Below are 144,179 nucleotides of genomic sequence, written 5' to 3'. Positions count from 1 at the left end.
GAGAGAGAGAGAGAGAGAGAGAGAGAGAGAGAGAGAGAGAGAGAGAGAGAGAGAGAGAGAGAGAGAGAGAGAGAGAGAGAGAGAGAGAGAGAGAGAGAGAGAGACACTGACGAAAACAGAGGAGAATGAGGACACAGCAAAGAAAGAAAACGCGAGAAAAGGTTGAAGGAGGCGAGGCGCGGGTAATGAGTATGGAAATAGGGGATGAAATAGTAATGAGGAGACGCAGGTGAAAGGATGGGAGAGGAGGCACAGGTGGGGATGAACGAGGCGAAGAGTATTGGTAAAAAGGTGGAGGGATTGGGGCGAGGAGATGAATGAGGAAGGACGAGACAAGAAGGTGGGGGAGAGGAGGCACAGGTGGGGATGAACGAGGCGAAGAGTATTGGTAAAAAGGTGGAGGGATTGGGGCGAGGAGATGAATGAGGAAGGACGAGACAAGTAGGTGGGGGTGAGTTGGAGTGAGGAGATGAGAAAGGAAGGATGATTTGAAGAAGAAGAAGAAGAAGAAGAAGAAGAAGAAGAAGAAGAAGAAGAAGAAAGAACGAACGAACAGACGAACAAAAAAGCTACAAAATCACGAACAAGCAAGATGAACAAAATACAAGACAAATAAAAACGACGAAGAGGGAAAAACAAGGAAATACGAATTAGTCGTAAGAATTAGAATAATGAGAGAGAGAGAGAGAGAGAGAGAGAGAGAGAGAGAGAGAGAGAGAGAGAGAGAGAGAGAGAGAGAGAGAGAGAGAGAGAGAGAGAGAGAGAGAGAGAGAGAGAGAGAGAGAGAGAGAGAGAGAGAGAGAGAGAGAGAGAGAGAGAGAGAGAGAGAGAGAGAGAGAGAGAGAGAGAGAGAGAGAGAGAGAGAGAGAGAGAGAGAGAGAGAGAGAGAGAGAGAGAGAGAGAGAGAGAGAGAGAGAGAGAGAGAGAGAGAGAGACCAGGGACACACCTGCACAAAAGAGCAGTTGGCAGTGGCAGGTCCAGAGCTCCTTTGTGTGACTCTCCACCACCACCACCACCACGACCACCACCACCACCACCACCCTAATCCTCACTAGAAAACGATGGTCAAAACACCGCCGGTACCTCCATAACCACCACCACCACCACAACATAACACTCAACACTATTTTCCTCCGCCATTGCTACGCGTCACACCCCCACCTTAGCTACCTGTACATATTCCATCCCCTGCCATTATCGTATCGTGTTTATAAATATACCATTACCCCAGACTCAAACATTTCCTCCATCACCGCCCACGTCTCTCTCACTCGACCCGCATTACCACGACTGAAATATTACAAAGCCTTCAAGCACGCCATGCCTCTCCTCTTTCATATCAAACCACCTACATACTTTAATTTTACTACTACTACATCACCTTCAACCTGCCATCATCACCATGTTCTCTATTACTACTGAGCCACCACCACCACCACCACGATAACACAAGTATCGCCATAAACGTCATTTCTGGCATTTAAGAGCAACTCAACACGTCGATACATACTCCAGAAATGTTATGAACTACTCCAATATCGAAAAAAAGTAATATAAAGAATGAATGAGCCTTGACAGTGGACCAGAAACTTCTTGTTAACTCTTCACCACCAACACTACCGTCAACACCACTACCGCTACCACCACCGTGATATCACCACCTTCAGCAAAACGAACGCCACATAATTTGCCAGTGTGTTCGTGGGCTCAAATTAAGTCACAACACGCAAAGAGATACGGAAGAACAAAATTCGTGAAGTAAAGAAATAACAAAGGATGGAAAGAATAAGTAACGAAAAAAAGAAAAAGGGGGAAAAGCAAGCAAGTAACAGTGACAGGAAAACCATTGATCGAAAAGATATGAAGACAGGAAACGGAACGATGGGGAAAAGAAAGTTGGAGAATAAAGAATAAAAGTGGAGACGGAAGGAAGCAAAAGAATAACAAAACAAGTCTCAAAATAAGTGAATGAGGAAAGAAACTTGATGGAGGAAGAAAGAAGGTAATTGAGTTAAAATTGCGGACACAAGAGCATGAAATATCAACTAAACATCACGCCGAACAAACAAGTAAGGAAGGAGGACACGACAACACAGCTATTACCCCACATTCCTGCTGAATACTCGTGGAGGAGGAAGAGGAGGAAGAGGAAAAAGAGAAGGAGAAGGAGGAGGAGGGGAAGGAGGGGGGTGATAATACAGGAAGCAAGAGAAAATAAGGAGGAGGAAGTAGAAGGAAAAGAGAGCTAGTAGGAAAAGAAAAGAAAGAGGAGAAATGATAAACGCAGAAGAGGAGGAGAAATCGAAAAAAAGAAAGGAAGAGGACGAGGGAGAAAGGCGGAAAGAAGAAGGGAAAAAAGGGAAAGGAAAGGAAGGGAGGGATAAAGAAGGTAGGAGAAGAGAAGGAACAGGAAGGGAAAGGGAATGGAGGAGAAGGGGGGAGGGGAGGGGAAGGGAAGGGAAGGGAAGGGAAGAGAAGGGAAAGGACAAAATGAAGGGGCGGAACGGGAGGGAATAAAAAACAAAAGAAAATTATGAAAAGGATCGTAAGGAAAAAATAAAAAATGAGGATAAAATGGACCACAACAACGACGAAAATAATTAAGACCTGCAAAAACACGCGAAGGAAACAGATAAGCAACAGCAACTAAACGAAAAGGGGTGAAGGAGAAGGTGTGAGGAGGTGGCATCAATCCGACGTGATCCACCGAAGGCATGAGCGCCTCAGAAGCCATCATCAGGGGAGACGGGTAGCGTAGGCGGCCTCTTACAGGTGCTCACTGCTCAGGAGAGAGTGGCCCATGTGTCATTCCTGTCGACCCGTGGATACACCGGGGACTGGGGACAAAGGAATGGGGAGTGAGGGGAAGGGAGAGGAAGGGAAGGGAGTCGATGGGATGGGATGGGGAAAGAAGCGGTGGGGAGGGGAGAGAAGGGAAGGGAAAGAAAGGGGAGAGGAGGGAAGGAAAGGGAAGGGAAGGGAAGGGAAGGGATGGGAAGTGAATGGAAGGGAAGAAAGGACGGGAGGAGAAAAAATGAAGGGAAGGGAGGAGGAGGAAAGGGACTGGCAAGCAAGAAAGGAGATAGAAAGAAGAGGGAATGGAATGGAAAGGAAGCGAAAGGAAGGGAAGGAATGGGACGGAAAGAGAAGGGAAAAGATAGGGCAGGAATGGGAAGGCAAGGGAAGGGACGGTAAAGAAACGAAAAATTAATAAAAGGGATTATAAGGTAAAACTAAGTGAATAAATGGTAAAGGAAAGGATGAGAAGGAAATAAAGAGTAAAGATAATCAATGTCAGCGGCAAAAAGACGACAGAAAGTGCAGGAGAATCAGTCTAACAAAGGGTGCAATGAGAAATGAAAGGATGATGAAGAATACCTGTGACGAGGAAGAGGTAAGAAAGAATAGCTAAATACATAAACTGGAAGCGAACACCACGTATAGGAAAGAGGGAAAAGGGAAAGACAAGGAATGAAAATAAATGAACAGCGTGGAGCGGGTGGGAAAGAAAAGGGACGGAGCAGCCTCTGTCGAGCGTCACCAGGCAAAGAAAAGAAATAGTGAAGAGTCGTAACAAGATGGAAACTAAAGGAGAAAAATCAGCGAGAAAAGAAGAAGGGAATGAAACTGAAAAATAAGAGAACTGAAAAGAGGAGGGGATGAGAAGTGAACGAAAAGGCTGATGAGAAAGTAAAATAACGTGAGGGGAAATGACAGTGGCGAGGAAAAGATGGAAAATAAAAATAGAAAGGAAGAAAAGGGATGAAATAGGAAGAAAGATGACAAGTGAAAAGTGGAAATGGAGTGCAATGAAAATAATTGGGGAGGTGAAAGGAAAGGAGGGAAATGAAGGAAGAACAAGATAAGAAAGATGATAAAGAGATAAAGAGATAAATAGGTATAAAGGAAAAAATGATAACTTATAACTTGATGCTCCGTTGGCAACTTAAGACCCACAAAGGAGAGGGAGAAAGGATCAAAGAAAAACAAACTTTATTTTTCTTCCTCCCTTAAACTTAGGTACACACACACACACACACACACACACACACACACACACACACACACACACACACATTGCCTCTCTCTGAAAAAAAACTAGTCAATCATGATCAGCTGCAGACAAGCCAATCACTCGTAAGTGGACAGCTAAAAAAATGAGAGAAAAAGATCCGTGAAATCAGAGAAGGAATCGAAAGAGGGCTAAGAGAAAAAAGGAGGTGGAGGAGGGGAAAAAAAGAGGAAGAGGAAGAAGAAGAGGAGGACGAGAAAAGAGAGGAGGAAGGAGAGGAGTAGGACGAGGAGGAGGGTGAGGACGATGAGGAGACGTGAAAAATTAAAGAACAGGTAACAGAAAACATACGGACTTTTAATGAGACTGCTTGTTTTAGTGATTTAACCTATTCACCAGGCACTCTAGCGACCTGCAGAACAGATTAAAGCACTTCCTGTAGTTACGTATATGCGAGACCGCTTAATTAACTCATCTCGTGATTAAACCCTCAATTATAGACTCCCCGTGTGACAGCTTTCATACCCCATGAGGGAAACTTCAAACATTGTAATGCATCAATGTTCAAAGTAGGCCCAAATTTCGTTGATGGCTTTGATGTCCATATTTACGGATGCAATAATAAGCTCTTAATTAAATCGTCACATTTGATATCAATCTACGCACGTACTTGAATACATGACGAAGGTGTGATGCAAGTTCCCGAGGACGAGGAGAGAGGACGAGGAGGGGGAGGAGGAAGGAAAAAAGGAACAGGAGGAAGAGAACGAGGAGGACGAGGAGCGAGCGAGTGAGGACACGAAGGCAATGAATGAACACTTCAAAGACGAAAGAAAATCTAAAGAAAGACGAAGTGGGCGGATGAAAGGAAGAGAGAGAGAGAGAGAGAGAGAGAGAGAGAGAGAGAGAGAGAGAGAGAGAGAGAGAGAGAGAAATGAGAGCAAGAAATGAAAAAGAATGGAGAGGAGGAGGGCGGGAGAGAGGAAATAAAAGAAAAAAACAGTAAAACGAGGAAAAGCGAACTTGGAAAACTTATAAAAAGAGAAGTGAAAAACTCAGTCAAGGAAAGAAAGAGAAAGGTAGACGAAAAATGGGAAATAGCAAAGGATAGAATGTCAAAAAGGAAAGAGAGAGAGGAATAAAACCGTATAAAGTAATTTCTCATTCCCACAAACGTACTAATTTTAACAACGATTTTATTTTATTTCACCCTAAAAATAAAGAGATGTTCCATAACGGTAAAAAGCCTCCTTAAGACTCATAAAAAATAAAAACGGATGATAAGGTTTAACGCCGTTTCGTAACCAATCTGAAACCCCGTGGATCAGGGCCGCACCAAGACTCTCCTCTCCACATTATTTTATCATCATTGGTTTCCACTTAAGTTTCCATTCCCATTCTCCTTTTAAGTCTTCCCACTTTTCTCCTTCCTTCCTGATTCCCTTTGTTTCCCTTTCTTCTGTTCCTATTCGGCATTCCTATTATTCTTATGTGTTCTCTTCTTCCTCCTTTTCCTCCTCCTCCTCCTCCTAAGCTGTTTTCTTTTTTATATTTCTTACCTGGTGTTTATTTTTCTCTTTCCGCCCTTCCTTTCAATATTCCTTTCCTCCTGTGTACGTCAGCCTTAGAAACAATAATAAAAGAGATAAGAACTGCCAAAGCGATCCATTAACCTGGCACACTAGACCACACTTAGACTTGGCATGCAAACAAAGTGGTATTCAAGGGCCGAAGTTCTCACCGGTCTCTAAAATCACTGTTCTTTTTTTCCCAGTTACCTCACACTTATCTTTGACCTTGAGGCCGGGGAGATTAACGGTCACTCTGCCGCTATCTGTCCAAGTCTCCCCAAACTTGACCTCACCACTCTCCCAACCTAACTACCCTTCCCTTTTTCATGGCCAACTTTCCAGGGAGATAATGTTTTACTATATTGTATAAGTTAAAGAGAAACCGATCCACTACATCAATCATACACCTGCCACTCAAAACTTCTGAAGAATTAGTCATTGAATTTGAAACTCCAGTCTGCTTAACCATCAATTCTTCATTATCGCTAGTCACACGCCCCACCAACTGTATAATACTGTAGGTCAAGCCCACTTACCAAAACATCTAACACACAAGATTTCAAGCATGTCACCATCTCATTTATCCTTAGTCTCCTATACGGGGACCTAATCTTTGTCAGGACTTATTCAGACAAAAAAAAAGGTACACAAACTCTCACTCTTGCCAATATAAAATCAACCACTTCTCGTTGCCTGGTCAGCTGCCATGACTTGATACTCAGCCACCTAGACAAACCCGACATCTTGTTTTTGCTCTTGCTTTGGTCAATTATAAGAAAGAATTGGAAGTTTTAGACTACACAAAGCTGGTACTTCATCCTAATATGGTCACACGACTCCGCCTACCGTTGGTCTTCTTTGTTTCTTGGTGTGTATAGGGATGAGAGAAAGGGGGCACAGTCAGCAGGCATGGATGTGTATGGGTGGAGGTGTGGGCGGGAGTCAGGAAGGAAGAAAAGGGCGGCGGGAAGGGAGGTGAAGGGGTGAAAGTCAGGATGTGTGATGGAAGGGTCGAAGAAAGAGAAAGTCGGTAGGATACAGAGCTTAAGGGGCGCAAATCAGGGCGTGCGAAAGAAGTGTGACCACGGCCGATATCTGGGGCAAGCCGGGCCAACGGAAACAAATGGATCTCTCTCTTGACACCAGCTTCATGCAAAGGAATGCCAAAAAGAATCTCTCTCTCTCTTCTATAATCATCGTTTTCTCCCTACGTCTCCATTAAAATTCTCACTTCCCTCACTTCCCTTCTTCCTTTTGTTTCCTTTTCTCCTTTTTCTAACACTATTTCTATTTTCCTTAAGTGCTCTCTTACCTCTCCTCCTCTTTCTCCTCTATCTCCTAATCTTTTCTACCCGGTGCTTGATTACCTCTTTTCTTACTTTCTTTCAATATTCCTACCTTTTTTTCCTACTATGTCCACTTTCCTTCAACCAATACTTCTTTCTACCTCCTCCTCCTTTCCAAGACTTTTTTTTTCCTTTCTTTCTTTTCTTGCACCACACCTCTCTTCTTGCCGTCCTTCTCCTCCTCCTCCTTCCTAATGCAAGTTTAACATTGGTTCTTTCTTTCTTTTCTCCATTCCAAATTCTTTCTTCCGTTAATTAAATTCAGGTATCAACTTCCTCCTCAGGTAGGGTCCTCCAGAATGTAATACTCTCTCTCTCTCTCTCTCTCTCTCTCTCTCTCTCTCTCATAAGCTCTTTTTAGCACATGACAAAGAGACCGACAGATCAAAAGGGTGAAAATACTGCAACGCTGCGTATCCTGACTAAAAGGAAGAGATAAAAAACTCATATATACGTAGCTACTTCCGTGACACACACATACGCACGCACACACACGCACACATACACACACACAGAATATACACGGCACCGAAATAGAAAAAGGGGTAGTCAGAGTTAAGGTCTATGATATATGTTTTATCGCTCTCTCTCTCTCATCTTTTTTTTTTATCTGCGAACTGCCCGACCCATTCAGTCACTCACTCACCTACCTATACCCACCCACCCTTTCTCCTCCCTTCTCCTGGCCCCTTTATCTACCCATTCACCGCTCTGAAACCCTCCCAGTTATCACACCCAAAATCTTACAAACCAGCGATTCCTTTTCTTCCCTCCTGCCGTCTCTCAATTCTTCCCCTCCACTCTTTCTGTCTGCATCAAACCACTCCTCCAACCAGTACTCACACCAGCACCGAGGTCTTCATTCATTCACGACCCATTTCTTTCCTCCAATACTCCCTTCTCTCCCTCCGTCTCTATATTCCTCTCCTCTCTCCGCTTCCTTCCATCCTTCTTTACACCAAGCATCACCCTCCCCCCCACCCCTCCCCACGAGCACCATCACCCGTTTCATCGAGAGTAAGTCACCCGAATAGGCGCCACTCTTTCCTCTCTCACAGCCATAGCTCTCACCTGTCTACGCCTCGGGAACAAATCAATTCAGGAGTGTAAAGCCTAAAATAACCTGTAAAGATATATCAGGTCCCCCGGTCCTATGCGACATCTATAAAACCTCTATTGTGTATGGAAATAGGCGCGTGACTTTACGTAGAGAGGCAGCGAGGAGGGGAAAGGAGAGAGACGGGGAGAGTAAGCAAGGTAGGTAAGGCAATGGGGGGAGGGAAAAAGTAAGAGGGAGAGGAGAAGTGAGGAAACGCTTGAATCACTGAATAGACAGAATGTTCGAAAGCGGAGTAAAGTAAAAGAAGGGACATAGATAAGATAGATAATTGAAAAAGATGAATATGGGAAAGAGAAAAAAAGAAAGAGGATGTAGACTGCGAAGAAGAAAAATAATATTAGAACACAGAAGACAAAGGAAAGTAATTTAAATAGAGAAAAAAAGTGAAAGAAAAGCAATTCCAACAAAGATCGTGAGATGCAGTAAGGGGAGGATAAGATAGATAAGATATATGGATTGAAACAGATAAAGATATAGAGAAAGCGAAAGAAAGAGGATGTAAATTACGACAACAAAAAAAAGATAATGGAATAGAGAAGAAAAAGGAAAGAAACGAAACAAGAATAGAAGTGAAAGAAAGGCAATTCCGACCAAGGACATGAATAAGACTGTGGATGCGAGAGGAGTGAACGATAACGAGGGAGGGAGGGAGAGAGGAAAGAATGGAGGGAGGGAGGGAGAGAGGAAAGAATGGAGGGAGGGAAAAAGGGCAGGGGGGGAAATGGTGAGTGAGGAGTATTAGGAGAGGGAGGGAAAGGTGACGGCAGAAATACGAGAAAATAAAAGCAGCAAAAAAAAGATTAGATCGGATGTAGAGAAAACAACGAGTCCAGAAAAAAAAAACTGTCGTACTCCTTCAATGCCACGTCAATAAAGGCGTAAATAATAGATAAAAGATTACAAAAAAATAGAGTTAATGTTGCTCAAAAAATAAGTTTCCACGCACTGAGCGATGTATTCTGAAAATGGTAACGAAGACATAACATGAAAAAAACAAAACAAGGTTAATTTTAGTATCTCTTTTGTGTTTAAAACGTCAGATTGGGTTATAGTCTCCTTTTGCTCCTTCTCTCTTTAGTGTGTGTGTGTGTGTGTGTGTGTGTGTGTGTGTGTTAGGACGACTCGTCCATAATTCTCACGTGACCGCCCTTCCTTCCGCTCATCGCATTATTAATTATTAACGACTGTTTTCTCTCTCTCTCTCTCTCTCTCTCTCTATATATATATATATATATATATATATATATATATATATATATATATATATATATATATATATATAATATATTTATATATATATATATAATATATATATATATATATATATATATATATATATATATAAACGTGCCCGCCAGTAAAACAGGACAAGCCGTGATGAACGTCCCGCCGCTGTTCCTCCGCGGCGTGTGGATGGCAGGCCGCCATGACGGAAGGTTTACTTTGTTTACAGTAAATAGTAAATGTTCGCACGGTTGACCTTCCCGTCATATCAGCAGGTGAAGAACATGAGTCAATACTTCTATGACTGATTTTTTTCAACAGCGAGCTTCGCGCCGCCCGGGTTTGGATAATATTAAATAAATCATGATTCGCCCGCTTTCTTTCCATATCGGATTCCGATTGCAGTTTTCAACAATAGTGACACATTCACATAATACTTATACATTACGCTCAATGCGATCAATAACATATATATATATATATATATATATATATATATATATATATATATATATATATATATATATATATATATATATATATATATATATGGCTAATGCTCTCCTCCTTTCCGTTCACCTCCCTTCCATTCACTTCCTTTCCCCTCACCTCTTTCTACTCTTCCTCCTTGCAGCTCCTCCTGCCCTGCTCCCTGACATTCCTTCCTCGCCCTCACCCTAGCCTCACCCCGCCTGACGGAGGACTCCCTGTCGCGTCCAAACCCTCGGCCCAGATTCTCTGTTGCTATTGGCGTCGTTCCGCGAGGCCGTAACCGGGACAGAAGCTGACACTGGCACGGCTGAGAGGGCCATTTCGCTGGATTCCCTCCCGGCCAGTCACTTATCTATATCAAAATGTGGGAATCTTCAAGCGGATGTTCCGGTGCCTGAGCTAAGGGCTTACGGTGCCGCCATTACAACCCCTCCCCCCCCCCCCCCTCCTTCTCTTACTCCTTCTCCCCCACCGTTCTCTACCTCCTAGTCTTTTCTCGGCACCGTCACCCTCTCCCCTTTCCTTTAAGTACATACTCCTCCTCCTCCTCCTCCTCCTCCTCCTCCTTCTCCTCCCCTCTCTCTTTCTCCTCCTCTTCAGTCTTTTCCTTCACACCAATTATCTCTTTGGCATCATCACCCTATCCTTCTTCCTCTTCCTTTTTCTTTTTCACACGATAGGACTCTCTTCCTCTCTTTTCGTTCTCGCCCCCTCCTCTCCTCACTCGGCTCCCTCATTCCTCTCCGCTTCTCTATGATCGCACTCTTTGTCTCTGCTTCTGTTCTTTCTACTCTTCTTTTCCTTCTCCCCTCTTCTCCCTAACTTCTCTTATCTCCCCTCGTTGCTTTAACATTACATTCTCCAGCCTCCCCTTCCATTGCACATTCTCCTTCTCTTCTCTCTCTCCCTTTTTCCCAGCTCCCTTCCTAGCCTCTCAGCACCATCATAAATTAATCCTTCCCCTCCCAGTCCATTCTTTTTCTTTTTCTTTTTCTCCACGACCTCATTTCACCTCCCAACCTTTCCTTTCCTTCTCTCTCTGCAGTACACTTTTCTTTCCTCTCCCATCACTCCTTCCCACCCCTTCCATCCTCCCCTCCGTTTCCTACCGTTTTCTCGTTAATAATTTGTCTTTCTGGCTGGAGTTAGGTCGGACAAGACACGGGTTGGGAAAAGAGGCGCCCTGGAGTTATCTATTATTTCATGGACTAAAGTGAACTGCATAAGAGTGCTGACCGGCTGCTGGTGGATTATTGAACTAATCATCACGAAGAAAAGTGTTGAATCCTCCTCAACACACACACACACATAAATACATATTCACTGAATACACATACAAATAAATAAATGTATATGAATGAATAACGGCCGTAGGTCTAACTCATACAAAGGGAATAATACGCCTCTCCTTGGCCGCCTCCGTTCCTAGGATAACATAAATACTCGCTTATTGGAAACCGTGTCGACTATACAAAGCGATTGAATATTTGTGGAAATGCTAAAAGGGAAAAAAAACAAGGCTCTCCGCACACACACACACACACACACACACACACACACACACACACACACACACACACACACACACACACACACACACACACACACACAGGAGAGAGAGAGAGAGAGAGAGAGAGAGAGAGAGAGAGAGAGAGAGAGAGAGAGAGAGAGAGAGAGAGAGAGAGAGAGAGAGAGAGAGAGAGAGAGAGAGAATCAATTATCAAACTCCCCATTAAGAATCGCTAACGAACAAGCTATTACCAGATCAATGTGTTTGGATGTGGGACTTTAATCTCCCGGTCCAGGCGCCCATCACACCCCTTTCGACCCTATCCTTCTCCCCCACCCACTCCCCTCCCGCCCCCCCCGTGCCTTCATAAACACACTACTAACACACCATCATGACTTACTGGAAGGATCAGCTGCCTCCTCCTCGCTCCTTAAATATCCTTCCCGCCTAGCCGTCTGTTCTATAAATCAACCGCTGTTATTTATTTATCGGAGCATAACAGCGCCTTATGGGTGGTGTAGAGGTCCCTAACGGCCTTGCTACACATAAATCACGGCTAAGATGCGTTGGTAACTCACATTAGGCAAAGTTTTTTAAGGCTTCAAGAAGACCTACGAAGCTTACGAGTCAGTGAGGTAAATGCTGATTATTCCAACCAAAGAAATAACTGTTTTGAGACTATAAAGAAAGTCCGGTGTGTGAATCAAATATTTCTACCTGGAGCATAACTGATAAATGTACAGGACTATTTAATGCTAACATTTAAAAAACAGATGGCCTTTACTCCTGCCATATTTACCTATATTCTAAAGTCAGTCAACACAAGGTAAATTTACATAGGAGATTGACTAAACAATGGTATGGTTATGGTTTTCGTCAGTCTTGTGTGTAGGGAGAATATAAAAAGCGGCCTTTCGGGTCAACTGATGAGTGTTTGTGGTCACATTAACGGCTCATTATACTCTGGATATCAACAGCTAACTCAAGGGGCCAAGGCAATGATTTCAAATAAGTACGAAACAGATGGATTAAAAGGACCATAAAAGGGAAAAGCGAGAGCAGGGGGCTTCAGAAGGAGAAGAGGTATTTGGCTTTACGCAACATGCAAATTGGGTTATTTTAAAGTAAATCACCTACAAAACTTTCACGTTGAGGTACGAAGTAGTCGGCTCCGCGTGGACTCAAGGCAATTACTTAAGATGACAGCAAGAGCTTTCATGTGAAGCAGCAATTTTAAGAGGTAAAAGCAAATAAAGAGCAGTAATGAAACAATAATTGTATTTCGAGAAGAGATGGTTATTAGTGCGTAGAATGACTGATTACTTTCCTACGCTTCATAAAATCGCTAACTGGTTGAAAGTGTCAAAACAGTTGGTGGTATATTTTTGCGGAGGAAGAGTACCATGTTAATTGTCTATTGATAGCATGCGATGGGTATTTTCATGGTTAAACAAAGTAGCTTTTTTTTTGCTAATTTAAGTAGGTAAGAAAAAAAGAGGGGAGGCAAAGCATTGGATAAGATCGGATACGGTGACAGCAATAAGTGGCTTCACACATGTTACAGCGGCGGCTTCAAGGGCGGAAAAGGAAGAAGCAAAGGAAGCAGCAGCAGAAGCAAAAACAGCAGCAGCAGGTGTGTTTAGGGAGGGGAAGGGGGGGAGGGGAGGGGGAGAAGGGCGGGGTTGAGCGGCAGTCTTGAGCGGTCTTCCATCATTGTACGCTCTACATGTTACCGCAGCCAGCGCATGATGGCCCATCAGCCCCACCTGACCGTAAGAGATGTCTCAGAATTTGTCCTCGAGCATCCAATTTTAACTTGCTGCTTTTCACGCCGGAATATCCCCGTAGGTCTCCGGGCGGGGCGGCGGTGGCGGTGGCGGACGTGCGCGCGGGTCTTGCTGAAAGTTTACTATTGGAAATGTTTTTATTTTGGTGAGCATCGAGGTGAGGCACGTGACTCCCTCGGCGGGAATATTGCGCCTCGGGATTTCTTTTCCATCCGGCGAGTAGAAAAAGTGTGTTCTTCCCCGCCATGAAGACAAGTTACGAGTCTCGTCGGTGAAGTAAAAACAACATATAGCCGCGGCCAACGGGATGACATGCGCCGTACATGTCCGCAACGAGGCTCTTCCCTTCCCTGACGTCCACACACACCTTTCTGCTGATGTCTGGGCTCAGCCACGACCAAGCAAAGAAAAGCTGTATGTGTAAGCCGTGTACATATTGAAACATTCACGAAATCAAGAAAAGGTGTTCACTTAACGTAGACTCGTGCATAACATAATAATGGCGTGCATCAGCCGCCTGCATATTATCATCCTCAGAACAGATACTACGTGTGCCCGACTATATATAAGCATAACACAAATTTAACAGCTATATATTGGTTTTAACGTTAACATCAAGAAGACACGGACGCTATATTATTATTACACACGAAAAAAAGATAAAATAAAATGAAAAAATAAACACAGGAAGAAGATAACAAAAGTAACTATAATAATAATAATGGGAAGAAGATGAAGAAGAAGAAGAAAAAGATGATGATGATGATAATGAAGAGAAACCGCAACAATAACAACAAGGACAACAACAACACTTACGAGGCACACTTTCAATGCACCACCACAGCCTGACCCGAACACACAATACAGAGCACCAATCGGCCAGCGTCTACAATGGATCACCGACCACCACCATCACCACCACCACGACAACAGCGGCTACCACTACCAAGACTAAGACAAATTTAGCCTCAGAAACGTAATTACAGACGAATCATCCCTGGTGCGAAGCTGACCTCTTAAGTGCATGGGTACGATCACGGCAAGCGGAAGCGGTGAATGTGACGAGAGGTGGAGGTGGTGGCTGTAATGAGGGAAGGCAAGGTGGGATGAGGGGACGAAAATGAGGTGAGGTGTCTGGTTATAAAATTGTAGGGTGAGTTAACTTGAGGGGAAGGGAGGTGAGGTGAAGTAAACAGGAGTAAGGTGAGGTGACACTAGTTGGGGAAAAATCAGTGAGTTATTTTGTTCTTGCAGTGAGTTTTTGTTTATTATAGTTCAAAGTAAGACGCCCTCTAACATCTTTCACTGTGCCTTTTTGTTCAAACGTTATGGTTTTACGTCATCATCATCATCATCATTACTCTCTCTCTCTCTCTCTCTCTCTCTCTCTCTCTCTCTCTCTCTCTCTCTCTCTCTCTCTCTCTCCCTAACCTCCGGCTCCCTGACGCCAAGGTTATATGTATATGTAATTATTCTGCCCACTCGTAAGACAGGACTGGGCTCGTCATTTATTCCATCTCTACTAAGTCGGGACGCCTCACGCCCCCGTTCCCTAGTGACTACGGTGGCAGAATTCGGTACAAATTACGTTACTGCGACACTTTATCCTTGAATCTACTGACCCAGGATCAACTTCTCTTAACTTAATCCAATTCTTATGGTCTCCATACGCTAACAAATTAAATAAAAGGCAAAGGTAAAGTTGGGAGCATACGCTACAGCTGCGCGTGGCGACGGTGTTCATTTCCGTCCCGCTGGCCCTTTGAGGCTGAGGTGGGAGAAAGCCCAACACAGGGCCAATCCACAGTTACCACAGTTTACCTTCCCCAGGTTTCCCCTGTTACCCATTTATCGATCATCAAGTAAAGATTAACAGCTGGGTGGGCTGCACTATGACTGCCCAGACCGGGATTCGAACACAGACCCGCTGATCCATAGTCGGGGAAAATAACCACTGCACCGCGGAGGCGTGAAGGAGGAACGAAAGTGAGTAAATACGAAGAATAGTGGGAACAGACAACGGATAGAAAATCAAAACGGTTATATTAGCGACTGAACAGCATTTCCAACACTTTTGACAAGTATGGAAAAGATATACAAGAGAGAAAAGCAGTTTTAAGACTCCTAAATATTTAAGATTACCTGCCAACCCCCTCCCTCAGACTCCATTTCTTAAGTGTTTCCCAAGCCATTAAAAACATCCATCTATCTTACCCACGCAAGTCTAGAACACGTCACTCGCAGATGATACTCGTAAGCGCGCGCACACACACACACACACACACACACATACACACACACACACACACACACACACACAGAGGGAGAGAGAAAAAGAGAAATTTGAAAAAGAATTATTGCCTTGAAAATCCTGTTCAGTTGCTTTAGCTTCACCCGAGATGCCAAAACCTTCCACAACACGCGGCGCCTCGATAACCTCAGTAATTAATGTCAAGTTTGTTGGTTAAGCTAGACAGTGAGTGAGTCACGATAGCGACCCTTAATCGGCCTGTTTATGCCCCCTGAAGCGACAGCTACAAACACAGGCATGAAAAATGAGACTCATTAACCTACAACCAAAATGAAATTCCGAAGGGATCTATATGCAGAGCCGAGTGATTAGCATTCATAAGTTTAATCATTAGGCTGCGCACTTTTACCCGTAGTCAGTCAGGAAAAAAATCAAACGGGTGCAAAGGAAAACGTTCGATGCTAATAAAAAAGCGTTTAAATTGTTGTGAACCTAAAGAGTCTGATCATAAAGGAAATATAATTGCAACATTACTTAATTATCATGTTCTTGATTACGTGTAATGCATTACAACTCTCTCTCTCTCTCTCTCTCTCTCTCTCTCTCTCTCTCTCTCTCTCTCTCTCTCTCTCTCTCTCTCTCTCTCTCTCTCTCTCTCTCTCTCTCTCTCTCTCTCTCTCTCTCTCTCTCAGTTGCAGCCTCCTTTCCTTCCTCTCACCATTCAGCCATCCATCCCTTTTTCCCTAACTCCATCTCTCTCGCCTTAATTTCCTCGACACATTCCTCAATCCATCGCTCTTTAGTATCCTCTCCTCCTCAAAACTCCCTCCCCTTCCCCCTTCCCTCCAGTCACGCATTGTGGTGGCAGCAGCAGAGTCATAAATTTAGCAAAGATTATAAAGACCGCGGATCGAATGCTTGCCTTCCCACATTGTTTGCTGTTTCAGTATTCATAACCAACATTGAGTTTTGGCCGCTGTTACTAATGCAGGGGCCGGTTATCATAAAAAACATACACAGTGCTGGTAAATATTTGATAGGCGGTGTACCAAGCTGTGTCGCAGGTTAAGGAAATAATGCCTTTTGCTTTCATGGGACTTATGATGCAAAGACAAAAAGTATTTATTGTAATTGTTGAAGAAATTATTATAGAGAATGCGACGCGGAATATGACTCTGATTGGAGCTATTTGGAGAGAGAGAGAGAGAGAGAGAGAGAGAGAGAGAGAGGTGCATGTACATAAATAGATAGGTAGAGAGATCGATAGGTCTAGATAGATAGATACATATAGAAAGACTAACAAGACAAAACACACACACAAAAAGACAGACAGACAAAACAACAAGACAGACAACCGACAGAAAGACAGATAAACACAAACACAGAATCAGAACGGCAAATAAACAGTAATAAACACACTAAACCAATGAAGGCCACAAGGATTAGTTCTCCGCCATGATTCAATCAACTCGCATAGAACTCTATTAATATGACGAAGAAAAAACGAGAACACTGCCACAGTCTCCCGCCATTGTTCCCACCCGAATCATTGGTTTATTTTATGACAGTATTAATTAAAGCAATAATTGTACCTGGAACTGTATTTTCGGTAGCCAACAAGCGCAAGTTGCCAGCTGAGGGACGGGAGACACAAGGCGGTAGAGGAGGGGCGAGAAATGGGGAAAATGAATAAGACGAGGAGAGCAGATAGAAGCAAGGAAGGGCGGATAAAGACAAGGACAGAAGAGTGTGTGAGATAAATAGGCAAGGCGGAGAGGTGAAACGACAGTAGGGACAGAAGGAAGAGGCAGGGAAAACAAAGGAAGGACAGGGTGGGAGGTTGAAGGCGAGACAGTGAGGAGGGTGACCGGGGAAGGACAGGGAGCGAAAAGACAAAAAGGAAAGAGGAGGGATAATAATAATAGTAATGAGAGGATGATGATGATGATGATGATGATGATGATGGTGATGATGATGATGATAATGATTATGATGACGATGAAAAGACGAAAAAGAAGAAATGATAATGGTTATGATACGAATAATGGTAGAAATAAATATGTTAAGATTATTATTACTGTTATCATTATTATAACAACTATTATTATTATCATTATTATTATCATTATCATTATTATTAGAGTTATTAGTACATATTTACGACTCTTATTGACACACTAACGTTTTACATTATTTTCGCTGTTATTATCGTCGCCGTTTCAAAATTACTTTCCGCATCATTAGGAGTCTCAGGTCAGGGAGAAGATTACCGTCACAGCCCCGGCCTTCAACGCAAGGCTTGATTAAGGTGTCACCCGCGTGGGGGCAGGCGGCAGGTATTACGGCAGGTAAAGGGAAGGGAAGAAAATAAGCTACACATAATTGCAAAGGAAAATAAAATGAAAATTATACCGGGACTCTAAATTTTATTTATTTCTATTTTTCAAGTAAGAATCATAAATTATATTAAAGGAAAGGACATTTCTTTACCATTTTCCCGATAAGTATTGTCTGTTGGGGAGGCGGTGGCCGAGTGGTTAGCGTGCGAGCGTGGTGAGCCAGAGGACATAGCGTGGACTGGGTTGAGTCTCCACCGAAGCAAGCTGATTTTTCAAGTCATCGCAGAGTGGAGGAAGATTACCCACATGCAGTTCGGATCTTCAGCCAACCTTAACTTCAGCGACTTCGGTCAAGAGCAATGGCCAAGGAAGAGTCATTCATCCCGGCAGCCATTATAAATAAAACTAGCCTGCGCCACTAACAAGCTGGGGCCGTCCATAAGCACCTCAAGAAAGCCTACCGGCGCTACTGGCAACACAAAAACAAAAAAATCATGTAGTAAAATACTTTCTGGGGATATTCTTTCATATTTGGTGGCCTTTTCACCTGTTCGTTCACTTTTACCAACATCAACCTCATTTCCATGCACTCCAGACTCACACACTACTCACTCATCGCTTCCTTCACTCTACATACTCACACCGTTTCATGGGGTTCTCCACTCCTCCACTTCCCCTACTCTCATTCCACATCTGCTAAATTTCCTCTCCCTCATCCCCATAACAACCGCACGTATTTAACTTTTCTCTCTTCCCTCCCTCCCTCCCTTCTTTCCTTCCTTCCTTCCTTCCTTCCTTCCTTGTCTCCAGTTTCCTTTAATTTTCCTCCCTCTCCCGTTTTTCCTTCCAGGCCACAGACTTACAAATCATTCAAGGGTGGAAGTTTAATTGTTCTTTCTGAAGTAACTGTTCGTTCAAGTAAAAAACTCTCTCTCTCTCTCTCTCTCTCTCTCTCTCTCTCTCTCTCTCTCTCTCTCTCGAACGTAGGATAATTATAGTTTACATAAATGGCACTTTCCCAAGCCGCGTGTTACTGGCGGCTATCGTGTATTGTTTAGCGGTAACGGTGTGTGCTTGACTCTATCCCGCCGCCCATTCACCGTTGTAGGAGCTAGGCCGCTGCTCAGACAGTCAGCCCCCACCAGACAGACTAAAAGGCTTAATGTTAATGGTCCTGGGGTGAATATGCGTTTTAAGGCAGCAAGTGAATTTGACTGTGTGTGTGTGTGTGTGTGTGTGTGTGTGTGTGTGTGTGTGTGTGTGTGTGTGTGTGTGTGTGTGTGTGTTTGTATGAATGTATCGAGGAAGGGATATGTATATGTTTGCGCTCTAACTTCCCGACAAACGACATAATCAGCACCAGCAGGAGAGAGAAGAGGAGGAGGAAGAGGAGGAGAAGGAGGAGGAGGAAGAGGAGGAGGAGCAGCAGTGGAAGTAGTTCAGCAAGACCAGGCCGGAGAGAGCCAGACAGTAACCCAGTGTATGCGCCAGGAAGGAGCCGCGCGGAGGGACGACAGTAAGAGCATTGCCATCACACTAAAACTATAAATGATTCGAGACGCGAAGGTTGAAACGGACCATTACACGCGCAACACCCCCTCCTTTACCGTCTAGATCTACTTGGCGGATGTACTGACTGCATTGTTTAAATTCCTGTCTCTTATCTACCTACCTCCTTTGGCAATGTTCCTTTATAGTATTTACTTTTTAACATTCTCGCTAACTTCGAATACAGACGCAATTTCCTGCATGGCTGTCAGTGGCATGGAAGAGGGTAGCTAGCTAAATGGAGATCTCAGATGGCCAGAGGGTTCATGAGGTGTGGCCTCCCAGCGGTGAAGCATGAAAACTGGGTTATTCGTGTTAAACTAGCTGTACTACTTCGTCTCAGTGTAACAGCAGGCACACGAGACATAACAGGATGTGGCTACACTATCTCTTCTTTGATACTATACTTCTAAGATACTATGAGAGTGAAAGAGACGTTCGTAAGTACTTCCTCATTTTCCTAATAATCGCGTCCGTGATACACAAGAAAATGTTTCAAACAACAAGCGCCAATATGAAATTTTGCCGGTAAACTCATACTTGTCTCGCTCAGAGTCTGCCCTCACGGGTGGCTGGAGCGGCGACGGTGCTGACAAGGTTAACAGCGTTTTCCAAGCAACATCGGATAATCAGTACTTTCGTTGCCCTTTCAAAAAATAGCGTATCTCCGGCACAGCAGCCCCGCCCGCCCCGCCTGCCCCCGATTGCTGCGCCAGGAAGTGCAGGAGTGGACGCCTCCGCCACGTACAAATGTATTCTTGCAGCGTCAAATCTTTATAACTTGGACTGCCGTTCCTAAGTTATTCTTTTAGACTTGTTTGTTTACTTTTTGCTTTTCACATTTTTTACTAACTTATTTTCTTGTTATTGGTAAATCGATTTTTTTCTCGAGACAGAAAGTAATTGGAAAATGAGAAAGAAATTGGAAAAATGAAACGTGAGTGTATGACGAGAAGCTCCGGCCGCCTCCTCAAGACAGGCACACGGCAGAAGACAACTGCATTAGGCAAGAGGAGGCGAGCAGCAGGAAGCCCGATGAAGTGCCATTATAATAATCCTTGACTAACATCGGAGGCCGAGCCGAGAGGAGCATTAAAGGTGATCTCCGGCCGACGTGTTCCCTCGAGAAGCCTTGCTGTTAATTACGCTGAGACGTCACGTTAATAGTTGTGGCTCAGCCTCGGGACACACTATACCTGTTGGCGTGCAATTATGTGCTCGCTGGAAGGCGGAACCATCCTATTACGGGATATAATGATGAAAAGTGAGATGACTACCAGGTAGACGCGTGAGGGGCAGCCTCATGTTCGACGTCGACTGTTGTTTTTATATTTACATCCTTTTTTTTTTTTTTTTTTCTTTACTGGCATACTGAATCGACAAAAAAAATGAGGGAGGGAGTGAATTTGCCGAGCTGGCCCTGGGACACACTGTAATGTTAGTTTGTGAAATATAGTGATGTTATTATCAGTGCTCTTTCAAAGTCTATGATCACTGAAACATAATTAAAAGCAAATCGCACGTTCATGAAGTTATGAAAATTAAATTCATAAATTGCATGACCCTCATTCAGCATTGTATGAACTAGATATAACTGGAAATCTGCCGGCGCAGCATCTGTCCTGCCCCACTTCACCAGTCATTGAAAGCAAAATACCTTTAGTCTCGTGATATTGAAATAATCATCAAGTTGTCACTGTAATATACGCACAAGTCCTCTAGTAAAATTGAATTCATTATGCAAACAGATAAAAGTCTATCTGCAGACGTGTGTTGTCTATGTACCATTCCACATTAATATATTAAATATCTGCGACTAAAAACTGATGATTTAATAATTATTATTAAATCTACTCTCGCATGAACTTTAGTCTAGTAACAGCAAAGTTATCATTATATTTTAACTAATAAATTGTTACCTACTACCATTTTTTCATGTATAATTGCAACACATGATACATTTTCTTTCTGACGGTGAAATGTTCGTTCGTCCAGATAGTCAGTCGAACGTCAACTGGCGAAATGTCTACCGGCCAAGTCCCAGAGAATAATCTTAGTTTCTTCTAATATCCTAATCGACAGTGTTAGATTATACACAAGCAAAATCCAAAACTGCCTCTCCACTGTCCCGCATGAACTCAATGTAAACCCAAAACAATAGAACTGTATCTAAAACTCGTGAAACTCTGCTGATTATTTATCTTTCACTTAAGCACGTTAAGAATACGCAAGTTTTCATCCCTTCCAAGACAACAGCGCACTGCACCGCCGACGCGACCTCGTGGGCGTGGGTGCCGGGAGAGGTGAACGCCCTGCTCGCGTACCGTGCCTTTAGGACTCCCACATCATTACTGACTAAGGGATTTCACACCTGGGTGCTCCTGCAGTTGCAATGACACAACGACATGATCAAAGTCTAAATACTACAATATTAATAATAAAACACTCCGCACCAATAATACATCTGCAATGGAGGATATATCACTGATACAAATGAAAAATAATCGTTTCGTAAGATTCAGAAGACAGACAGACGGATAGAGAGAGATAGACAGACAGACAGACAGACAGACAGACAGTGGGAGACAGAGAGACACACATGCGGATAGCAACGGACACACAGACAAAGGTAGAAAATGTTAGGAAACAAAAGCATACCTTATAAGCTACACGCACGCACACACTTGCCTACTTTACCCATGCAAATCACGTACTCAATGTTTTAAACGCAAAACTCACGGACATAACCAACCTCATCACAAAATACAATGGAAAAAAGGAGTGAAATGCATTTATCTGTCAGCAGCAGCTCCGGTTATCGAACAACATAAAAATAGGTTATTATTGCAATTTTAATTTTAGGCATTCTCCAAATGAATAAATGGAATGACAATTACATTTCGTCTTGAATATATGAATTTATTTTTTTAATCTTTCTAGAGTTAGTATTGCGAATGTCAAAGAAGCTACGAATCCTTAAACGAGCTACAGCGTAAGATAAAAGGTCATTGAGAACAGAGAAACGAAAAGACAGCTTCTAGTTACTCATAATGCAGCTGTACAATAATTACAGAACATTTTGTGTGTGTGTGTGTGTGTGTGTGTGTGTGTGTGTGTGTGTGTGTGTGTGTGTGTGAGAGAGAGAGAGAACTTGAAACAGAACTGTCAGAGTGCACATGGGGATTGATAACAATGCAATATGTTGAAAACTCGCAGCTTTTCGCCCGCTACGTTTTGTGCTGTGTGCTCTGCCCGTCCAGGAAAGTGTGGCCAAATTATGATGTTAAGTTAAAAAAAAAAAAGAGAGAACAAGGGAAGGAAAATCGTTTCAGCCAAGGTAAGGTAAATTAATTAAGCATGATTACCACCTGCCAGTGTGCCCTGCCTTGCCCAGCCCGGCCAAGGGCGCACGAAAGACAGGTGAAAGTAATTTGAGGTCTCACCTTTTCGCCGGTAGTGTACAATAGATAAAGTCCGTGACGTATTTAATCGTTGCGTCTGATTAAAGAGCGAGCGAAAAGCGTCATGATAATAAGTCTCGTGAAATTACAGGCCACTGATTCGCTGGGAAATATATGCCAATTTCTCATCCTCCGCTGCAGAGGGCCCGAGGGGAGGAAGGGCGGCGTGAGGGAGGAAGGGAAATAATGGGGAAGGTTGAGGGAGCCAGACGAGGGAAAATGGTGTGGAGGAGGAAGGATCATCGTGAGGGAAGTGAAGAAGTGGTCGTTATTTGGAGCATGAGGGTGAAGAGAGGATGACTATGTGAAGGGGGCGTTATGAGATAAGTGTATATGTGGTTGTAAATGGGAGGGGGGTGGGGTAGAGGATGTATGTAATGGGGGAAATGGAGGGTGGAGCATCAGAGAAGTGGTCGTGCCTGAGAGAATGAGGCAGAAACGTGGTTGTGAAGAGGAGGGTGAAGAAATGGTGAAGATATGCAGGGGGAGGCATGAGGAAAGTCGAGAAGGGATTGTAATGAAGGGAGGAGCAGGAGGGTGTAGAATCCGTAGTGAACACGAGCATGAGGAAAGAGAACTGGTCGCGATGTTTTGATAAAAGGCATGAAGGTGCAGAAGGCATGGCGAAGTGAAAGGAGGGGGGCATGGAAGATAGATATGCGGTATGGAAGATGAAGCTTCAGGGAGTAAAAGTGGTGGGTGCGGGAAAGGAGGGCAAAGGGATGATAAAGCTGTGGTTGGGAGGATGAAGGGAGGGTCACGAAAGGAAAGATGGAATAAAGGTAGTAAAGACCAAAGGAGGAGGAAGAGAGGGAAGGATGGGGCGAGTAAGGAGAAAAGGAGATGGGACGTAGGGACGGGAAAGGCAGGGCAGAAGAAAGTAAAAGATGGAAGAATGGGAAATGGTAAGGGAGGGAGGTAAGAATGAATGAATGAATGAAAACGGGAAGGACGGAAGGAAGGAAGGAAACAACGAAGGAAGGAAGGAGGGAAGGACGGAAGCTGTTAACATGTTTGTGTAGGTTAAGGAGGCTAATGGTTCTCTCTTCCTGTTATTTTTAGTCACGCTTCCTCCCTTCCACTTGTTGTAATTACCTCCCCTTCACTTCACTCAGAGCTTCGATGTTTGATGTCTTGTTATCTCTTTACTTACTCTTTTGGTGACCTTATAGATGGTCGATCTGAGCATAAAGACTGATCTGTCATTTTTTTTCGTATTTAGATAACTAGTGTAAATGTGTGTGTATATATGTTTGTGTGTGTCGGGTTCAGGCATGTGGCACCTTCATCCGCATCTCACAAAGAAAATCTACGATAGTTTTTCGTCCTCATTCATTGTTACATATTCTGATGGTGCTACAAGTTTAATGCAAGTGTCAAGGTATGCATACATCATCGCAGTCACCGCCTCATCAATGTTTCAAAACGTACGAGGTCAGAATTGTGAGGACTGAAAAACAGGGCGCAGAGAAGGGTGGAAGACAAGGAAATAGAAGTCAAAAATGGAGGAAATGGAAGAGAAATAGAAAAAATAAAATAACAGAACTACAGCAGCCATATAAGGGAAATCTATATGAAAAAGGAGGGGTTTTTTTCTTATTCAGTAAACAGAGAAAAAAAATGCTGTATAAAAGCTGGAAGAAAAAGAAAAAAAGTACAGTAGCAGAACCCACAGTGAAAATACTAGTGACAGAAATGCCGTTGCAAAGGCTATACTTCGCCACATCAACTGAACTGAACTAGAAAACTTAAGAAAGCATTGCGAGGAGGAGATAGAGACAGCTGTTAAGAAAGGAGGAAATGGAAGCGTAACAGAGAGATAAGGAAGGAAGAGGATGTCAAATATGGAAGAAGAGGATCGGAAAGTGAGATATGTAGGCGGGTTATTAAGGATATGAAGGACTATTATGTGAAAAGGAAGAGAAGAAGAGAACTTGGTGGGTCTCAGACAAACGGAATGTGTGGGTGGGTGGAGGAAGGGAGTCAATGAGGATAAGATAAAAAGTGGATAGGAGATGAATGAATGAATGGGACATGTGTGAAAAGTAAAGGATCCGATGAAAGGATGATGACTCTCTAAGAATGAGGGATAGCGCGTGAAGGGAGAGTTCGACAAGGGTCCATGGAGAGAGGTACAGAGGTGAATGCAGAGAGAATACGGGAGAACGAAGCAAGAAGACATATATTTAGATTAGTGAAGGGGCTGAATGAAGACTGTGCCTGGTAGATGAAATATATAGTAAGGGGAGAGGAAGTACTGAGAGGAATATGTATAAAAGGATGATAAAATATAAGTTTTTGTGCGTGGTGTTAATCAACTCGGACAAAAAAAATGACACGTAGAATGCACGTGTGAGGAAAATGGAGAAAAGGACGAATGTAAAGTGAATAAAGAAGGTGTAATGAACGAATGAATGTGAAAACGTGGAAATAAAACTGAACAAAATTACAATAAGACCAAAACAAACAGTAAACACGGGTTAAAAAAAATAGACATGCAACAACTATTTAGTAAAAAGAAAACAAATAAGCAATAGTATATTTATATATATGAAAAATAATTAACAATCTGCAATGCCGTTGAAAATAGAGCAGTCTGAGGCACTCGGGGTCCCTCCTTACAGGCCGTGGCACTGAAACACGAACACGAAGAAAAAGGGCGAAAAGCGAGTATCGAGCGTCTGTCAATACGTCAAGGAGTGTGGTGAGCCGCGGCGGTGGCGGCGGTAGGGACGGGGCTGGAGGTGGCGAGGAGGGTCACAAAAACATGTTGAGAGGAACGCTCGGCCACGGCTTCTTGGCTCAAACACTGATTCCGTAACAAATAAAATATTCCAGAACCGTACAAATGCCTCATGATGCTTCATCTTTCCTGTGGGACTTACTGAATAATGATTCAAAAATATGCTCCTGTGTGAGATTATTCAACACACGACGAATTGCATAATGAAAGCGCTATTGTTCATTCCTCAATTTTTTTTCTTTTTTATCTGGGTCCGTGTAACGGTGAATCGCCGCGTCCATCATGTGCGGGAGTCCGCCTTAACGCAGCGCGTCACTGCCAGGCCGGCGGCGAGGCGTCACTCAGGCATAGAATATTCTAAGGAGATATGATCCGACCGACAGGGAGGGGGAGTGGGGAAGGTGGTCTGGGGGTCTGAGCCGAGACGTGGTGAATTCTTGGTAAGGTATAGCAGGAAGAGACAATTCTGAATCAATGATAATTTTCTACCTGTACTTTACTCCTCCTTCGATCAGCCGAAGAGATAAACACAAAGTAACATAAAATAAAAAAACGTGAAATAATGAAAGATCTCGTTACTAAAAAAAAACTAGCTGTTCTATGTTGGTGGAAATACCTCCCGCGTTTTTATCAAGTTGCATAAAACGCGGCGCGCCTCTCCACTTTAATTACATTTTATTTGCTGCTATTATTTGCCGGTATATAACTAGAGGAAGCTGGAGGGTCATGCCTGAGTGAATTATACTAAATAAAAAATATAATGATGATAATAACAATAATAATGTTGATGAGAATAACAGTAACAATAGCCATCATCATCATCATCATCATCATCATCATCATCATAATAATAATAATAATAATAATAATAATAATAATAATAATAATAATAATAATAATAATAATAGGACGAAGGAGAATAAAAAGAAAAAGAAAAGGAAGAAACGAAGAAGGAAAGAAGATTATTAACAACAACAACGACAAGAAAAACAACAACGACAAGGAAAAAACAAAACCTGAACAACACAACACTTACCAAGCCGACCACCATCACCACCACCATCACCACCACCATCACCACCACCTGGCGCCTCATCTCATCACAGCGTAGGCGGCACACGCACACACACATGCACACACTCACCAGCTGTAGGAACAAAAGAAAGAAGGGTTACATCGTCTCCTTATTTGGTTTGAGAGAGAGAGAGAGAGAGAGAGAGAGAGAGAGAGAGAGAGAGAGAGAGAGAGAGAGAGAGAGAGAGAGAGAGAGAGAGAGAGAGAGAGAGAGAGAGAGAGAGAGAGAGAGAGAGAGAGAGAGAGAGAGAGAGAGAGAGAGAGAGAGAGTGGGACTTATAAGGCTCTGAAAGTAAGAATTAGAGGAAAATAAGTCGACATAATAATCACAAAGGGAAACAATCAAGGAACAGCAAAATAACAAAATAAATAAAAGAGGCAATCGAACCGTTCAGCCGGGAATTACAGCGGCAAGAAATAACCTTATAATAAACTTTCCAAGGCTGCTGCTGCTTGCCCGGGCGTGTTTAATCAGTATATTTATGATGCCGTGATACTAGCTTGCTTCTAACACTTTTCCCTGTCACAAATATAAATATCTTCATTATGGTGTGAATAAATAATAAACAGAAATAACGTGAAGAAATCGTTATGGTAAACTATATGGACAACCGGGTTACGTTGGCATTTTCCGTCTCAAGAATCGTGCTCTGCTCCCTCACATCCAATTTCTTATTTCTCACAAGATCTAGACCCTTATTCCCTACTTCCCTCCCTCCCCCTCCCTATTCCTTATTCCTCCTTTCGATCCATCCAACCTTCATCTTCCCTTCGTCCCTCCATCATTATTCCTTTCCATCCTCTTCAATTCCCTCCCACGATTCGCACCGCCCACACTCGGCTTGCCACCATACACACCACGGCACTTAAGGGCACTCCTCCTCCTCCTCCTCCTCCTCCGCCGCCCACAAATCATCTTCCTCTTCCCACACCTACACACTCACGCAGCCGACAGGATATTTTTTTATTTTTTATATGTGGCCTACAGCGCCGGTAGGCTGTGACACTGGGGCCTGATGGTCGGCCCGAGCCCGTCATGGCGCAGGTAGCTGTTTATAGTGGCGCCATTATTATTGGCTCATGCTGACCCCCGGAGTTCACTCTCCATTTCACTTGCGCTGCACAGCTTCTTCTAGAGTCTGGGTTGATAGGTGGTCTTCAGGACAGCATGTGGGTAGTCTTAGGCCACTCGGCGGTGGCTGAAAAATCTCAGGTGTTTAGCGGCGGATTCGACCTCGCATCAAGGACAGTGCGGCGGAATGCGGGGCCGGCACGCTAACCACTTAGCCACCGCCTCCCCGCTGGCAGGAACTGCCTTGTGTGGGCCGACTCACCTCATGCAAACACCATATACTGTCATGTTTTTATCTTCTACTTAGTCTTCTCCTACTCCTACCACATGTTTTCCTCCAACTGTTCAACAATATACATACTTCCTATTTTTTTCCTTCTTTAATAACTTCCACACCTCCTCCTCCTCCTCCTCCTCCTCCTCCTCCTTCTCCTCCTCCTCCTCCTCCACCACTACCATCACACTTCTTCGTCTCCACGACCTTAGCATCTTCACCTGACCCTTACGTGACTTATGTGCCACTGCTTTACTTGCACACTACATTAATCATCAAATGCATACCATATTCTCTCTCTCTCTCTCTCTCTCTCTCTCTCTCTCTCTCTCTCTCGGGTTATATACATCATGCATAGTTACGTTATAAAATCACGACGTATAACAATCTCAAAACGTAATTTTATAGTAAGTAATGTTATGACTAATCTGGATGAACGTAAAACCGAATGCACTCAGAATAAAAGCCTGGATCACAAAGATAACTAAATCGGAGAAAGAATTATGCTACGCTATATAAAGAGAGAAAGGCCACTAATGCACTAAAGATTAGTCAATGTAATGATTAGTGCGTACCTTGCGGCGAAGCGACTGTTTAAAAAATAATTAGCAAGCCGGCGTCAGTGCAGTTCACCTGGAGGTAAAAAGAATGACTAACTCGCAAAACCTTTCGTCAGATACACTTTTAATGACAAGCATATACCTAACGAAGTCTGGTCATGAATATTTAACACCGGGGACTTAATAATAGCTGATCTCGGCACGGCAAAAATATATATTTATTTCTGGGTAGTCAAGTCAGAGAGCTGCATACAAATAGTCAAGATATGAAAAATATTGATACGTTTGGCTGCGTTAGTAATGACGTCCAAGTTTAGCTGCGCATTTTGCCTTTAACAAAAACAAGTACGGCAATAGTGTTGACCATGAGAATATTTCCATCGACTAAGATCAAATTAGTAGTAGTATTCACGTTCGCATAAATATAACATTGATCAAATTCAGATTTTCAGTAATATATATGATCGCATCGAGCTTGATAGATACGAAAAATATCTGAAGACCAGAAATAGTAAGATTATAATTATCAATCATAAAAGAAGGAAAAAGAAGAACCTTTACACTGGGGTAAAAAAAAAATCCTTTCATGACGACAATGAAATAAAAAAAATCATGAGTTACAGACGAGTTGCCTATTTTTAGATGTGTGCAAGGTACAAAAAAGCGTCGTGTGACAAGGAGAGAGAGAGAGAGAGAGCAAAGGTGTGGGGCAAGACAAGCCACGTTAGATAGGTCAGGATATGGCTATTGTGAAAAATAAGGAATGTGTGGGTGCTGACACTGTGGAGGAGGAGGAGGAGGAGGAGGAGGAGGAGGAGGAAAAGATTGAGAACAACAGAACATGACACATAAGCAGCTTGCATGAGCTCACGCGGCCAACACCAAATAACTCCTGCAAATTTATTACCATCTATTCTTCTGGCGGTGTGGTGGGCGGAGGAGCGGTACAAAAAGGAGGAGAAGAAGGAGGAGGAGGTGAGTAGTATAGGCGGAAAATATGTAACAAGACAGGAGAGGAGGAGGCGTTAAGGTAAGGAGGTGGAGGAAGTGTTAGAAAGATAAGGAGGAAGAGAACCAGGAGGAGGCGGAGGAGAGGGAGGAAAAGGGGGAGAGTGATTGCCCATGAGTGCTGTGGTGTGCAGGGTGGTAAGTAGAGCGTTGGCCTCGGGGCTTGTGGAAGGAAACTGAAGAGGGCATTAAAACGTTTACCGCGTAGTGAGGAGGAAAGAAATAAAAACAGAGTGGGACGAAGGATGGATGGATGGGAAGGGATAGAATGAGGAGGGGAGAAGAAGAGGAGAGGGAGGGTTGGAGTTTAGGGGGTAAGGGAGGGAGCAGAAAAGGGATACTGTGTGTGATATGAAATGCAGTGTGAAGGAGTTATGTTGGATTGAGCAAGTTCTGAGTATGTCTGTCTTTTAACATTCTCTTTCAGCATATTTAACTTCTGAGGATTTTTCTTCGTTGAACCTCGTTTCTTCCTAAAACTTACATGGCAGTTTATCACATTCCTAAGGTTATAATATCATTTCGTGAAGACTCATGACTACAATTTGTCAGCATGAAGCAGGCGCCATAAACCCCAATTTTCCGCTATTCCGCAACCTTCCCTCTAACGCCTGAAGTAAAGCTGCCCCAGTACCGCAGAGAAATAGAATTAACCATGTTTTCTCATTCATATTCCGATTCCTATTCCTACTCATATACTTTCCCCACATAAAACATTTTGTATGAGTTTCGTATTAAAAACATTCATCTTTATATCAAACTGAATCTGTTATTATTTTAAGTAAGTAATGATTCAAGGGACCACTACGAGTAAAATACCTAATATATGTTGTATGTAGTACGTGCTTTTTTGTCGACTCACCGGTGATAAAGTTTGAGGAGGAAAAGATGGAAAAAGAGGGCTAAAAAAGTGAGTAAACGATAAACAGGTCTATTGTAAGATAAATAAGAAAAAAGATTAAATAGATCAATAAATATATAGACAAAGAAAGATTTACCGAGAAAAAAATAGGTTGACTAAGAAAAACGCAAGGAAAAAATAGGCTGTGGGTAGAGTTAATTACAAAAAAGAGGCGTACAGAAGGTGTTCGTGTCTACTTCATGCCTGATACAACATTGCGTCATGCACCTTCAGATTCAGGTTCTATATTACGTTAACTAATAAAGGACATGAAGGGCAGATGCGTCAACGATATATATTTGTTAGGAGCTCCGTAGCCATATTAATCTCTCTCTCTCTCTCTCTCTCTCTCTCTCTCTTGTACGCACTAGTAAAGAAGAAACATGGAGGAAGGAGCGGAACATCGGGATGGAATGTGTAGTGTCCAGCCCTTAATGCTACAATATCTTAAGTCTCTCTCTCTCTCTCTCTCTCTCTCTCTCTCTCTCTCTCTCATGTAAGGAAAAAACGCAGCGGTCATCCTTCCGTCTTCCTTTCCTGACCTTCTTCCTTTTACGGTTTATCTTGTGAAAAAATAAGATAAATTAGAACCTGTCTTGTTTCTGGGTGAATCTGTGTGTGTGTGTGTGTGTGTGTGTGTGTGTGTGTGTGTGTGTGTGTGTGTGTGAGAGAGAGAGAGAGAGAGAGAGAGAGAGAGAATTCAGTTATCAGCAAAATGTATTTCAAACTAATTTTAACCTCAAATTGAAGAAGACGAGCGTGGGAAGCCGCAGGAGGTAAACATTTTCACGAATTTTCCTGCGAAATACGTCACGGGGAGCCACACATTCATGAGTGACGTATATTGGAGAGGAACTCCCCACAGCCCTCTCGGAGTGAATGTGAGGAGGAGGAGGAGGAAGAGGAGGAATGAGAACGACGACGACGACGAGGATGTGATAATGGTGATGGGGTACAAAAAAAAGAAAAAAGAAGAGAAACAAGATGAATTAAAAAAGAAAAAAAGTATTGCACGTGTAGATGAAGATAATGACTGAAGGAGATAGAGAAAATGATGGTGGTGAAGGATCAGGACGACGACAAAGAAGAAAAATATAAAAGACGAAAAAGAGCAAGTTACAGCGGAAAAGGAGGAAGGGAGGAAGGAGAGGATGACTGAACGACGCCTTTCACAGACGACAAAAGAAAATACTGCGCACTAGGCAGCAAAAGTACAACCCAAAAATGGTAAAATATCATCATGAACGTTTGGTGCTCCAGCCCTTTACTCTCACGGTTGTCATGTAGGTAATTGCGTATGATTCATGCCAACCATGCCTCACTGGAAAATGTCATGCCTTTAACACAGCGATCTCCATTTAAAGTCGTGTCATATATTTTACCAAGGCTACTACACAGAGGACAAGCTAATGCACCATGGTACCTTAGGCAACACGTAACTGATAAGAGGCTTGACGTGTGTGTGTGTGTGTGTGTGTGTGTGTGAGGGCATATAAAACAATGTTAACCTTTAAACAATATTCCATCATAATAATTGCTTACGAAAACTACGAAAATATTGAACTAGGCTACTGCTAATTAACAGTTGAGCAGTATAATATAACCTAACCAGCTAGAACAAAAAAAAACTTCTATTACGATACCTTTGTGAAATAATAAAAAATAACGACAGTAATAATGTTTGTGAATCCTTCAGATATAATGATTTTGATATTAACAAACCCTGTGACGGACTCTCATCATTCCACTGTCAGTAGTTATGTACAAAATGTAATGAGTTAATGCTGTATAACGTATTATCACGAAATACATTGTGGTTGGTACTAGGCTAAACTATCGGACGAGTTTTAACAAAGCAATCGCCATCATGCGGAAGTGTGGGCTAGGCCGTCAATATATCTATATGTGTATACTTTTAACTGAAGTTAAGTAAGTTTATCAGAAGCCTAGTTTCAATCTTAGGGAACAGTATGCCCTCTATGTGGCAGCTAATTACCTAAGTCACAGAACTATACCTTGACCTAGTGGAGGAGTTGCCAAGTTTTCCTACTGGGGCTTCGTTTAACTGGAGATACGTGGGCGATACTCTCCTGATGTATTGATTTATTTGACTAATGTTCTAGCACTATGCCCTAAAGCTTTGTAAATGAGTACAGGAGGGCTGTCGAGCCCTTTCGCGATTACCAGGCAGTGAGACAGTTAAATCATGGCGGACGGAGTTGTCTTCCCAGTACACTCGGCTTTGAAGGATCCTTATATAGTAAAATTAATGTTGCATAGATAGTAAAGGAAAAGTTACAAGCTGTGTGTTATATCCTAATACCTCGACATCAGCACTTCAGAGCATTAGTTTTATTATATGTCACACGCCAGCCCGCGCCACGCTCCGCCTCACCCGGCTACACTCCACATGGTTGTCTGCTTCACACACAGTCTCCTTTCCCTCCCTTTAAAATGTTCCTTTAACGAAATACAGGCACCATCACCTCACCTTATCAATCCAGATTTCCATGGACAAGAATCTTCGGCCGCGCACAAACACCACGGAAAAAAGCACTGGTTAATGTCACTTGCGCAATGCCGCACCACCGCAAATGCCCCGAGGAGGGGAGCCGGCTGTCTTGCTCCCGCGTCGTGGAGCCCGCTGGGCGAGATTCTGACAACTATCGCCAATAAACAAATCAATGTTTTTTTACAGCAAATCCAGCATGACAGTGTCTCGAATCTGCAACGAAAAGTTTATTGAAGATAATTTTTTGCATATTATTCTGTTTTTTCTTTTGTTTATTCAATCAAACTTAAGAAAAGTTGACGTTTCAAAGGTACTGCCATCGTGCATTTGGCAACGCATTGGTACGTGCAGCTTTCACAGGTGTTTCGTCATATTAGTTGGTCTTTAACTTGTTATACGTTTACCATGAATGTATTACGTGTCATTCATTGATATTAAAAACTGGGACAGTAATTCAAGAATAAAAACGTAGCATAGGTTCTCCGTTTCCATAACCCGTTCTCCCTCTCCACTGAAACCTTCATTCCTCTACTCTCGCCCACTCCCCCCCCCCCCCCCAGCCTTCCTCGGATCGACGCACATCAGATAAGTACGTAGTTACATAGTTATAAGATGGCGGTTAAACATTTCTGGCAATGGGCGATGTTAGTGAGCTATATTTCTCTTAGCTACGATACTGGAAGACAAACATCATCCACGGTTAATGGTAAATATGCACACGGGATTGAAAAAAAAAGTGCGTTTGATAGGGATCTGTGAGCTGCCAGGTTATCAATAATTGGTCGTATAAGTCCTCGCTCCTGCGGACGATTTGACGTGCACTTCTTTTTAACGGGGTTTCATTTTTCCCTGAGATTTAAGACTCGTGTATTCGGCTTCTTTTTCATATTGGGCAACATGCCTATAAACCCACCGACCGGACAGCAATGGGCTGTTGGGCTCTACAGGAGTGCTATCAGCTGATACTAAATGGCAACATTGCCCTCTGGACAAGAGAGGGAATCCTTTCAATCCCGAGCACCACCTTAGTGAGTTCATCGTTCACTCATTCACCCTTCATTGCTGCACATGACTCTAGCTCATTCTTATGGTGATTAACTTTCTTCTGCTCGAGTTAAAGAGCATCTTCATTTTAACATTTTAAGCAACAGTAGGGATGAAGGGTCGAAGAGCACAAATGTTTGTAGGAGCAGGGAAAGGGACGGAAGTATCAGCCGGTATAGGAGGCGATTATGGTACTGATGTACTTATACTCTCCTATGCAAGTTAACACGCACACCCTCATAAAACACTGTTATTCACGGTGGAGAGGAAGTTAACTGCAGCGCAAACACCGTCACTCACCGTCGTAGCAACAATACTTAATGAAGGACATGGTCGATGCTCCAATAGTGACGCTAATAACAAGGCTAATAAAACAGGAGGAGGAAGAGGAGGAAGAGGAGGAAGAGAAAGAAAAACAAGAGGAGGAGAGTAATAAAAAAAACGAAAAAAGAGAAGAAAAAGGAACAAGAACAAAACTAGCAGAAAAAAAGAAAGGAAAAGGAGCAGCGGGAAAAATAAGAAACACGGTCATTAAAAAAAAACAAAAAACAATAGAAAGAAAGAATACAGAGGAAGTAGAAGTAGAAGTATAAAACACACCCATTAAAAACAGATTAGAAAGAAATACACAAGAGAAGAAGCAGTAGAAAGAACACAAAGAGATAAAGCAGAACGGGAAAAGTGCAGCGAGAGAGGAGAGAAAAAAAAATAACTCCCAAAAATGACCAAATAATGAGACACGGAAATCTGAACCCAACACGGAGGCGAGTTTCGTATGGCCTGGGCGAGAATTTTGGGAACACAACTTTTCCACGCCTGTAATCAAGATCAATAACCCAGGCACGCTTAAAGGAGAGAACGGTGATTCAGGGGGCAGGTGTGGGCGACGCAGGTGTGGTGGTGGGGATGGGGGGGGGGGGAGGTGAAGGAGGAGGAAGTAAAAAAAGTGGTGGGTAGTGGTGGCGAGATGGTGGAGGCGGTTGTAGTGTTGAGGATGGTGGTGGTACTGGTAGTGTGTGTGTGTGTGTGTGTGTGTGTGTGTGTGTGTGTGTGGGAAGGTCAAGATAAATGAAAGGTGAGAAAGATGAATTATTCGTAATGAGAAAGAGAAGCAGGCGGATTGAGGCAAAAGAAAACGAAGGAGGACAACGAAGACGGCGAAGGAGGAGGAAGCAGTGAAATCTGGATAAAACGAGTGGTGTGGGTGTATGACAACGTAAAAAAAAGGGCGGAGGAGAAAGAGTGGAAGAAATATGCATTAGAGGTAAATATTAAATCAGGAAGCAGAGGATGAGGTAGATGACAGAAGACGTTTGAGCAAAGACAGAGGCACGACACAATGGGCCAGGGTTTAAGATGTAAAAGTAAAAATAAATACTGGAGGTAAAGGAAGAAGCTGGAACGAGGAAGAAGAAAAACGGGGAGGGAGAAGGAAGAATAACGAGGAAGCAGCTGGTGGACTGGGAGTAGAGATAATTATGATGAAAGAATGGAGAGGAAAGGACGGGAACGAACATGTCAAAAAGAGGAGAAGTAAAACCTAAGATATATGTCGCGAATTCAGAATGACATATTTGATTGAAGAAGTAGGAGGAAGAGGAAGTCAAGGACGCAGATGATGATGACGATGATGATAATGATGATAGTGATGATGATAATGATGATGACAATGAAGCGAGAAGGAAGCAAATGGAGAGGGAGGTTAACATGTTATAGAAAGAAAAAGAGATGCGTAAAGAAAATAATGATAAATGTAGGAAATGTCAGTAAAGGAGGAACCATGAGTGAAAGAGGAACAGATGGAGGCAGGAAGTGGAGGAGCAGAGCAAGGCAAGTCATATGCATTAAACAAAATCGACGAGTATTGATGTAACGAGAAATTGACGAGGTGGCGGTCAGTCGATGCTAATTAAGAATACTAAAGAAGTGTGACGACATGCTCTCTCTCTCTCTCTCTCTCTCTCTCTCTCTCTCTCTCTCTCTCTCTCTCTCTCTCTCTCTTGTCAATGAGTACCAATGATCGCACAGACAAAGACGAAACAGTAACCTTTTCTATTTTTTTATGATACTATGTCAATGAGTACACACACACACACACACACACACACACACTTCAAAATCATTTATTATAATTATATTGGGGCGGATAATTTTTCAGTAGATGGAACACATAATTAATGAATGGACGAGTTGAATATTGTTTCGCTCGTTCGTCGGCTCGTCATTACGCTCGTGACGTCATGCAGGAGAGGGAGAGTGGAGGGAACATGATGGAGGAGTCAATGGAGGGAGGGAGGAGGAGGAGGAATGGAAGGGGATTAAGGGGCCAAGCGATAGAGGGATAGGGAGAGGGAGGAAAGGGAGGAGGAAAGAAGGGAGGAAAAGGGAATGGGGAAGAGTGGAATGGGACCAAGGGATAGGATATGAGGAGGGAGGGAAGGGAAGGGGAAGGGAGGAATGGAGAGGGGTGATTGAAAGGGGGTTGGTGGCCATGGAGGGAGTGGGGAGGAAGAGGAACAGAGTGCAGGAGGGTCAAGGGGGTGGGAGGCGAGGGGGCGGGAGGGTTGAGGAGCGAGGAGGAGAGAGGGAGGAGGAAAAGGAGGAGGAAGGAGGGTATAGAAGGGAGAGGGATACTGCTGTCCAACATGTCGACGTTTCGTAATCTAATTTTTGTAACTGCGTCTCTCTCTCTCTCTCTCTCTCTCTCTCTCTCTCCCTTCAAACCCTGCTCCTCGCTTATGAAGTCCGGTCCGCTCTCCTCGAAGCAGCTCCGAAGCCCGACTGACACCCTCGTCCCCTGGCCACGTGCCCTGCTCTCAAGAGACGGAGGAATTAAGACACAAGTGATCTCAAGCAGCCGTGCGTTATGCTGAGGCAGCGGACTGGATTCCACGAAGCTGCACAGATTAAGTTCTTTCTTTCAACTGTGTTTGGAAACCTACACACTCGACTCTGCTAACGAAACGCTTCCTGCCTAATCTTTGCTCTCGTCGTTCCTCCTCCTCCTCCTCGTCTTCCTTCTTCACCCCCTTCATGTTTTTTTTTTCCGCCTCTTCCTCCACCTCATTCCCTTTTTCTCCTTCTCTTTGCAGCATTCCAGTTATTATTAGTAGTACGAGGCAGGTGACTGTCAGTGAGTCATTTGCGAGAGTAAACGAATATGTATAACTAGGACAAGTAGTCAGGAAAAAACGAAGTCAACGGGAAAAAAATGAAAGGAAGGGGAGGGAGGTCTTTCGATAAGCATAATAGTAATAACTGGAAGGTGTACAGTCACCGTATCATGCCAATCCTACGATGACGTTCAAGTTTCTGACGCTTCTTTAGATAAAGCTAAGAAGTGCGCACCGAGGAACGGAGGTGAAGGCTGGAAGCACGTCCCTATAGTGCTAACGCTGTAACTTGGCATCCTCGTTAGGGTTATGAAATGTATTTATGAGCATGTTTTCCTGTATTTTTTTCTTTATTATTCGGAAAGGGATGGGGATGCTATGAGGAGAATACGTTTGTAGTCGTAATGAACACCACTGAGTGCCGGGATCGAGCCCGAACCTTCCGAGTGGCTTCTAGCGCGGTGATGTTTTAGCTCATCAGTGGCGTAGTTGGTAGGCTGCCCTGACTTCCACTCGGAAGGCTCGGATTCGATCCCCGGCACTCAGTGGTGTTCATCACGGATATTTTCACTGTGTTATTGCAGTTTCTCTAACGTTTATAGTCGTATAAGAGAGTCGCCAGCGATCTCTTTGAATGGTCCTGATGAAGACAGCAGCCCGCATTGAACCCAACCTTCAGTTCAGTGATTTCATCTCAGCTGGACGTATTGCTCTCAGCGCGATGCTTAGACGCGATTTGTTCCGAACTGATGAAAAAAAGAACACACACACACACACACACACACACACACACACACACACGTGAAAATTGATTGCCTATCTTTTCCTCAGTATTTTACAAAGAAATTGATGCCGTTGAAGATTTATAGACAATAATTTTTTTCTACGAAAAGGTGAACTGTGAGTGGAAAGATAAAACTCCATCAAAAAGTGCAATTCATTCGGCGAAAGACAATCAGGGAAGCCCTGACCGAAAAAAATAGATAAAAAACAAATAAAATTGTGATAGACTGATCTAAAATATAAGAGAGAGACTGATGCCTAAACATACGAAGAGCGCCCACACAAGAAACGATACAAGGAACAATAAAAGGTTGAGGATGAAGTTATATATCTCTATTTTGACCGAAAGGGATAAACAAGGAGAGAGAAAACAGCAACCCTTCAAGCATCCAATAAATCTTCAATTTTTCACGAGAAGCGAGACACACCGGTCTAATTGACGGAGGAAATCAGGTCAGAGTAATTAGGGAAGAAGAGGGGGAGCGAGGGAGAAGGAAGGGATCATCAGTAATAAGCCTCGGGACGAAAATGATAAAAAAAGTGTCACGCATCCGGGATCATTAAAAAAAATACCTGCTATTATTTTAATCAAGAGGATCTGATTCCCAGGTAAGTAAGGCGATTCGGTATCATGCAAGGTAGAAGGGAAGTCAAGGGAAGGAGGGAGAGAGAAAGGAAAAAGGAAAGGGAGGGAAAGAGGTAGAGAGGGATGTAGAAAGGAAGGAAGGCGAGAGAAAATATGAAGAAAGAGAGCACAGAGTAAAAACCAAAGAAAATAAATGTCGGTAAAGAAAATGAAGGAAGAAAAGAGCAAATAAAAAAGAAAACGGAGGTGAAGGAATGATGGGAGAAAAGAATGACGGAAATAAAGAAAGAAGAAAGGAAGAAATGGAAAGGAGAAGAGATTAGAAAGAAATTAAAAGAAAAAAAGAAAAAAAATGAAGGTAAGCAGAAAGGAAAGAAGGAAGAAAATAATGAAAGAAGAAACGAAGAAAACAAATAAGGGAACACTGAAGGAAGGAAGGCAGGATGAAAAAAAAGGATATAAGTAGGGAGAGGACGGAGGAAGAAATAGATTAAGGCAGGGAAAAAAGAGGAAAAGGATGGAGGACACAAAAGAAGAAAGAAAAATATTTGAGAGAGAGAGAGAGAGAGAGAGAGAGAGAGAGAGAGAGAGAGAGAGAGAGAGAGAAAGGAAGGAGATAATGAAACTGGGCTGTTGGAAATGAGGAAAGTAAAATGGTGTATACACATAGAGAGACAGAGACTCGGGAACGGAGAGGAGGAGATGGGTACGAGTTAATAAGGGAAGGAGAGAGAAAATGGAGGAGGAACTGAGTGCAGGAGAAGGAAAAGATTATTAAAGATAAGAGGCAAACAGAAAGATGGAGGGAGATGGAAGAGAGAAACGGAGGGAGGGAAGGGAAGAGGAAGACCGAGGTAGAATGGAGGAAGAAGGGTAAGCAGGCAAGGATGGAAGAAAAGAAGAAATGAATAATGTAAAAGATGCAAAGAGTATTTGAACAAGGGAGAAGGAAAGAGAAGGAGGGAGAGAAGGTAGGAGAAATAGAGGAGGGAGAAGACGCAGGTAAGGAAGAAATAGAAGACATGAAGAAAGTAAAAGATGGAGGAAAGGGAAGGGTTAGGAAGAGAGGAAGGAGATGTGGAGAGCAGGAAAGAGGAATAAACGTTGACAAATAGAAAATAAAGAAAGGTAGGGAAGAAATGGAAGCAAAAAGAGGAGGAGGAGGAGGAGGAGGAGGAGGAGGAGGAGGAGGAGGAGGAGGAGGAAGAGGAGGAGGAGAAAGAGGAGGGGATGCGCAATACAAATAATGGAGAGGGAAGGAAAAGTTTAGCAGCAAAACACTCACGACAAAACTTATATCAGCGAAATATGCGCAAACAGCCATTAAGAAATAGCACTTCGATGACCACAATATTCTGCAGACACTGACCAGGAATAGAAAAAGAACACGGGAAGAAAACAAAATATACCACCCCGCTCTCTCTCTCTCTCTCTCTCTCTCTCTCTCTCTCTCACGGGAAGCGGCGCCGGGGGACTCGTAAGAATGCCCACCAAATCGGAGGAGACAATTCAAGACGGAACGAATGAAGGAGGAGGAAAAAAAGACACCTGGTAAAGAGAAAAGTTCAGAATGAGGAAACTGAAAATGGAACGAGGAAACTTTTCGGCTTGTGATAACAAATGAAATGAATAAGTTGACGGAGGAAAAGTCAAGGAAAAAAGATGGTAAATTAGGAAAGAAAAGAAATGGCAGGGATGGTAATGTTACATGCGTGTGTCTGAGTGGAAACTTTTCGGCCTGTGATAACGAATGGAATGAATTAGTTGACGGAGGAAAAGTGTAGGGAAAAAGGGATAATTAGATCAGAAATAAATGATACGGGTGGAAATGTTACATACGCGTGTCTGGGTATGTAAAAGACTAGCATATAGAGAGACTACGATAACGACAAGCGAATGGAAATAAATAAAATCACAGAGAAAAAAAAACGGAGCTACATATTTAAACAGAATGACAAACGTATCTCTCAGGGACACTATATATTTCATCTTTCATAATGAGTTAATGTGATGGAAAATTGGTGGCATATTCATAATCATTTGTTTCGGTTTCAAGTGTATCACGAAATTCATTGGCGGAAGTGTGACTGGGGAGTGACGATGCGACTGTGAGCGGAGGGCGCGTGGGAATATAGAGTGGCATGCAAAAGTTATTACTCTCCCATATGCTCTCTCTCTCTCTCTCTCTCTCTCTCTCTCTCTCTCTCTCTCTCTCTCTCTCTCTCTCACACACCAACCTCCTCTTCTTCCTCCTCTTAATTAATCCTAATCCTCTTCCTCCTCCTCCGCCTCCGTCTGCGCTTCCACCTCCTCCTCCTCCTTTTTGGGTGCCGCTTCATACCACATGCTCAAGTCCTCTGCATTTTTCCATACTATTTTTGCCACACGAACATACACAAAGAGATGGAAGGTGGTGGTGGTGGTGGTGGTGGTGAAAGTGGTGGTGGTGATAGTGGTAATAGTGGTAGTGGTGGTGGTGGCGGTGACGGTGGCGGTGGTAGTAGTGGTGGTGGTAGTGGTGCCGGCACAGCCAGGCCCTGCGCGTCCTGGAAGCATCAATATCACTTTCAATATTCTGGACACTCCCCGGGGACGCTGAAGGGCGAAAGGAATTTCAAGATTGAAATTGTCAGCGCCCGATGTTTTTTTCTTCCCATCCTCGCCTGACCCGCCGTGTGTCTCCCAGCGTCCGGCGCGTGTTAACGTGTGATACATTCAATTCACACGAGCTTTGAGTGGATCTGTACACTCGATGGTTGGCCGCCGAGAGTACATGTGGTGCGGCACGCAAGGCGGTGCGTGCGCGGGTGAATTACTTTCGCACAAACTGACGATGCAATGTTGGTGTCTGTGTGGTTTGTTTGTTATTTAACCATGGAGTTATTCGATGATAGCGAAGACTGTGTTGATGGTTGTAACAGTGACGATGACGCTGATAGTATACATGATAATGAAAATGAAGTTGATATCATTATTATCATATCAATGTTTCATAATATTTTTTTATCATCATTATTGTTGTTGCTGTTATTATATTTACTACGAAAATCATTATAATTACTTTTATCTTTATCAACCTTGTTATTTTCTTGAAGCTTAAACAAAGGACAAAAATATCCACTTTGGGCCTTCCTCTCAGCAACGCGCGAAAGAGTGATGAAAATTTGCTAGAACATGAACATCATAACGCAGCCGTGGTTCGTCTGCGGCGACACACAATATTCATATCAAAGCCAAAATGTATTGAATTTGATCCACACAGGACTACACATTAATGGAGAAGCCTAATAAGACACACACGTAAAATACAGTTACCTTGTAGCCTCTAAACCGCGTTCCTGTCATAAAATAAATAATGAAAAGCATGCAAACATTAAATTTTCAAAGTAAAAGAAAATTGAAAACACTCATGCCCACTCAGGGATTCTTGATTCTTGACTTGGTCACCCTCCGAGCAGTCCAGCACAGCCTTAGCCCTTAGCTGGAATTTTACCCTCGACTCAACAAAATTTGCTTGATCCAAACGTTGTTTGATATACCTCATGATACCTTGCACAGAGAGATAGATAGATAGATAGATAGATAGATAGATAGATAGATAGATAGATAGATACAGTGAGAGAAAGAGAAAAAAGAAAAATAGTAAGAGAACCACGAAAAATATAATGTGAAAGTCGTTCAGATTCAATATATATTTATAAAATCTTTAAAAACAGAAAATAAAAGATGAAACTTAAGACAAGAAGAGGAAGGGGGAGAAAACAAGTGTTCCCCCTGAGGAAGATACGGAGGAGGAGGAGGAGGAGGAAACCGTAGGAGGAAGCAATGAAGGAGGAGGAGGCGATGAAGGAGGAGAAAGATGAGGGGGAGGAGGAAGAAGGGAAGGAAGAGTAAAAGGAGAAGGAAGAGGAAAGGAGCGAAAAAAAGATGATTCAATGGACTTCCGAGCCACTCTCTCTTCGCAATGGCTCGTAAGGAGAGGCTTCGGAAACGGCAAGTGTTCGAACTTCTGCCCCATCTATCTTCATCTCCCGCAGGCGAAAAAGACTGTGAATCTGCGTTTTGCCTCCAGGAGCAAAGGGGAGACGAGGGAGCAGAGGGAAGGAGAGGGAGCGGAAGGAGAGAGGGCTTAAGAGGGGATGGGGGAAGGAGGGGAAGAGTAGGATGCGGGGTGAGGGGTAGAGAGAGAGACATGAGGAGGGGTATAGAGCAGGAAAGAGGAACAAGAGAGGGCGTGGAAAACGAGTCGGCCGAGGAAGGGGAATGAATCGAGGCAGGAAAGGAGAGAGAGGCACAAACCTGTTTCCTCCTGCCTGCAATGTTGGTAGTGAAGGAGGAGGACGAGGAGGAGAAAGAGGAAGAGGAGGAGGAGGAGGAGAGGAGGATGGAAGTCGTGATTTACTCATGTGTATTCATTTTGTTCCTCTTTTACTTCGTCTTCGTCCTCTTTCGGCTCTACGCTTCTTTCTACCTCCAATTCCTCTTCCTCTTCCTTATTCTTTCCTCACACATTATAAATTTTGCTGGCTAACACACACGCGCACACATTCTCTCTCTCTCTCTCTCTCTCTCTCTCTCTCTCTCTCTCTCTCTCTATCTCTCTCTCTATCTATCTATCTATCTATATATATATATATATATATATATATATATATATTTATCTATCTATCTATCGATCTGTCTAGCTATATATCTCACTGTTTCAATATATAAGTAAATAAGGTCTTTTCTTCATCACACACCGCTCATAGTTCCTTTCCGCCAAAACTGTTGTGAATTCCCGTCTTTCCAACAAGTCAAAACTCATTTCTGAACGCCTCATTCTCGGCCCCTCCCAAGCCATCCCTCAGGTCAGCCACACACTAAAGTCGTGCTTGTAATTCCCTTCCCACCATTCCTGCTCGGCGGAATTACAATCACCTCGCACCGGAGAATTGGCACGTTTCCTAAAGTTTTATGGCTTTCTTCTACGAGCAAGGTCTAATCAGCTTAGAGAAAGAAATATTACTGGGAAATATGGATATTGCTAAGGAAATTAGTTCATGCATTCACCTCGGTTCATGCTGATGTGTTTAGGCTTTATTACAAGCAGAAAATGCATACGTATCATACAAAACTGAAATCAAGGAAGAGAGAAATCAACAGTTTATAATTCTAGTGTCGAGGTCAAGTTGAAATACATATATATATATAAGAGATATCGCCTGATCAGTATTACATATGAGAGTTGGGCGATAATGACTAAGACATCAAACGAACCTTTAAAGAGTGAAGGAAAATTTTCCGGAACTAAGAAAAAATAAAATAAAGATTATAAAACTGATAATATGAGAGAGAGAGAGAGAGAGAGAGAGAGAGAGAGAGAGAGAGAGAGAGAGAGAGAGAGAGAGAGAGAGAGAGAGAGAGAGAGAGAGAGAGAGAGAGAGAGAGAGAGAGAGAGAGAGAGAGAGAGAGAGAGAGAAATACAAAATGATACGGATATACATTCGAAGAAGCAGACAGACATACAGGAAGAAACACACGAATATAAGGAGACTACAAAGGATAAGGCGGCTTTCTCATGGAATTTCCTGAGTGAGTAATTTATCAACTTCCCTCCACATCCATAAATTTTCCTAACTTACATGTAAAGCTTTCACGTGTGTTTGCCTCAACTAAATATTTCATCAGTTGTTCCATTATTCCACCAAGCTGTTTTGCTACCAATTCTTGCCTTTCTCCTTCTTGAATCTGAATTTATCTAAGTTTTAACTGTTGCAGCGTTTTCTTTCCTTTGTTTTCATTGTATGATTCATTTCATTTGTGGTTGTACCCTAAACCATTTCAAAAGCTGTAATGAAATGAAAAATCACCTCGCAATCTTCATCTTTCCCAAGAATATACGTTAAGTCTTCCCGTAATACCAGCCCCAAAACAGAACAGCATAATCTAGATGAGGCTTAACTAGTGCCAGATGCAATTTTAGGGATAACGTGTGCGCTCCGGTTGCTAACGCTTACAGAATTTAACCAGAGACTTACTCGGGGTTTTTGTGGCAGTATAAGACAGTGATTTCTGGGTCGAAGATAAGAGCTCGTACACAGACACATATCGATCTACAAGTCACATGAATGTATTGTAAAGTCCGATGTAGAACTTGTACTGGCAACATCTTCCTCCCGAAATTGACCTCTCTTTCGGCCCCCTTTTTTTATTATTCTTTTTTTTAGGAGCAGCGAGTAGCGGGCTTTTTTATTATTGTTTCCTTTTTTTGTGTGCCCTTGAGCAGTCTCCTTTGTTGTAAAAAAAAAAAAAAAAAAAGCGGGCAAGTATGATCGTTAGATGAAAGAGGATGCCGAGGGGCGTGTGTTTCACTCCTGCATCCTGCGTGCTCAGAAACGTTCCCAGTGCTTTTTTGTATACTTCTTGTTAGGTAGGTAAACAATTAGAGAGTAAATTGGCCCTCGAAAGGTGAACATTGATGCTCAGGCTCTCCCGATTAAATTTGGAATGTACCCAGTCTGTTTAACTTGTTTTCCTGTTTGGACCTGCTGCGATGACATCAGTGGGAAATATAAATAATTGGACATTGTTTACGATTCCACATATCTTGAAGAATATACGTATGAGGAGAAGCAAGAGGAGTAGAAAAACAAGGAAAAATAGGATGGGGAGTTAGTGTAGGAGGAGGAGGAGGGACAAAGAAAGAATTCAAGAGGACGAAGATGAGTAGAAAAAAGAAGAGGAGGAGGAGGAGGAGGAACACAAAGAAAGATCAAAGAAAGAACAAACAACAGCAGACCTGCTGGTCCTTACGAGGCTGTTTGTGACAAGCTACACTAACTATCTAATCAAAGGTGGAAGATGAAGGACAGCAAAGGCGAAGGCTCCTCCCCACCCCCCATCCCTCCAGCCAAAGCTGGCAGGAAAGGAAAAAGAACCATGCAGCATGGAAAAACTGCATGGAAATTATGTAGGAAAGAGGAAAGAACTACCATTAATGCTACCAATAACCGGGCGATAAAAGCGGACAAGGACACCAGTATTCGAAAGAACTTAACGTTATTACGACAATGAGTAATATCTTAGTTGCTGGATGGATTCAAAATACTTGTCTAATCTATTCTTGAAGTCCGTAACTGTTGTACTATCAACGACATCACAGGGTAGAGAGTTCCAAACATTAACAACTCGACTGAAGAAGTGTTTAGCTTCGTGCGACGAGAATCTTTTACCACTTATCTTCAAATTGTGATTTCTTCTTGTTCTATTTGATCGATCAATTATAAAGTAATCTTCCGCATTAATATCCCTGAATCCTTTAAACATTTTAAACACTTCTATTAGATCGCCTCGCATTCTTCGTTTTGATAGGCTGAATAAATTTACTTCTTTAACCCTTTTTTCATATGATAAATTTCTCAACCTAGGAATCATCTTTGTTAATCTTCGCTGAACCCGTTCCAACTTTTCTGTCTTTTCTGTAATAGGGAGACCAAAACTGTACACAGTACTCTAGACGAGGTCGAACCAACGAATTATACAGTTTTAATATTGCTTTTTCCGATTTATTATCAAAGACTCGTCCGATGAGGCCAACCAATTTGTTTGCAGTTTTAACTACCTCTGAACAATGCTGACCGGGCTTTAAATCGCTTGATATAGCGATTCCAAGATCCTTTTCTTTACTTACTGCAGAAAATTGTTGTCCATTCATTACGTACCGAACGCGATTGTTATTTTTTCCGATGTTCAACACTTTACATTTGTCAACGTTAAATTTCATTTGCCATTGATTGGCCCAACGTGCAAGTCGACCTAGATCTGATTGTAAAGCTTCTTCGTCGAGTGTCGCAGCTACTTTACAAGCAATTTTTGTGTCATCAGCAAATTTTGATACTTTGCAAGTGAGCCCATCATCGATATCATTAACATAAATTAAGAAGAGCATGAGGCCAAGCACTGATCCTTGAGGTACGCAGCTTCTGACATCGAGCCAGCTAGATGTAACACCGTTTAGAACTACTCTCTGTTTCCGCTCAGAGAGCCAGTCCACAAGCCAATTATGAATGTTACCCGAGATACCGTGCGCCAATAGTTTGCTGAGCAATCGTTGGTGGGGGACCTTATCAAATGCCTTTTGAAAATCCAGATATATGATATCTACTGATCTGCTTTCATCGAACACCTCAAAAATATAATGAAAAAAATCAAGTAAGTTAGTTAAACACGAACGTTTACTACGGAAGCCATGTTGCGAATTATTTATTATATTATTTTCTTCGAAGAATTTCACCATATTGTCGCGAATGATAGTCTCCATTAACTTACAAACAATCGATGTCAGGCTAATTGGTCGATAGTTTCCTGGATGAGACTTGACCCCCTTTTTGAAAATTGGTGTGACATTTGCTAGTTTCCAATCCGACGGAACTTTTCCAGCTGTTAAAGATTTATTGAATATGATGGAGAGCGGTTTATAAATTTGATGTTTGATTTCTTTTAAGACCCTAGGGGTAATTTTGTCTGGACCAGGAGCTTTGCTTACTTTAATCTTTTCAATTGTGCGTAAAATGTCACTTTCTACGATGAGCACGCCACTTAACATCTTTTCGGTCCTTCTAACCTCCGGCGGTTGAGTTGATAAACAAGCTTCGTCGGTAAATACGGATGCGAAAAAGTTATTTAGGATTGTAGCCATTTCATTTGCAGCGTTCGTGTGGTTACCATTTTCATTAGCAGGCGGTCCGATACCACAAGTGAGTGACTTTTTATTATTTACATAGCTAAAAAATTCTTTAGGATTAGATTTACTCGTTTCCGCTATATATTCTTCAAGATTTTTCTTGCTCCGTTTTATTATTTTTTTCGTTTCGCGGCGAATTCTGTCCAAATCTAGTTTGTCAGCCTCACTCTGAGTTGATATGTATCTACTGTATACGCGTTTTTTAAGAGATAGGCTATTTTGAATTTCGTTATTCCACCATTTGGGTTTCTTCTTAAAAGCTGAACGTCTGTTACGATAGGGTACGCATATGCTTATGGCATTGCTCAATATTGTGGTGAAGGCCCCCCAGGATTTATCAATATCTGTTTCCGCCGAGATTTCAGTCCAGTCAGAATTATTTAGAATTGATCGGAGTCTTACGAAATTCGCTCTCTGATAATCAGGCACTTTTTCTTTACTAGGAGTAACTTTACTTTCTTTCATATTGATGCTGAATGTGATTGTTCGGTGATCGCTAGAACTAAAAATTGGACCAACATTTACTTCGTTAACTAGATCAACTGTCGTTGAAAAGATAAGGTCAAGCATATTATTTTCCCGAGTCGGTTCTTGAACGTGTTGATGTAAATCACGTTCCAGTAAATTTGTGTACAGGTCGAGCCCTGTATGACAGTTCAACGGTTCACCCCATCTTTTCACTGGCAAGTTAAAGTCCCCAACAATTACTGCCTCGCAACTGCTACTTGTTTCTAATAATAATTCACTTAATGCGTGGTCGATATCAAGAGTCTGCCTTGGCGGTCTGTAGATAAGTCCAATTACTATTTTACGAGATTTATTTTTAATTTCAATGAAGACCGTGTCTACATTGGTTATAATATCTGTTTTTACGGATACTGGATGGAGAGAGTTGTGGATATAAATGATAACGCCTCCACCCTGTCTGTTTTCTCTTTCATGACTAAAGATGGTATAACCCGGTAATCTATATTCCGCAATGAAATCTCTATTTGAAGTGTCTATCCAAGATTCTGTGACTCCGATGATGTGATAATGATTTGTAGCTGCGAGGACTTCTAAGTCTTCAAATTTGTTACGTAGGCTACTGCCTGTGAGGCAGGCTGGGGGTCAGCCTGTGAGGCAGGCTGGCGGTTGTCCTGTGAGGCAGGCTGGGGTTTAGCCTGTGAGGCAGGCTGGGGGTTAGCCTGTGAGGTAGGCTGGGGATTAGCCTGTGAGGCAGGCTGGGGATTAGCCTGTGAGGCAGGCTGGGGGTTAGGCTGTGAGGCAGGCTGGGGATTAGCCTGTGAGGCAGGCTGGGGGTTAGCCTGTGAGGCAGGCTGGGAGTCAACCTGTGAGGCAGGTAACACGTCCTCCCGTGAAGCAGGAGATTCGTCTGGAGAGGGCACAGTCTCGGTGGAGGGCCTCTCCATCATCGATGGTGGAGTCACTGCCACATTGCTTGCAACACATTCCTGAAGGGCTTCGAATTTCTTTTCAAGATCATTATGTTTGATTTTCCATTCAGTCACAGCCTTCTGAAGTTGTAATCTTTGAACGCAGAGGCGGCAAGTTCTACTCAGCTGGAAGTACTGAGCTGCAAATCGTCCGGGACAGACGTCACACTTAAGGCTCAAAGGCATTGTTAGAAATTTAAGCGAGTTAACAGTTTGGGTAAAATATTAAAAGCTCTTTCGAAATAACTTAAGGTGTGACCATAAATGGAATTGGATAAAAATTGTGCATGGAAATTAGATACTGCTGTGTTAGATGCCCCCAACACTGGGAGTTCGCTCCCAGAGGGTCTTGAAAACGCCTCAAAGACCAATCGCTTGTCCTGAGCCTCGGTCACGAGAGAAACTTTCACAACCCGGCGCTTTTCAACTATTGTCCGCGAAGTTTTGTCCCATATAGCGGGCCCGGCGTAGTCACACAGAGCAGAGCTGGCAAGGGAGGAGAGGAACCGGCAATTCGTTCCCCCTTTCCGAAACGTCTAACCCAACTCTGCGACCCTTTCGAGGCCTGGCCAGTGGCACCTGTCACCAGGTGTTCTCCACCAACTCTAGAGAGTATCAGACGCCCTTCCTGAGAGACCTAAAAGCTGAGATATTCCTTGAGTATAAGAAAGACCCTCAAAAACTCCACCTAGAAGCCGGGAGGTACAACCTCAAATGGCCCACGGAAGACATCTCTTTCAGGAGAAAACAAGAACCAAGTGTTATGCAGAATAGGGATAGGAGTACCGTCGATAGAAGGAAGGGACGGGGAGCTCACACCGACAACTGGTTCCCAGGGAGGCTTTTTAGTGTAGAGGTCGCAACACTCCTCTACACCGCAGGCCTAAATAATTAGGCACGGTCCAGCTGACTAGGACCCTGGAACTCCAACCATTGTCTCATAAAGAGATCCTCTGCCTGCAGTCCAATCCACCACTGCTGCTACCCAGAGGCTTCACCGTGACCCTGGCACGGGAGACAGATCAGGTATTACACCTTGTCCAAGGGTGACCTGAGACTATGCAGGGCGGGGATGTCTAGTTCCCTGAGGAGGAGGAGGAGGAGGAGGAGGAGGAGGAGACAAAGAGGATGACGATGATGAGGTCGTCATGTTTTCGAATAATAATAATAATAATAAAATTAATAATAATAATAATAATAATAATAATAATAATAATAATAATAATAATAATAATAATAATAATAATAATAATAATAATAATAATAATAATAATAATAATAATAATAATAAAAGGAAGAAGAAGAAGAAGAAGAAGAAGAAGAAGAAGAAGAAGAAGAAGAAGAAGAAGAAGAAGAAGAAGAAGAAGAAGATGAAATGAAGGAGCAAGAGAGAAAATAATAGTGGAATACATAGAAAAACAATCAGGAAAAATGAAAAAAAAAAACTAATAAAATAAAGGAGACAAAAAAGAATATGAGAAACGAAAAATCCTCATTAATATAAAAGGATAAAAAAAAACGAGAGCAGAAAACAAAACACATTACGTTATGAGCGGAGGAAAAACACTTCGAGGGACCGAGTGGCGGACGCGAGAACAGCTAAGAAAAGAATTGTGATGAGAAACGGAACAAAGGACGCGGAGGTGAGAAAAAAAAAGACTCACTCACAGCGCAGACCTTCACGGAAAGACGCAGAAAGAGAAAGCTCCTGGAAAAAAAAAGAGATAAAAAGCTCATAAAACTCCATCAAGATTACCAACCAATATAACCAAACAGATAAAGGAGGAACACCTGTCCCAACACACACACACACACACACACACACACACACGGACAGGTTCCTATATAACAACAATTAAGGCAAGTCCCCTCGAAATGGAAGCTTTATGACTAGCGCCCTTTATATAACGTAAATTTTATCGTTTTGTGTCGGCACGGTTTTATTATGGATCGGAATGCGCGCACACACACACACACACACACACACACACACACACACACACACACACACACACGCAGAGGACGTTCTTTTAATCTAATCCATTTTTATTTTCTCATCCTCCTTCTCAAACACCTGTTCCCCTATTTGTTTGTTTGCTTGTTTTACATAATTCCCAAGCTGCACGAAAAAAAAAAGGCTTAGAAACACAGATTCACTAAAGCCGTAAAAGGCAATACACATAAGCTCTTATTTTTCGACGCAAAAGTTTAATTAATCCCAGTCAGAGATTTAGGTTGTAATTGCATGCTTCCGAAACACACCACGGCAAAGTTTCCAAAGTTGGGACGGAGAACGGTGTGGATAGGGGGTATAAGGCAGAAAATGGATGAATATGGTCGATGGTGGGAATAGAGTGAATAAGGCAGAAAATAGTTGAATATAGCAGATAGAACAGGAAGCTAGGGCAGGTGTGTATAAAGATGATTGCATGGTTAGGGCAGGTAATGTGATTTAAGTACAAAGGGTAATATGAGAGGGCGGGTAATGTAAGTAGGGTTCGTGGGTGGACGTGGTCGGTAGGGTGAAAAGGAGGAACGACACATATAGGGTGGGCAGGGAGGAAAGGGAAGGGAGGGAGAAAAACGAGGGGACAGGGAAATTAGAGTTAACAGGGAGAATATTAAGGTGAAGAGGGTGGATGGAGTACATTCTTAGGGTAGGGTGAGCATTAAGGTCATAGGGTCATAGGTCATAGAAGGCAGCGGGGAATAACGGCTGCAAAAATAAGACTTGCGTGGGCATAAAGAGTATCAGGATGAATAACGTGGGTGGGGGGAAAAGGAAGGTTAAAGTGGTAGTGGGATAAAGGTATGATAATAAGGACCAGGTGGACAGACAGATTTTTGGGGTGACGAGGGTAGAAAAGTGTGTTAAGGAAAAGTGGGGGGGAACGAGAGAGAGAGAGAGAGTGTGTGTGTGAGAGAGAGAGAGGAGGAGAGAGAGATGCTGCCCAGATCTTCAATCAGCCCTAACTTCAGCGATTTTGTTGAAGTGAAGCATCTGGGGGCAGCACGGACCAAGCAAGAGTCATATACCACAGCAGCTACCATAGATAAAATTCGCCTGCGCCGCTAACGGGCTGGGGTCGCCCAAGAGGCTTTTTTCAACTTTTCCCTCCTCTCTGAAAATCGTGTTGCTACACTAAAGGCAGTTGCTGACCATTCACAGGAAGGTATAAGGCAAAGTGCGCACCAGTTTCAGCGTTTTGTTAATTTTTTTGAAGTGAGGAATGAAATACGAATTTCGGCATTTGTTTCTTCGTTGCGTATAGCTGAAAGCAGACAGACAGTGCGCCCTTGTGGATCATAAAGGTAATGCGAAAATATTTAAGACTACGAGTGAAGACACGCACACGACGAAAAAAAAAAAAACTTGAACAGAATGAAAGTCATGACGCAGTGACATGATATCTTCTCCATTATAGCTGCATGTTTTAGATGTGTGTGTGTGTGTGTGTGTGTGTGTGTGTGTGTGTGTGTGTGTGTGTGTGTGTGTGTGTGTGTGCACGCGCTTCGTATGCATAGGACGCGTCACTCAAACTTTAAGGCGTTCCAGAACAGTTGAGGGAAATATGTAGAGACAATTATAGAGTTTGTTTGACACTTGAGAAGGGGAGCGGAGGCAGAGGGAGGCAAAGTCATATAACAAATAACATCTCATTAGGAACTTTGACACACGCCAGTTACAAGGTGAGGCACACTGTTGAGGTGCGTGGACAGGCGCGAGGACCCGGCAAACAAAATGCAAACAAAGGAGGGGAAACAAGTCTATGACAATTAAGAGACAATTTTATGTAAACTTGTAGATCATTATGAGCTAAGTCAAATGTGAGGCGACATAACATGGCTTAATGCTATTTTTATTCTATGAGTAATTCCATTCTAACTCGTCTATGGTGAGAGCCCAGAGTTTCGAGAGTCGGCCAGTAGGTATATATATATATCTATATATATATATATATATATATATATATATATATATATATATATATATATATATATATATATATATATATATATATATATATATATATATATATATATATATATATATATATATATATATAACCAATTCAACAATTATTTTGAGGAGACCTCCAAATTATATGTTACATTCTACGTGTGATCATTGTTGTCATTTGCGGGGGGAGGCGGTGGCTGAGTGGTTATGGGGAGCCGGTGACTGAGTGGTTAGCTAGCCAGTCCCACGTTCTGGATGATGCAGGTTCGAATCCGCCGATACCACCTGAGATTTTTTAGTCACCTCCGAATGACCTAGGACTACCCACATGCTGTCCTGAAGACCACCCATCAAACCCGAACTCTAGAGGAACTGTCCAAGGGAAATCAAGAATGAGCTCCGGGGGCAGCATGAACCAAGAATAGATGGCGCCACTATAAACACTTGTCTGCGCCATGACGGGATTGGGCAGACCACCAGGCCCAACTAAGAAAGCCTACCGGCGCTGCAGGCCAGGACGTAAAAAAAATAATAATAATAAATAAAATAAATAAAATTGCGAATCCTTATATAAGCCACCGGAAATAGCTCCTCTACTACATTTTAAAAAGATGTAACTGACAAAATATCAATATAGCACCAATCAAGCTCAGTGTTATGTTTCCTAAAAGTGACATCTGCGTCTGAAAACCAAAACTGTGAAAACTCCCATGAACTAACTTACTTGATTTTTTTCATTATATTTTTGAGGTGTTCGATGAAAGCAGATCAGTAGATATCATATATCTGGATTTTCAAAAGGCATTTGATAAGGTACCCCACCAACGATTGCTCAGCAAACTATTGGCGCACGGTATCTCTGGTAACATTCACAATTGGCTTGTGGACTGGGTCTCTGAGCGGAAACAGAGGGTAGTTCTAAACGGTGCTACATCTAACTGGCTCGAGGTCAGAAGCAGCGTACCTCAAGGATCAGTGCTTGGCCCCATGCTCTTCTTAATTTATGTTAATGATATCGATGATGGGCTCACTTGCAAATTATCAAAATTTGCTGATGACACAAAAAATGCAAATAGAACAAGAAGAAATCACAATTTGAGGATAAGTGGTAAAAGATTCTCGTCGCACGAAGCTAAACACTTCTTCTTCAATCGAGTTGTTAATGTTTGGAACTCTCTACCCTGTCATGTCGCGTTGATAGTACAACAATTAAGGCTTTCAATAATAGATTAGACAAGTGTTTTGAATCCAACCAGCAACAAAGCTATTACTCATTGTCGTAATAACGTTAAGTTCTTTCCAATACTGGTGTCCTTGTCCGCTTTTATCGCCCGGTTATTGGTAGCAGTAATGGTAGTTCTTTCCTCTTTCCTACATAATTTCCATGCAGTTTTTTCATGCTGCATGGTTCTTTTTCCTTTCCTGCCAGCTTTGGCTGGAGGGATGGGGGAGTGGGGAGGAGCCTTCGCCTTTGCTGTCCTTCATCTTCCACCTTTGATTAGATAGTTAGTGTAGCTTGTCACAAACAGGCTCGTAAGGACCAGCAGGTCTGCTGTTGTTTGTTCTTCCTTTGTGTTTCCTTTGTGTTTACATTTCAATGCTTACCTCTCACGAATTTCTGTGCGAACTTATAAAAAAAAATTAACGTTATTTGATTCATTAACAATGTTTGATATAAGTGATTTGCATGTACATATATATATATATATATATATATATATATATATATATATATATATATATATATATATATATATATATATATATATATATATATATATATATATATATATATATATATATATATATATATATATATATATATATATATATATATATATAACACCTAGATAGAAACGGTGGAGAGGCGAGGGCTGCCCATCAAACGACAAAGGGCAACCACATACACGCTGAACAGGTAATATCAATTACCAGCTGAATGGAGACGACGAGCCCAGGGTCCTCGCTGTGTGTCCCCGAAGTTAGACCATTCACGATCCACGTTCACGGGAATCAAATCACGGAGCAGACGAGAGGCTCAAACACGGCAACACACACATGTACAGAAACACACACACACACACACACACACACACACACACACACACACACACGGAAGGGGCGAAAAACAGGGGAGTGAGAATCCATTACACTGAGCCAATAAAACATTTGTGCTGCTTTTTCTCTTCCTTTTTACTCGTCATTCATAAAACACCCGTCAGAAATCTAAAAAAATATCATCTTTCTCAAATATTCACATAAACTTCTTTCTCGTTGAGTTTTATGAATTTTGATGGTATGGATATTCACAAAGCACTCAAAACACTACACCAAGAGTTTCTGACACTTTCTCTGTACGTCTACCGCTTATCAAGGACGGAAAAATGGAAAAGAGTGACTATACCTTTGATGCAGCTGGTCATCATGTTTACCTGTTCCTGCTACCACCCACTCCTGGCGTTTCGAGACGAAGCAGCAACCGCGGAGGAGAAATTCAACGCATTGTTATTGAGTGTCTCACGAGGGTGCAGGTGTGTCAACATGGGAGAGAGCAGTGTGTGTGTGTGTGTGTGTGTGTGTGTGTGTGTGTGTGTGACAGAGAGAGAGAGAGAGAGAGAGAGAGAGAGAGAAATACAATACTGCGCAGACTAACACGCAAGCTCCTCCATAAGGGTGTACTATTTTGAAACAGAGCTAAATAAGCGAAAATGTAATTGCAAATCCTGATTCCGCTAATCAAAAATAAAAAAAATGATAAGTCTTCTCATCCAAATTTACTTATATATATATATATATATATATATATATATATATATATATATATATATATATATATATATATATATATATATATATATATATATATATATATATATATATATATATATATATATATATATATATATATATATATATATATATATATATATATATATCATGTTAACATACAGCAGGTAGATCTTTTCTGATACATCTGCAAAACAACTACTTATTACAATTTATCTTTTTTTATCTCTCTTTCTCCTTCCCGCCAAGCTGCTTCATAAACATCCAAACATGAAACTCACAAATACAAACACGTGCCCGAGCTAGCAAATAAAATGAACCACTGAAAAGGACACTCAACTGCTACGGGGTCATACAACGTTTCCGGGTCGATGATAACAGAGGCTGAATAAGGGACAACGGGAGGGAGAGAAGGAATGGAATAAAGCAGGGATGAGCCAGAAGCAGGGAGGGGGCTAGGTGGGTCAGGAGGAAAGTAGGAGAGGAGTGTAGGAGTGGGTATAAAGGGGATCGTTGGTGGAGGTAAAATGGAAGAGCGGGAGAGGTTATGCGTGGAAGGATGGTGGAGAAAGGAGGAGAGCTTTGGTGGAAAAAAGCAGATGTGGGAGAGAAGAGAATGAAGTGGAGGTGGAAGAGAGTTTGGAAAAGGAGAACATTGGTTGAAGGAGGGGTAAGACGGAGAGGGAAAAAAAAAAGGGAGAAACGGAGAGCAAGTGAAAGAGAAAAAAGTGCGGAAAGGGGGACTTGGGTGGATGAGTAAGGGGATGGAATAAGAGGGAGAGATGAGAGAAGGAAGGTGGGGAGGATAAGTAGAGGGGAAGGGGTACAAAACGCTGAACAAAAAGAAAAACTGCAAATAGAGATTGTTTTAGCGCCACGTGTGTGTGTGTGTGTGTGTGTGTGTGTGTGTGTGTGTGTGTGTGTGTGTGTGTGTGTGTGTGTGTGTGTGTGTGTGTCTTCTTGTTAGTGGTGTAGCAGGTTGGTCATTATTAAAGAGATAAAGAGTTTCTCTCTCTCTCTCTCACACACACACACACACACACACACACACACACACACACACACACACACACACACACTGACATTCATTATGAGAGCTGTTTTAAAATGTATTAATTCTAGTATAACAGAAAGGTAATCTTGACATAAACGCTTCATGTTAATTTGCAGCATTCGCGTACCATGAGTTTGAGGATAATTTACTTGCTGCTGGTAATATATATGCAGATACGTGTCAACCTATTCGTATGTCTGTCTGTTTGTCTGTCTGTCTGTCTGTCTGTCTGTCTGTCTGTCTGTCTGTTTGTCCGTCTGTCTGTCTGTCTGTCTGTCTCTCTGTCTCTCTCTCTCTCTCTCTCTCTCTCTCTCTCTCTCTCTCTCTCTCTCACACACACACACACACACACACACACACACACACATACTCACTCAAGATCTTTCTCTCCTTCCTTCCCTCCCTCCTTCCTTTCTTTACCTTTCCTCCTTTCTTCCTTCTCTCTTTTCCTCCGCTGTACCTCCCACGCGCCGCCGGGCCGCAAGACGCACGCAATTTATGGAAAGAACCCACTCATTAATTTTTCTCCGAGATTTTCTTAGAGCGAAGGTAAGCTGCCGGTAGTTTTTTTCTCAGTATGCTTGATTTATTATTCCTTTCCGCTTTCTTTGTCTTAAGGTTCGTGTTTTCGTAAATTTTCCATGTCTCTCTCCCTTCTTTGCAAAATATAGGGATGATAGGGCTTTTGGTGCATAGGTGAGTGTGTGTGTGTGTGTGTGTGTGTGTGTGTGTGTGTGTGTGTGTGTGTGTGTGTGTGTGGTGGTGGTGGGGGGGGGTGGGGGGATACCAAATTTTAAGACATTTACGGAAACAAACATAACATCGTGAACACATTCATAAACAAACAAACAAACAAATAAACAAACACTAACGAACAAAAATATAAACACAAACACAACGAAATATTTAAACAGCGGAGTGTATCTTCAATGAGGAATGGCTAATTAAGGAGAAATATGGCGGCGATATATTTTTCCACCGGGGTCGAGGTGTGGGGAGAGGGGCGAGGCATGATGCAGCATAGGGGGAGGAAGGAGCCGTCACCTGGGGCCACCACACAGCCTCCCTCGCCAATATTCTTTTCGGAAGGAGGCTTTATGGCGCTCTATTATTACCAGCCATCCAATAACTCGCCACGATATACCGCGCTTACGTGATTTCCCCGCACACGCCTTCACAACTAATTCTTTGTAATTTTTCTTCATGAACGGACGGGTTTTCCTGCCTCCTTATGCCTCGAGGAAGTGTGTGTGTGTGTGTGTGTGTGTGTGTGTGTGTGTGTGTGTGTGTTTCCTCAGAGGCAGGGTTCATAGTGTATCTCATAAGGACACGGATAAAAAAAAAAAGAATGGTAGTCATCTCTTGCTCTTTTCCCCTTTGTTTTTTTTTTCACTGTACGGAGTGATTCCTATTTTTCTCTCGCAGTAGCTTCTCTCATCCTCCTCCACGAACTTTCTTCATGTATCCAGCAAGGGGGCTCCATCTTGTCATCGCCTCGCTCTGTAGGCCTGACGCAGGAATCTATAGGTCTGTTGCTGATCGCTCAGACGTGAGAGCATTTGAATTAGGCCCCGGTAACCACAGGTGGGGGCGTCTTCTCCTTTTGGGCGCCCCCACGTTTGATTGATCCCAGGTAAAATATCGACGTTCTACAACAGAAGTTCTGTCACGGTGAAGACAAGTAAAAGACGTTGATAAGATGTAATGATATGTAAAACAATAAATAAGATTAAGTTGATAAATGAATTAATGAATGAATAAATGAATGAATGAATAAAATAATTACTTACTGAATATGGTATTTGCTTCCATCCTCTTTCTATGAACAGCGTTTTAGTGGCATTTTCAATTCGTGTTTTTTTTTTGTGGGGAGGGAGGGGAGATTAGTTTGTTTCTTTTCTATAAAAATATGAAGTAGGCAAGTGTATGGCACAGGTACTACTTACACCATACTGCATATAGAAATAGAAATATAGCCAGGCTAGGCAACCCTTCTTCACAAAAATATCTCATGGATGTATATGCCGCAACGCACTCATGTCATGTGGAATAATTCATTTGTATTGATGCTTATGTAAACAAACAACAATAATCGTATAATACATCACAACTTCCCGTCCGCTAGCGCAGCATATTGCGGTCTTCATTTTTCAGTCTTTTGTAACATTGATCTGCCTCCGTGGTTAATCAAAGTAAATATGAAAAAAAACAGCGACTCTGTGGTTACCTCGGTGGACAGGGGCAGATATCAGCCAAGGTTTCCGCGCCTCAACACGGGTCCAAAGCCACTCAACTGTCCGCCTCCACGAGCCCCTCCGCCTCCCCATAAATCTTTATTGTCAACGTTTACATCTGTATGGCTCCCAACTCCGAACTTTTCAAGGCCTCTAACTTTCATTTCAGCTCCCCTTTAGGAACGAATTTCAAGGCCTATCTGAGTCAAGCACACAAAAACTTTCCGAATGAGGGTTTGTCATTCCTCGGGGGCGGAGAGGAGGGGGAGGCATGGGAGAGTGAGGGGAGTTGGGGGGTGAAGGGGAGAAGGGGGTAGGGTGAGGGATTTAATCAAGGGAAGTGGGTCTCCATCGGGCCCAGTGACTAGCGCCCGAGTACCGCCTTCCCTTGGGTATTCCCAGTGGCCGGAGTCAACAAGGAAGTTAATCTCACAGGGAAGTCATCCAGTCGCCGCCACCTGCCCCCCTCCCTCTCCTCCCCGAGTTCCTGATTACATGGGCGGCGGAACATCCTCGACGCGCCTCCGTCAGCCCCGTCAAGTGGGTGTTGGAGGCAAGATGAGGAGCGAAGGGAGGGGCAGACTCCATGGCTGCTGACAACACTACGCCGTCGCTGAGGCTGAGGCCACTGAGTGTTATTGCTTCCATCTCATTCTAGGCTGCAGGCGTGCTACTGTTCGGACATTACCTTTTCAACTACAGGAAGTCTCTTCTTTTTATATTAATAATAGGAAATATACATAAATAACATTTGGGGGCAGATTTTCTCTTCTGCAATATCATAATGTGCAGATTTTTTTATTAAGTACAAAAAACTATGTATAATGAAGGTACTACATTTTTTATTCTCACAGAAAAAGTGTCTCAATCATTAACCGTCGTTTTTCTTGACCGGGAGGTAAACGAACAATAATGCCGATATAATGTTACACGCGAAAAAGAGAAATACGAAGTTTTTTTTTTTCCCCGAGCTATAAATCAAGTGGGGCAGAAGCCATTATCACTTTATTTTTCCCTGAGAGCCGGAATTAAAAGTGTCAGTGCCAGACTTAATTATCGGCGAACAATGAAGCGCGCGGGAGTGTTTGTATATTCTCGAATGGTATAAACAGCAGTAAAAGAAAATATATTGAGGGAAAAAGAGCTCAATTACTGTGAGTTAATAAGTAACTTTTGTTTTGTTTTTGTTTTTGTTTTGTTTTGTTTTGTTTAAGGAAATATAATTAAACTAGCCGGCAAGGTGAATATGATGCGAAAATAACCACACTGTCTCTATCTGTATATCACTTCACACATGGGTGACCATGACATATCCTGAACCTGGGAGGCAGAGATGACAACACGTAAGGTTGGTTATCAGACTCTCGTCGCTAGAAGGAAAAACGCGAACTGGAGTCACGGGGTACAAAGGGGATTACTTGATGGAGAACAAGGGAACGGTTTCTGGAAATGCAACCTGAAAAATTGTAGCCTACACGCAGCCTTGTTTTGCCTCATGGGTGGCGATATAAATAAATAAATAAATAAATAAAAAAATAAACATAAAATAAATAGATATATAGATATATATATAGATATATATATATATATATATATATATATATATAAAATATATCTATATATATATATATATATATATATATATATATATATATATATATATATATATATATATATATATATATATATATATATATATATATATATATATATATATATATATATATATATATATATATATATATATATATATATATATATATATATATATATATATATATATATATATATATATATATATATATATATATATATATATATATATATATATATATATATATATATATATTGCATTTATATATTCATTTATTTATTTACGGTTGTTGTCATTGTAAAAAATCTAACTGTCATCGGCAGAAAAATAAAGTTATAGATGAGATTACGGAATGCTTGGCAGCAACGAGTTAAATTGTTAGGGTAAAATAAAAGAGCTTTTCCCTCCTACATCCGTAAACGTCAGGAAATGGCCTCGGGTAACGTGACACTTGTGCAAGGGAGGTCAGGTGTTGTGTTTACTGGCTGCTGAGGGTCACGGCACACACGCTGCGCTTCACACCATGACACCCACGCACGGCCGCCCAGAAAACGTTAAGGCTCCGGTTGTTTGCATCGCCACCACCCACCTTACTCCTCCAACGTAGGAATGAATGAAGGCGTTTAAAATCTATTGAGGCGTTTAAAATCTATCGAGGTGTTTAAAATATATTCTCGTTGAAGCTGCAGGGGAACAAAACCAGATCCAGATTCATTTCCATGTTTACACACACAAATAAAAGTGTAGTTATTCAATAAATATGTGCGTCAAGAAGTGAGTCGAAATCATGCTCAACAGTATTTCGTATGTCTTCAAATAACGATGATGAAACGTTACCAATCAACTTAATCAATGCTCAGGTTCACTAAGCCTTTCGCCTGGAGGAGTGTTTCATGTTAACGAGAACGAAAGAGTTCCCTTCTTTTCCGAGCCTAGAAAACATGTGTAGTCCAATTTTAGCGAGAAGGGTGCGGAGGAGGACTGACCGGGCCTCTCTCAGATCATTTTACCTAGAACGGAGCAATAGCGAGACCCATTTTTCAGAGTGCATTTTTAGCAAGGATGGTGCGGGGGCGGCCTAATGTGATACCCTCCAGATCCTTTACAATCTACTCCTTAAAGACCATTCTGAGGCTGGTGTGTGGGGGCAGGATTCCAACTTAATGAGGGTAGCCTAAGAAATGTACTCCACGTTAACAAAAAAGGTATGTAAATATATTGAATTTCTCTCTCTCTCTCTCTCTCTCTCTCTCTCTCTCTCTCTCTCTCTCTCTCTCTCTCTCTCTCTCTCTCTCTCTCACACACACACACACACACACACACACACACACACACACACACACACACACACACAAGCGAGCGCGAGGAGAGAAACTAGGATGTAACAAAGAGTGTGCTACTTTCTGCTCCTAAAAATGGAAAAGTTAGAGTACTCCGAAAGTAATAAGTAATGTAAATCTAGTTTGAGAGGAGTCTTGGTGTTTCCCTTTATGAAAGTTACGTATAATAATTTGATTACGTGTCCATGGGCCATGTTTTCATCGTGGAAGACAACTATGTGATGTCTTGCGTCGTCATTGTCGTCGTGGTCTACAATTCTTCTTTTTCTTCACTTCTTCACTTCAATAATATTAACAAGAACAACTACTACTACTACTACTACTACTACTACTACTACTACTACTACTACTACAACTACTACTACTGCTGCTAATATTCTTCCGCGTACTGAGCTGGACAAACTCTCCATGTAAGTGTAACATAACCCGACGGCAATATCCAGCAGTGATCGGGCAGGGTGAGGTCCTTTCGGCCGGTGGTACACTCGGGGCGCCACACTATCACTTGTGTTTACGTCCCAATTTCTCTTTAATGGATCTGTTTGCATGCTGAACACTCCCAGGACCGTTAGTGATTGTCAATACTTTCTCGGAAACAAATACGAACAAAAAAAGGTACAGACATAAACCGGCCTGTAACAACTTTTTTTATGCGATGCTCTCGGCTTATATGGAGCTGTTGTGGGCAGAAAAGCCGTTATGTTTATTGGAGGCACTGCAATATGTTTTGTCTATGTTCACTTTTACACTTGAATACAAACGATGAATTAATAGACGAGATGTTCTTTTTTTCACGATATGTTTATACGCGTCAGTTGTGGTGTGGAGTTAATATATTTTTCTTTGTCTATCATTGGTTGCGTCATTGTTTCTTTTTAATATGGTGAAATACATTTTCTTTATTTTCTATCATTGGTTGCGTCATTGTTTCTTTTTAATATGGTGAAATACATTTTTCTTTATTTTCTATCATTGGTTGCGTCATTGTTGCTTCGTACAAGATCAGTTTTAACATTTATTTTTGTCAGTTGTCTCTATATATTTTCTGTACGTTTGATATAACCACTTCACCTTCCACCTTTACTCTTACCCTATATTTGTTTGTCTTTCTCTTTCTCTTTTTCCTACTACTATATCTTATACTCCTCTTCCTCCTCCTCCTCCTCCTCCTCCTCTTCTTCCTCCTCCTCCTCTTCTTCCTCCTCCTTCTCCTTCCTCTTCCGATGCTTCGTTTCCCTGATCGTTTTCTTATACCTCAGCACATCCTTGTCCTATTTGTCTTTCACTTCTTGCTCCTCAGCTTTTATTTCTCCATCTCATCTGTTTCTGTTTCCTCCTCCTCATCTTCGGTTTCCTTTCCATTTTCCTGATTTTGCAACTCCATTTATTTTCTTCGTTTTCTCTTTCTTTACTATTCTCTTTTTCGTTTCCTTTTTCTCTTATATTTCCCTTTTCCTTTTCTTTTTTTTTCGTTTACATTCTTCTTCTTTTTCTTCTTTTGTTATTATTATTATTATTATTATTATTATTATTATTATTATTATTATTATTATTATTATTATTATTATTATTATTATTATTATTATTATTATTATTATTATTATTATTATTATTATTATTATTATTATTATTATTATCATTATTTCAATTCTTTTTCTTCTTCTTCTTCGTCTTCTTCTTCTTCTTCATCTACTTATTTTCTCAGTTTTCTTTTACCTGTTCTTTTCCCTCCTCCTTTTCTCCTCCTCTTCCTCCTCAGCTCACCCACTGCTCCCCTACCCCCTCTCCCACCTTTTCATCCACAAGAGCTTTATGCAATTACCTTTGCCACTCTAAAGGATAAGCAACTCATGTCCACTCGTAACACACAAAAAAACAAATCTCTTAATGAGCCAAGTTCCGTCTAACACCTGAAGTCATTTCCGCGTACCTTTGTTGTGAGGCAGGTAATTAATCTTCATTTGGTCCGGATGGCTTTACTAACGAGGAACGCAAGAGCCGGATAAAGCGAAAACTATCACTCCAGCTAATTGTCAATACCCTGTTATCATCATCATCATCATCATTATTTAGGCTCATAATTAAGACACACACACACACACACACACACACACACACACACACACACACACACTGTCAGCCTTCTGCTCCGCTTACTTTATGGAAATACGTTTATGTGCTTGTTTATGTGTGTGTGTGTGTGTGTGTGTGTGTGTGTGTGTGTGTGTGTGAGAGAGAGAGAGAGAGAGAGAGAGAGAGAGAGAGAGAGAGAGAGAGAGAGAGAGAGAGAGAGAGATAACACAAAATAATTAGCTGCAAGTGGAAGCTTAATACCTAACATATATACAACATGAAAGCAAGTGAACGCTCCTTTGTTCGAGCACTTCTAATAATAGGAAACGCCCACACACATTGCTGCAGGGGACATCGGTGAACACTCTCTCTCTCTCTCTCTCTCTATATATATATATATATATATATATATATATATATATATATATATATATATATATATATATATATATATATATATATATATATATATATATATATATATATATATATATATATATATATATATATATATATATATATATATATATATCCACGAAACGACCCCATTGATTACTGGTATCTACATACACGCACATTAATAAGGAATAGGGTGATCCCATAAGGTATCCATCGTAAAAAGAAAGAGAAGATTGAACACATTGAATTATGAAGTAACACATTTGTATTGATAAAAAATGGCTCATTCACTCTGCCTCACGAGCTCAATACACTTCTGGCTATAATTCATCAGTTCATATATATATATATATATATATATATATATATATATATATATATATATATATATATATATATATATATATATATATATATATATATATATATATATATATATATATATATATATATATATATATATATATATATATATATATATATATATATATATATATATATATATATATATATATATATATATATATATATATATATATATATATATATATATATATATATATATATATATATATATATATATATATATATATATATATATATCTATATATATATATATATATATATATATAAATATATATATATATAGACAAAAACACACACACACACACACACACACACACACACACACACACACACCATTACCCTCACTCTTTCATCCCTTGGTCTGGTAAAGAGCCTCGCCTCTACTGTATTCAATCTTTACTGTGACGTGAACTTTTCAAGGGGGAAGCATGAGAGCCCCTCTGGACCTAAATTGGATACTTCTTTTTTGACATCCAGTTTCTTTGTAGTAGCAGCATGCAGCGGATATTCATGTCTTTATATAGCTCAAACTCATTTACCTCACACACAACACACAGCCAAACACAAACAAACAAACAAACAGGCACGTAAACTTGATCTGATGCCTACCTGAGCAATCATCTAAAAAGCAGCTTGAAAAAAGTTGAGGCGGACGACACTGATGCGACAGAAGACCTAATGAAAAAGAATGTGGAAAAAAACTTTGGAGTCTAATGTGTTTGGGATGAAAGTGGGGAGTGTGAGGAAAAAACTCACCAGCGGAAATAATAAAGTTTGAGCTTAAAGAGACACTCTAGATCCTAAGGGCAAGGGCGAACACAAACAGCCAGGGAGTGGACTTGGGTGTGTCGCTGGTGGTGGTGGTGGTGGTAGTGATGGTGGTTGTGGTTGTGGTTGTTGGTGGTGGTGTTGATGGTGGAGAAGGTAACTGTGGTGGTGGTGGTGGTGGTGGGACCGTTAATATCTTTCTGTTGTTGTTGTTAGTGGTATTGGTGGTGCTTGTTATAATGCTGGTCGGCGTAGTGGTGGTGATGTTAATGGTTGGTTATGGTGATGGTGGTGGTGATGAAGTTAGGCGTGGTGGTAGTGGTAGAAGTAGTGATGTTTTGTTTTGTTGTGTTGTTGTGGTCATATTAATGATGATGCTAGTTGGAGTGGTGGTGGTGATGGTGGTGGAGGGCGTGTGGTGTTGGTGACAGTGGTAGTGGTATAAGGCTGATTATTGTTGAAATTATTATTGTGCAGGAACAAAGGATTGAAACTGTGCTAGTCGGAGTAGTGGTAGTGATATTAGTGGTTATGGTGACGGTGGTTGTGGACGTGTGGGGTGCATGTAGGTGACGGTGGTAGTAGTATAAATCTGATTATTGTTGAAATAATTCTCGTGCAGGAACAAAGGATTGAAACTGTGCTAGTGGTGTTGATGCTACTGACGATTCTTTCTGAAAATTATAACGGAGGATGCAAAAGGCGAGAAGTGAAAAAAGAGGTTGCTACACAAGTCGTTCATGATCATAATTACGAAAACAGTTAAACAATACTGAGCCCTATTTAGGCAAGGGGAGAGAAAGAGGAAATAACACATAAACCAACACCAAATATTTGTTTAGAGGAGACAAGGAATGCTGCTCTTGCATTTGGAAAAGAATACATCCAATAAAGATCATACTTAGTTACTCGAAAGCCTTTTTATTTATCTACTTCGTTTACTTCATATTCCTGTTTTATATATTTTTTTTACAGAAGACAAAAAATAATGCCCTTGTACATGGACTAGCAGATATCCCAAAGAGTTCATACTTAGTTACTCATGAACCTTATATATGATCTACTTAGTTTACATTTATATTCCTGTTTTGTTTTGTTATTACGGTTAAGGAGAAAACTCTGCCCCAGGGACACGGCAATAACCAATATCTTGTCGGATCATAGGCTACCTCCCAGCAAGTACCGGAATGTGATCGAATTGATATTTACAGATTCTTTCGAAGGACGGAAGTATTGTAGGAGTAAGAGGAAGAGTAGGAGCTGCAGGAGGCGGATGCGACAGAGATAGAAGGAGAGCAAGAGGAGGATCAAAGGAGAAGGAGGGAGAGGAAGAGTCGGATGAGCAGGAAAAAAATTATATGCGTAATAAGATGCGGAAGATGTGGAGAAAAAGTAATATAAGTAAGAATAAGAGCAGTTTTAAAGATAAAGAAAAATACAAAAAAAAAAGGAAGAGGAGTACGATGCGGAGAAAAAAAAACTGAGGAGCTTATAGAGTAGAACGTATATAAGAGAAGAGACAGATGGAAAGAGAGAGGACGGTAGAATCGGAAAAGGATAAGGATGAAATAAATAAGGACGAGGAAGAGCAAAGGGAAGGGAAGGAGGGGAAAGAAACGCTGAGTAGGATGAGGAGGACGAAGACGAGGAGGACTGAAAGGAGGAAGAAGATGAGGAAAAGGGCGAGGAAGAGGAAAAAGACGAGGAGAAAGAAGACGAAGAGAGGGAAGAAGATGAGGAAGAGGAAGTGGAGGAGAGCTACATCATGTGTCTCGTCAGCCCCGGCTCAGGGCCAGGAAGTGTCGAGGGGGAAAGAAAGGATCCCGTCCCATAAGATTTATGAAGGAGGGATTACCCGCGATCCCCGGTAAGTCCTCGAATGAAATTTTTATGGGGATTGGACTTACCTGTGCCATTTAGGGGCGGAGGGGACGGTGGCGAATAAGGACTCTGGTGAAGGGAAGATTTATGTACGGAAACAATAAGAAAAAAAAAATGCTCGATGTAATCACGCAATATATACAAGACATATTAAACCGATTTCTCTCAATATCGCTTTCCTTGGTCAACAAATTAGTTGTAACAAATGGTCCAGCATGTGTTTTAAATTATCGAAAGAACCTTTACTGTAAGTAGGGCGTCATATCAATAAGTAATAAATGAATTAATAAATTCTTTACAGCACTGCTGCTTCCTCCTCCGAACAACAGATGCAACCAAAATAATTGTTTCTTTTGTTCAATTACGGTGCAATAATGTATTAATATCATCATCTGGAACTCATAATTGCCAATTCTCTCTCTCTGTTATCACACATCTAGAAAAACGTTAATAGAATACATATTGCCGGATAAATTAAATTAATATATTTCACAGTATTTCATAAACATTAATTTCAAGAAGACCAAATTGAGGAACAGCTACAAAACATGGTCAGTAAATGTAAAAACGTGTGTGTGAGTTTCAGCGTCCCCACAACAACAACAACCTCCTTCACTCCAGTGTACCGTGACAGTTATTTAATACGGTTTCTCCTTCTCGCTTCAGTAAGACAGCTTCATTCGTTTCAGCCTTCCTACTCCCTTACAATAGTTACCTCTGTTTCACCCAATCCAATAATAACGTAAAACTAGACTTAACAGCATAACACAGGCAGTTACCTCATGTTCACTGTGATGGTTTGGATGTCACAGTGATCGTTGCCACACGCGAGGCCTTTCTTTCCAAAATCTAATTATAACATAATAATTAGATTTTGTGTCTTTCCACCACAAGCACTACGGGTAAAAAAAGACGGAGACGGAGTTCAGAATAATGGCAAAAAGCATAAACTCACTATATTACTCTTTCTTCATGAGTAGATTGGGTTTTCTCTACGAGGGTTATGTGTTCATCGTATATCCTCAGCCTCGAAGACCTTTGTTACGAGGCTTTCGTGAACGTGTATGCGTCTGGCCTCCACGTCACGCATCGGAGGTCCCCAATCCCTACCTTTATAGATGATCGATGGAGGTCATTGAGTAAGCCTAACCTTGACCTTCAGGCGATATGTTCTACCACACACACACACACACACACACACACACACACTACAAGCAAAAAACAAAAGCTGATTCAATACAGTGTCAGTGAATACACACGTTAATGAATAGAGAGAGAAGTACAATATATGCATAAAACTGCACATGAATATATGAAACATTATATATGAAAAATAAATATAGATAAAAATAGATTCGGAAAGTCAGCTCGTGGTGACAGAATAGGAAAAGAAAGGAACATATTTACGTTCTTATAATTACATCATTAATAACCAGAAATCACGTAATAAGAAAAAAACAAAGCCTTCTCTCTCTCTCTCTCTCTCTCTCTCCCCAGACTGTTCTGAAAAGCTATTTTCGAGCCCTTGTTTGTCATAACTGAACTGAAAAATATGTTTGCAAGATCTAAGAGAGAGAGAGAGAGAGAGAGAGAGAGAGAGAGAGAGAGAGAGAGAGAGAGAGAGAGAGAGAGAGAGAGAGAGAGAGAGAGAGAGAGAGAGAGAGAGAGAGAGAGAGAGAGAGAGTCACTATAAGTTTTGTATTACATTTTCACTTTGATGTTGTTGCGGAAGCTGCTTCTCTCATTTCTCGTCATTTATTTTTCTCTTTCCTCAAACAAAAGCTGCGGCAGGATTTTATTCACCACAAGGTATCTTGCATCACTGAAAACTATGCCGGAAATAACGCTGACGGATTAATCGTAGACAAAATTATAGAAAGATAGATAGACAGAAACTGGCAGACAGACAGACAAACAGACAGACAGACAGACCAGCAGAGTAATGGCATCCACATTTCTCCGTCACAAAAGAATAAAGAAAATAGTGGCTTTTTGCGCCATCATTACTGTAGCTGATATTTTACTCTCTTTATCTAACTGAACTATTGCCCAAATGTCAGTAAAGTTAGGAATGCAGGTAGATGAGAAAGTAACTAAAAGGATGAACTGCGAGCTGAAAAATAACAAAATAATATGAAAAGTAAAAACCAAAATGTTAGAGAGGAAGGCCATCTCAGAACATAATATGAAATTCAATACTGGAATATTATAAAGTTTAGGAGATACGAATATGTCATAGTCATTGGTATGAGAATATCTTTTTTTAACTGTTTTGTTTCAGGACGCTGAATGTTAATGGTTCTATTCATACGACTATCCTTAGAGTATTCTAAAATTCAACCAGCCATATATATAAGTAAGGCCACCTCATTGGATTCTTTTTAGGAGCAGCGAGTAGCGGGCTTTTTTCTTATTATTGTTTCCATTTTTTTGTGTGCCTTTGAGCTGTTTCCTTTGTTGTAAAAAAAAAGTAAATTTATAATATTCAAAGATAATTTAATGTTCAGAAAAAAATCTTAATATAAAATTCTTCTTCTTTATGACCTTTAGAACTTCTCTTGCCTCTAACTCTGTCCTCCTAGTCCCCTTTCTTGCCCCTCTCCGCAGGCCAATTCTCCATTCTTTCCCTGCGGTGTTTTACTGTCCACACAAACCTTTCCGAACCGTTACCATCGTATTACGATCATGAAAAATAACAACATCCGCAGCATCATCACAACTCCTGCTCATCTTTTCTTCGCGATAGAGGAGGCGAGGCAAACCAGCGGAAAAATAAGCTAATACAAAAAGCCGGCAACTCACTGTTTCTACAAAAAAAAAAAAGTAAAAAATATAAAAGTACCAATTCTGGTTGAAGAACTGTCTTAATAGTCTTGAAGCTTTTGTGGCAATCTAAAGTAACGTTATCTGTTTTTTTCCCTTTATTCTGGCCTTCTACTCTTATTTGAACCATTTTCCTTCCTCTGTTTTTCTATTTATTATTTTTTATTTTCTTCTTTTCTTCGTGCTGCCTTTATTGTATTGTTTTCTTCAAATTCTTCGTCTTCATTTTATTCCCTTCTATTTTCAATATGTTTTCCGTTGTCATCGTTGCCATGAAAAATACACAAAATATGAAATTCACAACAAGATAACCAGAACAGTTCCTGGATCTAACACGTGCAAATTCTTATTTCATCGCAGAGTACTTTGGGCCTTCCATTCAGTATTCATAAACGACTTATCAAAGGCAGCTACTGGGAGAGTAGCGGCAGTAAAGGGAAAGGCTTAATAATCTCCTCTAAAGCCTCGTTTCCAGTAGATGTGATGCGATTACGTGACCGGAGCACAATGCCAACGAGGAGTAACGAATCTGATGCTTCTTCGCACAGAGTCAGTGATCCTCTTCATGACCATTTACCGGTCATTACGGTGCCTATTCCATGAACTGCGAGTTGATCTCCTAGTCTTCCTCCTTGCTCTGTTCCTTTCCTCCCCTTCCATTGTGTATTAGTGGAGTGTGGAGTTGGTTCCAAGAAGAGGGGAAAGATAGACAGAAAAAAAAAAAAATATATATATATATATATATATAGAGAGAGAGAGAGAGAGAGAGAGAGTGTGTGTGTGTGTGTGTTTTTTTACATTGCAGCCTATTGCGCCGGTAGGCTTCTTCCCGGTGGATCCTGATGGTCGGTCCAAGGCTTCTTTCCGATAGGTCCTGATGGTCGGCCCAGCCCGTTCTGGCGCAGGCGAGTGTTTATAGTGGCGCCATCTTGCATTGGCTCATGCTGCCCTCCCAGAGCTCATCTTTGATCCTAGAATCTAGAGTCCGGGTTGATAGGTGGTCTTCTGGACAGCATGTGGGTAGTTTTAAGCCACTCGGCGCCGGCTGAAAAATCCCAGCTTGGTGGCACCGGGCGGGGATTGAACTCGCGTCCTCCTGAACACGAGGCCGTTACTTTGACGACTCAGCCACCGCCTGTGTAAGGCGATTACGGACACGATGCAAGCCTTCCATTTCTTCTCTAACAACTTCTGGAGGTGGAGAAAGAGGAGGAGAAGGCGGAAGAGAAATCTTGTACACGGACGCATGCAAAGAAAATCGATACTACCAGGAACCAATTTCCATGAGGAGGAGGAAGAAAGTAAATCCTCCTCCAGGCAATAAATTCTCGAAACAGGTAAACAGTAAGCAACAAGTCTTCCGGGTTAAAAGAAAAAAAGTGTTGAAAATTGTTGTTGTTGTTATTATAAAAGAGAAAACAGACAAATCCAAGGACACACACACACACACACACACACACACACACACACACACACACACACACACACACACACACACACACAGGTCACAGGGGCGGATTACAGGGCTGTGTAGCAACTTGCCATACTTCACGGAGGAAACTTTTATGTCTGCGTCGTTTTTCCCAGGAGGCGATTTTATCATTTCTTGTTTTTCTTTCTGTCTCTCCGCTTTTCTTCGCCTATCGCGGTGATCGGCAACACGAGAGGCTCCATACTAGACCTCGTTGTTGTGCAATTGTTTGGACTTATTATTTTGATATATGGTAAACTTAAATACATGTTTGATGCTTCTTCTGCTTCATTCTCGTTTGCTTATCAGTCTGTCTCCCTGTTTGTTTATGCATCTACACCTATCTATCTTTCTTTTTTTAACCGTAATGGATGAGGCTCCAGGGAAAAAATAAATAGAAATGTTTGAATATCTGTGTCTGTGCCTGAGTTCTAATGTACATGTCCCTCTGTGTCTCTCTGCCTGTCTGTCTGCCTGTCTCTCTGCCTGTCTGTCTGTCTCTCTGTCTGTCTGTCTGTCTGTCCGTTTGTATCGTTAAGCACATCAATTTACAATCCGCGCATGACTCTTCCCGTCATCTATCGTCGCCGCCAGACTCCGTTGCCTGGAAGAAATGCAGCTGCTCCGTGTTGACTAAAATGTCTGGAGTATTTTCTTCCCTCAGTATTCGCGACAAGCCTTGTGCACCAATTTGCCTTGATTCAGTTACTGATTTTTTTTTTTTTTTTTGCAAGTTCGTGTATTTTTTTTTAATCTTTCCTCCTTCTCCTCCTCCTCCTCCTCCTTTTCCTTATCTTTTTCTTCATGTTCATGTTTTACTTTTCATCTTTTTCTTCTTCTTGTTTTCCGTCTTCTTATATTTTACTTCTGCTTTTTTTATTTCTTCGTGTGTGTGTGTGTGTTTGTGTGTGTGTGTGTGTGTGAGAGAGAGAGAGAGAGAGAGAGAGAGAGAGAGAGAGAGAGAGAGAGAGAGAGAGAGAGAGAGAGAGAGAGAGAGAGAGAGAGAGAGAGAGAGAGAGAGAGAGAGAGAGAGAGAGAGAGAGAGAGAGAGAGAGAGAGAGAGAGAGAGAGAGAGAGAGAGAGAGCGTGAGCCAAATTCACTTCTCTAACATGTCATCTTCCTACCGAGCCACATTGTCTTCCGTAACTTTCACCTTCACGACAACGCATCGCCCCGAACCTTTCATTTGCACGCTGTAGACTCGGCCATTTGTAATACTTAAGTTCACATACATATCAATCAACAGCCACTCACACTTATCAATTTATTCACATCCGCAACACGAACAGACCCGACTTAAACACACACACACACACACACACACACACACACACACACACACACACACACACACACACGCACACACACACTAGGTTCCTCTAGTACCATCTCTTACTCGTTGTTTTACCCGGAAACTGATGAAATGAGAGAGAGAGAGAGAGAGAGAGAGAGAGAGAGAGAGAGAGAGAGAGAGAGAGAGAGAGAGAGAGAGAGAGAGAGAGAGAGAGAGAGAGAGAGAGAGAGAGAGAGAGAGAGAGAGAGAGAGAGAGAGAGAGAGAGAGAGAGAGAGAGAGAGAGAGAGAGAGAGAGAGAGAGAGCAGAAGGGACGTTGAGGTGCACGAAAAAAGCTTGAACAAATGAAAAAAAAAAGCTATAGAGATAAAACAGGAGGCGTGGGCAGGAAATAGAACTAATGGAAACGGAGGGACAGCAAAGAGGCGGACGGTGATGATAGGAAAAAACGTACATGTAACAGTACGATTGAGGTGCGTCAGCGTGATGGCGTGTGTGTGTGTGTGTGTGTGTGTGTGAGAGAAAGAAGGAGGAATAATACCGGGAGTGGTGGTGTTGAGGGTAGGAGACATAGGTACACATATCGAGCGGTGTAATTACCTACCTGAGCAAATATACATGGCCAGACCAATTAAGTGTCATTGGGATCACACCTGTAAGGACCCTAATCCAATTAAGAGGGTGACCCACTGTAATTTTCCACCCTACACTCCACGCACAGCTTATACAACACATCCACAGTACATCCACACACACACACAACCTTCCGCCAATTCACTTTTTTCCTCCATTATTCCGCGTAAAACATTGAAGAAATAAAGCGAGGGTACAATCATCGCTTCCCATACATACTATTTTTTCATACTAAAACAGATGGGCATACTTAAACACACACACACACACACACACACACACACACACACACACACTCTACTAATGTTGCACCACCTTACAGAAATATTTGAGACATGGAGGTGATATTACTTGTCATAAATTTGGGTTTTGTCGAAGTGGAGTGTGGTGTGGGTGGCGTGTCTGCAGAGATTTGTAACCATTAGGAGAACTACGCGTGTGTACAACCCAACTCTTCCGTGTTATTTATTGGTGTTTGCATTGTGGAGACGCAACATGGCGCGGCCGAATTTTAAATATGCTGAATTTTGCAACAACAGTAAATTGCTACTTTTTATTTGTCTTTTTTATACGGTTCTTTTCAACGCTGATACTAAACTAATACAAATTTCATTATTATTACACATATTTACGAGACATTCAAGGTGCAGACATGGCCGTAAGTAGGAATCCTATAAATCTACTCGCATGTATTTTTATTTTTTTTATGATCGCTAAGTAACTAAGCGAACCATTCTTCATATTTTTTTCTACTCGTTTAATAAGCTGAGGAGTCGTAGAGAAAGTGAACACAGGGCAGGTGCCGTGCGTGCGGTGATCCTGACAGGTAAAAGGGCCACCAATTCATTATCCTGCCGCATGCACCTGCTTCACCTCCCTCGGGCCACGTGCTGCTGAGGATTGAGGGATGGGAAAGGTGTGTGTGTGTGTGTGTGTGTGTGTGTGTGTGTGTGTGTGTGTGTGTGTGTGTGTGTGTGTGTGTGTGTGTGTGCGTGTGCGTGTGCGTGTGTGTTCCCGCCAGTTTGTATATATTGGACTTTATACGTCTGCCTGTCTGTCTCTTTACTTGTTTGTATTTGTCCATATGAGTTTGTTTGCCTATCCGTCGTACTGTATGTCTGTCTATCTGCTTGTCATCCTGATAAAATGCCTGGTTGACATCCTTCCTCCTCGTCTGCTTATGCTTGTCTGCTTGCCTGCCTGTCCACCTGCCTGCCTACCTTCATGTCTGCTTGCCTGCTTGTATGCCTACTTATTCGCTTTTCTGCTTGCTTGTCTGCCTGCTTTTCTGTGAGCCTGTTTGTTATTCTGTCCATCCGGAGCGTCTGCTGCTATATAGACAAGCTAGTTATTTGAGTCAGCATGGCCCCAGGTGAACGTGTGGAGGTGGATGCGTGCAAGCACCTCACAAAAGCCCCGTCGCACCTGGCAGCTGCGCCATAGCTCAGCTGAACTGCTGTGCCCCCCTCCCATCCCTCCGCTGCCCCCCCCCTATCCCCTCCTTTCTGCACATTGTTTCTCGGGCAAATAATACGCTAATACTTCATGCCGGGAGGGAGACACATAAAGGAAGAACGAGAAAAAAAAAAGAGAAAATGTAAAACGCTAATACGAATGGCAAAAGAAAGAAAAAAGACAAAGTAAGCAGATGAAAAGACGGATGAAAGACGACAGACAAGACGTTTTCATTTCGACGCCCGGTATCTCTTTCGACATATTTTTTTCATGTGTCTTATCTTACATTTTTGAAAACCAGAAGAGAAGAATTCGATAAAACAAGGAAGAGAAAAGTAACGCGAAAGAGAGTATATAATTAAGCCAGAAATTGAAGATAACTTTTACGGTCATGGTTATCCACAGAAGTCATGTGTATATGCAGCAAATATTCGTCCAAGTTTTCTGGAGAGTGATAGCTGCCACGTCCTTGGAGAGAGAATGTACAAGAGGAGAACTGCAGTAAAAATGTAAATGAGGTGATGGAGACTGTGATGATATGTGATGACTGGAGAAAGATAATGCAGAAGAAAACTGTGGTACGGGTTGTGAATAGATATGTGATAAGAACCGTTAGTAGTTGTGTTGACAAGGAGATAGAAAAGGATGATGATTCAAAGGTGATGAAGAACAGCTTTAAAATAAAAAGTGGAATAGGTGTTTGTACAGTATAATAAACGAACCATAGTAAGATATGACAAATAAAACAAATGGAGCGATGACGAAGTGATGATAAACTGTGAGAGCAAAATTTAAAGGTGATGAAGAACTGCTATGAAATAAAAAGTGGAATAGGTGTTTGTACAGTATAATAAACGAACCATAGTAAGATATGACAAATAAAACAAATGGAGCGATGACGAAGTGATGATAAGCTGTGAAAGCAGGTGTGTAATGTATGCTGTATAGCGTTATGAGGGAACTATTTCTGTATGTAGCGCATACAGAATAAAACAAACATCCACTAACCTGACGCACGCTGTACCACTCTGCACACACGATGTCGTAACCAATGCCACTCAGACGATGTTGTAAAGCTCATCCAGGCGACCTTTCACTTCGTTGAGTATTTCTACCTTTATCGTCCTCCTTTATTCATCCTCTAGTTTGTTGAGTCTGAAAAGTTGGAGGTGATGACGGTGAGCTACTGTTGCCTCTCCATGTTTGAAATTCTAAACAAAATTCTAAAAATGCATTTCTATTTTATGTACTCTGGAATTCCATGTTTTATTCAGCGGCAGTGAAAGGCACGCCTACTCGCACAACGTGAACGCAATCATGTATGCAGTTCAGGAATGAATTATGTAGTCATGTATGCACTGGGAGGTCACATTCACAGATGACCAAAAAAAGAGAATGAATGTAATCTCCATGTCGACATTATTCACGCATGCTGTTTCGTATCAACACTTTTGGCTGAGTGCAAACAAAAATGGATACCAGAAAGATATATGAAGCAGTGATGCAAGGGAACGGAAACAGGGCGCGACATTCTCTAAAATTTCGGTGCCCAAACACACATTTGATAAGTCTTTCGTGGGAGTTGCGGCCATTTCCAGTGGTAGTTTTATGACCCTTCTGGTAGTTTGACCCTTCTTCTGTACCATGAACTTAATTAAACATTCATAGGAACCTGATGGACCTCCTTTAGGGCCTTTGAAAATAGTAGATGTAAGGTGCAGTAGCGTCTGAGAATACCGACCCTGATGGCGTTCCGTGTGTTGCCGCCGCTGGTCGTGGTACAACATGTTCCTGATGACTCCCGCACAACTAGGAATTAATTTTGTCGTATTTTTCTACTGAACATTTTAACATTTCACAGTATCTTTGCGAAAATATTCCGAAAGAGCAGCTGGACAGGGTGGGGTTTTTTTGCGTTACGTCTACCCTCATCTTTCCACAAACGAAGAGGTTAGCGAAGGGTGAGGCTGAGGAATGGGGTGGAAAAATATGCGAGTGGGAGAGGAACGGCTGGTGGGTGAGCTCCGTGAACGACAGGGGACATGGAATTTCTGGGCAACCAATAAGGCAGGCAATAAGAAGGCGTCAGGGGGGAGAACAAAAGTGCAAAAAAGGAAAATAGGGTGATGAAGGAAATCAAGAGAAGGGAAAAATATGGAAGAGGAGAAGGAGGAGGAGGGAAAGGGAGAATCAGAAGAAAGAAGCGGAAAAGAAGAAAAACGTGAGATAGTAGTTTGTTAAGCACGAGAAGGAGGAGGGAAGGGGGGAAGAAGGAAGAGGCGAAAAAAAAGAGAAACGAGAAGTAGTGATAATATTTTGTTTAGCATTTTGTTTATTTAGACAGGGACCTCCAAGCACTAAATCATTTTAAAAGGAAAAAGTAAATAAATGAAGTTCCATTAAATGTCTGTTCCTGTAACTTACGCACGAACTTACATGACTTGGTGTCTAAGATAGGTTCTCAAGTGACGTGATCATGATTTCGCGTCAAAGATAGATTATCAAATGACATGATCAGTGCGTGCCGCCTGACGTGAGGCCCCATCACTCAAGGCACGTCTCACTGATGGACTTGAATAAAGGAAGGGGGGAGGAGAGAGAGAGAGAGAGAGAGAGAGAGAGAGAGAGAGAGAGAGAGAGAGAGAGAGAGAGAGAGAGAGAGAGAGAGAGAGAGAGAGTTTAGTTTTCCATAAAAAAACGAAGTTGATGCAATCTAGTCCGTCAGTAACAAATTTCATTACAAATACAAACAAAAAACAATAGAAACAATAGAGGAAAAAAATGAATAACCAAATCGAATCAACCACACACACACACACACACACACACACACACACACACACACACACACACACACACACACACACACACACACACGGGAAAACCATTACCACTCAAAAAAAGATGATTGTCCTCCACTAATTAGATCGGGTCAGGTAACCCAAATACCTTCCATGACACGTCTGCTGCGGCTGTACATGACGGAGGAGGAGGAGGAGTAGGAAGAGGAGAAGGAGGAGGAGGAGGAGGAGGAGGAGGAGGAGGAGGAGCGGACATTGATTAGAAAGCATCACTGACGTATTGCTATCAAACCCAGTCCGTGTGTGTGTGTGTGTGTGTGTGTGTGTGTGTGTGTGTGTGTGTGTGTGTGTGTGTGAGTGTGTGTGTGTGTGTGTGTGTGCGGATTTTTGGATATTGCTGGGACCTCATGCGCGCGCGTACACACACACACACACACACACACACACACACACACACACACACACACACACACACACACAGAAATAAAAAAATAAAGGAAGAATGAAAGAAAGAATGAAAGAGAATGAAAGAAAAAAGAAAGAAAGAAAGAAAGAAGAAAAAAAAGAGTATGTGTGTGTGTGTGTGTGTGTGTGTGTGTTAGAGAGAGAGAGAGAGAGAGAGAGAGAGAGAGAGAGAGAGAGAGAGAGAGAGAGAGAGAGAGAGAGAGAGAGAGAGAGAGAGAGAGAGAGAGAGAGAGAGTCATCATTTACCTTCTTCAACGCTCCCGCCTCGACAGTCTAGTAATTCCAATTTCACGAAGACAGTTTGTTCACGGGACGAATATGTTTCTCTTTCTCATGGTGCGCCACTTCCTCCCGCACAACCTGTCTCTCCTTTCTTCTCTCTTCTCTCTCCACGCTATCATTCCTCTTTTTCCACTCATTTACACTACCTCCTTTCACATTTCCTCTTTCCCTTCACACTGTCTTTCTCTTTCCTTCCTCCTATCCTCCATTCCGCACCATATTCTTGCATTATTCACTTATACCTAATTTTCTTTTTTCCTCCTTCTTTCTATACACACAGCCTGTCCACTCCTCTTCCTTGTTTTCTCGTTCCTTGTCTCTTTTCATACTCTCTCTCTCTCTCTCTCTCTCTCTCTCTCTCTCTCTCTCATTCCACATTGTCTCCCTCCTATTATCCCAGCATATTACTTCCCTTCCTATCTTCTTCCTCCACAGTCCTTCCTCTTTTACTTCATATTTTCTCCCTCCTCTCATTTCACACACACACACACACACACACACACACACACACACACACACACACACACACTTCCGTCTTCTCTTCCTGTACGTTGTTTTTTCTTCTTTTCTTTTCATCTTGCAGAATAATTAGCATTCATTCTTTTATTTTATTCTTCCTGTAGTGCATTTCTTCACGTTCAAGAATCCAGTGTGTTTTTTGTTTTTTTTCAGGAGTTGAATGACGATATTTTACACACGCATTGTCGTAGTTCGTGGTCTGAGGGAAAAATTATATACGTTCTTCGTCTTTCTTTCGTTTCCTCGCCATGCAGAATATTCTCATCCCTTCTTCATATTCCGGGATTAGGTGCTTGTCGGCTCCTCCTCTTTCTTCCTCGTGTTCAGCTTTTCTTCCTCCCTTCACCACCTACCTCTTCCTCATCATTCTCCTTCTTCTTCTCCTCTTCCGTGCTTCTTCGATGTCTCCTCCTCCACCGCCTCCTCCTCCTCCTCCTCCTCCTCCTCCTCCTCCTCCTCCTCGCTCCAGTGATCAATACCCGCCGCCGCACAACGAAAAACAAGCAATCTACGGGAGAGATTTTCATTAAGTTTTCTCATATGATCAGATCGAACGTTCTTATTATTATTATCACTTTGCTATTATTATTATTATTATTATTATTATTATTATTATTATTTTATTATCATTATTATTATTAGTAGTAGTAGTAGTAGTAGTAGTAGTAGTAGTAGTAGTAATAGTATAGTAGCAGTATTATTATTATTATTATTAGTAGTAGTAGTAGTAGTAGTAGTAGTAGTAGTAGTAGTAGTAGTAGTAGTAGTAGTAGTAGTAACATCATCATCATTATCATCATTGTCATTATTATCAGCATTATTAAACAGTGTAATAGGTAAAGCTTGAAGGGAACACTATATAAAGGTAAAAAGTCTGTGACCTCAACGAACATATGATAATGGATACAGGATATAAAGTAAAAGATGGACAATTAAGATAAATAGGCACCGGATAACCAAAACTGTGATCATCAAGCAACAAGAAATGAGGATGAAAAGTATCGAGCCACTGAGTCAGGTCTGAATGATTACAAGGGAGCAATACAGACCGGGGGTTAATTCTCTATGATTACGTTACCGCTGCAGTAAAAAAGAATTAATTAATTTTCGACTTAAGTGTGTTAACATTCTCTGCATTGCATATTTCAAGAGGCAAAGAGTTCCAGTCACGAACAACCCTTGAAAAAAAAGCTCTGTGGAAAGCAGTGCACGACATCCCACTGGCTTCAGCGATAACAAATGCTGTGCTAAGGAATGCCTGGCGGGTCTGGACGATGAACATAAATTTGAAACGTTGCTATGCAGAGGATGGGATACATTAGACTACAGTTTGTAAAGCACGCAAATAGTCCTAACAGCACTGCGATGTTCAAAACCATACATCACATTTCCACCGTAAGGAAAATCAGTACTTTGAAAAAAAAGCTTGCGGAGTTCAGCAAGGGGCGTGCTACTGGCGATCTACTTGCTCTCTTAACTGATTCCTGGTCATCCTCTCCTAGCCGTTTCGGTGAAACTTTCTCTGTTGCGCTAGACTATCTTCCTGTTATTCATCAATGATCTTCTTTCCATAACAAACTGTCCTATCCACTCATACGCTGATGACTCAACTCTGCATTATTCAACTTCTTTCAACGGAAGATCCTCTCAACAGGAATTACAAGACTCCAGACTGGAGGCTGCAGAACACTTAACCTCAGACCTTGCTATCATTTCCAATTGTGGTAAAAGGAACCTTGTGTCCTTCAATGCCTCAAAAACCCAGTTTCTCCACCTATCAACTCGAAACAATCTTCCAAACACTTATCCCCTATTCTTCGACAACACTCAGCTGTCACCTTCTTCAACACTAAATATCCTTGGTCTATCCTTAGCTCAAAATCCCAACTGGAAACTTCACATATCCTCTCTTACTAAATCAGCTTCCTCGAGGTTGGGCGTTCTGTATCGTCTCCGCCAGTTCTTCTCCCCCGCACAAATGCTTTCCATATATAGGGGCCTTGTCCGCCCACGTATGGAGTATGCATATCACGTGTGGGGGGGCTCCACTCACACAGCACTCTTGGACAGAGTGGAGTCTAAGGCTCTTCGTCGCATCAGCTCTCCTCCTCTTACTGACAGCCTTCTACCTCTTAAATTCCGCCGTTATGTTGCTTCTCTTTCTATCTTCTATCGATATTTTCATGCTGACTGCTCTTCTGAACTTGCTAACTGCATGCCTCCCCACCTCCCGCGGCCCCACTGCACACGACTTTCTACTCATGCTCATCCCTATACTATCCAAACCCCTTATGCAAGAGTTAACCAGCATCTCCATTCTTTCATCCCCTCCACTGGTAAACTCTGGAACAGTCTTCCTTCGTCTGTATTTCCTCCTGCCTATGACTTGATCTCTTTCAAGAAAAGTGTATCAAGACACCTCTACACCCGAAATTGACTTCTCTTTTGGCTACTCTTTACTTTTTACTTTTCTGGGAGCGGCGAGTCGCCGGCTTTTTTTTTTTGTACCCTTTTTGTTGCCTTTGAGTCGCATCCTTTGATGTAAAAAAAAAAAAAGAGAGACGAATGACAGCCAACATCAGAAAACTTCAACGGCTAGAGAAATCACCAAACCTCCCTAACCAACACTGATAATTTTTGCCATCACCTTTTTTAGGGAGGTGCGAGTTCCGGGCTTTCTTTCTTTCTCAAAGTTTTGCTCCCTTTGACAAAAGAAGAAAAAAAACCATATACGTCCACATGAGGCATTTACACGAGAAGAAAATAAGTGACTGTTAGATTATTCATAGCTTCGATAAGAAAGTCTCATCATAAATTATTTGGTGTTATATTTGACAGCACGCAACGTCAGCAAGGCTCACGAGGTATAATACTGAAGAAAAAAAAACTACTACATTTTCCTATCCATAAAATATCTTTCATTATTAATACAGTGCGTTGATGTTGACATGATAAGAAATTAATAATAAAATAATAATCAGTTAAATGTCTTAAAAAGCTTGATCAAACTGATCAGGTTCGTAATCAGCATGTAATTAAATACTATGATTGCATTAAATAAATTAGTATCGTGTGTTCGACCGGTAGATGAAAAATAATGAATAAAATATCATGATCACTTGAAATGAATTGGCATCGTGTGTCAGCTTGTGAAAAAAAGCTTAATAAAATACCTCAATTGATTACCTTCGATAAATTAGTGTCGTGACTTGGGCCGATAAATGAAACGAAGTAAAATACTCTGAGTACGTTAAATGAATCGATGACGCGTTACCGGCGTAGATAAAATAAATAAATAAATAAATAAACACTTAACAATTAAAATAAATTGGTAGTGTCCGGTAGATGAAAACAAAACGATTAACTACCCTGACTTAATTGGTTCAGCGTCAAGTAGATGAAAAAATGCAGACTGTAGTAGATAATAACAGTTAACATATAGGAAAAAAAAAGAGGTAGATGAAAATGTAACGAAGAAAACATAAAAAAAGATCGATAAAAAGGTAGTTAAAATTTTTAAGAGAGCAATAGACAATATGTTAATAGAGAGAAGAAAATGGTAGATGAAAATGTCACAAAGGAAAACAGTTCAAAAGGTAGACGAAAAGGTAGGTACAAATTTAGGTTGTAGTAGAACATAATAATTAACAGCCAGAAAAAGAAAGGTAGATGAAAATGCAGCAAACGAAAACAAAGAAAAAGGTCGATAAAAGCACCAATAAAAATTAGTGGCAAAGAAAAATAAAGGTAAATGAAAAGGAAAGGTGGTAGATAAAAATGGTTACCAGAAAGAAAAAAAAAAGCAGATGAAAGTGTAACAGAGAAAAACATAAAACGGTCGAATGAGAGAAAAATTGAAAGTAGAGGCAAAGAAAAATAAAGGTAAATGAAAAGGAAAGCTGGTAGATAATAATAGTTACCAGAGAGAAGAAAAAAAAGTAGACGAAAATGTAAGAGAAAAACAGATAAAAAGGTAGGAACACAAATAAGAAGTAGAGGCAATGACAGATAGAAGTAAATAAAAAGGTTGACACAAAAAGCAGATAAAGAACAGAAGTAATCTAAAATATAAGGGGAGCGTGGAACAGCCTGACTCAGTGGGCGTATTTTCTGCCTCGTCATCATTAGAAGAGGAGCACGAAATTGGACGAAGCTCTCAGAAAACAATCGCCGAAGAAGGGAGCGAACCATAAAATCAACTTTGAATTTTAATTAATTTTCGGTCTGAAGAGAAGAAAGAGGAGAAGGGCGGACTCAGCGATCCTCCCCGACCAAAAGAGAAAATAATGATAAGAAAAAACTCTCGAAAATAAAATACCCAAACAGGCCTTTAAACGTGAACTCGACTCCAAGAAAACCGATCGCAGTATATCCAATCCCGATCCTCCTCCTCCTCCTCCTTATTCTCCTTCCCCTCCATCTATTTTCCTTTTTTTATCATCCTTCTCCGACTTCTTATCCTCTTATTCCTACCCCTCCTCCTCCTCATCTACCATTTTTCGTCTTCTCCTCTTACTCTGCCACTTTTAATTCTTCTTTTTTCCTCTTCGTCGTCTGTTTGGTCTTTCTTCATTCTCCTCCACCTTTCCCTTCCTTTTCCTTTTCACCTCACCTTTCCATGTTTCCACGTTTCCTCTTCCTCCTCCTCCTCCTCCTCCTCGTCCTTCTCATACTCTACCTCTCCTCTTGATCCTAATCCTCTTCATCTTCCTCTTCCTCTTCCTCCTCCTTCTCCTCCTCCACTAATTTCCACTCCTTCAGCTCACTCACCTCCCTCTCTTCATCAACCTCCTCCTCAATCCCTCCTCCTCCTCCTGCCTCTCCCTCTTATCCTCATCTTTTAAAGGGAAAAGAAGAGCGAAGTTCAGAGTTGGGCGCGGAAGAAGAAAAGAAAGAAGATCAGTACGCAACATAAAAGCTTGATGAAGTGGACGTAAATTCACTCCACGGATCAGCGAACGACTCACTCCCAGAAAACCTTCGACTCTTAAACAAGGCTCCGGACGCCCGCACCAGGATACACAGGCCCGGGCTAGGGGGGTAGGGAGAGAGAGACAGAAAGATAGATAGAAGGATAGATAGGAGAGAGAGAATATGTGTGTGTGTGTGTGTGTGTGTGTGTGTGTGTGTGTGTGTGTGTGTGTGTGTGTGTGTGTGTGTGTGTGTGTGTGTGTGTGTGTGTTTCTCAATTCCTCCATATGCCCTTTCTATCTTATTCAATATGTTCTTTCTCGTCCCCTTCGGCTTAAAGACTATGGGGTGTGGTACTGCTTTCCTTTGTCTGCGTGTGTGTGTGTGTGTGTGTGTGTGTGTGTGTGTGTGTGTGTGTGTGTGTGTGTGTGTGTGTGTGTGTGTGTGTGTGTGTGTGTTTCTTCGTCCCCCGCCATTGATGTAGGAGCGCCACACACCAACCAACCGACTGCCTACCCCGTCCAAGGCCCTTCCAATGTAATGCGATTTCAAGGTCAACACACTCGACTGGGTCCGCGTGAAAGGCTGCCTCGATCGCTTCTTCCACCCACCAAAACATTTCCTGACATTCACGAGATTGAAACGAGACTCCAACTTGATTGCTGTTCCATCGGCGACGTTTTTTTCTCCTATTCTTTTCTTTTCCCTCGCCTATCGAAGTCATGAATCCCTATCTTATATCTGTAGTTTCCCCCGTTTTCTCCCTTTCCGTTCCCGTTCCTTGCCCATCTAAACGAGACTCCAACTTGATTGCTGTTCCATCGGCGACGTTTTTTTCTCCTATTCTTTTCTTTTCCCTCGCCTATCGAAGTCATGAATCCCTTTCTTATATCTGTAGTTTCCCCGTTTTCTCCCTTTTCGTTCCCGTTCCCTGCCCATCTGCGTCAGGAGTCGTATTATACATTCGTGGTTGGTTCGCTCAAGGATTACGTTTGGGTTGAGGTGGAGGTTTTGTTTATTCTTCCCTTTTACCCTTCGGCGTTTCAATGGAGGCATATGTACACGTGTAGCCTATTAGATCGGTAAGCCTCTCGCCCAATTCCCTGCCCATCTGAAGGTTGTGATCGCCTCAGTTCCTCCATAAGCCTTTCGCTGTGCCCTTGCTATCTCTTTTTCTATACTTTCTTTCTTCCTCGTCCCCTCCGGCTTACAGGCTCGATGTGGTGTGGCGCTGCTTTGCCCTTCCTCTGCGTCCTTCCGTGCAGGCTCCCTTCCTTCCCTTGCCCTTCAAAATACCTCACTCTCTCTCTTCCTCCTCCTCATCCTCTGCTTCCTCTCGCTTGTCCTGATGTCTGTTACGATCTGTTTGTTTTTCCTGCCCCCTCCATTTATTTTATTCGTAACTCTTATATCTCAGGGTACCCTCCTGCTCTGGAATTCCTTTTAAAGCCATTTCTTTTTTCAGCCGTAAAGCCTTGACTTCTTATCAACTCTTTCTTAATTAATTTCCCTCTTTTCTCTGGATTTTGTGTTCAGTTTTCCCCTTCCTATCTCCTCCACAGGCTCCCTCGTACGCCTTTACTGCAGCTCAAGTCCCTCGTCTCGTATTCCTTTCTCCTCTTACCGAATATCCTCAGATTAATTGTTTTTATCTTGTCTTTCCTTGCTTCGTTTCCCTTCTTATCTTTACTCTATTTTATATTCCCCTTTTCCTCACATTTTTTTTCTTTTCTTCCTTCCTTCTTTCGTTTCTCCAACCCGTCCTCTCTCCTTCCTCTCTTGCATTCGTTCCTCGCTCACTGGTCCTCCTTCCTATCATTCTTTCTCCCTTACTGTCTCTTTTTTTTCTTGCTCTCACCTAAACATTTTCGGCTTATATTCCTTCCTTCCTTCCATTCATCTTTCCTCGCACATTCCCTTCCCTCTTCATCTTGCTTATTTTTTTTATTCCATCCTCTCATCTTTTTTCCCTATTATGATTCCCCTTCCTCTCGTCCTTACAATGTTCCTTCATCTCTTCCTTTCTTGCTCACACCTAAACCTTTTCGTCTTATATTCCTTTCTTCCTTCCTCCCCTCTTTCCTTACACATTCCTCTTCCTCTTCATCTTACCTATCTTTCTTATTCCTTGCTCCCATCTTTTTCCCTCTTATTTTCGCTTCCCTCTCTTCCTTATAATGTTCCTTCATCTCTTCCTTCCTTCCTCACACCTAAACCTTTTCGTCTTATATTCCTTCCTTCCTTCCTTCCTTCCCTATTTCCTTGCCTTGCTCCCATCTTTTTCCCTCTTATTTTTGCCTTCCTCTCTTCCATACATTGGTCCTTCATCTTTATCTTCCTTTCCTCCTCACTCACATTTCCCCCTCTTCGCCTCCCCATCTTTTCTCAATTTCTCATTCATAACCACCACAACCACTACCATCATCGCCGCCAGCATCAACACCAGCACCGCCACCAGTCACCTCGTATCTCGCCTGCTCCAGTGTCAACAGCGACGCACTTCGCATCCCCCAGTAAGTGTCCGGTGATTGCGTTGGTCCGCCTGGATCTGTTTGTCGTCTTGAGGCAGCACCACGTAACTTCCTCCGCACGGTCTGCCTCCCCTTGCCTGGCTGCCGATTGGAGGGTCTGTAGAAAGCCAGCCAGTCAGCCAACCTTGAGCACCGCCCTCCCTGTCTGCGTCCCTGTCTGTCTCTGCGTCTGGGTAGGGTGCCTGTCTCTGTGTGTGTCTCTCTCTGTGTGTGTGTGTGTGTGTGTGTGTGTGTGTGTGTGCGCCAATCTGTCTGCCTCTGTCTGTCAGCTTGCATTGTTTTTCTGTTTGTTAATGTCAGCCTGTCTGTCTCTGTCAATCTGTAGTGGTGCTGTCTTTTAGTCAGTCATTCAGTTCATTAACCAGTCAGTCTCTGTTAGTTGGTCTGGCTTTACCAGTATCGGTGCGTCAATCTGTTTTTCACCTCAGTCAGACTTTTTATGTCAGTCAGTCAGTTAGTCAGTCAATCAGTTAGGCAGCCTTCAATAAATCTCATTGCATTTCTGTCCGTCTCTCTCTCTCTCTCTCTCTCTCTCTCTCTCTCTCTCTCTCTCTCACCCACGCGAGCACGCAGATATGTAGAAGCCTTACTTCCTGGCAGATGACAAATGGCGCCACAGAAAGACTTATTGGGGCATAAGCCGCACCGTGAGACTGCGAGCTTTCTCATTTTGTCTCGTCTTTGAAGCACGCCGCGTAAGGGTTTGATTACATCCCAAGATATTAGTGTAGACTCCCCCCCCCCCCCGCCGCCACCCCCGCCAGTCCGCCTTAACGCCCTTAACACAAAGTCACTAATGAGTCCTTGTAGTGAATTATGGAGATGCAGCGGGGTGGGAGGCGCCTCTGATATGCAGATGAGTACCTTGAGAAGCGACACGGATGAGATATACTCAGCGTGTTGAATATTATGTGTTCATCATGTGTGTGTGTGTGTGTGTGTGTGTGTGTGTGTGTGTGTGTGTGTGTGTGTGTGTGTGTGTGTGTGTGTGTGTGTGTGTGTGTGTGTGTGTGTGTGTGTGTGAAACGAGGAAGCGAGGCGATAACATTCCTTTTCATTTAAACTTCCATAAAATTAATGACGTCTGAATTATATGACGGCAACGTTATGAAAATAATCCATTTTCCAAGACACAGGTCCAGAGAGACATAATATTTCAACACATACAATTAGCGCTAAACTTTTAGAGAGGAAGATAGTATTAGGTCTTTTAGGAATCCTATAAAAGACCTCATCATTTTAAACTGCAAACGCACACGAATACTCCAACTCAAAAGACGCATGTTAAAAGAGAAAGATGATGGTAAACAAAGCACTCCAGCATTTCTCTGAGGGCGCCTTAGTTTTACACAGAAAATAGACATGACCGACAAAGATAGTGGCGGTGATGGTGGTTGTTTCGATGACGACTTCCTGCTTCAGACACATGACAAAGGAAGTGGTGGTGGCCTCAGCACTACCACAACCATCTAACCAAAAACGGGGGTCACAGGGAAGGGGGAAGACACCGCTCCGAATGGCTGTCTTTAAGGGGAGCCACGTGCGGTGATGCCAGGGCAGGAGAGTCATTAGTGCCAGGTGGCCCGGCTAATTTTTCACGGCATGAGTAATGGAAGAGGTCATAAGGACAGTGGCATGGCCTTTTTATTATTTTTTTCCGCCACACTCCCGGCCCTCCGACATATTTCCTGCTAATGTGACAAAGCGACATTTCTCACAGCCGTAGTTCACGCTAATGTCTTTATTATCACCTTTATTGGCCGTTCCTTACAAGGCTCAGAGGGTGGCGCTGATAACACTTATCAGACGGGGAGGCGAGGGGCAAAATATCGCTAAATAGTATCTTTCCTTTCTCTCCCTCTCCCTTATTTATTTGATTAAGTTCGATTACATACTAAATATATGGATAGGTAAATAACGAGAGAGAGAGAGAGAGAGAGAGAGAGAGAGAGAGAGAGAGAGAGAGAGAGAAAACGAAAGAGCTTCATATATGTATTTTTCAAGAAGCCAGATGTGCAGACCCAGCTTCTGATATACAGGAAATCTAATCTTTACACACACTGCGTTGGCGTTACCATTGCGACGGGAGCGAAACAGAGAAGGTGAGCCAGAGAGCGACGTAACAACTGACAACTGCACATCATTAAGACTCTGGGCTCTAGGCGGGTGGGAGACTAACTTGTTAATTAATCAGTCTGAGGAGAACAATCTTGCTAGGGTTTCACTGATCGCCGAGATTAAAAGATTTTGGTTCGTAATCTCGGAGGACACAGCCATATCTTAATATTTCATGGGATTAAAATGTGAATAAGGTAGATAAGTGTAGTAAATTCCAAAGTGAAGAAGAAGAAGTACAAGTAGAAATAGTAAAAGAAGAAGAAATAGAAGAAAGAGTTTGACGATATATGGCAATAATAATAATAATAATAATAATAATAATAATAATAATAATAATAATAATAATAATAATAATAATAATAATAATAATAATAATAATAATAATAATAATAATAATAATAATAATAATAATAATAATAATAATAATAATAATAATAATAAAGAGAAAAAGAAGAAGAAGAAGAAGAAGAGAAAAAAGAAGAAGGAGAAGAAAAAGAAACCAGAAAATGAGGAACAAATAAAAAAAATAAAGATGTACATGAGTCGACGATGGTGAAGATGTTGATGAAGAAAAAGAAGAAAGAAACACCCCAAGACACATGCAATAGTTAACAGAAAGACAACATATTCACGTGACTTCTCGCAGGATGACTTAAGGTTACAGCCTGCTAACTAATTTCCATGTTTTCTCGACGGTTTGTGTGTGTGTGTGTGTGTGTGTGTGTGTGTGTGTGTGTGTTTATGAGTGCGTGATTGCGTGCTTGCGAGGGTGTGGGTGTAGGTGCGGCTGCTCATTACTGGTGGTTTGAGTAGCTGTGCACAAGGCTCTCAATCCTCCATAAACCCTCGCATAAAACCTCCGTGACCGAGCTTCGTGACCGACCTTGACGCGGCCGCTGCCAAGGCGAGGAAACTCGTGGCGAGAACAAAGGCCGTGGAAGAAAAGGCTAGACAGACACAGACGGACTGACCCGCCACGGCATGCAGACACCTGAGGCAGGCACACACAAAAAGACAAGACACGAGCAGGCATTATCCCGCACCGAATGTTAAACGCTTCCGGTTAGAGAATTAACATGAATAAATCAGGTTATTGGCGTTAGTTCGGTAAGAGTGGTGAATAATTGAAACATACCTGTCAATCACCACCACGCTGCATACCTTCAAGAAATAGTTGGACAGACTCATGCATAGTGAAAATATGTCTGTTAAATTTACAGGAGCTGCCCCTGTAATCCAATGGTCTTCGTGTAGCAAATCATTTGCTTAGGTTTTTCACTATGAATGAAATAAAAATTAAGTATGAAAAAAAATAACGCCTAAGGTGTTAAATGATAGAGCGTATGCACGAAGTTGCTAGATTTATGTCAATATATTTTTTTCATAAAGGAACAAGGACAATATTCACAAGGTCTGATTACGATGCAAGATATGCGCGTAAACTTGTTCAATTTTCACCAGTTTCATCTCACAGAAAGGCAAACTTCAATGCGTGATACTTTTAAAATAAAGTCGGATATATGAAAGTCAGGGATATCTGGCGTTAATTCGCCGAGCAGACTCATTTTTCAAGATTAACCGACAAGTATTAGTTGATTCGATATTTATTCAACCTCTCATTTAATTCAGATTTTTCCTTTCGGTGTTTGTAATTTCCTGCCACTAAAAAATAATTACAACTCATCGCTACAGGCAGGCGTTAAAAGATTTGGGGAGGCGGTCGCCGAGTGGTCAGCATGCGGGCATGGTGAACCCGGGGTCCTAGGTTCGAGTCCCACAGATGTACGCAGACAATTTTCAACCATCACCGAGTGGCAAAATATTACCCACATGCTGTTCAGATCTTCAATCAACCCTAACTTCAGTGACTTCGGTAAAGAGGAGCACCAGGGGGCCACGTGGGTCAAGCAGGAGTCACACATCACGGCAGCCCCTTTAAAAAAAAATCGCCTGCGCCACTAACTAGCTGGGGTCGTCCAAGAGACCCCTGAAGAAAGCCTACCGGCGCTATAGGCAGCACCTAAAAATAAAGCAAAGAGTAGCCACAACTTGGGAAATAGCAGATGATGCCCCCCTGACTTGTCCATTTAGGTTCACGAGGTCTTGATGCTTCCCTATTGAATAGCGTTCAAGTCGTAGTGTACAGGAGAGAAAAAAGAACTATGAATGTATGTGTGTATGTGTGTGTGTGTGTGCGTGTGTGTGTGTTTACCAGTGCTTGATTGCGTGCTTGCGTGGGTGTGGGTGTGGGTGCGGCTGCTCGTTACTGGCAGTTTGAGTAGCTGTGCACACGGCTCTCAATCCTCCATAAACCCTCACATAAAAACTCCGTGACGAGTTGAGTGCAAGTGACCATTACGGACTTTTCTTATACCCTCTTTATATAATTTCTTATTTTAATAACGACACATAAATTTTCATATGATATCTTACATTTTATATTATAGAACAATGATTCCACTCTCCTTTCTATACTCGTAGTCGTATCTGTTACACGATGATTATAGATCCAAAGCCCCTGTCGATGCAGAGTAGAGCCCATAATCCCTAACTTAAGTGGACACTGATAGACGTGATATTTAGATTATAATGCCATGGCGGTCTTTCAGCTCCATACTTCCTCGACAAGCTCAGCTATTAAACTTGACAAAGTTTACCGCCAAGCAGGTCGTCACTGTACTGGTTATTTCATGACAATCAAATGATTCGCCAGGCGTCGACACTCGTTATTTTGGCCTTTACTCACAGAAGGCTTGATTGGCCACTGATAAGCGGGTTGCCGGATACGATGATAGAACATGGGGTGACTGACGCTTTAAAATAAGACAAAACGCACGCTTCTAGTGGTTAACTTGAGTAAGCTAATGCCACTTATACCTCCTCGCCACATGGAGGTGAAACAAGTAAAAAGTACTAAAATAATATTTATATATATATATTTTTTATTTGTTTCCCTTCCATGTAGCGCGGAGGTAGAACTGGCATTAGCTTACTCAAGTTAACCACTAAAAGCGTGATATATTTTAACATTAAGTAAAAGTACGTACATCGCGCCTACATGCATCTAAAAATACTACCAGCTCCCGCTAACGATACTGGATTATACTGGCAGGAAAATCTGGTGCTTTTGGTCTCAGGAAAATGAGCCGCAAATCGCTTTTAAGCCACAAAAATTTGCCACGCGTGCGACATAAATCCTTCTTTCGGTCCACACCAGATGTCCAAGAAATGTTTACAAACTTTGTCCGACTTAAATCCGACTCCCCGTCCGCCACGTACTTCTTGGTCTTAATGGCCGGTGGATAAAGTTCTGCTGTTTATCTTTCTTCTTTACGTGACGCTTATGATCACGCTCAACTTTTATACATCTTTGTTCTCCTGCTTTACTTTATCTTGCTTAATATTTACTCATCGTAACTTATTTTTGAATCTTCAGCAAAGAATATGCGGCACACGCTCGGCTCTTGTTTGTTATCTTGATTTATATACACTGCCACTAGTCCACCATCTTCTGCATGTCTGTTTGTAAATCTGTACGTAGGTGAGCAGTTATATACAATACTTGTATGTGCGTATACATGTGTGTGTGTGTGTGTGTGTGTGTGTGTGTGTGTGTGTGTGTAGTATATGCTTGCGTATACGAATATACGTACACGTCTAACTTCAAATCTGGAAGAAAATATAAAATTCATTTAAACACAAAATTATATACACAAGCATTGTATTCCCATTACAGAGCAAAAGTCCAGGAGCCTTTGTAAACTCTACTCGCAAAACGATATATGGGCTTTGGAGCATTGCAATAAATGAGCGCCCTAATAACGAAGATTAAGAAAAAGGAAAAAGAAAAAGAAGCTGAAAAACGAAGAGGAAAAAACAACAACAACTTGCAGCGTAATGCAGTGTTTGCACGTGACCACCTGAGCTCGTAACGTGGCGGCGTGAGCCTCGCCACTAACACCATTACGGTCATTATGCTCAGGGCGGCTGCGGCGGCGGCCACACGAGTCCACTGTGTCATCCTGCGCCGCCGCATCAGAGCCTCGTCGTGCCCCAGTTCGGCCAAGTCCTTAGATAAAACTGTCTGTCGACTACACTTGCCTCCCACTGTGTGTTGCTTGGACTGGGTGTAATGTAGCTGTGCTTTTTGCAGTTAACCTTCCCTGTAATTTTCTATACTACCTCACTTTTCATCTTGAACTTTTATGTTGATTTCCATATATTGTTCACTGATTTTTCCATAGCTGGAGTAGGAGGCAAATCAACCATTATTTCATCTGGTTATTTTTTTTCTTTCTACACTTTTTAGCTTATGTTAATATATAGTGCAGGCTTGAATATACTGATGAATATTATTTGGCTAACTTAGTTCTTTCTTTCGCTTTTGTAATTAATTCAAAAGACCCTTTCTCCTTTTTGCAATTTCACTGTTAACAAGTTTCAGTAATACCAACATGCTTGCCAATTCGTTTTCTTATTATGTCTTTTTAGTCCGTGGACAGGAACTATGGTATAGTCGCTCGCTGAGGCAATTATCTTCTTTTTTTCTCTTTCTTTCTTTCTGTCGAAAATACGAATAGGTGAGTAGTTTTTTTCAGCGTCTTTTTATCGCTGATTAACCACCTCCAGAACGCTGGTTTTAGGAGACTCTTAACCGCGCATAGTTTCTTTATGAGTACCTCTTCCACGTGCCTCTTCTCCCTTTATTACTCTCAGGTACTTCTCTCCCTCCTCTCCTTTCTTTCCCTTTGATCTTCTCTTTCATCTTTCCTTTCCTTTTGACATTTCTTGACCTCCCCTTGCCTTCCTCACCTCTGCTTTCTGCTTACACTTTCGTTTCAATTACCTTTTCCTCCTCGTTCTTCATTTGCTTTTCGTTACGTTTCTCCTTCACAATTCCTTCCTCATCATCTCTTCCTCCCTTACCTTTAGCCTTTCACTTTTTCTCCCATCGACTTTTTTTTTTCCCTTCTCCCCTTTCCTCTCCTCTACTAATCTCGCACACTTCCTTTGCCTCGAGCTTTTCACCTTTTTATGTCACCAATCCACATCACCTGCTCTTTATCTCTCCTTTTCCCTCCCTTCGATCCACTCCCTCAGCTTTCCTACCTTGCCCACGCTCCCTCACCTTGCCTCCCTTCTCTCTACTCCCTCAAACTTTCCTTTCTTTTACATATTCCGTTACCTTGTCTTCCTTCCTTCTATCCTCTCACTTCCTTTCCCATACCATTCCCAGTTCACATTCTTTCCTCCACTCCCTCAAATTTTCTTCCTTCTCCGCACTTCTTTACCTTGTCTTTTTTCCCTCTAACCCGTCACCTTTCCTTCCTTGCCCACACGTCCTCACCTTGCCTCCCTTCCCTCTACTCCCTCAGACTTTCCTTCCTTCCAGACACTCCCTCCCCTTCCCATCCTTCCCTCTAGAGTCGCCCTTTGATGTGTTGTGTTTATCTCCCGTTGTGCTCACCCGATCATTTAATGGCAAACAAGAAGCTGTAATGATAGTTATGGAGCGCCGGGATTACAGGCTTACCGTACTCACCCCAGCCGGTCCGCTCCTGCCTCACCCCAATCTACCCTCACACCGCCCAGCTCTTCCCCGCCCCCTCCCCCCAAAGGTCTGACGGGGGAAGGGTGCGTGTTTACCAGGAAGCGGCCCCGTCTACTAAAACTCCAATATTTGCCTCGACGTTCGCTCGGTCCGCTGAGACTCTAGAGGAAGACACATAAAGGTAGTGTGATGGGGATGGTGAGGGAGTGAGGGGGTGGCGGTGGAGGTGGTGGTGGTGTTTTGGTCCTCTTTCCTCCTTCTCTTCCCTCCTTCCCTTCTTTCGCAGCTCCCCCTCTCGCCTTTTCTTTTCATTCCTTTCTTCCATCTTCCTTTCTGTCTCTTCCTCCTTCTCTTCATTCACTCTTTCATAACCCTCCCTCCATCCCTCCTTCTCCCCCTCTTGACTCTTCCATATTCTCTCTCTCTCTCTCTCTCTCTCTCTCTCTCTCTCTCTCTCTCTCTCTCTCTCTCTCTCTCTCTCTCTCTCTCTCTCTCTCTCTCTCTCTTTTCCTCCCTCCCAGCTAGCCCTTCCTCTCTCTTCCTCTCTTCTTTCCCATCCCTTCCAACCTCTTCCTTTCTCCCTCCATCCCTCCCGACAAGTTGCTCCAGCGGGAAAAAAAATTATACCTTTGCCATTTCTAGTCGGAGGAGGAAGAGGACGGGATTAAAGGTGGGCTTGATGAAATTAATCTTAAACATACTTATATTCCTCATCTTTTCTCTTACTTCCCGGAACCGCGCCGCGTGAATAGAAGTCGAGGATGAAAAGGGCAAAGAGTGTCAAAACTGCGTTCAGACTTCCTCATGATGAAAACAAAAAAAAAAAAAAATTAATAATAATAATCTACCGTCCTTCCCAGACTGATATTAATGGATAACATGAGACTTCACTTAGTTAATTACGCAATAAGTATAATAGAGATAAAAACGTACCTATATTTTCTTACATTTCAGTGGTATCTTAAGGAGAGAGAGAGAGAGAGAGAGAGAGAGAGAGAGAGAGAGAGAGAGAGAGAGAGAGAGAGGGGGGGGGGGGGAGGCTGATGACTGCACTCTCTCCTGCACCTACCCCCGTGACCTTTGCCCCAGAGAAGACCCAGGCAATGGTGGTCTCTCGATCCCCCACTGCCGGGCCAGCAGTGGAGGGGAATCTAAGCTTTGGTGGCGTCCCCCTCCCACTCCAGGAATCCGTCAAGATTCTGGGAGTGGAAGTGGATCGAGGGCTACGGTTTGACAGCCGCATCAAACACATTGCCCAAAAGGCCTCCCACAGAGTCTCCTGCCTGCGAAGGGTGGCCAGCTTCCTGGACAAAAAAGGGAGGCTGTTGCTCTACAAGGCCCAGATACGGCCTTACCTGGAGTACGCTGCCCTCTCTTGGATGTTGTGTGCTGCCTCGCACAGCGGGAGGCTCGACGCCATCCAGAGACGGGCACTGCGAATGGTGGATGCGGCAGACCCCCCAATCGGGCAGGAAACTCTCAGCTCCGTCGACTCCTTGGAGCACCGCAGGGACGTAGCTGCTCTTGTGGTGTTTCACAAGGCACAAGTGCAGGGAGTGCCACATCTGGCGGGCTTACGCCAACCTCCGAGAGTCACCACGCGGGACACGAGAACGGTGCTATCCCGTGGTGACGCAGTGGAGGTGCCGTGTTCCCGTACCAGCCAGCACCAGCGCACCTTTTCGGGAAGAGTCTGCCGGATGTGGAACATGTTCACGGCCTGTGTACCAAACATCCGGGAGATGAACACCCAAAAAATAAAACTGTCGGCCCACCACTGGAGGGGCTCACTCCCCACTCCACTGACACTCGTGGTGGAGCAGTGACACGAGTGTAGTGTGCAGTGCGTTCACATATATTCTGTATTGTATGTTTTTTTTTATAGTATATATATTTTTTTATAGTTTATGTAGTTATTCTTTAAATAGATTTTATTCTGCCCTTTGAATAGGCAGCACACGACAGTGCACCTTTGGGTATGTAAAAAGTATACATGTGCCTATGTTTAAATAAAAGAGAGAGAGAGAGAGAGAGAGAGAGAGAGAGAGAGAGAAATATTGACAGCCAGACACACAGACAGACAAATATACAGGCAGATAAATAGAGACAGACAGACAGATTGGTTTACGCTATATACATTTTACGCAAACAATAATAGGAATAAATCTATTTCGTCGGGTGGAGTCGTGGGAAGAGAAAGGCGAGAGGAACGAATAAGAAGAAAGACGACACGGAAGAAAGGGAGGAAGAGAGCGGGCGAGAGAGATAGGAGGCGGAGACAAAGAGGAAGACGGGCCGGTGAAAGGAAGGAATGAGAATGGCGCGGAAAAGGGGAGATAAGGGAGGGAGAGGAAAAGAGAAGAAAATGGGAAGAAGATTTGTGGTTTGCAAAATGATGGCGCGTCCACGTCGATAACACACACACACACACACACACACACGACGAAGATGGAATATAATAACAGATGTGATGCCATGAAAAATCCGTCACACACAAGATCAGTAAAATAAGATCTGCAGCATTATCGCAGCTTCCGAGCGTTCCATTTGTTCGTATCTCATTGCAACTCTTCCGTGACACAGCTTCCGCCGCGTTTAGGGAAGCAAGGAAAGGAAAGAGGAAATAAAAAAAAAGAAAGGAAGAAAGGAAGGAAGGAAAGAGACTGAAAGATAAAAAGAAAGAAAGAAAGAAAGAAAGAAAGGAAGAAAGGAAGGAAGGAAAGAGACTGAAAGAGAGAAAGAAATAAAAAAAGGAGAATGAAAGGTAGGAAAGGAAAGAAAGAAAGACAGAAAGAAAAAAAGAAAGAAAGAAAGAAAGAAAGAGAGAAAGAAAAGTAAAGAAAGAATGGAGAGCGAAGGGTGGGCAAGGAAAGAGACAGACAGACAGAAAGGAAAATAGAAAGAAAGAAAGGAAGAAAGAAAGGAGAACAAGAGGTAGGATAGAGAGGGAGGAATAAAGGTGGAGATGGAGCAGGGAAGAGAGAGCTTGGATGAATGATGAATGACGGATGGAATTGACAGGGTAAAGAAAGAAACGAAGGAAAAACAGGGAAAATGGTAGGAAGAAGGAACAAATTAAGGGAAAGATGAAGAACAGAAGGAAAAAAAAGCAAGAAAGCAGAGGAAAAACGTGAAAGAAAGGAAAGAGGAGGGGTACAAAAAAGGGGAGGAGCGAACAGGAGGGAGCGAAAGAAGGAAGGAAGAAAGACAGAGGGTGAGAATGGAGGACTAAATAAAGAAAAACAAGAAGCGGAAGAAAAACGGGGAGGAAAAAGGGAAATAAAAGCTAAGGAAACAGAAACGGCGAGAGAAAAAAAAAAAGAGGTTCAAAAACGGAAAGTAAGAAAAAAAATGGAAAGAAGAAAATCAGAAAAAATAATACAAGAAGGAAAAACGAAAGGACGGAAGGAGAGGGACGAAAAACGAAAGGTAGATACATGGAGGGGAGGGAGAGAGGGAGGAAGGGAAGCCAAATCTGACCCCTCACGTCATAAGGGCCACCGAGCCGTAGCCGCCCCAGTGAACCTTCGCCTAATGGGCCGTGCATAACAAGGTGTGTGAGAGGCGCCTTGTTAGTGCAGAGGCTCCGAATTCGAGGTTACAAAAGCACTAATGAAGCAGCGCGGACCAACCAGACCGGCCGGGGACGAGGAGGAAGAAGAGGAGAAAGAAGAAGCGGAGGAGGAGGAGGAAGACGGATGTGAGAAGGAAATGAGGGATGGCTGATAGGAGAAGGAAGAGCCCGAGAAAGAGGAGGAAGAAGAGGAGGAAAAGAAAGATGACTGGCATTAGAAAGATAGATATAAAGAGATGACAGAAAGAGGACTAAAAGAAAGAAGAAAAGAGATGAAAAAAAGAAGAAGAAAAGTAGAAGTAGAAGAAAAAGAAGAAGAAAAAGAAGAAGAAAAAGAAGAACAAGAACAAGAACAAGAACAAGAACAAGAAAAAGAAGGAGAAGAAGAAGAAGAAGAAAATAACAAGAACAGGAACAAGGAGAACAAGAAGTAGAAAAAGGAGAAGAAGAAGGAGAAGAAGGAGAAGAAAAGGAGGAAGAAAAGAAAGGAAGAAAGGAGAAATGCTGCATATAAGAAGGAAGGCTATCACAGGTAAGAAGAAGACGAGGAAAAATGGGAAGGCGTTGCGGAGAAAAGACGAGCAGAGGAGAAATGAAGGGAGAAGAAAATCGGGTCCAGAGAAAAGGAGGAGCAAAGAAATAAGAAATGTGGAAAGAATTATTCAGAGGAGAAAGTCTGGAGCATGCCGAGGAAGAAGATAACGAGATATAAGTAAGAAAATAGCATGGAGGGAAAACACAGCGGAAGAGGCAAGAAATAAAAACCGTGAAATGTATTTTATTAAGACAGAAATGAAGAGACGGAGAGCTAGATAAGAAGAGGGAAGAGAAAGAGGAAGCAAGGAAAAATAGCAGTAGAGGAAGAGTTATTATCATAGGGAAGAGAATAAGTAAGATGTAGAGGAATAGGAGTGGAATAAGAGGAAGAAACTGGAGACGAGGAGGTGAAGGGCGTGACTTGGGTGCGGGAGGTGGGAGATTAATAGGTGGAGGCGGAGATGAAACAGATTAGAGAGTGGGAATAATTGTTCTAAAAGTTGGGACATGGGCGGCTAATTGTGAGGAGCGCTGAAGAGACGCCCCTACAGTGTGAGGGAAGATAAATCAAGAAGCTGGAAGAAAATAAGTAACAAACGGTAAAGTAACGCGTATAGAGTAAAGTAATGGAAAGTAATAGGAGTTTGTGGCAAGAAAAAAAGGAAATCTACAAGGACAAGGATCTTTGACCCGGTAGCAGCGACGGGCCAAATTTGTGGCTTTACCGTGTAGCGGCGACTGACCAAATTTGTGCCATGATATAAACCCCCCAAAATAGATGATACATGATCTGATCACAAATCCTTTGATATATATTATGAAATGGTTGTGTGCGGGGTGATTTTTTCTAATTTTTCTCGCTTGGAGGAATCATTAAGAAACATGATACCCGCTGCTTAACCATAAAAAAAGAGAATAGTCTGTAGATTTTGCAGTAACTATTCCAAATTAAAGGTGAAACGAGAGACACCTGTGAAGATCTCAGGACACCTCTCCTCCAAACTGACTTATCTTTCCCCACTTTGGATTCTTTTTTTAGGAGCAGCAGTTTTTTTTTTTATTATTAATTTTTACTTTTTTATGCCCTTGAGCTGTCTCCTTTGCTGTAAAAAAAAAAAAAAAAAAAAAAAAAAAAGATTATTAACCAAAAACATGAAGAGGGAAAATGGTAAAGTATAATCGAGATAGAGGAAAAAAAAATATAGTCAAGTAAAGAAGGCGGAGAGCGATTTCAGCCAAGCATCAAAAGAAATAATGGGAAAGTTTTTGTAGTGAAGTAGAACACTTCCTTCCTCCTCCTCCTCCTCCTCCTCCTCCTCCTCCTACATCCTCAGCCTCCACTTGACCCCCTTTACCCCATTCTCCTCCTCCTCCTCCTTTTCCCTCTCCTGCTTTTCCTTTAAGAACGATAATGGGGAAACCTCTTACATTTGATGACACAAAAAACACTCAACAGACAGGATTCACGACTCAACCTCGACCTCACCTCGTTTTTCACTCCTCCTCCTCCTCCTCCTCCATTTTCTTCTCTTCGTTCTTAAGTTCCTCTGCTGTTTCCTCTTCCATTTCCTCATTATATATTTTTGTCTTGCAACCCTTGTGTTTTCTGACTTGTTATTTTTCTCTTCTTTCTCCTCCTCTTCCTGCTCCTGCTTCTTCTTCTTCTTCTTCCTGTCCTTGTTGTGATTCTTCTCTTGTTATTTCCTGATCTTACTCTTTTACTAGCTCCTCTTCGTTTGTCTTCATTTCTTTATGCTCTCAATATTCTTTACCTTTCATTAACTTTCTTACAACTCCTCCTCATCCTAGCTGCATTCTTCTTCTTCTTCTTCTTCTTCTTCCTCTTCTTCTTCTTCTTCCTCTTCTTCTTCTTTTTCTTTTTCGTCTTCATCTAGCAGTTTTTCTGTTTTTTTCTATTTCTTCATCTCGTTATTTTCTAGATCCTCCTCCTCCTCCTCCTCCTCTTCCTCCTCCTGCTCCTCCTCCTCGTCATTCCCAACATCAACCACCTCTTCCCACTGACCTTTTCAAACTCTCTTTCCCAATTCCAGCATCACCATCACCGTCACTAATCCTCCTCCTCATCTTCCTTTTCCTCTTCATCATCCTCCTCCTCCTCCTCTTCTTTCTCCTCCTTCTCCTCCTCGCCCCAAGACGCTACTCACACGCTCACTCGCTCAAAATTAGCACAAACAAAGGATTCAATTAAAGTTGTGTGATGACCCGCGAGAGACTGAGTCGATCCGGCAAGGCGCTAAGGCGAGGACGAGGAGGAGGAAGAGGAGGAAGAGGAGGAGAAGGAGAAGGAGGAGGAGAAGGAGGAGGAGGAGAGAAGGGGGAGATGGATGAGGAGGAGGAAAATAGGGAGGGAGGGAAGGAGGGAGAAGGGAGAGAAGGAGATCAGGAGAAGGAGAAAGAGATGGAGAACTGGGACACGAAAAAGTGGGAAGATTAGCGAAGGAGGAGGACAAGGAGGAAGAGCAAGAAGAGGAGGAAGAATGAGGGCGGGAGGACAAGGAGGAAGAGGAGGAGGAGGTGCAGGAGGATTAGGAGCAGGAGCGAGTAAAGACGTAACAGGAGGAGGAGGAGAAGGAGGAGAAGGAGGAGGAGGAGGAGGAGGAAAAGTAAATAAAGAAATAGGAAAACAACAATATTAAGGGTAAGTAAGAAGGAAGAGAAGCAAGTGGATGTGTAATATTAAATCTGAATACTCGTTGATTACTTCATTTTTTTTTCTTTTCTTGATGTTCCTTTTTTATGAAGGGGGGACGCGGTATAGTTTGTCGGGGTGAAAAATTTATAGTAGGGGCGAAAGCGAGAGGAAATACACAATATGGGAGAGATTTCTGGTGTGTGGGTGGAGCAAGTGGGCTGTTTGGTATGCAGATTTTTACTATAGTCTGTTCACGGAGCCTGTTCATCTGGCGCCTAGGCAGCGTTTGTTACGGCTCCTGTGATTGGCTGCACCCCTCCCTCACTCACATGCCATTCATGTCCGCCGTGACGCTACACACTTGTATTTTCTTCGTCATAGCTCGTCTCTTATTCACGACAGACCGCTTTAGTCAGTTATATTTATCTAAACTCGATAAAATAAAACATAAAGGAAATGTGAAGTGGTCTGTCGTGAATAAGAGACGAGCTAAGACGAAGAAAATACAAGTGTGTAGCGTCACGGCGGACATGAATGGCATGTGAGTGAGAGAGGGGTGCAGCCAATCACAGGAGCCGTAACAAACGCTGCCTAGGCGCCAGATGAGCAGGCTCCATGAACAGACTATAGGATTATTATTACTGTTATTATTATTACTGTCCATTTTATTATCATTATTCTTGTTATTACTTTTGTTACCGTTATTACTTCAGATATCAACAATAATTTAACACAAAAACTATAATGACAAATATAATATGCAATACTAATACTTTTCTCCTCCCGAAATTGACCTATCTTTCGGCCACTCCTCTAACTCTTTTTAGGAGCAGTGAGTAGCGGGCTTTTTTTTTACATTTGTTTCCTTTTTTTTTTAGGCCCTTGAACTGACGCCTCTGCTGTAAAAAAAATACCATCATCAGAGCAGTGTTAGCGGGGTGTTATTTCATATTTTTGCCTTAGAAGTCCTTCCCTTACTGTAACAAAACATCATTATCACCATCGTCATCATCATCATCATCATCTTTGTGTTCTATCTCATCCCCGTCACAAGCATTTTCATCATCACCATCATCGCGTCTCGCCTCCCATCTCTCAGCACCTCCTCCCTCCTGACACTCGTTCTCACTTTATCTCTCTCCCTCCCTCATTCCCTTCCCTGTTGTAGCCTTTTATCTTTTCCTCCTTCCCTCTTCACCTCCCTTCCTCCTCCCCTCCTGCCTTCCCTCCATCCCTCCAAACCTTTTAATCCTCCTCGACATCGCCGTTCTTTTTTCTTCCTCCCTTTTTTCCCCTTACGTTCCTGTTTGCTGTCATTCCCTCTTTTACCTTCCATTCGTATCTTTCATCAATCTCCTATTTTCCTCCTCCTTCCTTCTGACTTCCCCTTCCCTCCTTCGATCTCTTCATCCTTCCCTCTCCCAGTTCTTACCTCCCCTCACTCCTTAACCCCCTCGATCTGTCAGTCCCTTCCTCTACCCCTTCCTTTCCCCTCCTCCTCACCCCCCTTTGGCTGTCCCAGAGTGTTAGCAGCAAAGAAGGCGTCACCATCGATCGGGACACAAAGGACTCGAGGGGACCGTCACACTCTCCTGTCACTCCGCTACGGACGAGGAGGAGGAGGAGGTGGAGGAGGAGGATTAGGAGGTGGTGGTGGTGGTGGAGGTGGAAGAGGAGGAGGGGGACAAAAATAGAACAGAAGCAGTAAGAAAAGGAAAAGAGGAGGAGACGAAGAAGTAGCTGGACGATGACGAGGACGATGACGAGGTGAGGGAGGTTAAGAAAAATGTTGAAGAAAACTTTTTAAAGAGTAAAAATTAAAAAATAAAAGAAGAAAAAAAGAAGGATGAAGGAGGAGAAATATAAATAAAGGAGGAAGAGGAAAAAGAGGAGGAGGAGATGGAGGGAGAAAGAGCGGGAGAAAAGAAAGGAAAAAATATGAGGGGGAGGAGGCGCAAGCAAGAAAAATAGGGTTGGGAGGTGGAAAGGAAAGAGGAAGAGCGTGAGGAAGATAATGCAAAAAGAGAGTGAAGAATAAATTGAGCGTGAAAGAGTGAGAGGTGACGAAAGAAGCAGCAGAATAAAAACCATTACGTGGAGAAAGATGTAGAAAGAGTGAGAGGAAGAGGAAACGGAAATGCAAAAAAAGTAGTAAGAAACGAAGCGGATCTAATAGGAAAAAAAAATAAGGGAATGAGAGGATGAAAAAAAAACAATATAGGAAAAGAGGAAGGACGAGAAGATAAAAAAATAACAATAAGTAAAATAACAACAGCAACTAAAACGATAAATCACCAATGAGCAAACAGCAAAGGAAAGGAAGCAGAGGAGAAAATAACATATATAGTACAAAAAAAATACAGGAAAAATTAAGTAAAAGTTTTGGGGCAATTATCAGCCTCGAGGGAAAATGGGGAGCAGGAGAGGAGAGCCAATGGAGATGGATGAGGCGCGTTCTTGTCCCATCACGCCCTGTTAAGCTTTTGGCTCCTGTGTGTGTGAGAGGCGGGGGCGGGGGGGAGGGGAGGGGGGAGAAGGGGGGAAGGAAGTTTGAGTCTGTGTGCCTGTGGGGGAGGAGGTGGAGGAAAGATCTGCAACGGGTGTGTAGGGAGGTGGGGGGTGGGGGATATACAAATGGTGACTTCGTAGAGGAGTGGATGTTTTTTTTCCCTTTATTTTCACCTTTTTATCACTAATCTTTTGCTGCCGAAGCGTCTCGTATCGAAGGTCTGTCAGAGAGAAGGAGCAGACTTCTTCCTGGCCTTCGTCGTTTTCTAATATAAGGAAATGATGCTGTTTTTTTCCTGTCTTTTCACATTTTATCTCTTAATCTTTTACTCCCGAAGCGTGTCGTAGCGAAGGTCGAGCAGGGAGGAGCATCAGTCTTCTTGGCCTTCGCTGTTGTCTAATACTCGTGAAAGGAAGTGATGCTTTTTTTTTCCATTCTGATCACCTTTTATCACAAGCCTTTTACTCTATTGTTCCCGAAGTGCGTCGTAGCGAAGGTCGGGGAGGGAGTAGTATGTAGTAGTCGTCTTAGCCTTCGTTGCTGTCCAGTACAGGGAAAGGATGTCTATTTTCAGCAAGGCTTCAAAGGTCGATAGAGGAAATGGTTTTGTAATAAGACATAAAAGAATCCCAGCAACGCTCTTCTTGTTATTTTGCCTTGCTGTGTCACGTCACCTCTCCTCTTTCTTCCATCCCTTTCATTTGTCTTCTTTTTCCTCTTCGTCCTCTTTCTCCTTACTTTCCTTTGTGTTCGTCTCCTCGTTAGTCTCAGCCTTTCTTTTCTGCTAATGTTTTCTATTCCTTTTCTTCTTCCTCTTCATCCTTTCGTCCTGTGCCTCTTTCCTTCTTTTTCCTCTTCATCATCTCTCCTTACTTTCTTTTGTCTTTTTGTCATAATTATTCCCCGTCTCTTTTCTGTTCTGTTTTTCTACCTCTTTTCCTTTTCTTTTTTATGCTTTTTCTTCTTTTTCTTCTTTTTTTCTTTCACTGATTTTTTTTCATATTTCTCCTCCTCCCCCTCCTCCTGTTCCATAATCACTCCTACTTTCTGCCTCGTCCCCTCCTCCTCCTGCTCTTCTTCCTCTCCTCCTCCCTCTTGCACTTACCTTTTATTTCTCTATTCTTTCCTCCCCTATACTTCTTTCTATTCCTCATCTTTCATTGGCTTATCTTCTCTCTCTCTCTCTCTCTCTCTCTCTCTCTCTCTCTCTCTCTCTCTCTCTCTCTCTCTCTCTCTCTCTCTCTCTCTCTCTCTCTCTCTCTCTCTCTCTCTCTCTCTCTCTCTCCTTCTACTCCTCATTTTCTTTATCGTCTCTCTTCTCTTCCTTTTACTTATCATCATCATCATCATATTTCTTCACTTTTCCTGCTTCCCTTTCCCATTCTTCTTTTATCCCTCTCCTCCATTTTCAGCATCATTCTTTCCTTTATCTCCTTTTCCACCCATTTTCCCAACGTTTCTCTTTCTCCTCCTTTTCCCAATTTTTCTTTAAGTCAGTGATGTTTTTTCTCCTTCTTCTCGCTTCTTCAGAATATTTCACATCCAACTCTGCTTATTTCTTCTCCTTCTCCTCCTCTTCCTTCTTCTCCATTTCCTACTCCTCCTCTACTTCCTCCATCTCCACTTCCACCTCCATCTACATCTTTCTGTCCTCTATCTTTTTTTTTTCATTTTGTTCCCCATCTTCTTTTCTTCACGGTCCTTCATATTTTCTTCCATTTTTCCTTTTTTTTCTATGTCAATGTTGTTTTTTCTTCCTTCCTATCGCTTCTTCCGCATATTTCGCATCCTCCTTTGCGCATTCCTCCTCTTCCTCCTTTTCCACTTCTTCCTCTTCCTTCTTCTCTACTTCCTCCACTTCTTCTCCTCCTCCTCCTCGTCTTCCTCCTCCTCGGCCAATGTTTCCCAGATCTCCAGCGAACGCCAGCCGCCTCGATGTTACCCAAGTCTTGTTTTATCATGTAGTGTTCGCGCTGTCACATGTAATTCTTTTTCCCTCTCACCTAAGCTCCCATTTCCTCCGTTGTACTTCCTCTTTCTCAGGAAATTGTAGTCTACGTGGGGTTTTTTTCCGGTTACGTATGGGAAATGGAGTTAAGAGTTGATAATTTTTTCATTCATGTTTTTCTTTTTCATATATTCTCTCGCGTTCCTGTTGTCACATGTAATTATTTTTCCATCTCATCTAAGCTCTTCTTTTTCCTCCCTTCTACTTCCTCTCTCGCCGGAAATTGCCGTCTACTGGCTTTTTGTTTACGTATAAGAAATGGTGTTTGAGTTGATATTTTTTTCTATTCCGGTTCTTTTCTCCATATGTTCGACCTACTCTCATCTTTTTTTTCGTATATTTTTTATTTACGTAAATGAAATGGAGTTCAAAAGAGCAGTTTGTCTTTTTTCTTTCCTGTTATTTTTTCTTCCATATATTTGACCTACTTTCATATTTTTTTCCGCCCCATTTAAATGTCTATGGTGTTTCTTTTCTCTCAACTTTCCGGGTTTTACTTATGGAGTCGTTTCTTTTCTTCCCGACATAAAACTTCAGCAACTTTCTGCCGTTTTTTCTGGGCCTCCATAACTTCCGGAATTTCGCTTTTTTTCTGTGACATTTTTTTTTTTTTATGGCCTGTCAGGTTGACTTTTGTTTGCCGTTTCTAATCCCCTCGTTCTTTTTTTTTCCTTTATGCGATCATTCAAGTTGATTCCCTCGCCTCACATATATCACTCATTTATACACCTGTTTCTTTTTTTTTTAATTCTCACTAGTCATAAATACTAATCCCTATTAAGACCACTTCTTATTTTTCTCTTTCTCTCTCTTTTTTTGTTGTTTACCTTGCTCCATATTCTCTTGATTTTCTTCTTTTTTCAAGATACATTTCTTTCTTGTTCTTTCCGCTCTCTTGCTGTGTGTCTATCTTTCTTATTTTCACTTGGTTTTCTCCTCGTCGTGTGAATAGATAGCGTCCTCTCTCCTCCCATTACACACACAAAGCCATTCCTCTCCTAAAGTTTGCTCGCCGCCATAAAACAAAAAAAAAACGACTAAGACACTCCCGTACATTACCCCAACACACACTTCGTCTCCCCTGCGGACGGTGTGGAGTTACCTCAAGATTTACGCTTCACCTGGGAGTAATCCAAAGGGGAGGCGAGGGGAGAGCAATGAGGGGGGAGGGAGGAAGCGAGGAGAGGAGATAGCGAAGGGATTAAATGAAAGGAGACAAAAGGAACGCAGTGGAGTGGAGGGATACGGTAAGGGAGAGAACAGAAGTTAGGAGAGGAGTGGGAAGTCGATGTTGAGTGGGTAGGAGATAGGGGAGGGAGAAGGGAGTAAATGATGGGAGAAAACAGCGATTAGGATAGAAATAGTAATGCCTAGAAGATGGAGAAGAGGATGGAAGAGGTTGAAGGAAGAGAGGAAAAGCGGAATTATGTTCGTAGAGAAGGGGAGGAGAGGAAGGGAGAGGAAAAAGAAACAAAAGGGGAGAAAAAGTTAAGACGGAATGATATGAACGAAATGCCGTGGAATATGACGAAGACCAGTGACTGCCAAGAAGGTAAAAATATCGTCTCACTTGTAAAAACACTCCCCTCTCCACCAGCCCCATTCCCATTTTCTTCCATACATCCAGTTCATCTTGTTTCCCTTCGCCTTTATCCTCTCCTCCTGCCTTTCCTTCAATTATTCGAATGATTTTGCCCTTATATAACCCTTGTCCTTCCCTATACACTCTTCTTAGCTTGTCCAACCTCACCCCTCCTCCTCCTCCTCCTCCTCCTCCTCTTCTTCCTTATTTTTCATCTTGTTCCCCTTCCCAAAGACTATCTGTACCTTTTATATGCACACTTATTTTTTCGCATACGGATCACATACATCCTCTTGCCTTCCTTCCCTTTATTCTTTCTTGCCCTTCCTTTCCTATTCTTCCTTTCGCCTCTTCCCTTCTTCCCTATTTCCCCTCCCTTCTCTCCCTTCCTTTCACTCCCTTGAAAGACCTCCTGTACCCTCCCATATCCTCCCTTCCATACACACTCCATAACCTTCCATACACAACCATTTTCCATTATCTCCCCCACTCCCTTCCTTCCCTTCCTTTCCACCACCACCTGAAAACTGAATAATTTATCTTGTCTCGGTTTCTTCCTCGCATGGTTTCTGCCCCCCGAAAAAAGCGGCGTATGCAAATATCCTGAAAATATTCCTCGCTATCCCAAACGAAAATATTTACCCCCGCGTAACATGAGCCAGGGCGGGCAGGTGTGGTATGCCTCAGGTATTTTTCCGCACCCTCAGTTTGTCGGAAATATTGGTCTTTGATAATATCCCTCCTGCCCCCCTTCTTCCCTTTGTTATTTGTTTATCTTCCTTCTTTGATTCTCTCTCTCTCTCTCTCTCTCTCTCTCTCTCTCTCTCTCTCTCTCTCTCTCTCTCTCTCTCTCTCTCTCTCTCTCTCTCTCTTTTCCAAGAAAGATTAGTTGCTCATGCCAGTAAAGCCGTCGTGTCTTTTCGTGTGCCCTTTGCCGTGTAGGTCAAGCTGTTTTTTCTTCTTCATCTATTCCTGCCTGACCTTTTCTTTGTTTTGGGGTGCACTGTGTTTTATGTACGTGCTCCTCTTTTCAACGTTCATCCATGCTACACTCCGGTCAACAACTATTTCTTTCACTACACACCTCAATATTGCTTTCGCTCATCATAAGCATCAGTACGTTCATAACACAGTATTCCCTTCTTCACCTACCACCTCACTAGACCATTCTGTAATCACACCAAACGCAACTACAAGTGCTGCCATTTGTCAACCTTTCGCAGCTGGACATCATTACCATAACTGTCATCCCCATCATCGGCATCATCCTCAGTTTTCATTCCCATCTCATTCTCTATGGCTCCAGTCCCTCTTCTTCCATACCTCTAAAGTTAATCCTGTAATCCCAGGCGTGGACGGATGGGCGAGTCTCCCCTCTCATTTCTCCGTGTGATACAGTAATACCATACACACACCGCAAGGCCGCCAGCGCTTTTACCACACACACACACACACACACACACACACACACACACACACACACACACACACACATGCACAGTCTGCACATACTTATTACAAAAAAGCACATTTTTCTATTCGTTTTTTTTTTTGTTTGTTTTTTGATAATTCAGGATTTTTCAATACCCTCGTTGAAAACTATAAAGCTGCCGGTAAAGGTGAGCAAAAATTCATATTAATTATAATGTCTCACCAACGAAATATTGAAATCTCTCAATCCTCACCTATGCGATACTAAAAAGTTACACTAGCTTTACTTTAAATATTAATGAACAGATCAATGATTCAGTAATTGGGTAGAGGAAATCAATCCCTTAAAACAGTATATCAAAAAGAGAATATCTTCCTTTCTTCTCGGTCTTCTGGTTTGTAAGAACACTAACGATAAGAACAATTTTTTTTACAACGGAACAAAGTTTTTCATCAAAAAAATATATTGCCCTGTCTATAAAAATAACAACAAAACATTAATAATTACTAAGACGAGGAAATTACTGCAACATTTATGCCTGGAATGGTATCACCGACTTGTACCTTCACACGGTCGCTGCGTCCGTGGTTTTGCTTATGAGGGAAGGCAACAAGGCCCGACGGAGACTCCTCATCGCTCCCCATCGCACGGCTTGCTCAGCCACCCCACAGACGCGGGAAGAGGCGGCCACGGTGGAGGAACAAGAGAGCCGCCCCAGACTTAGTGGAGGCTTAAAACGAGGGCGAGTGGAAGGCATCAGCCTGAGGCGTGTTTTCACCACCCACACCTGCCCAGGAGACACGGGAAGAGCAGACATGTAGACGGCAACGATGATGGTTAAAACGCGTTGTCTGATAGTTGTGCGTGTGTTTGGCTCCGTTTGTTTCCTATTCAAGAACGAAACACTTGAGAGTAGGGGAATATATGTATCTAGGACAAGCAATTAGTGTTAACCCAGCCCGTGGAAAAGAAATGAGGAAGATAACTGGAATGGGATGAAGCGTTTTCGGCAAACAAAGTAACATCAAGAACATCAGCCTGCCACTACCATTAAAGAGGAAGCTGTACGTGCAGTCAGTGGATCCTGCCAGGCTTAACATACGGTTCAGTAACTTGGCGCTTTAAAACAAAATGAGGGGAAGATAAAAAGCGTGCAAAGAGAAATTGAAAGAAAACTGTTGAAAATGACATGAGGAGATAAAGAGCGACCATCACAAACTATAGGACAGCAAACAATGAACGCATTATAGAGACGATTAATAACAACAAAAATGGACATGGGTCGATTATATAATGCATAGAACTGATAACAGATTGACAACGAAAGGAACACATTTGGAAACACTGAGATTGCAGAACTTCTATAGACAGACAGAGGACCGGGTGGAGGGATGGTAGGGGCCTTTGTCGGAGCAGGATGGAGCGCAATATCATCAGGCAAAGAGATTGAGGACGTTGGGAAGGTCTTTGTCCTACAGGGGAACAGTAATAGCTGAAAATTATTACCTTAATATATTTTGGCCTATCTATCTGACTCCCATCCTGTTTGTCTGTCTGCCTGTTTGTCCTCCTCCTCCTCCGCCTCCTCTTTTTATATTTTCTTTCTTTTTCTTTCTTTCTTTCTTTCTTCATTCTTCTTCTTTTTCCTCTTCTGCTTCATCTTTCCTCCCCGCTCCTCCTCCTCCCCCTCCTTCTGGTCCTTCGTCTGTTCCTCACCACCGTCCTCCTCTTCCTTTCCATTTTTCTGTTTCCCCTCCTCCTCCTCTTCCTCCTCCTCGTCCTCGTCCTCGTCCTCCTCCTCGTCCTCGTCCTCCTCCTCCTCATCATCATCATCCTCCTCCTCCTCGTCCTCCTCTTCCTTTCCATTTTTCTGTTTCCCCTCCTCCTCCTCTTCCTCCTCCTCGTCCTCGTCCTCCTCCTCGTCCTCGTCCTCCTCCTCCTCCTCCTCCTCCTCCTCCTCGTCCTCCTCCTCCTCCTCCTCCTCCTCCTGGTCCTTCGTCTGTTCCTCATCCCTGTCTTTCTCTTCCTTCCCATTTTCCTTTTCCCCATTCTCCTCCTCCTCCTCATCATCCTCATCCTCATCCTCCGCTAATACTTCCCCTCTCATTAGTATGCCTCGTTTTTTCTTTACTTGGATTTTTCTTCCCCTTATCTTGTAATCGTATGTCCCCCTCTTCCCCTCGCGTCTCCCTTGCGCATATTTTACCTCCTTTCTTCCCTCCCTCCAGCTATTTTTCCACTCTCCTTCTTCTCTTTACTTTTTTTTTCCTTCCTGTTCTTGCTAATCTTCTCCTCCTCCTTACTTTCTTTCCTCCCTATTCTTGCCCTTCTCCTCCTTCTCTTTACTTTCTTTCCTCCCTGTTCTTGCCATTCTCCTCCTTCTCTTCACTTTCTTTCCTCCCTGTTCCTGCCATTCTCCTCCTTCTCTTTACTTTCTTTCCTCCCTGTTCTTGCCATTCTCCTCCTTCTCTTTACTTTCTTTCCTCCCTGTTCTTGCCATTCTCCTCTTTCTCTTTACTTTTTCTTCCCTGTTTTTGCCATTCTCCTCCTTCTCTTTACTTTTTCTTCCCTGTTTTTGCCACTTCCCTCCTTTTCTTTACTTTCTTTCCTCTTCTCTCTATATTCCCTCGTCTTCCTTAAGCCACTTTACTGACCATTCCATTCATCTTATTTCAACCTTTTCTTCTACTTTCCTCTCCCCATTCCGTTCTTTATCGTTGCTGTTTACCGTCACAGTCTCATATATCCTCCTTTCTTCCACTTTTCCTTCCCTATCCCCTCATCATCTTTATTCCCTCTAAACTGCGAATCAACCAGTTTTCATGTGTTGCTTAAGTGTGCATGTGGCCCTAATGCGGGGTGGTACGCAGTCAGGCCTTCCCACGACCACCAGCACCACTACAACCACCTCTGTTATGCGCCTGAAACGTCTTAATGGCCAAAGTTCACGTGTGCGCTTCTCTCGGGCCGTGAGGAGGCTCCCATCACGCCAACCCGCCGTCACTAACTAAGCCAACTCACATATTAGTTGAGGTGCCGCCAGAAGAATCGTCGTCATTGAAGTATAGTGTTCCTCGCCCCGATGGCTCGCCTCCGCACGCCCTGGCCGCCCCGAACACCGGACCCGCGCGCCAGATTACGCTTATTCTGATCAATCACTGCCCAGCGCTCTGTCATTTTGCCTCTCCTGGCCTGGCCTTGCGAACAGATGAAGATACGGAGAGGAAAACGGAAGAAATAAGGAAGACGAGCATGAACACGATGTATCACAAGGCAGAGGTTAATGAACTGACTCATGGAAACGTAAAGAATAAAACAAGAAAAAGAAACACGTGAATTGAAATACGGATGCAACACAAAAAACAATAAACAAAGTAGCAAAAATGAGTGAAAGAAGAAATAGGAACAAGATGCAGAAATATCAGAAATTTATCCGAAAAAAAGATAAGTTTCGTTAGATAATTAATGCAATCTAACCAAGAGTACCAAGAATAAGCATCATCATAATCAAAATTTAAGTATATAACACATTTACTACACATCCCGTAAGTAAAATAAAAAAAAATGAAGCGATACCAAAAACTTTAGAGCGAATAAACACTTTCAGATAAAAGGAAATCTCGTTTTCGAATCGAATGTCTACGCCGAGGAAACCTGATTGTGTTACTGCTCATGTCGGGGAGAAAGCTGAGGCAGGAAGGAAACCAAAAATATAAAAGAAGTAAACAACCAGAAGAAGAAGAAGAAGAAGAAGAAGAAGAAGAAGAAGAAGAAGAAGAAGAAGAAGAAGAAGAAGAAGAAGAAGAAGAAGAAGAAAAATAATAATAATAATAAGTAGAAGAAGAAAAAGAAAAAGAAGAAAATTAACTAGAAGAAAAAAAAAAGAAGAAGAAGAAGAAGAAGAAGAAGAAGAAAAAAGATGAAAAAAGAAGAAGAAGAAGAAGAAGAAGAAGCAAAAGAAGAAAAAGAAGGAGAAAATGAAGTAAAGAAGAAGAAGAAGAAGAAGAAGAAGAAGAAGAAGAAGAAGAAGAAGAAGAAGAAGACAATAAATAAGATAAAACAAAAAAAAACGAGATACTTAAAGAAAAATATGGAATGTCGGATATACGAAAAAAATGACAGGAAATAAAAAAAGGAAATAATGAAACTAAAACACATATAATCAAAAGCACCAAAGGCAGAATGCTAACCCGATCATTAAAAAAAAAAAAAAACACTTCCATTGTCACCTTCACATTCCGACAATTTCTCACGCTCTTCACCTTGACGAGAGAGTGAAAGGACAGATTCTGCTTTCCATTTCAAACTCATAAAATATGCAGTCATGTGTGTGTGTGTGTGTGTGTGTGTGTGTGTGTGTGTGTGTGTGTGTGTGTGTGTGTGTGTGTGTGTGTGTGTGTGTGTGTGTGTGTGTGTGTGTGTGTGTGTGTGTGTGTGTGTGTGTGTGTGTGTGTGTGTGTGTGTGTGTGTGTGTGTGTGTGTGTGTGTGTGTGTGTGTGTGTGTGTGTGTGTTTGCGTGTGTGTATGTGTGTGTGATTCCAATATTTAACTATTTTGATCGGGCAAACTCGCATGTTGGTTTTTGCAGACACAGTCCATTAAGCCATCAAACGAGTCAACATGGTTTTCGTCAGTGTTCAAATGACGGAATTAATGCTCTTTGCTGTCGATTGGGCATCATTAGCAGGCACGCTCTACTTTATAAATACCTATATCGAAACTATGGCTATTTTTTTTCTTCATCTAAGGCCGTTGTTAATGCTCTCTCACTCTCCTCTCCTCTCTCTCTCTCTCTCTCTCTCTCTCTCTCTCTCTCTCTCTCTCTCTCTCTCTCTCTCTCTCTCTCTCTCTCTCTCTCTCTCTCTCTCTCTCGGCAAATGTCAGAGCATTCACTCGTTATAACAAACTATGCCCAAACTCAGGCAAAACACCCACACATCAAAACTAGAACAAAATATACAGCAGCAAAACGTGAGCGAACTATATATTATTAAAACGAGTATTGCTGAAAACGCATCTGGAGGAAATTAATTGTAGAGAAAAGAATAAATAATCAAAAACATTATGTGCAAGCAATAATTATTACGTTCATGCTGCTTCCTCATTTCAACGACACCAACTCCCTCTTTCCCTTTAACCTTATTCCTCCTCCTGCTTAACCAGTCACTCCTGCACCCTTAATGACCCTCCCCCCCTTTCACACTTACTCCTTCCCTTGCTCACCGAGACACCCCGGCACCCTTATGCCGTCTCTATGGTGTCTTAGCTGCCCCCAGGTATCAATTATAATGCTTCGCTCCCTCCCTTTCTCGCTTTCAATACCCCCTTAATTAACATCTATAAATAATTCCTCAGGCTGGTCCTTACCGAGGCAATACGGCTGAAGAACAAAGGCTGGAGGGCGAACATTCACGTCATTTTACGGGCAGCACTAAGAACGTAAATATCTGATTTAATTTTCTTTTATTTGCTATCTTAGGAGACAACTATTTTTTTTCTTGCGGATGATACTGCCGAGATTGTTTGCTCGTCAATATCCTCCGTTGTTTACTTTCATTATCTCGGTAAAGTTTTTCTCATATTTTTTTTTATTATCATATGTGGTCATCTCCTATTGCTTCTCTGTCATTCACTTCCATTATTTTAAATTTCGTTCCCCTTGAGATCAAAACCGAACAAAAAAATTATGTTTCATTTTACTTCACAATTTTTTTTCTCAAGTCCTCCCCTCTTCTTGCTTTTCCTCCACCTCATTCATTTTTTCCTCCCCCTCCCCATTCATTTTATATTCCTTCGTTTTTTTCATCTTTTCTTTTATTTTACTTCTTTTTTCCCTTTCTTTTCCCCTCGCTGAAAATCCTGTAACTCTTTTATTTTTTTCTAAATTCAGATCCACGTCTTTCTCCAAATCCACCCCAGCAGCTGAGCGCCCTCCTCATCCCATAACCTAACATTCTTTAAAAACACTAACACTAACGGAATAAATAAGATTGTCGCCCTCACCAGCGTCACATTTTTCCCCTGGCCGGCACAGCTCGACCATAACAAAGGACCTTAGAGGTGTTGTTTTCCAAGTATGATGCTGCATTCTCGGGAAGGTTACGGTTTCTGGGTTTTTGCCGTGGTAATGTTATGTGTGTAGAAAAGACAAAGGTGTTCCATAATACTCTCTCTCTCTCTCTCTCTCTCTCTCTCTCTCTCTCTCTCTCTCTCTCTCTCTCTCTCTCTCTCTCTCTCTCTCTCTCTCTCTCTCTCTCTCTCTCTCTCTCTCTCTCTCTCTCTCTCTCTCTCTCTCTCTCTCGTTATTTCTCATAATTCCACAGTATATGAACATTTCTTTATACATTATTTATTTTTCTTTTGTTTCTCCAGTAAGTGTTTCTTTACTGAACTTTTTTTTTAATTCATCGTTCGAATGTATTGATTTTTTCCATATTTCCTCTACAAAACCGCCATTTCGTTCAGCTTTATTTACTATTTGTTCCATATGACGTAACCTTTTCTTTTTGCAGGACATTTCCTTTGCACTCTCCTTCTATTAAGTGTATTGTGTATTTATTATTTTTCCTCCCTTTTCAATTTCTCTTCCGTCTCTCTCTCCGTCGTTTTCCCTCTTCTTCATTCTCAATTTCCACGCAGCCTCACCAATACTACTCTCCTCCCCTTGTTGATCCCGTTCTGCACTCCTCCATCTCTCCTGCTCTTTCTTCCACGGCTTTCTCCCCTCCCTTGGGCCCTTCTTTCCCGCCTCGCCCCAAACATAGTTACCACTTGCCCAACGGGACGGAAAAAAATACACCATGAATTTTCTGTCTTCAGCCTCGGCTCCAACAAGTCTGACTCTCCTCCCTTCCGGGTGTACCTTGGCTGGGTCTCTACAGTGTGTCTGCTCTTCGCGAGGCGTTATGCTTTTGTTTCTCTTCAAAAGCGGATATCGATAGGCTAGGTGAGAATTTAAGGTCTTTCTCTCTATCACTCATTTTACTTTGTCTGTCTATTTATTTGACTATGTATCAGTCTGTCTTCGCCTATCTTTTTGTCGTTTTCTTTTTCTTGCCTGTCCGTCTGTCTGTCTGTCTTTCTGTCCCCCCCCCCCCCTCTCTCTCTCTCTCTCTCTCTCTCTCTCTCTCTCTCTCTCTCTCTCTCTCTCTCTCTCTCTCTCTCTCTCTCTCTCTCTCTCTCTCTCTCTCTCTCTCTCTCTCTCTCTCTCTCTCTCTCTCTCTCTCTCCTCTCTGTTACGTAACCGGCTGTGGCAAGAATAGGTCACCAGGTCGTAGTAATCAACAAATAGAAGCACCGAAGCCACAAAAATACACGTAAATATTCTCCACCATTCCGCTACAGCCACTCGTTCCAGGCTTATCAACGAATCAATTTTCCGCCCCGATTGTATCCACCGCTGTACACGCGCCCACGTCTTGCTAATAAGACTCCCTTACCGTCTGCCTCCTCTGTCAAGATCGTATGAATTTTGTAAAGGCTAAAGGTCACAGTGAAAATTACATCAACAGAATATAATGTTACTCCGGAGTCGTTATTGAATGACTGCGTCAGATGTACACATGATAAAAACGACAATTATGTGACATGAATCTTCCCACATGACCACACTCTATTACACTTGCAATGAAGCATAATTCACAGCACGCACCACTACCAAGGCACATCAATACATAGTTATCAGGTATGGATAAATTCATAGCACACTTATTTTTTCCTTACATGCGCCCCGATAACACGATCAATTACAAACTTCTAAACTACAATCTTACAACGCTAAAAGACAAAATATACAGATAACCCTGGACCAGTACCACCAAACTACCCAAAACTACCAAACTACCTTTTTTTTTTCACTACAAACCAACCCAAAAAACTACACGCTCAAACACACAATAATCAGAAACACTATTTCACCACAAGACCGACATAGTGCAACCTTACTTACAGCTAACCGAAACACACATCAATATAACGATAAATCTCTAAACCACTGACTCACCACACTCAAAGCTATACATACCCAATGATAAACTGAAAAAACACGCTTCAACACGCACGACATCCAAACATGCATCACAGTCACGAGAAACCACTAAATCACGTCCTTACATATTACTAGCAATCATACCTCAATACATCCCAGCAAAGTAAACACGTGAAGGCAGCAATGCGTTTATCATTCATGTAATAAGCGATAGCAAGGAGTCAATAATCGTGTTTCTGAGGAGCGCCAGATTTAGGTGCTGACGCGGGGATACATCAACATCGCTCTCCAATACCATCAGAGAGATTAGAGAGATGGATTACCTGCGTGGCTAACCTCAACAACACTAGCTCGGCTCCTGACAGTGATTTGAAGCGTGTGAATTTCCGTCAAGAAGTAATGAAGCTTCGCGGTCACAGAAACTACTGAAAAAGGATGTTATAACGCGGTACCTTCCCAGCTCCCAGCAGATCACGTCTCTGTTTTTTTTTTTTTTTCAATTATAGTATTTGAAATCGTATATCATGTTTCTGCTATTCTTCTGCCCTTCTCCTCCTCCGAAACCTCCTCCTATTTTGTATCTTTCTTTTATTATTTCCTCGACTACTTTCTATATTTATTTATTTCGTTCATCCTTCTTCTTCATCTCCTTCTTCTGCTCCTCCTTCTCATCCAATTCCTCTTCCTCCTCCTCGTCCTCGTCCTCGTCCTCCTTCCCTTTCTCCTCCCTCCTCCTTCTCCTCATGGCAGACGGGAGCAAAATTAATTGGCTCGAGGCAGGAGGCGCGAGTCGGCCCCAAGAGGAGGGTCGGGGAGTGACAAAACCCGTTCCAGGATTCACATCACGCACCCAAGAATTTCCTAGCGAGCGGGGGTGTCTTGCCCCGATGGCTGGTTCAGTAGGTATGCCTGCTGCTCCCTGTCGTGCGGTGTGTTGTTCTTAACTGTCTGTGTGGATGTTTCTGTGTGTGTCTGGTGCTCCCTGTCTTGGGTGGGTTGGGGGGTGGGGGGTGGGTGGGTAAGTGCTCTTCTTCCATATCTGTCTATCTTAACTGTACATGTGGGCGTGTCTGTCTGTGTCTGGTGCTATCTGTCTGTTGGTGTGCCTCTTTACCTCTCAGTCTATCTTAATTGAGTGTGTGGCCGTGTCTGTCTGTGTTTGATGTTCCCTGTCTGTCTTGCTGTTATATTTTTTACCTATCTGTCTATCCTTAACTGTCTGTGTGGGCGTGTCTGTGTCTCTCTCTGTCCTTCTGTGTTTGTTTGTATTTGTATTATAGTGTCTCTGTAATATTTTGTTTCTTTGTTTCTGGCTTTCTTTTTTATAGCTCTTTTTTTTTCCTGTTTCACTGTTTTAATATTTTTTTTGCCCTGGATTCTCTCTCTCTCTCTCTCTCTCTCTCTCTCTCTCTCTCTCTCTCTCTCTCTCTCTCTCTCTCTCTCTCTCTCTCTCTCTCTCTCTCTCTCTCTCTCTCTCTCTCTCTCTCTCTCTCTCTCGTCCTCCCTATCCACTTCTCTTTCCATTTTTAGCACAGCACATGAAAGCTCGCGGTGGGGACAGAGGCTCAAGAGGAGGAGGATGAGCCGACTTCAAGGCTTGTGGATGCTTGGATTGGATGCGTGGATGCTTGGATTGGCTTGGGCACTTGTTCCGAGTCACTTTAACGCCCTCGGGCCATGGTGTCCGCGGCCGAGCGATGCGTCAGGTAACGAAGGTAAGCAAGGAAGGGACGAAGACTTTATGGCGGCGCGCGGCTCTGAAGGAAGGAAAGGGAGCGGAGGAAGTGAACACGAAGTAAACGATGATAAGGTGTTCTTTTGGGGCAAACTTTGTGTCCTTGGATGGATGAAAGGGGCCCGAGAGAGAGAGAGAGTAAAAGTGGCTGCTCACAGGTGGCGAAGAACATGCCCCACACCACTAGTGATGCTAAATACACAGTGAACAAGTGTAAAGGGCTTTTGAAATAATGCACGAGAAAAAGTGACATTTTAAGCCCTAAAAAGTGCACAGAGAAACATATGCTACTCGAACGATCGCATAAAGTGTCGTCGGCGAAATACAAATCTGTTGTGTAACTATAGAATCGTCAGTTTTAATAAAAAAGAGAGAGAGAGAGAGAGAGAGAGAGAGAGAGAGAGAGAGAGAGAGAGAGAGATTCAGATGAATATAACGGGTGATTCATGATTGATTTAGGACGAACGCGATAAAGGATGAAAAAGGAAGATGGCGACATAAACTGGGCTTTCCGATCGTTCCTACTTTGTGGGTCTGACTTTAAGGTCATGAAACTGTTTGTGTGTGTGTGTGTGTGTGTGTGTGTGTGTGTGTGTGTGTGTGTGTGTGTGTGTGTGTGTGTGTGTGTGTGTGTGTGTGTGTGTGTGTGTGTGTGTGTGTGTGTGTGTGTGTGTGTGTGTGTGTGTGTGTGTGTGTGTGTGTGTGTGTGTGTGTGTGTGTGAACACGCGTTCCGGGGCCGTCTTATAAATTATTTTCCTCATTCTTGCAGGAAAAACATATATTCGATACCATTTCCTGTATTCGTCCCAAACAAGATTCAGGAAGCGTTCATGGAAATGCGGCGTCCTGCTAAGATATAATCCAATGCGTCACCTCTTGAGAGGGAAGTAAAAATACCTGAGGCACTTTTTCATTCTCCTCTTATTCCCTCTTTGTCTTCTCCGCTCCACATCCTCGTGGGACAAACACTGACTTCACCGGAACGAGATTCTCAGATCCCGCTTCTTCTGTCGATATAATTCTGATATCTGGTCCATGAATTCTTGATGCAGCGACACTATCAAAAGCCGTCCTGTAATCCAGGTGAGTCAACACTCATCACGGCGTCTACGCTACAGTCAATGCAGTCATTTGAGAGTTCGGGTGCCTTTCATGTAATCTTAAAATGGAGACACATAAATATGGTTGCTCTGTAATTTTCTGTGAGTGAGGCGAGTCTTCAAACGAATTCACTTTCCGATTTCCTTGCCGGCATGCGACCCGACGTCAGGCACTCTAATCTTCACCCTCACACATCACAACACACCTTGCCTGCACCTGCCGGTCCACCTGCCCGCTTTCCTGCCGCACAAACACGTGCCTCGCCTCACGTATGCCTGCAGACATCACATCTTGCACTAGACCAGGCAATACAGTGCAAGACAAACTCTAACAACTTGTGCAGAACACGTGCCGGTTATACTCACGTGTAAAAGCTGACCGGCAATTCCGCTCCAAAGATGTGAGGAGTCGAGTTACCAGTGTGAAGCAGAGACGGTGAAACATTGAGGCAAAGTGATTGCGTTATTCTTCTCCGCCTCCTCATGAAATCAGACGAGAAAATTTGATTGCTACTTGATCGGCCACGGCTGCCAGCAGTTCCTAACCGTCCTGAAGGAGTGACACGTGATGGCTGGCGAATCTGTTGGAGAGAAAAAGCAAACATTACATGAAGCCAATCTAAAGATGCGTCTAATCATGAGGTGAAAATGAGGCAGTCTCTATGAAGTAAGAGTTAGAAAAATGTTTCCAGATAAACAAATGAAACTTTGCTACATTATCATTACCTTAAAAATACAGTTTCTTTCATTTTCTACTTTTTTTATTCCATTACTTTCATTTTTTCTTCTTCATTTTTCGTCTCTTCTTCTTCTTTTTCTTCTTCTTCTTCTTCATATTATCATCATTAATGATATCATAATTATTATTATTATTATTATTATTATTATTATTATTATTATTATTATTATTATTATTATTATTATTATTATTATTATTATTGTTACTATTATAATCATTATTATTATTATTATTATTATTATTATTATTATTATTATTATTATTATTATTATTATTATTATTATTATCATTATTATTACTATTATTATTATTACCATTATCATTATTATTATTGTTGTTATTATTATTATTATTATTATTATTATTATTATTATTATTATTATTATTATTATTATTATTATTATTATTATTATTATCATTATTATTGTTGTTATTATTATTATCATTCTGATGATGATGATGATGATGGTGATAATGTTGATGATGATGATTATTATTATTGCTAAGATTAATACATTGGTATTATCCTAGTACTACAGCCTATACTGCTACTACTACTGCTGCAGCTACTACTACTGCCACAGTAACAACTGCTACTACTACTACTAATACTACTATTACTTCTATAACTACTAATTACTACAACTATCACTGCCACAAAATAGCTACCACAAAAACAACCACTTCTTCAGAGAGCAACGACCTTTCCTTCCTCCCCTGCCGAACACGCATGAAAAGACACGAGAGTTTGGTGGTGAAAGAGATGCTTCCGCTTTTTTCTTTGTTCAGTGTTTTATTAAAGAGATGCGCGAGGAGACAAGGCTGCAAGAAATAGTTGCCGCGGGGTATTTGCTGTTCGATTGGCTGCTTCCCTCTCGTCTCCAGCCCCTAAGTGGCTCCATAAGGGTGATATAAAGCCCACAAGGTAGTCTCTCAAATTGGATTATCGCCCCTAATTGGCGGTGGCAGCGGTGTTAGCCGAAACTAGAGTTACAATTGGGTCTCGGCGCCTTGTCAGGAACGAGGTCGCGGTCCCCATGCAGACGCAAAAGCAATCTCAATAACAGCTTTATAAGGAAGGAAAAGGAGAAGAACAACAACAACATGAACGTGAACAAGAAGAACAAGAAAATGAATAAGAAAAAGTAAGCTTTCTCTGTCATTCGAAAAACTTTGGTGAGTTTTTTTTTTTCCACGCTGTCTTTGCCCCCCTCCCCTTTCTCTCTCTCTCTCTCTCTCTCTCGAGAGAGAGAGAGAGAGAGAGAGAGAGAGAGAGAGAGAGAGAGAGAGAGAGAGCCTGATAGACAGAAAGACAGACAGAATGACAGACAGTCAAACATAAAAAAACAGACAGACGGCATACGGGAAATTCATTGGACAGCAAGTAATTTATAACTTTCTTCTTGGTGTAGTAATGATTGAAAAGAATATTCACTGGCATAAGTTGGGCGTTGTCTGGCCTAGCGTAGGTTTCTCTGTGTACGTGTTCCTCCTAAGCATGAAGTTTTTATTTTTATTTTGCCCGACCCACTACACCACTCGCTGCCGTGTACAGGGAGTGACTGTGTATATGTATTAAAACATGCACGCCATGGTCCGTAGATTTTCCCGCAGGAGTGACTTTTTTTTTTTTTTTTTCAAGCATCGTCACTCTTCAACCACATCATACGACACATCCATTCCGATGTTAAAACGCCTCTAAAAACAGAAACATATTCTTACGTTCCTTTCCGTCCGTGTGGCAGACGGAGCAGAACACGGAGAGACAAATGAACGCTCATCCCTAGCGGTAAAATAAGAACCTAAAGCCACCCCATTAAATTTCCTTCCTTAGAATCTGGGAGACACGGGAATAAAAATATCACATTCAAACAAGTCGCCTTCAGGATTAGAAGTAGAAAACCGTGTTCGGGATCCTCGTAGATTTAAAACTTTTCTGCCCTCTCAAAAGCCTCGTTGGGTAGTAGAGTCCGAGAAGTCTTCATTGCTTTAGACCTTTGTATATTATCGACATCAACTAAGACTATCATTTTTCTATTTTCTGCCTCTTATTTGTGTCTACGATGCCCTCATATATAAAATGTTTCGCTCTCACACGTCGGTAACTGGAATCGACAAAGAGGCGACGCTCCCCTTGCACCGATTCTTCTCCTTTCCGTTTGTTATTTCTGCCCAATTTGTCCCCAGATTCAGGGTGATTTTCTTTAGCGCGTCGACAAAGGTTTCACTCCGCCCCCACAGCTGGATAAAACCTGAAAACTAGAATCAGAGGGGAGGGAACGCCGATCCCTTCCCAACAGAGGTGGGGGAATAAATATACAATGAACATGAGCCACTGTTGGTACGCGGCTTATTACCTTTTGAGTGAATAGTGAGAGTATACAATTCTAAATATTTTGTAACTGGTGTCATAGAGAGTTGAAATGATTGCCATTCATAATATTCAAATCAAAGGTATATGTAAACGTTTATCCACTTGTTCAAATACACCTAACCATCGTCTAACCTATACCTGACAAGTGACAACCCATGTATCTGTTGAACCATCTTTCTTTCATTTAGCCTGTCTATTGAATTAGGATTTCCTGGCAAGCTTTTTATGACCAGATAATCACGCACACGCACACACGCACACACGCACACGCACACACGCACACGCGGGATGTCGAGCGGAACCACTGGTGAACTTGGAACGTCGAGCAACACAACAGCACGTCACCCGAAGGATCTCAGGAAACGTAAGAAGAAGTAGACAGGCTAAGGTTCTCGCTGTAACTACTGTGTTGTTTATGCTTCGACTATTACTGTTATTACCTATAGTATCACTGTGTTCGCCACTACTACTTCTACTAATGGTACACTGCCAGTGCTTTACTTCAATATAAATTTCTCAACTATTGCTGCTGCTATTGCCCCTGTTTATATTATTTACTACTTACTACTACTTTACAACCACATTTTTGTCGTAGTTTCTACTGTTAAAGTTATTTCATCCATTAATATTGATTGTCACTACTACAACTACTACTGCCACTATTTATTTAATTACTCACTATCATTCATTCATTATACAGCAAATAATTCAGCTACTAATACCCCGGCTGCTATCACTGCAGCTGCTAATACTAATAATACTATTATTGTTAGTACTACTGTGGTTACAATAGCTGCTACTGCTACTATTTATATTATTACTATCATTCATTCATTCTACAGCTAATATTTCTTCTAATATTACCATGGCTTCTAGTTACGGTATTATTACTACTGTTACGCCCTCAGCTACTAATACTGCTATCACTACAGTTACTAGTACTGTTAATATTATTATTACTACCTCTATTGTTACTATTGCTACTACTGCTACTACTGCCACTGTTTATTACTATTAATACTACCATTAATTATCACTTTTCTGACTACTACGGCCATTCCTCTTATTAATATTAATGCCACTAATTATTACTTTTCTGACATTACACATTACTTTTGCTATATTTTCTCAATCCCACCATGACTTCCATTGCACGAGACATTAATGACCTAAATGTTCTTGAATTGGAAGATAAATATAACAGTGACCTGAATGTAAGCAATTTTTACACGCAGTTTAGATCCATTAATTCACCTAGATCTGAATACATTCATCTTAATGATAATTCTTAACTTATCAACAATGTACTTACTCTCCTAACTCTGAATATACGGTCAATTCCTACTAACTTCCAACCATTTGTAGACACTGTTCTATGTAATATAAACTCTAAATGTAATGTTATTGGTCTAACAAACTAGGTTAAGTCCTCACCTTGCTTCCCTTTACCGGTTGCCAGGCTACAACATGTTTACAAATTGTAGGAATACTCATGGTGGTGGTGTTACCCTGTATATTTCTGAATGTTATCACTCTACTGCTCTTAATGAATATTCAAAAGTAGATACGTTCATAGAAAGCATTGGTGTTCAAACCACTATCGCAAATAAGAAATCACTACTATTATGTATATATAGACCTTCAAGTGGTAATATAGATAGTTTTGTTGATGCTCTTATGGAAATGTGTTCACTAGCTTATGATAACAAATTTACTGATTTTTATGTATTTGGTGACTTTAATATAGATTTGTTAAAATGCAGTGACACTAATGTCCAGGATTTTTTTAAGTTAATGTACTCTTTTTCATTGTTACCATCAACCACAGAGCCTACTAGAGTCACAGACACAACTGCGACACTTATTGACTCAGATAATTTTCCAATTATATCTCATTTCAAGCAAGAAGTAGTAAATCATTCACCAGTACACGTCAATAAGAGAATAATAACTGACTTTACTCTAAACAATTTCAGACATGATCTAGAAAACGTGAACTGGAACAGAGTATTACAGTGTACTTGTCCAAACGAATTCTTTGATTTATTTTTTCCATGAATTCAATACATTATTCCAGAAACACTTCCCTGTAAGGAAAATATACGCAAGTATTAAGCAAGAACTAAGCCCATATATTACTCCAGCCTTAAAAAGGAGCATTAATGAAAAAAATAGATTAGCAAGACTTGCAAATAAATGGCCCCTAACGTATAAGGAAACTTACAGACGGTATTGAAACAATTTAACTAAACTATTAAGGTTAGCAAAAAATGAGTATTACAAAAATAAACTTAAAAGCAGTCAAGGCAACCCAAAATCCCACTGGAAAACTATTAGCTCCTTTCTAGGCAGAGCTAACAAAAGCCACCATTTAATATCTGTAGACCCGCCATGTACCAACATCTCTGATACTTTCAATGAATATTTTATAAGTCAAGGCAATGTGGAATTAAATCTTCTGTGAATAATTACATGAGCTATTTAAATCAATCTCCCGTTTTTTCAATGTATTTTACTCCAACAAATAGCAGGGAAGTAGTAAACTACTTAAAGACCTTAAAATCAGATACGTCGGGATATGAGGAGATTTCACCAAAAATACTAAAACATTCATGTGATGCATTGGCCACTCCACTAACTTATATCGATAATTAATCTTTCACTAAAACATGGTATATTTCCAGATCATTTGAAGAAGGCTAAAGTTATTCCCATCTTTAAATCAGGTAATAGAAGTGACATCAGCAACTACAGGCCAATTTCGATTCTACCTGCTTTCAGCAAAATAAATGAAAAAATCATTGCTTGCCGCTTATTTAGCTATGTTGAACAAAATAATCTCTTAGCTAAGTACCAGCATGGCTTTCGAAAACATCGTTCAACAGAAACTGCCATACTCCACTTTGTTGTTTTTAGAGGAAAAGATGTATGTGGTTGGGATTTTTATTGATCTGTCCAAAGCATTTGATTCCCTTAGCCAGAGTATTTTGTTAGAGAAATTGAAACTTATTGGGATAAGAGGTGTGCCGCTACAACTTCTTCAGAGTTATCTTTGTAATAGATCACAAACTGTATTCTGTAACAACACCTATTCACAATTTAATTTTATATCGAGAGGCGTACCACAGGGATCAATTCTAGGACCAATTCTTTTCCTTATTTACATTAATGATATTATAAATGCTAGCTCTAAATTTCATTATATAATATACGCAGACGATACTAGTCTCATACTAGCTGACAAAGATATTAATTCCCTACATTCAAGAGATATAACGGAACTGAATCTAATCCATCAGTGGATAAAATCTAATAAATTAGAACTCAACGTCTCTAAATCTACTTGTATGCTTTTTCAGAACAGATCAATAAAGAACCTACTACCTCCATTGCAGTTAGAAGGCGAAACATTAAGTATGGTTAGCCACACAAAATTCCTTGGGATGTGAACAGACGAAAATTTAAATTGGAAGCTACATATAGATGAAGTGTGCACTAAAATCTCAAAGGTGTGTGGAATAATGTACAAGATTCGGTATAATCTCACTACAGATGCTCTGATCAGTATTTATTATACATTATGCTGCCCTCATCTAACATACTGTGTAGCCATCTGGGCCAGCACGTGGCCGTCATTCTTAAACATGATTGCCATAGCTCAGAAAAAAATTCTCAGGTTTATTTTTTTCTTAGGTAGGTTTGATTCTGTGTTCGATACTTTTTCTTTAATGGAGATTTTTAAATTTGATAAAGTACATTAATACTTCTCATTATTACTGATACATAAAATGTTTTTTTTTTAATTTTTCAGATAATAGAATATCTAAATTTGTTGATAATTTACACCAGACTAGAAACAATAACGTAAATCTGATTTGTCCACAGTTTAGAAAATCTTTATATAAAAATGGACCTAAACTCTTTAACAGCTTGCCACTAAACATAAAAGAATTACTCAAGACAAGCAGTCTCCCAAAATTTAAAAGAGAAATAAAAAAATATTTACAATAGAACCCCTGGCAGCCCTACATTTTTGTATATAGTAAACTACTCACTAAGGAATGTATATATTGTTAGGTTGTATTTTTTGTCAAATTTATTGTGATGTGTTAAAGGTGGAATAAAACATCTTCTCTATTAATTAACATCTGTCTGTCAGGAGCTTCGACTCGACAGACTGTCGCTGAAATTGTTAAACTATAATTCTCTATATGTATTTATTAAGAGCAATAAATATTTACTTACTTACTTACTTACTTACTTACACATACACACCATACATTACAGAACAAAACAACAACTCACCCACCTACGCATATCTGTCTTTTCCTTGACTCCGCTTCACAAATACTACATCCTCAGACTGACTCCCCCCCCAGCCTTTCCTCCCCTACCCTTTCCCTCCTCTCAAATCCTCCCGACGCCAAGAGGGGAAAAGCCGTCTCTAATTCTCCCCTCGTGAGCCACCTGTCGCTCCCCCGATAATTGGACGAGCCTCAGGTGGGTGCTGAGGGGAGGAGCTCCGTTTTGACTGATTCCCTTCCCCTCACAGAGCAATCCCCAGGAGCGTGATGGAGGGAGCAAAGGATGAAAGGCAAGGAGGAAGTGGGAGAAGGGGGAGGAGGAGGAGGAGGAGGAGGGAGGAAAAGGTCGAAATGGTTAAAGGTGGAATAATACGGAGCAAGGGAGATGAGAAAGAGAATGGGGAGGAGAAGGGAGGAGAGGGTTGAGAAGGGTAAGGGAGGAATAAGCTGGAACAAAGGGGAAGAGAAGGAGGCTGAGGACGGTGATGAAGGAAAGAAAATGGCTGGAAGGTAATGAGTGAAGGAGTGCAAGGGAAAATAAAGGAACATGAAAAGGAAGCTGTAAATGGTGAGAGAAGTAAGCAGGGTGTTGTCAAAGGAATAAGGCGGGGAAAAAGGCCAAAGGAAAGGTATTGGGGAGACTAATGAAGGAAAATGGTAGGTAAGAAAAGACAAGGATGGAACTAGAGAGGTTAAATGAAGGAGTATGATAGGGATGAGGTGACCAAAGGAGAGGGAATGGTTGGAGAGAATGAAATGGAAAGAAATGAAAGAGACCTGGAGACTAAGAAGAATGATAAGTAATTTGTTTTATAGCGATATATAAAGAAAAATATGGGATACGGGCGGTGGTGAGGGAGAAGATAGTATTAGTGTGGAGGGAAGAGAGACGGCAAAAGAAAGGGAAATACGTTTGAAAAAAAATATTGAATGGGTGAGGGGATGATGGAGGAGCTGTGTAATGGAAAGTACTGTAAGGTTAGGCGAACTGAGGCAGGGGATTGGGTACGATTAAGGGAGGGTTGGTGGGCCGAGATGGGAAGAGATTAGGTAAGGGAAGATACAATAGCAGACTATTATGCACTTCAGGGAAACTCAGGAAAATAGTCAGATTAAGTATTTCGTGGGAAGCTTGGGCACTGAAAACGTAAAATCATATGAGTAAACTAAATAATCAAAATACTGAAAGCGAAAATAGAACAGACATTGTCAAAAATAGTATGTAGGGTGAGTGGATGAGTGACAACACGTTTATTTTTATTTTTTTTAATTCAGAACGGAGTGCGGCCACGAGTCAGGGCAGGACAGCAAAAGCATTAAATCACAAAGCTAACACATTCCGTTTTCACTTTCTACACTGCCAGAGGTTCGAAACATGGTTGTAATAAACACATATTCTGTACGTCTTGAAATAGCAAGAGAACAAGAGGATCTGTAGTTTAAATACATAAATTAGTTAAACCTCCTCCTCCTGACTCTCGGGATTTGCATTATTAACTTTGCCGTCTGTCTTGGAATCTTAGATTTTCAGTCGTCTGAGAGGAAGCTAAGAAAGAAAACCTTCCCAAGCAGACTACAAACGCGATAGTACTTTTAATGTTTTCTATTTCATTATTATTATTATTATTATTATTATTATTATTATTATTATTATTATTATTATTATTATTATTATTATTATTATTATTATTATTATTATTATTATTATTATTATTATTATTATTATTATTATTATTATTATTATTATTATTATTATTATTATACGTATTGAGGGAGGAGTGCGGAGACTATAAACTGCCTGTACAGCAGCCCTAAACGCCTGAGACGCCAGAGAGAATAAAATACAGTGGAAGCGATGAGAAAAAAAAAGAAAAAGGACGAGAGAATATAGAAGATTTTAGAAGTGGAGGGACAGAGGGATGGAGTAATAAACATCTTAAAATACACAACAAACAAACAAAAAAGCATTGAAGTAAAAGCAACACATGAAATATGAGCAACATATAAGTAAAAAATTTAAAATGAACTTTTAACAGCATAATATATAAATAAGACAACTGTTATTATTGATGTCATTGTTGCGGTTGTTGCATTTCTATTTTTTTTATAATTACAATTATTATCAACATTAGTGATTTATTATTTTTATCATTATTATTATTATTATTATTATTATTATTATTATTATTATTATTATTATTATTATTATTATTATTATTATTATTATTATTATTATATCTTGATACGGGGTATGGCATCAGAACCAGTGCCGGGATCGATTAGTCACAAAAACTGCCACCGATACGAGGCTGGGAGAGAACCCGGGTAAACGTCTCACCCTTACAACTCTGTGAGGGGCGCAGGAAAAAGTGATTCATGGCCCTCTTCTCCTCCTCCTCCAGCCCCGCCCGCACCCAGGAACACACACTAATACCTGTCACAGTGCACCGCCTCGCCTACCTCTTCTAACAACGCCATCTCCCCGCCCACCTCATATTCCAACACTCGCTTGTGTTGTCCAATAAGCCATTCACCGCCGCCTCTCCCACTAAGCCCACAAAGATGGTTTTCTTTATTCATTCGAGTAAGACATTAAATCACGAATAAAGGAGATGATTGATGGTGTTTCCAGAAATTTATCATATGCGGTGATAGGTATTCATACGGTTTGAGTCTCATCAGAGAGAAGGAAGAAATGGTAGAGAAAGCGTGTGTGTGGTTTTTGTGAGTGGTAATATTTCTTTCATTTTGTGAAAGCGCGAATTTCTTGCAGTTTTTAATATATGTTGGTTTCCGGCTGCGGTGAACAAACAATAGTCTTTTTCAGGTGCATCACACGCCCCGCTCTGAAGACGTGGATACATTTATTTTAGAGCTGCATTGTTGAAGGGTGAAGGCTGTTACCGTGCGTGCGTGGCCCCGTAAACAATGCTATTCGCGGCTGACTGCACGCTGACGGGCTGGCGAGTAAGGTATTGCATTCACTTGTCCTAATCAATTACGAGCCTTAGACAGCTCGTGAATAATGACACTCAAAAAAGTCCCCTTCTGAAAGCGGCAACAAAATGCATAATTACATAGCAGCACAGATAGTTTTATCATCGTGTCAGGCTATTAGAGCATAGCCGATTGCCTTATTTTTTTCCCCGGAGCGAATTCAATTACATCCTGAAAAGTTAGGATCATGTTTTACAAAAGTGGAATATTTCATCACGCGATCCAATCAAACTGCAATCCCCGATATGCCGCTTGAAGAATGCCCGCGTCCGCTGCCCGCGTTGTGCCGTGATGCATCGGCGTATCTTTCGTAGGTACAGTTTTCGATATCCTGAAAAATATGGACATCAGGGGACAGCTGCGTCAGCCCGACGGTGACCTATGGCGTCGGGAGTCCCACGGGCTAGACTGCGAGGCGCGTGTGAATAATCTGCCTGCATTTTTACGTGATATCAATGTTACTGTTAAGAACTGACCTCACAAAACAATTACAACTGATGGAATAACACTGAATGCAAACTAGTGTCAGAAAAACGAAACAAAGAGGACCTACATTTGATCGAGATTACTGAAGCACTGCAGCTCACAGCTTTCCACGCCAAAATTATACAATACATCAGATCGCGGGAAAAATGTCATGAAATACCTACCGAATTGCTCTTTATTATTCATCTTTGGAGACGCGCCACACACACAAACACACACACACACACACACACACACACACACACACACACACACACACACACACACACACACACACACACACACACACACACACACACTTTACCGAACAACGCCTGTCACCTCCCATGCACCCTCGTTGTTCCTCGTATAGCACCATTGTCACCTTACCTAATTCATATCCACGCTGCCACACTTACAATCCCTTCTCTAACAACTTTATCAGTATTGTTTTGCAAACCCAAAATATCCAAAATCTGTCTGACCTTATCCTCTCTTCCCCACCAGTCACTTCTACATAGACCCCTGCTACACTACCTCGCTCCTAACCCCTCTCAGTACCAGCCAACCTACCCACAACACTACCTCGCCCCTCCCACACAGCTTCCTTCATGACCCTCCACCATCCAGTACAAAGGGCTGGCAAGGCTCACCCTCTGCTGCCAGCCAAAACCACACTGTCTCCATTACCACAACACCGCCTAGACCCCGGTTGCTCCGGGAGGCCTGCCACATAAATTCTTCTTCTTTCCAAGATAACCCGCCACTGTCAACCTTCCCCTCGCCATTACCGAGAGCCGCGGCCCTGGCCGGCCCTTATCTCGCCATCGTTTGTCCTGTTTGTGTCTTCGCCGACTAAATGGAGAGACTTAGGGTTCAGTAAAACTCTGGAGCCTGTGGTTACTTCAAGAATGCCTGGCTCAGAGTATAGAGGTGGAGAGAATTTTATATATATATATATATATATATATATGCATATATATATATATATATATATATATATATATATATATATATATATATATATATATATATATATATATATAGATATATATATATATATATATATATATATATATATATATATATATATATATATATATATATATATATATATATATATATATATATATATATATATATATATATATATATATATATATATATATATATATATATATACTTTTTCAAGTTTGGAATTTGGTTATAATTTGAAAATGAAAAATAAGTAAATGCATGCATGCGAAGAGTTTTGTACCAGAATATATATTTTTCTCAATACTTATCTTTTAAAGACGCTCAAATAAAACATACGTGATTTTAAAAGACTATGATTAAATATTATCTCGCTTTCAACTTTATTCTCATGTTTCAAACAATTTCTCGTTCGCTCTGTGTTTCCATTTGTGTGGCTACAATGTCATTTCTTCTCCCTAAAAAAAAATCATCGCTTTCTGGTTTTATAGCGAAATTCTGGTTTCCAAAATTAAGTTACAATTGATGGGAAAACCCTTTGTTGTTATTTTTTCATTGTTTTTTGTGAAATATATTGCATTCTCTGTGTGGCCTCGTAATATGCGGCTTTCTGGTTTTCACCATTTTCTGTCTCGATAAAAGATATTTGGAGTAACAAAAATATTTACAATGTTGATCTTCTGAATGACTCCAACGTTTCCGTTCTCTTGAGGCTCATCAACAATGACATCGGTAAATAAAAATCACGCACATGTACACCCGCGTCATTAATATGCAAATGCTAACGCGAACCAATAATTCATCAAACTGCAGGAAAAACAAGCAGTGTCCGAAATGGATTGGTACTGCCGCTGTTTGTATTCCCGTAACAGCAACGGAGTCATTTCATGATATGCAAAATTTTAATTGATATTCATGGAAAAGTATGTTTTCATCAAAAGGATGATTTATTGCATTATTTCCTTACCAATCATCGGCATGTGCCTTGGCAGTGCTGTCGGGATATACAGTTTATTTGTTCGTCTGTCTGTTTGTTTGTTTATGAGTAGGGCCTTTTATTTGTCAGGGCCCTTGTTCCATTAAGAAGTGCAAAGTCAGGCAGATCATCCTTGACATCACCGAGGCATCGACTGCTCGTGTGCGCCCTGTCACCACCTTATGAAAGCTATACTGCCTTGAATTATTCACGACTGTTTAGAAAGTCCGCATCACATACCCTGCTGGAATATATATCGTCCCTCAGGTTACCAAAGTAGACGTATTGTGCATTGTTTACCTTCCTATATCTTGCAGTTCTAAAGTATTTGCAGACTTATAGTGGCGATAAACAATGTTAATACACACACACACACACACACACACACACACACACACACACTAGTACTGGGTGGGCTTTCAGGGCTGCCTCGGGGCCTCAGTTGCCAATAGCCGCCATCCATCTTGCCTCCACACACGCCAACCCCTCGTGATGGATGGAGGCGGCCGCTGCAGGTCCTGTAGCGACAACGGATTTATCCAGGGTTCGTGTCCCCAAGCGCCTGCATGACCCACTTTTCTCGCTGAATGATTGACTTAAATTGTACCCAAGTGTGGCCATAAGTCCTGGCAGGGGGACACAGCGATGCATGATATGTGTGTTTCGGCTGTGGCGTATCGGCGCCGAGACATCATAATTGTTACATGTGTTTTTACTTAGAAACAAATAAAATACTACTACTACTACTGATAATAATAATAATAATAATAATAATAATAATAATAATAATAATAATAATAATAATAATAATAATAATAATAATAATAATAATAATAATAATAATAGTAATAAAAATAATAATAATTCTACCATAATAATAATACTTCTACCATAATAATCATAATTGTTACCATTATTATTATTATTATTATTATTATTATTATTATTATTATTATTATTATTATTATTATTATTATTATTATTATTATTATTATTATTATTATTATTATTATTATTATTATTATTATTATTATTATTATTATTATTATTATTATTATCATCATCATCATCATCATCATCATCATCATCATCATCATCATCATCATCATCATCATCATCATCATCATCATCATCATCATCATTATTATTATTATTATTATTATTATTATTATTATTATTATTATTATTATTATTATTATTATTATTATTATTATTATTATTATTATAATTATCAACCTGAAGATCATTATTACTAATAAAACAATTATTATGATTACTATCACATCATGAAACAAAGAGCATGACTTTTTCTATGGGCATAATGTGTTATGGCGTGACTATTGTTTCACGAAATACATTTTTTTTTTATTATTTCTTCCCTTTTATAGTACTTAAACATAAAACAAATAATATAGTGTCTGAAAAGAACTTGAAAGCTGTAATGAAAAAAATGTGTTACACTTACCGCACGTTAGTAGCGATGAAAGAGAGAGAGAGAGAGAGAGAGAGAGAAAAGTCACCATGTATATCATTTACCGCGTGCACGGCAACCCTCCAGCCAGCAAGGCAGCCTCATTCATTCTGCGAGCACCCACTCCTCTCTCCAGCACTCTACCAGTCTGCCATCTATCCACCCACCTACCCTCACTTATCCTGCCAGCCACTCTCCTTCCCTCACACAGTCTATCACCCACCTACTCATCCATCTTCGTCAAGCCATCCACTCATCCACCTCACGCGGTCTTCCTTCCACCATACCAAACATCTGACGGCCATCACTCTCTCACCCAGCATCCCTCACACACTCACACACCTACATACCCTCCTGCCCCCCCCCCCCCACCCACCCACCCACCCTTCCACTGTTTGTTACCCACACCGCCTGGCTCCCACATCCCACGCACTCTTAACTACTCTACCACTTACCTACTTAATCTTTCACACTCTGCCATCCACCCACACAAATGGCCCAACCTCCTCAGTGTTTACCACCCAGAACAGCCTAACTCCCACATCCCACCCACACCCACATGCCCTTACACCAACCTACTAAATCTCTCACTTACCTTATCATTCACCCAATCATCCACAAACTCACCCAACAGCTCATTATCATCCCGCACTCAGACTCTCACCCTCACCCAGACTCCCGACACCCACACACCCAGCAGACTCGACCTTGTCATTCACATATTCATTTTCACGCTCACCCAACAGTTCACTATCCTCGCGCACTCAGCCTCTCGCCTCACCCAGCCTCCCGACACCCACACACCCACCAGACTCGTACATTTCGAGCCACAGCTGCCACATAAACGGTAATTGCCGCCACGCACTGCTGCTAACGCGTCTAGTTGGCCCATGACGCTTTTTTTCACGGCGAAGTTGATCAAGATTAATAGCGTGGAAGAGGAATCTTTCCACCTTTTCCGAGGTCCATTAGCTCGGCCATTAAAGGAGGTGTAGCCACGGCCGCTAATGGATCACCTTCATTATTTACACCGAAGAGCCACCCAGCCACCCAGCCATCCATTAAACTTGCCATTCGGTTAGTCAGTCATCCTGTTGGCCAGTCCTCTCCTAACCCATTCATCCATCTTAGCCATTCAGTAATCAACCCACCCCAGACATCCATGAAGTCAGTCATCCAGCTACCTAACAGACCACTAGCCGCCATACCAAGCAACAGGTCAGCCATCCAGTCAGCCATGGTGACTAAATACAACTATGAGACCATAAGTTTTCTAATGTGGCCCTATACCACCACTTTAAAAAAATTCCGTAACCTTTTAGCATCGATTTTAACATGATATATTACACTGGTACTTACAGAGGAGGATACTGTGTGTGTGTGTGTGTGTGTGTGTGTGTGTGTAACCAGCCTCACGTCCATACATCGCACACGTCACTGATCAATCACAGTTATTGCACGATTAAATTAAAATTACCGACCCCTAAATCTCCATCCCATCGACATCATGACAACCAGCGCATCGGACCTAAAACCTTCAGCGGACGCCACTCCACACTGTCCCTCCGCTTCCCTGATGGCTCGTTGATCATTAAATTCCCCTACTCACTCTTGCATGCCATGAACGCTCCCTCCTGAACGTCCCTCCCTCATACATCATGCCTTGCCGACTACAGTGAGGCTATCAGCTTGACCTCCAGGGCCGCAGTGCCAGAAGAGTGTCAGTCAGCGTGCCAGCCCCGTGTAGCCGGACGCCCCTCGCCTCGTCTGGATCCCCGCCGCTGCAATTTATCCCGAGTGACCCGCCAGCCCGCGCACCTGTCGTTACCGCCACACCACATCCGTCTCCATAATTTTCTCATTCCGGGTTTAGAATGAATCTTTTTCCGGTCCCGTGCGCCAACCCCTTTCACGTTACCATTTTTTTTTTTATTCTCTCTCTCTCTCTCTCTCTCTCTCTTTTTCCATTACCGTCTACACATTTACAACGAAAACAATCCACGTAGCCCGGAGACAGCCATATGTTACCTTCTTTGTCCTTTACCATTACGAGAGATGAAAGGACCTACATACAAGACCACAAACAATATAGCGTCACCTTAAGCCCCCGGACTACGCTGCAACAAAAGATATCCGTTACCTTCACTTTCGTTATTTCTTCCACCCATCATGCTTCCTTCCTTTTCCTGTTACCCATCTTATTATTATTATTTTCGGCCTCTTAGACTTAATCCGTATCGCAGGAATTATTATTTGTTTTCTCTATTGATGTCAGCTTTATTTTTCTTGTTATTCTTCAATGTCGACTCTTCCCTTTTTTTTTTCCTTTTCTCTGGATTATCTTCCCACATTACTTTTCTTTCACTCTTTATCTAGAACACCTCATCCTTTCCCATTCGCTCATCCTCCCTTTATATTCCTTTCCTCTTTTGATTCTCTTTCAGCATTAAGCAAACGTCTTCCTGATTCCTTAGTTGCCAGGGGGGACAGGGAGATGATGTTACTAGTGCTGGATTAGTATCAAAGGAAAGAAGAACAGAAGGGACAGAACAGCAAATAAATGGTATGCTTCTTACAATATTATTATCATTCTTTTTTTTTATTTCTCTTCTTTTTCTTCATCATCTTTTTTCTAATTCTTTTTCTTCTTCTGTTCTGCTTATTATTATTATTATTATTATTATTATTATTATTATTATTATTATTATTATTATTATTATTATTATTATTAATATTAATATTATTATTATTCTGTTCTGCTGCTTCTTCTTCATATTCTTATTCTTCTTGTTCTTGTTATTATTTTTATCATCGTCATCATAATTCTTGTTGTCATTATTGTCTTCTGGAATCGCTGCTTCATTTAATATTTTTTACTTTTTCTACATCGTCTTTCAGTCCTCCATCTTTCTCTTGGGGACACTTCTTCCTCATCTTCTCCCGGCATTTCCCGCTCTTGCCGTTCCCTCGCCTCCTCCTTATTCACCCACGCAGGACACCACACACAATATTATCCGGCGGTACGTCAAGTCAGCTTAGGCAAGACAATGTAGATTATTCAGGCGGTCGGTTTGATCCGCGGAATCCTCTTACGTAGCGTCTAATAACAGATTCTTCACTGTGATACACTGCTGGGCTCCTCGTCTCCTCCTCTTCCTCGCAAAAGTTCTCATGCTTCTCTTGCAGGCAGTAATTACCAACCAGTTCATTATCATTTTCTTTGAACCAAGAATCCTCATTTCAATATGTCTCCAATTACTACTCAGTGCAATATTATTTCACTTTTAACTTGAACCGTATCTTTGAGGACTCACGCAGTTTCCCGGCTGACACACGAAGTCTCCATACGATATATTATATAAACTTGATTTTACTCATGAAGAGATGAAAATTCGTCGTTATTATATAGATTGACATTTTCTCTCAATCAATTTTCGTCATAACATTCCACTTCTGAGAAAACACCTTTGACACTTGAAACGTAGCCTAACAAAGTAGGTCCAAAGGTAACACTTGCTGACAACCTTCAAAGGGCAGGATACATGACTATCAATATTTTTCTATTGCAAACAAATGGAAAACAAAAACATATTGCAAAGGATCGACGGTCACTGAACAAAGTTTCCAAAACCGCTGATATGCAAATCAAAGCAAGGCAAATGTAAAGAGGGGGACTCTCTCTCTCTCTCTCTCTCTCTCTCTCTCTGAACCTCCCACGGTGTTTTCCTCAAAGGGTCCTTCAAGAGTCACCTGTCCCACGCACCTCATCGGCTTTCTCTTCTGTTCATCGAGCCTGTTCATATAAGGTAAAATCAGTTCTTATGTAAGATTTCAAGCGCCGACGCAATTTTATTTTTAGGTCCTAAGTTAGAATCAACCGCATTAACAAAATTCATGCCTTTCTCGTTACACCCCATCTTGTTATATTGGTGAAAGAAAATTACTAAAATATTTTCAAGTGCGTAATCTATTCGTACAGTGTTTTTCAGTTATTTGCCCCCTACGATCGCTCACATTTCTTTTATCTATTCTGGCGTGTTGTGCTGCGCCGTGCATGTTCCGCTCGGACTGGCAAACACCATCGTATATCCTTTGTAATCCCGTAGTTCAATGACTTACACAACATTCCAGCAGTTCTGTGTGTGTGTGTGTGTGTGTGTGTGTGTGTGTGTGTGTGTGTGTGTGTGTGTGTGTGTGTGTGTGTGTGTGTGTGTGTGTGTGTGTGAATGGTAGGGATAATGTGTACATGCATTTTTATTATCTAACAAAGATTATCTTAACACCAATAATGAGTTCCTACACGTTACCCTTTAATGAGTTTATTATTGCTAGACGGCATATAATGAGGTCGAAGATGATTTTAATAACTGTCGAAATTTTAATGGCTCTCAATGTCCCTAGTGTGCCATTTGTGCCTTTAGATTAGATTCCAGTTATGTCAATCTCCTTGTGTCTATCTGTCTGTCTGTCTGCCAAGCATTCTCTCTCTCTCTCTCTCTCTCTCTCTCTCTCTCTCTCTCTCTCTCTCTCACACACACACACACACACACACACACACACATATACACGCATTTTTCCCCTCATCGCAAGTGTTTCCCTGGTAACGCTAATCAAGGGCGGGGAGAGGAGGAAGGTAAGGGCGGCGCTCCCAGACGCGGCAGAGAGACTAAGTGCAGGTAGACAGCCGGACTAAGAGGTGTTAATGTACTCTGAAGTCCGCCGGGAAATAATGATCCGTGTCCCTAGTGTGAGTGTGTGTGTGTGTGTGTGTGTGTGTGTGTGTTACTGGATATGACCTTTTTACACACTCGCACGCCCTTTACAACTCACACCTTTATTTTGTGCTACAGGATCTCCACATATGTAAGAGGATGTGTAAGCCCTGCATAATAACAGATGCCAATTCAACTCATGTTTCGAGTGAAGAGCATCCTGAGAGAGAGAGAGAGAGAGAGAGAGAGAGAGAGAGAGAGAGAGAGAGAGAGAGAGAGAGAGAGAGAGAGAGAGAGAGAGAGAGAGAGAGAGAGAGAGAGAGAGAGAGAGAGAGAGAGAGAGAGAGAGAGAGAGAGAGAGAGAGAGAGAGAGAGAGAGAGAGAGAGAGAGAGAGAGAGAGAGAGAGAATATCCAGAGAGAGAGAGCTCATAAACACATAGCTAAGGCTTGTCTGAAATAGCCGCCGATCGGGTGCGCGAACGAGTAAGCCTTTGAACTCTTATGATACAGGAAAATGCTATGGATAGGTTTTTTTTTTTTTTTACGTTTCCCTAAATATACGAAACTAAATCCTACAACCGTACGCCTCACATTGCTAGAAGAGTCAAGTGTAACCTTAAAATATGAATAAGCGAAAAGATTTTGAAAACTCATAAATTACAGGATAATTGAAGACTACATAAGAAACAATCTTACAGCATTGTGATAGGTAAAGCTAGCGTAATATTGGTCGACTTTTCTTATGGTATGTGGGTTAAGTTACGATAAAATAAAAAAAAAGAACATGATTACTACTGACTAAGCGAGGTTTTGGCAAGTTAAGTTCGGGTCCATGTCACGGATAAGTGCCCAATACGCCTCTCGCCTGCTGTGTAAACAAATTTCGAATCGACGTTCGACTTTGTTTGGCACCCGACAGCGAGCCACGACCCTCACCTGGTGGACTGCGTTGAAGGACGGGAAGGGACAAAAAGGAAAGGGAACAGGGAGCCGGAGAAGGACGAGGACAGGCGTTAAAGGAGAATGAGTGAGAATTAGGGGCGGGAGACAAAAAGCGGGGAAGGGATGCAGGTATAATGAATAAAGAGAGAAGGACGAAAGGGGAAGGGTTAGGGCGAGGGAAGAACGGGAAAGGGTGGGAGTACAGGAATGAATAGTGAAGGGGAAGGGAAAGAAAGAAATGAGTTAATAGATAAAGAGAGCCGGGGAAAGGCGAGGGGATGGAAATATTTAATAAAGAAAGAGTAAAAAATTGAGTCTGGAGAGGAAGTGAACAAAAAGAGGGACTGAAATTAAAGTTTACGAAGAAAAATGAACAGCAAAGAATTAGGATAAAAATGGAGAAAAACGGATGAAATGAAAGGAACAGAGGAGGAAAAAAAAGAGAATAGAGTTAGAGTAGGAGGGAACAGGACGGAAAAGGGAAGAGAAAAAAACAGAAAAGGAATAAAGGGTAAATACCTAAATGTACTGGAGAAGGAAATTGAAAGTAATGAGAATAAGAAGTGAAAAAAAAGATATAACAGAATAAAATGGAAAGTATCTAAAAGAGGGAAGAAAAACAGAGTATGGGGAGGCGAAAAAGGGACGAAAAAACAAAGAAAAAAGAGAAGAAGGGCGAAGGAAAGACCAGAAGAAAGAGCAAGAAGAGAAAAAAGGGAGGCAAAAAAAAGACGAGATGAAAGGACAGGAAGAGAAAAAAAAGGAGGAAAAGAAAAGACAAAAAAAGGGCATGAAAAGAAAAAAAGGAAGGCAAAGGAAACGCCAGATAACAAGGCAGAAAGAGGAAGAAAGAAAAAGGAAGTAGAATGACGAACAAAATGACAGAGCAAAAAAAAGAAGAAACAGAGGCGAAGAATAGTCGAGGAGAAAGGAAAGGAAAAGAGAAAAGGGGCAGAGGTAACGTGGCTGATGGAGAGGCGTAGAAGTGACACCAGGGATGAAGAAATTGTATTTTTTAAGGGAAGTAAGGGAAGGGCGTGGCCTCCGGGGATGGGAAAGTTAAATTGGGTGAAACTATGGTTAATGCTCTGTTTCAATCTTCTGAGCAGTCCCCATTGCGAGGCGGAGGGTAATCAAAGCATTTTTTTCCTTAAAGGGTGACATTTTGAAAAACTCGAGTAAATTTATTGTTTCTTTTTTTTTTTAGTTATGCTGGTACGTTTTTTTTTTTTTATTCTTTCATCTTTTTTTACTTCGTTTGTCGGATGTACATTTTCTTCTATTTTACTCTCATTAATATTCTCATTTTTTGTAGTTCCGCTGATCCTTCTCAAAAAAAGACAACGACCACAACAACATAGAAGATAAACATATACGACAACTATTGCTACTACTACCACTTCTACTGCTACTGTTGCAGCTGCTACTACAACTACTACTACTGCTACTGCTACTACTACTATTACATTCACTGCCAGACTACTATTACTATCCTCACCAGTACTTACACCGCCACCATCACATCCACCAATGCCAGCAGTTATTACAATTCCGACATTACAGTCCCACAATACAAGAGAGGGAAGCTGGAATGGAAATGTCAACCCTATTTCTGTTGTAAAGGTCACGGAGCTCTGAATGTGCCACAGGGGAGAGTAAATCTGAACGAGCACGTATGTCTGTGTCAGCTGGGAGAGGAGAGAGGGAAAGAGAGAGAGCGAGAGAAGGGGAGGAGGAAAGGGACACAGGGACGAAGGCACTGAAGGACATCATTAGGTGAGGTTGGTATATAGAGAAGGGCTTTAGTAGATGCTGGATTGCTTCTGGAATACCTTCTTATTTCAACGAGAAGAATGCAAGACTAAATACTGCAAGAATTATTATGACTGATAACAACGCTCTGCGAGTAAGTGATGAGAACAGTTAGAATAAAGAAACACTATATGGTGAGTTTGAAGTGAATATATAGATCATGAATTCAATCTTTGTGTTATTAATTAAAACAAGCATATTATTACTGCTGAACGTAACTGAGTCGAGAATAAGAGGTAACGGCAGCGAATTATTGATATGTCGCAATGGAAAACTTATGGTCTTGTTCAACGAGTTAAAAAAAGCCATTTAATAGATGTTTCAATAACTACAAAAAGGAAGAACTACTAGGGGAAATATCTACATATCCCGAGCACATAAAGAGAGGGTGACATGAGTTAGGAGTGAATTAACTAAAATAAATATGCGGGGTGCGGTTGGCGAGAAATATGGCACCGGCGCTCTGTACAGGTGATACAGGTGACAAACGGCGTGATGGAGGCCGGCTGGTGAGCGTGGGAGGAGCGGAATGAAAATTTAATCGTAAGCACTAACAACAAAAAAAGCGCGATTGCCCAAACGAATTGTGGCTCATCATCTAACGAAGAATGATTTTGCACGACGACCTGGGAACAAAGGCAGACACTAAAAGTGAAATTTGTATATCAGAAGAAATCTTTATTACGCTAAATAAAGTAATGCAAAGAAACAACTGTACCCAGGAAAAAAAAAAAATTCGTACCCAAGATGATAAATTTGTTTCCATAATGATCACTTGACAGTTCGTATAAAGAAAACATATGTCAGAGGAGGTTTCATAACGAGTCTCGGGGCTCCGTGGACGAGGCCGCGGGCGGTAAATTTATTATTATTATTATTATTATTATTATTATTATTATTATTATTATTATTATTATTATTATTATTATTATTATTATTATTATTATTATTATTATTATTATTATTATTATTATTATTATTATTATTATTATTATTATTATTATTATTATTATTATTATTATTATTATTATTATTATTATTATTATTATTATTAGCATCATCATTATTATCAACAGCAGCAAAAGCAGCAGCGGTAGTAGTAGCAACGTAGTGGTATTATTATTTTCAAGAAGTAGTTAGAGGTAGTAGTAGTAGTAGATGTTGCAGTAGTTGCAGTAGTGGTGAACGAGCCCCAACATTTTTCACTGTAATGGAATGCACGTCTGTTCATCTCAATACAAACGGCCACAAACGAAAGGTGAAATTTATGCCGAGCTGTTTGTCTCTACCTGTCTTTGTATCCACCGTGCTGCATGTGTGTGTGTGTGTGTGTGTGTGTGTGTGTGTGTGTGTGTGTGTGTGTGTGTGTGTGTGTGTGTGTGTGTGTGTGTGTGTGTGTGTGTGTGTGTGTGTGTGTGTCAGTATGTCTCAATTACATGTCAGTGCTTATGGTTGTACCTAACCATTCACACGAGTGTAGGTATGTAGGTATGTTTGTATGTATGTATATATGTGTTTATGGATGGATGTCTGACGTATTAATGAATACATGCATGATTAAGTTGGGATTGAAATATGTATGTATGTATGTCTACATAAATTTATATATGCATGCATATTTGTGTATGTACGTACATGTGTAACGTGTGTATTCAATGCAGGTCTGTCTGTCTATCTGTCTACATGCTTGTTTGTATGTATGCATGAATGAACTAACTTATCGATGAATGAACTACGAATCCATGCTTTCATTTGTATACTCTTCTATCTTTGTCTCCGTGCTGTCCTTCATGAGGGGGATGAAAATGCATTGCTCAACACCACTATCTGGCGAACAGCCGTTTGTGTGTCAACTCTTATCCACGATGTGTGGCATTGTGCGTAATGGGAGCGAAAGAATCAGGCTTTACACAATTCATTGAAGAAATAAATAAAAATTGATGTGTATAAAAAGGGGGGCAATACAATATAAACAAACAGTAATTAAACAGTAAAGAGATAAAGGAAAAATCAAACGAGTAAGAGCAAGATTGATAAAAGAAAACAGAAAAGTGTCGTAATGAATACTGGAGGAGTGGAGGTGTCTTCTCCCCTAATCCTAAACAAAAGTGTTCTGGGATAGTTACAGGATAACAAAAAATAGCAAAAATACTGGCAACAAAGAGCAAACTAAACCACAAGTGATGCTTCTTTCTTGTTAGGCGCATGGAAGGAATTACATGCAGACCACATCCCGACCTTATAAGGGGAGAAGGAGGGGAAAAAACCAATACTGGCACACACACACACACACACACACACACACACACCAAAGACGTCAATGCAGATCTAGAGATTAAAGGAATTATAAATTCAAAAATACAGCTTTTTTATTCATTTTGCTCAGCCACACGTCTTTCAAAACAGTCTTCGAGTAAGAAACATATTTGATATATAAAATTCTAATTTAATTTTGCGTCCCTTTTACGCGCTTTTTTTAATATTTTCTTTTTAATCATATAATGACTTCCGTGTTGAAGGAAAACACGTCAAACTTATGTAAAAAGTTAGCTTTGTTTCTGTCCCATTTCGAAGTGTGTTCCAAGAAACTATTGTTGCATTTAAATACAATAATGAGACCCACGGAGTTATCTTTTTTTTAAATACCGCCGTCAGCTCAATCATTTTTTATCACTTATTTTACTTTTCTGTACATTAGTGAAGACTAATATAATAATAGAATACTAATGATTTCCGGAAGAGATAATAATTATGACTGATGATAATAATGAAGATAGTTTTAATAATTAGAATTTTAGTATAGAAATAATGTAAAAACACACAAAAAAATTATTGAAGATAAACTACTGATAGCATTACCACCAACACAAGAAACTAGTAATAATAAAAAAGTGCTATCGCCCGTGATGAAAGACACGTGAGGAAGACGACGACGACGATGATGACGACAGAGGAACAGACAATGAAGAGTCTGGTTATGGAGCAGAACAAACTTAGAAGGATCATAAAAAAAAAGTGTAGCCGGAAAACGGGGTCAAGAAAATGATGATGGAGTATAAAAACCGAGCAAATGGAAGAAGACGAAGTGGGACAAAAAATAGCAAACAAATGCGAGGACGATAAAGAGGAGGATGAGGAGAGTGATCCGGCGTCTCAGTATCAGGTGGCCGCCTCGCCGCTCCTGTTCGTCTTCATCCATCTCACGGGAACCCTTTTGTTTACTTTATTAAATTCCTTATAGCGACGGTGTCCCTCGCAGCCGCCGGGGAGTGAACGCCGCGCCATCCTTCACTGTCCGCCGCGTTGACACCAAACGGGCGGATCCTCAGCTACAGAATTTATTGAACCAATCCTTCTACCTCACCACGCCATTACGGATTCAATACAAAATTAAGAAACGAAAAAAATGGGAGATCAAACGACGGACATAAAAATGCGCGGCAGTAAATTCAAGTGGAGGGTGTGTGCTTGCTAAGAGTCAATACGATG

The 144,179-nt window shown here is 41.7% G+C and overlaps 1 long non-coding RNA gene across 1 annotated transcript; it reads right to left on the bottom strand.

The window, feature by feature from the left end:
* Nucleotides 1–26,440: 26,440 nt before the first annotated feature.
* On the bottom strand, nt 26,441–119,499 carry LOC127004493 (uncharacterized). Its single transcript, XR_007757852.1, has 3 exons — nt 119,289–119,499; nt 75,635–75,781; nt 26,441–26,552 (listed from the first exon to the last, which is right to left on the bottom strand). It is a non-coding gene; the product is annotated as an uncharacterized LOC127004493 (long non-coding RNA).
* Between the last annotated feature and the right edge of the window lie 24,680 nt (nt 119,500–144,179).

The sequence above is a fragment of the Eriocheir sinensis genome, chromosome 28 (genome assembly GCF_024679095.1).
Source record: "Eriocheir sinensis breed Jianghai 21 chromosome 28, ASM2467909v1, whole genome shotgun sequence".
NCBI lineage: Eukaryota > Metazoa > Arthropoda > Malacostraca > Decapoda > Varunidae > Eriocheir > Eriocheir sinensis.
This window is presented reverse-complemented; position numbering and strand designations above follow the sequence as displayed.